This window comes from Callorhinus ursinus, unplaced genomic scaffold (genome assembly GCF_003265705.2).
Source record: "Callorhinus ursinus isolate GAN/ISIS: 27379988/994484 unplaced genomic scaffold, GSC_fseal_2.0 scaffold69, whole genome shotgun sequence".
Taxonomy (NCBI): domain Eukaryota; kingdom Metazoa; phylum Chordata; class Mammalia; order Carnivora; family Otariidae; genus Callorhinus; species Callorhinus ursinus.
In genome coordinates this window covers 6,430,810-6,565,758 of record NW_027397131.1, presented here as the reverse complement: position 1 = coordinate 6,565,758, position 134,949 = coordinate 6,430,810, and the positions used below count along the sequence as shown (strand labels likewise).

The window sequence follows — 134,949 nt, the reverse complement described above, 5'->3', positions numbered from 1 at the left end:
CCCGGTCTCCGGCCGCACTCCGTGCTCACCCGGCCTGTGATCGAGCGTTGCTATCTCTGGCACCCGACCCCGCATGGAGTCTCCAAACCCAGCAGATCCCTGCAGTGCGTTCCCGCACCACTCCTCCCCGGGAAGGAAGGGGAGTCTCCCCGGATCTGCTGCTTGTTGGGTCCCTGCTGGGGGAGCCGTGCCCCGACTGGGCCGCAGATCACAGTTTATGGCAACCCCGAGCTGAGAGCCCGCGACTCTGCTCCGTCTCTGCAGCCGGCTTCCCCGCTCTGATACCTGGGAGCTCTGGCGCACTCAGGCACCCCCGGTCTCTCCGTGACCCCAAGGGTCCTGAGACCACACTGTCCCGGGAGGATTCCACCCCCCGCTTAGCCACTGTAGCGACGTCCCTCCGCCGAGCCAACTTCTAAAAGGTCCGATTTTGTGCTCCGCGGCTCTATCACTTGCCAGAAGCGGCCGGCGGAGGCCCCTCCCCCACCGTCTATCCTCCCGAATATCGCCTCAGATTCACTTCTCCGCACGCCCTACCTTCCAGTAAGTGGTCGCTTCTCTGTTCAGAGAGTTGTTGCTACTCTCCTGTTCGATCTCCTGTTGAGTTCGTAGGTGTTCAGAATGGTTTGATCCCTATTCAGCTGAATTCCTGAGACCAGACGAAATCTAGGTCTCCTACTCCTCCGCCATCTTGCTCCGCCCCCCCACCTTGATTTAAAAAAAACCTGAAAAGAATAGTTAGAAGAAAGCTCCAGACGAATATTCATTATGAACACAAAAGTTCTGAACAAAATGCTAGCAGATTGAGTCCAGAAATAATACTAATACTAATCCTACTAATACTAATAAATCATGACCAAGTGATATCTTTCCCAGGAATTCAAAATTGATTTGACATTCAAAAATCAATGTACTAGACTTCTGGATTCAGCTCTAACATATGAAGGGCATAGAAGTCATCTCTCCTGTTCTCCTAAAAGAAAAAAGCTGAACAAAATTAAAATAAACACTATGCTTAGATTAATCAGGGAATTGAAGTCACAAGGCAGATCACTGCCCTGAAAACTAGAGAGACATGTGAACACAGGGGATCACAGCCTATCAGGAGCAGAATCCACTGAAGTTACACCTAGTAGGAACTCTTAAACAGTAGTTGACAAATCACTGGAGGCTGAGTGTGGACTAGCTTGAGGGTTAAAAACCTCTGAGGATTGGGGGCAGAGCAAGATGGCAGAGGAGTAGGAGTACTGGATTTCGTCTGGTCTCAGGAATTCAGCTGGATAGGGATCAAACCATTCTGAACTCCTACAAACTCAACAGGAGATCGAAGAAAAGAATAGCAACAACTCTCTGAACAGGAAAGCGACCACTTTCTGGAAGGTAGGACATGCGGAGAAGTGAATCCAAGGCGATATTCGGGAGGATAGATGGTGGGGGAGGGGGCCTCTGCCCGCCGTTTCTGCCAAGTGATAGAGCAGCGGAGCGCAACATTGGAACTGTTAGAAGTCAGCTTCAATGAGGGACGTCACTCCAGTGGCTAAGCGGGGGTGGAACCCTCTCAGGACAGTGGGGTCTCAGGACCCTCGGGGTCACAGAAAGACCGGGGGTGCCTGAGTGCGGCAGATCTCCCAGGGTTTGGAGCGGGGAAGCCGGCTGCAGAGACGGAGCCAAGGCAAGGGCTTTCAGCTCAGGGTTGCCATAAACTGTGATCTGCTGCACAGTCGGGCCACTGTTCCTCCAGCAGGGACCCAACAAGCGGCAGATCTGGGGAGACTCCCCTTCCTCCCCTGGGAGGAGTGGCGTGGGAGTGCACCGCAGAGATCTGCTGGGTTTGGAGACTCGACACTGAATCGGGTGCCAGAGAGAAACGCTCGGTCACAGGCCGGGTGAGCACAGAGTGCGGTCGGAGACTGGGGAGATGGGAGTGATTGATTGCTTTTCTCTGGGGGTGCACTGAGGAGTGGGGCCCCGAGTTCTTGGCTCCTCCGGGGTGGAGATTGGGAGGCTACTATTTTCACTCTCATCCTCCAAAGCTGTACCAAAAGCTTGCAGGGAACAAAAGCTCCTAAGAGCAAACCCGAGCAGATTACTTTGACCGGACCAGCAAGGGCAGGGCAATTCGGCCTCCGACAAAGACATTTGGGAACCATGGCAACAGGCCCCTCCCCCAGAAGATCAGCAAGAATGGCCAACCAAGACCAAGTTTACTGATCAATGAGAATGGCAGAATGCCAGCACTAGGGGAATACTGCACATAGAATTCATGGCTTTTTCCCCCCCTGAATCTTTAGTCTTTCAAAGTTCATTTTTATAATTTTCTTTATTTTTTCTTTTTCTTTTTTTAGTTGAATTTTTCTTCTTTCCTTTTTTAAAAAATTTTATTTTATTATGTTATGTTAGTCACCGTGTATCACCAGTTTTTGATGCAGTGATTCTTTCCTTTTCAACCAACATCTTATCAATTCCTTTCTAAAAATCTTTTTAATTTTCATTTTTACAGTCATATTCTATCCCTTCATTATATTTAACCTTATTTTTTTGTATATATATGTTTTTCTTTTTTTTAAATTTTGGGATGCAGTTTCTTCTAACAGACCAAAATATACACTAAATCTAATGTATGGCTTTGTTCTAGTCTCCCACCTGATCACATTCTCTCCTTTTGTTTTTCTTCTTTCTTTTTTGACCAATTTCTTATCAATTCCTTTTGTAAAATCTTTTTTAATTTTCATTTTTACAGTCATATTCCATCCCTTCATTGTATTTACCCTTATTTTTGTGTATATATAAGTTTTTCTTTAAAATTTTGGGAGGCAGTTTCTTCTAACAGACCAAAATACACCCAAAATCTAGAGTGTGGTTCTGTTCTATTCACCAGCCTGATCATATTCTTTTTTTTACTTCTTTTTTCTTTTCCCCTGGTTTCAGGTCTCTTCTGATTTGTTTAGTGTATATTTTTCTGGGGTCATTGGTATCATTTTAGCATTTTGTTCTCTCATTCATCTATTCTTCTCTGGACAAAATGACAAAATGGAAAAACTCACCTCAAAAAAAAAAAAAAAAGAACAAGAGGCAGTACTGACTGCCAGGGACCTAATCAATACAGACATTAGTAAGATGTCACAACTAGAGTTCAGAATGACAATGATAAAGATACTAGCTGGGCTTGAAAAAAAGCATAGAAGATATTAGAGAATCCCTTTCTGGAGAAATAAAATCTAACCAAGTCAAAAACAAAAATTAATTAATTAATTAATTAATGAAGTGCACTAAAAAATGGAGGCTCTAACTGCTAGAATAAATGAGGCAGAAGAGAGAATTAGTGATATAGAAGACCAAATGATGGAGAATAAAGAACCTGAGGAAAAGAGATAAACAACTACTGGATCATGAGGGGAGAATTCGAGAGATAAGTGATACCATAAAGTGAAACAACATTAGAAAAATCAGAATCCCAGAAGAAAAAGAAAGGGGCAGAAGGCATTTTGGAGCAAATAACAGAGAACTTCCCTAATTTGGGGAAGGAAAGAGGCATCAAAATACAGGAGGCGCAGAGAACTCCCCTCAAAATCAATAAAAATAGGTCAATACCCCAACATCTTACAAATCTCAGAGACAAAGAGAAAATCCTGAAAGCAGCTCAGGACAAGAGGTCTGTAACCTACATTGGTAGAAACATTAGAATGGCAACAGATCTATCCACAGAGCCCTGGCAGACCAGAAAGGACTGGCATGATACATTCAGGACCCTAAACAAGAAAAATATTCAGTCAAGAATACTATATCCAGCTAGACTGGCATTGAAAATAAAAGGAGAGATAAAAAGCTTCCAGGACAAACAAAAACTAAAAGAATTTGTGATCACCAAACCAGCCCCATAAGAAATATTGAAAGGGGTCCTCTAAGCAAAGAGAGAGCCTAAAAGTAACATAGACCAGAAAGGAACAGAAACAATATACAGTAACAGTCACCTTACAGGCAATACAATGGCACTAAATTCATATCTTTCAATAGTTACCCTGAATGTAAATGGGCTAAATGCCCCAATCAAAAGACACAGGCTATCAGATTGGATTAAAAAACAAGAGCCATCAATATGCTGTCTGCAAGAGACTCATTTTAGACCCAAAGACACCCCTAGATTGAAAGTGAGGTGGTGGAAAACCACTTACCATGCTAATGGACATCAAAAGAAAGTTGGGGTGGCAATCCTTATATCAGACAAATTAGATTTTAAACCAAAGACTGTAATAAGAGATGAGGAAGGACACTATATCCTACTTAAAGGGTCTATCCAACAAGATCTTACAGTTTTAAATATTATGCCCCTAACATGGGAGCAGCCAATTATATAAGGCAATTAATAACAAAATCAAAGAAACACATAGACAATAAATAAATAATAGTAGGGGATTTTAACACCCCCCTCACTGAAATGGACAGATCATCTAAGCAGAAGATCAACAAGGAAATAAAGGCTTTAAATGACACACTGGACCAGATGGACTTCACAGATATATTCAGAACATTCCATCCCAAAGCAATGGAATACACATTCTTCTCTAGTGTACATGGAACATTCTCCAGAATAGATCACATCCTGGGTCACAAATCAGGTCTCAACTGGTACCAAAAGACTGGGATCATTCCCTGCATATTTTCGGACCACAATGCTTTGAGACTAGAACTCAATCACAAGATGAAAGTCGGAAAGAACTCAAATACATGGAGGCTAAAGAGCATCCTACTAAAGAATGAATGGGTAAGCCAGGAAATTAAAGAAGAATTGAAAAAATTCATGGAAACCAATGAAAATGAAAACACAGCTGTTCAAAATCTTTGGGATACAGAAAAGGTGGTCCTAAGACGAAAGTATATAGCAATACAAGCCTTTCTCAAGAAACAAGAAAGGTCTCAAATACACAACCTAACCCTACACCTAAAGGAGCTGGAGAAAGAACAGCAAATAAAGCCTGAACCCAGCAGGAGAAGAGAAATAATAAAGATCAGAGCAGAAATCAATGAAAAGAATAGTAGAACAGATCAACGAAACTAGGAGATGGTTCTTTGAAAGAATTAATAAGATAAATAAACCCCTGGTCAGACTTATCAAAAAGAAAAGAGAAACGACCCAAATAAATAAAATCATGAATGAAAGAGGAGAGATCACAACCAACAGCAAAGAAATACAAACAATTATAAGAACATATTATGAACAACTATACGCCAACAAATTAGACAATGTGGAAGAAATGGATGCAGTCCTGGAGACATATAAACTACCAAAACTGAACCAGGAAGAAATAGAAAACTTGAACAGACCCATAACTAGAAAGGAAATCGAAGCAGTAATCTAAAATCTCCCAACAAACAAGAGTCCAGGGCCAGATGGCCTCCCAGGAAAATTCTACCAAACATTTAAAGAAGACTTAATACCTATTTTTCTGAAACCATTCCAAAAAACAGAATGGAAGGAAAACTTCCAAACTCATTTTTTGAGGCAAGCATTACCTTGATCCCAAAACCAGACAAAGACTCCATCAAAAAGGAGAATTATGGGCCAATATCCCTGATGAACATGGATGCAAAATTTCTCACCAAAATACTAGCCAATAAGATCCAACAGTACATTAAAAGGATTATTCACCACGACCAAGTGGGATTTATTCCTGGGCTGCACTCGTGGTTCAACATGCACAAATCAATCAATGTGATACAATACATTAATAAAAGAAAGAACAAGAACAATATGATACTCTCAATAGATGCAGAAAAAAAGCGTTTGACAAAGTACAGCATCCTTTCTTGATTAAAACTCTTCACAGTGTAGGGATAGAGGGAACATATCTCCATATCATAAAAGCCATCTAAGAAAAACTCACAGCAAATATCATTCTCAACAGGGAAAAACAGAGTTTTCCCCTTAAGGTCAGGAAGAGGGCAGGGATGTCCACTGTCACCACTGCTATTCAACATAGTAGTAGAAGTCCTAGCCTCAGCAATCAGACAACAAAAAGAAATCAAAGGCATCCAAATCAGCAAAGAAGAAGTCAAACCCTCACTCTTTGCAGATGAAATGATACTTTATGTGGAAAACCCAAAAGACTCCACCCCAAAACTGCTAGAATTCATACAGTAATTCAGTAAAGTGGCAGGATATAAAATCAATGCAAAGTAATCAGTGGCATTTCTATATACCAAGAACAAGACAGAAGAAAGAGAAATTAAGGAGTCGATCCCATGTACAATTGCACCCAAAACCATAAGATACCTAGGAATAAATCTAACCAAGGAAGTAGAGAATCTGTACTCAGAAAACTATAGAATACTCATGAAAGAAATCGAGGAAGACAGAAAGAAATAGAAAAACATTCCATGCTCATGGATTGGAAGAACAAATATTGTGAAAATGTCTATGCTACCTAGAGCAATTTACACATTTAAAGCAATCCCTATCAAAATACTGTCAACTTTTTTCAAAGAAATAGAACAAATAATCCTAAAATTTGTATGGAACCAGAAAAGACCCCAAATAGCCAGAGGAATGTTGAAAAAGAAAAGCAAAGCTGGTGGCATCACAATTCCGGACTTTAAGCTCTACTACAAAGCTGTAATCATGAAGACAGCATGGTACTGGCAGAAAAACAGATACATAGATCAATGGAACACAGTAGAGAGCCCAGAAATGGACCCTCAACTCTATGGTCAACTAACCTTCGACAGAGCAGGAAAGAATGTCCAATGGATAAAAGACAGTCTCTTCGACAAATGGGGTTGGGAAAATTGGACAGCCACATGCAGAAGAATGAAACTGGACCATTTCCTTACACCACACACAAAAATAGACTCAAAATGGATGAAAGACCTAAATGTGAGACAGGAATCCATCAAAATCCTTGAGGAGAACACAGGCAGCAACCTCTTTGACCTGAGCCACAGCAACTTCTTCCTAGACACATCTCCAAAGGCAAAGGAAGCAAGGGCAAAAATGAACTATTGGGACTTCATCCAGATAAAAAGCTTTTGCACAGCAAAGGAAACAGTCAACAAAACCAAAAGACAACTGACAGAATGGGAGAAGATATTTGCAAATGACATATCAGATAAAGGGCTAGTTTCCAAAATCTATAAAGAACTTATCAAACTCAACACCCAAAGAACAAATAATCCAATCAAGAAATGGGCAGAAGACATGAACAGACATTTCTGCAAAGAAGACATCCAAATGGCCAACAGACACATGAAAAAGTGCTCAAGGGGCACCTGCGTGGCTCAGTCGTTAAGCATCTGCCTTTGGCTCAGGTCATGGTCCAGGGTTCTGGGATCGAGCCCCACATCAGGCTCCCTGCTCAGCGGGGAGGCTGCTTCTCCCTCTCCCACTCCTCCTACTTGTGCTCTCTCTCTCTCGCTCGCTGTGTCTCTCTCTGTCAAATAAATAAATAAAATCTTTAAAAAAAAAAGTACTCAACACCATTGGGCATCAGGTGAATACAATTCAAAACTTCAATGAGATACCACCTCACACCAGTCAGAATGGCTAAAATTAACAAGTCAGGAAACGACAGATGTTGGCAGGGATGCGGAGAAAGGGGAACACTTCTACACTGTTGGTGGGAATGCAACCTGGTGCATCCACTCTGGAAAACAGTATGGAGGTTCCTCAAAAAGTTGAAAATAGAGCTACCCTACAACCCAGCAATTGCACTACTGGGTATTTACCCCAAAGGTACAAATGTAGTATCTGAAGGGGCACATGCACCCCAATGTTTATAGCAGCAATGTCCACAATAGCCAAACTGTGGAAAGTGCCTAGATGTCCATCAACAGATGAACAGATAAAGTACACACACACACACACACACACACACACACACACACTGGAATATTATGCAGCCATCAAAAAATGAAATCTTGCCATTTGCAATGATGTGGTTGGAACTAGAGGGTATTATGCTAAGTGAAATAAGTCAATAGTAGAAAGACAATTACCATATGATCTCACTGATATGTGGAATTTGAGAAACAAGGCAGAGGGTCATAGGGGAAGTGAGGGAAAAATGAAGCAAAACAAACCAGAGAGGGAGACAAACCATAAGAGACTCTTAATCTCAGGAAACAAACTGAGGGTTGCTGGAGTGGAGGGGGTGGGGTGGGAGGGATAGGGTAGCTGAGTGATGGACATTGGGGAGGGTATGTTCTTTGGTGAATGCTGTCAATTGTGGAGGACTGATCAATCACAGACCTGTACCCCTGAAACAAATAATACATTATATGTTAAAAAAAAAAAAAAGAAGACGAGAGAAAGAAAACTACTGGATCACGAAGGGAGACTTAGAGAACTGAGCAATTCCATAAGGCAAAATAATATCTGAGCAATAGGGGTTCCAGAAGATGGAGAGCAGAGGGTGTGGGAGAAGTTTTATTTGAACAAATTATAGCTGAGAACTTCCCTAATCTGGGGAAGGAAACAGGCATTCAAGTCCAGGAGGCTCAGAAAATCCCCCTCAAAATCAACAAAAATAGGTCAACAGCTTTGCAAATTTCAGAGATAAAGAGAAAATTGTGAAAGAAGCTTGGGCCAAGGGGTCTTTAACCTACAAAGGTGAACAAATAAGGCTGGAGCAGACCTAGTTACAGAGACCAAGCAGGCCAGAATGGACTGGCATGATATATTCAATGTGCTAAATGGGAAAAATATGCAGCCAAGAATACTTTATCCAGCAAGGCTGTCATTCAGAATAGAAGGAGAGATAGAGTTTTCAAAACAAACAAAAACTAAACAAATTTGTGGCTATTAAACCAACCCTGTAAGAAATATTAAAGGGGATCCTTTCAGCAGAGAGAGAGCCCCAAAATAACAAAGACCAGAAAGGAACAGATACAATCTACAGAAACAGTGAATTTACAGGTACTACATGGAACTAAATTTGTATCTTTCAATAAACACTCTGAATGTAAATGGACTAAATGCTCCAGTCAAAAGACATAGGGTATCAGAATGAATAAAAAAAACAAGACCCATCAATAGGCTGCTCACAAAAGACTTATTTTATTTTATTATTATTATTATTATTTTACAAGAGATTCATTTTAGACCCAAAAAACACCCCCGGATTGAAAGTGAAGGGGTAGGAAACCATTTATCATGCTAATGGACATCAAAAGAAAGCTGGGGTGGCACTCCTTACTTATATATATATATTTTTTAAAGATTTTTTTTATTTGGCAGAGAGAGAGAAAGTACAAGCAGGGGGAGCAGCGGGCAGAGGGAGAGGGAGAGGGAGAAGCAGGCTCCCTGCTTAGTAGGGAGCCCAATGTGGGGCTCGATCCCACAACCCTGGGATCATGACCTGAGCTGAAGGCAGTTGCTTAACTGACTGAGCCACCCAGGCGCCACTCAAATTATATTTTAAACCAAAGACTGTAATAAGAGATGAAGAAAGAAAGGACACTATATCAAAACGAAAAGGTCAATCCAACAAGAAGTTCTAACAATTGTAAATATTTATGCCCCTAAACTGGGAGCAGCCAAAAAAATACACCAATCAATAACAAAATTAAAGAAACACATTCATAACAATACAATAATAGTAGGGGACTTTAACAACCCACTAATAGCAATAGACAGATCATCTAAGCAGAAGATCAACAAGGAAACAAGGGCTTTGAATGACACACTGGACCAGATGGACTTCACAGATACATTCGAAGCATTTCATCCTAAAGCAACAGAAAATACATTCTTCTTGAGTGAACATGGAACTTTCTCCAGAATAGGTCACATACTGGGTCACAAATCAGGTCTTAAATAGTACAAAAAGATGGAGATTATATCATGAATATTTTCAGACCACAATGCTTTAAAACTTGAAGTCAACCACAAGAAAAAATTTGGAAGGACCACAAATCCATGGACATTAAAGAATATCCTATTACAAAATGAATGGGTGAACAGGAAATTAAAGAAGAATAAAAAAAATACATGGAAGCAAATGAAAGTGAAACATGATAGTTTTCCCCAAACTGTCTTTGGGATGCAGCAAAGGCAGTCCTAAAGGGAAGTATATAGCAATACAAGCCTTTCACGAGAAACAAAAAAGTCTCAAATACGCAAGCTAACTGTACACTTAAAGGAGCTGGAACAGCAAATAAAGCCTAGAACCAGCACGATAAGAGAAATAATAAAGATAATAGCAAAATTCAACATTATAGAAATAAAACAGCAACAACAACAGTAGAACAGATCAACAAAAGTAGGAGCTGGTTCTTTGACCAAATGAAAATAGAAAAACCCCTAGCCAGCCTTACCCAAAAGAAAAGAGAAAGGACCCAAATAAATAAAATCATGAATGAAAGAGGAGAGATCACAACCAACACTGAAGAAATACAATTATAAGAACATATTATGGGTGACTATATGCCAACAAATTAGGCAATCTGGGAGAAATGTATGCATTCCTGGAAATTTATAAGCTACGAAAACTGAAACAAGAAGAAATAGAAAACCTGAACAGATCCATAACCAGCAAGGAAATTGAAGCAGTAATCAAAAATCTCTGAACAAAGAATAGTCCAGGGCCAGATGGCCTCCTAGCAGAATTATACCAAACATTTAAAGAATTAATACCTATTCTTCTGAAACTATTTCAAAAAATAGACATGGAAGGAAAATGTCCAAACTCATTCTATGAGGCCAGCATTACCTTGATCCTAAAACCAGAGACCTCATCAAAAAGGAGAATTACAGACCAATATCCCTGAGGAACATTAAAAGGATTACTCACCACAACCAAGTGGGATTTATTCCTGGGCTGCAAGGCTGGCTCAACATCTGCAAATTGATCAGTGTGATACACTACATTAATAAAAGAAAGGACAAGAACCATATGATCCTCTCAATAGATGCAGAAAAAGCATTTGACAAAATATAGCATTCTTTCTTGATAAAAAATCTCCACCATGTAGCGATGGAGGGAACATACCTCAATATCATAAAAGCCATATACTGAAAGCCTACAGTGAATATCATTCTCAACAGGGAAAAACTGAGAGCTTTTGCTGTAAGATCAAGAACATGTTGTTCAACATAATACTAGAAGTCCTAGCCTCAGCAATCAGATAACAAAAAGAAATAAAAGGAAACCAAATTGGCAAAGAAGAAATCAAACTCACTCTTTGTGGACAACATGGTACTCTATGTAGAAAACCCAAAGACTTCAAACAAAAATTGGTAGAACAGATACAGGAATTTAGCAAAGTTTCAGGATACGAAATCAATGCACAGAAATCAGTTGTATTTCTATAGACTAACAATGAGACAGAAGAAAGAGAAATCAAGGAATCAATACCATTTACAACTGCACCAAAAACCATAAAACACCAAGGAATAAACATAACTAAAGAGGTAAAGGATCTGTACTCTGAAAACTATAAAACACTTATGAAAGAAATTAAGGAAGACACAAAGAACTGGAAAAATATTCGTGCTCGTGGATTAGAAAAAGAAATATTGTTAAAATGTTTATACTACCCAGAGCAATCTACACATCCAATACAATCCCTAACCAAATACCATCAATATTTTTCACAGAGCTGTAACAAATAATCCTAAAATTTGTATGGAACCAGAAGAGACTGTGAATAGCCAGAGGAATGTTGAAAAACAAAACCAAAGCTGGAGACATCACAATTCCATACTTCAAGCTATATTACAAAGCTGTAATCATCAAGACAGTATGGTGTTGGCACAAAAACAGACAGATCAATGAAATAGAATAGAGAACCCAGAAATGGACCCTCAACTCTATAGTCAGGTAACCTTAAACAAAGCAGGAAAAATGTCTAATGGAAAAAAGACAGTGTCTTCAATAAATTGTATAGGGAAAATTGGACAGCCACATGCAGAAGAACAAATGGGACCACTTTCTAACACCATACACAAAAATAAACTCAAAATGGATGAAAGACCTTAATGTGAGACAGGAATCCATCAGAATCCTTGAGGAAAACACAGGCAGCAACTTCTTCGACCTTGATCACAGTAACTTCTTGCTAGACACGTCTCCAAAGGCAAGGGAAACAAAAGCATAAATGAACTATTGAGACTTCATCAGGATAAAAAGCTTTTGCACAGCAAAGGAAATAGTCAACAAAACTAAAAGACAACCTACAGAATGGGAGAAGATATTTGCAAATGATATATCAGATAAAGGGCTAGTACCCAAAATCTATAAAGAATTTATCAAACTCAACACCCAAAAAACAAAAAGTCCAGTCAAGAAATGCACAGAAGATGTGAACAGACATTTCTTCAAATAAGACATACAAATGGCCAACAGACACATGAAAAAATGTTCAACATCATTCCACATCAGGGAAATACAAATCAAAACAACAATGAGATACCACCTCCCACCAGTCAAAATGGCTAAAATTAACAATACAGGAAACAATAATGTTGGTGAGGATGCAGAGAAAGGGGAACCCTCCTACACTGTTGATAGGAATACAAACTGATGCAACCACTCAGGAGAACAGTGTGGAGTTTCCTCAAAAAGTGAAAAATAGAGCAATCTTAGGACCTAACAATTGCTCTACCAGGTATTTATCTAAAGGATATAAATATAGTGATTTGAAGGGGCACATGCACCCCAATGTTTATAGCAGTAATGTCCACAACAGCCAAAATATGGAAAGAGCCAAGATGTCTTTATCCATACTCTCTCTCTCTCTCTCTCTCTCTCTCTCTCTCTCTCTCTCTCACAGTGGAATATTACTTAGCCATCAAAAAGAATGACATCTTGCCATTTGCAATGACGTGGATGGTACTAGAGGGTGTTATGCTAAGCCAAATAAGTAAATCAGAGAAAGACAAATAACGTATTATTTCATTCATATGTGGAATTTAAGAAACAAGGCAGATGAACATAGAGCAAGGGAAGGAGAATTAAAATAAGATGAAAAGAGAGATAGAGGCAAACAGTAAGAGACACTGAATTCTAGGAAACAAACTGAGGGTTGCTGGGGGGGAGGTGGGTGGGGGTGGGGTAATTTGGTGATGGGCATTAAGGAGGGCACTTGATGTAATGAGCACTGGGTGTTATATGCAACTGATGATTCACTAAATTCTACCCTGGAAACTAATAATACAGTATATGTTAACTAAATTGAATTTAAATAAAGATTTTTGTTTAAATAAAAGTAAATAAATAAAAGAATCACCAGTGTCCTGAGTTTTCCAATCTCACCCTGGTGCATAATGTGGTTTCAGAACCAAGGACAGCACCTGCACCCCTCCTCTCCTATACTGTATTTTATTTTCTAATTTCCTGTCTTTTCCTGTCAATTTTCTATCTACACCCATAGGAGTGGTGTGATCAGATTTACCCAGCCACATAGCAAGCTACACCGCTCTAATAATACTACCAGTACAATAATAGTAGCAATACCTTACATTTAGAGCTTAATATATGGTGTGCATATATTGTTTAATTTAATTCCCATAACAATCCTATAAGGTATTTTTATTATCCCCAGTATATAGTTGAGAAACTCAGGACAAAGATGTCAAGTGGCTTTACCAAGGTCACATGGATAGTAAAAATCAGAGCCAGAACTGGCATCTAAATTAGGTATTTATTATTATTCAATTTGACATCTCTAATTATATAACTCTTTGCCAAAACTACTGTTATCCTGAATAATTTTTTATAATAAAGCACTGTCTTCTAGTAATACTATCAGAAATATGTGCATTTCACTATAATAACACTGTTGATCATTATTTAATTAATCTTGGGACATTGAGCTCCCATGGAGTCCCCAGCAAGTAGTCATACTGAGAGGCGGTAGCAGGTGCTCCCTAGTTAGCCACTGCCTTCAGTCTTAACCCGTGAGTTATGCAGTTACTGCTACCAATAGGGAGGAATTAAGAAAGGGAATAGTCATGGAAAATTACTGTCTTTCAGGGACTTTGTTAGGCATTTTTGCAATATGTTGAAATTTGATATTCACTTTTGAAATAAGGGCTTATTAGTTTTTCAACTATAAATACATACTCAAGAGAAAAATAAAATCAAAGGAAAAATTAACTCATTTTCAAATGCCTAAATATAATACACTATTTTTGTGTATTTCTCTGTAGCCTTTTCTTTATAAAGTTAATTTTATCAATTCAGTGGGTTAGGATCCTAGCCCTCGACATCCTGCTCAAACAAAACTGGTAAGGGGTGCCTGGGTGGCTCAGTTATTAGGCATTTGCCTTCGGCACAGGTCATGATCCCAGGGTCCTGGAATCGAGTCCTGCATCGGGCTCCCTGCTCGGCAGGAGGTCTGCTTCTCCCTCTCCCACTCCCCCTGCTCGTGTTCCCTCTCTTGCTGTCTCTCTCTCTGTCAAATAAATAAATATAATCTTTTAAAAACAAAAACAAAAAAACTGGTAAACATTTATCAACTAAACATACTGGGGCCCCAACTAAACTCTCATTCAAAGAAAAGATATCACTAGTTTTTAAAATTAAACTTCAAAAAATTTATCTAGTAAGGATTTTAGATAAGATCATGGATATTTTTGAGTTGAGTTTCAATTATAAACCACAAATATTTGTAGCTGATGTAGTGATCCCATTGAAGGAATCTCAAATCTGAGGATTTCCAGAACTTCAATATCAACTTGCTATCTACATAAACACCACTAGGTGGTACTAGGTGATTTTCCTTTTTAATTCAAATAGCGTGTGTGTGTGTGTCTGTGTGTGTCTGTGTCTGTGTGTGTGTGTGTGTGTGTGTGTGTGTGTGTGTTTTCTTACCTCAGGCCTGTTAAAAACAGTGAAAAAAGTGCAAATTGGCTTGAGGAACAGTTTGGGGGTAATGGAAAATTCTAAAACTGGATTGTAGTGATGGCTCACAAATTTAAATCTCAAATTTACTAACAAGTTTTGAATTATACCTCAATAAAATGTAAAAGGATAAAAAAAATTTTCCATACATGGTATATCTTGATAGCATTCATATACATTGTCTACATATTCATGAGAAGGCTCTCTGCTTAGTAGCAAGTTAAAATTTTAAATTCATTTATATAATGTGAACATATTCCCACCATGGTACTTTTAACTCCTTTAATCTACTCCTTTCAAAATTGCCTAACAACATCAGAAAACCATCATAATTCTGCAAATAACTAACCTGTATAATTAAATACATATTTAAAATCTCCATTCCTGTGTTATATTGTACACTAAATAGAGACTATTCAATTTTTGGTTCTGGCCTTTTAACTTCTTTGTTTCTTTTTATTTATTTATTTCTAGATTTTATTTTATTTATTTTAGAGAGAGAGTGTGCATGTGAGCTTTGGGTGGGGAGGAGCAGAGGGAGAGGGAGAGAAAGTCTTAAGCAGACTCCATACTGAGTGCAGAGCTGACATGGGGCTCAATCTCACAACCTGAGCCAAAACCAAGAGTCAATCCCTTAAACAACTGTGCCACTTAGGTGCCCCTCTCTATTTCCTTTTAAGTTGTATTTATTATTATTTTTCTTAGTAATCTCTATACCCAACCTGGGGCTCAAACTCACGACCCTGAGATCAAGAGTCACATGCTCCTCTTACTGAGACAGCCAGTTGCCCCTGGCCTTTTAACATCTTTAACATGCAGAATATCTCCATGAAAAGTAAAGTTCATGAACACACATTTTTTTAAATTTTTTTATTGTTATGTTAATCACCATATATTACATCATTAGTTTTTGGTGCAGTGTTCCATGATTCATTGTTTGTTCATAACACCCAGTGCTCCATGCAGAAGGTGCCCTCCCCAATACCCATCACCAGGATAACCCATCCCCCTCCCCCCTCCCCTCTAGAAACTTCAGTTTGTTTTTCAGAGTCCATCGTCTCTCATGGTTCGTCTCCCCCTCTGACATACTCCCCTTTTCTTCCTCTCCTGTTATCTTCTTCTTTTTCTTTTTTCTTAAAATATGTTGCGTTATTTGTTTCAGAAGTACAGATCTGTGATTCAACAGTCTTGCACAATTCACAGCGCTCACCATAGCACATACCCTCCCCAATGTCTATCACCCAGCCACCCCATCCCTCCCAGCCCCAACCACTCCAGTAACACTCAGTTTGTTTCCTGAGATTAAGAATTCCTCATATCAGTGAGGTCATGCATGAACACACATTTTTAATTTGGGTAATATTTTCAACATTTGATTGTAGATGTTTTTTTCTACAAGTCAGTACATGGTATAGCATATTCTTACTAACCCAGACATCCCTTATCAGAGAACTTAGAGTTTTGGGAAGTAAGCAAATCTAGTGTGGTAGTTAAGCACCTTGGCCTCCTAGATGTAGGTTGAACTTCTTGTAATAAAATCTGAACATTGACAAGTTGCTTAACCTCTATAGGCCTTTTCCTAGTCTATCAATTTGAAATAAATTTTTTGGGGGAAATCGAAAAGATGGTGGAGGAGTAGGGGACCCTATATCAACTGCTCCCCTGAATTTAGTTGGATATCTACCAAACCATTCTGAACACCCACAAAATCAGCCTAAGACCTAAGAATTTATATCTGGATCTCTACAAGCAGAAAATCTCCGGGGGTCTCAAGGTATGAAGCAGGGAGCCATGATTCTGCATGCAGATATCAGAAGATAAACAGAAAGGGGAGGGAGCTGCCATAAGCTGGTGCCAGGAAGGTGAAATAACACAGGAGCAAAAGAGCGTCCTGCACTGGGGACCAGGCACAGACTCGCAGAACGGTAGGGTCAGGGAAAGGACTTTAGTGCAGCCCCCAGACAGGATCCAGGAGCTCTAGGTACACTCATGCATGCGAGCGAACAGGGGGCAGCTTGCAGTTTTAGAAGCACAATGGGCAGAGATGCTGGGCCCTGGGTTCCACCCCTGGGAGTGTTCCTGTAGGGTGCACAACCGGAGAGGCTGTGGTTTTTAGCAGCACAGACAGAAATGGAGACAGTGTGGCCTGGAGAGCTCAGTGAAGAGTAGACTGCAATTTCTCTGTTCTGAGCCAGAGGTTTGGATGAGGTCGCTTCTGCTCTGACTCTTGAAAGAGACACAGAAAGCCACTAGGGAAAGCTGCCAGAGAACGAAAGCCTCCAAAAAACGGTTTTCACTGAGCCCCCTCCCCGACCACAGGGGCAGGGGAACTCTGCCCAAACAGGATTGCCTGAGTAACAGCATGGCAGGCCCCTCCCCCAGAGGAAAGGCTGGAAGAACAAGAGGAAGACAACCTAAGGTCCCTATAAAACGGGTGCATCTTGCTTGGGTCATGGTTAATACTTTGGAATTCTGTACATTCCCTCAACACCCTCCCCAACAGAATGACTAAGAGGAGGAACCACAAACAAGAAAAGAATCAGACACTGTGGCCTCTGCCACAGACCTAATGGATATAGATATAAGCAAGATATCAGAAATAGACTTCAGAGTAACAATTATGAAGACAATATGTAGGCTTGAGAAAAATATTAGAGGCAATGTAGAATTTCTAAGGGCAGAAATGAGATCTGATCAGGCCGAACTTAAAAATGCTATGAATGAAATGCAGTCTAAACTGGATACTCTGACTGCCAGGGTAAACGAGGCAGAAGAATGAATTAGTGAGCTAGAAGATAAGATGATAGAAAAGAAGGAAACCGAGGAGGCCTGGGAAAAACAGATTAAAGCCCAAGGGATCAGACTGAGAGAGATTAATGATGCAATGAAACGTTCCAATATCAGAATTACTGGATCCCTGAGGAGGTGGAGAGAGAGAGAGGTCTAGAAGATATATTTGAGCAAATTGTAGCTGAGAACTTCCCTAATCTGGGGAAGGAAACAAGCATTCGTGTCTAAGAGGCAGAGAGGACCCCTCCCAAGATCAAGGAGAACAGACCGGCACCCAGACATATAATTGCACAATTCGCAAATCTTAGATCCAAGGAAACAATCTTGAAAGCGGCTAGGGGGAAGAGATTTCTTATGTACAGCGGGAGGAACATCAGAATAATGTCAGACCTGGGACGCCTGGGTGGCTCAGTCAGTTAAGCATCTACCTTCAGCCAGGTCATGATCCCAGGGTCCTGGGATCAAGTGCCACATCAGGCTCCCTGCTCAGTGGTGAGCCTGCTTCTCCCTCTGCCTCTGCCCCTCCCCCTGCTTGTGCTCGCTCACATGCTCTCTCTCTCTCTGATAAATAAATAAATAAATAAATAAATAAATAAATAAAATCTTAAAAAAAAAAAGAATAATGTCAGACTTATCCACAGAGACCTGGCAAGCCAGAAAGGGCTGACAAGACATATTCAGGGTACTAAATGAGAAGAACATGCAGCCAAGGATATCTTATCCAGCAAGGCTGTCATTCAGAATGGATGGAGAAACAAGGAGTTTCCAAGACTGGCAGAAACTGAAAGACTATGTGACCAGCAAGCTGTCCCTGCAAGAAATATTAAGGGGGTTTTATAAAAGAAGGAAGACCCCAAGAGTAATATAGACCAGAAATTTACAGAGGACTTCACAGGCAACAGGATGGCAATAAAATTGTATCTTTCAATAATCACACTCAACGTGAATGGCCTAAGTGCTCCCATGAAATGGCACAGGTTTGTAGATTGGGTAAAAAGACAGGACCCACCCATATGCTGTCTACAAGTGACTCATTTTGAACCTAAAGATACATCCAGACTGAAAGTGAGGGGATGGAAAACCATTTTTCATGCCAATGGACCTCAAAAGAAAGCTGGGGTAGCAATCCTCGTATCAGACAAATTAGATTTTAAGCTAAAGACTGTAGTAAGAGATACAGAAGGACACTATATCATTCAAGAAGATCTAACAATGGTAAACATCTATGCCCCCAACATGGGCGCAACCAACTACATAAGCCAACTGTTAACCAAAATAAAGAAACATATTGATAATAATACTTTAACAGTAGGATTTCCTCAACACTCCACTCTCAGCAACAGACAGATCATCTAAGCAGAAAATCAACAAAGAAACAAGAGCTTTGAATGACACACTGGACCAGATGGACTTCATAGATATATACAGAACATTCCACCCTAAAACAATAGAATACTCATTCTTTTCAAATGCACATGGAACTTTCTCCAGAATAGACCACATACTGGGTCACAAATCAGGTCTCAACTGATACCAAAAGATTGAGATTATCGCCTGCATATTCTCAGACCACAATGCTTTGAAACTGGAACTCAGTCACAAGAAAAAAGTTGTAAGGAATTCAAACACTTGGAAGCTAAAGACCATCCTGCTTAAGAATGTTTGGGTCAACCAGGAAATTAAAGAACTTAAACAATTCATGGTAACCAATGAGAATGAAAACACATCAGTCCAAAACTTACGGGATACTGCAAAGGCAGTCCTAGAGGGAAATACATAGCCATCCAAGCCTCACTTAAAAAAATAGAAAAATCCCGAATACATAAGCTAACTTTACACCTTAAAGAACTGGAGAAAGAACAACAAATAAAGCCTAACCCAAGCAGGAGAGGAGAAATAATTAAGATTAGAGCAGAGATCAATGAATTAGAAACCAGAAATACAGTAGAGCAGATCAGCAAAACTAGAAGCTGGTTCTTTGGAAAAGTTAATAAGATTGATAAACCACTGGCCAGACTTATACGAAAGAAAAGAGAAATGACCCAAATTAATAAAATCATGAATGAAAGGGGAGAGATCACGACTAACACCAGGCAATAGAAATAATTATCAGAAATTATTAACAACTATATGCCAGTAAATTAAGCAACCTGAAAGAAATGGATGCCTTCTTGGAAACCTATGAACTACCAAGACTGAAACAAGAAATTGACAATCTGAATAGACCAATAACCAGTAATGAGATTGAGGCAGTGATCAAAAACCTCCCAAAAAACAAGAATCCAGGGCCTGATGGATTCCCTGGGGAATTTTTCCAGACATTTAAAGAAGAAATAATACCTATTCTTCTGAAGCTGTTTCAAAAAAATAGAAACAGAAGGAAAACTTCCCAACTCGTTCTATGAGGCCAGCATTACCTTGATCCCCAAACCAGGCAAAGACCCCATCCAAAAGGAGACTTACAGACCAATACCCCTGATGAATATGGATGCCAAAATTCTCAGCAAGATCCTAGCCAATAGGATCCAAGAGTACATTAAAAGGATTATCCATCGTGACCAGGTGAGGTTTATTCCTGGGATGCAAGGGTGGTTCAACATTCGCAAATCAATCAGTGTGATAGAACACATTAATAATAAGAGAAGAGACAAGAACCATATCATCCTCTCAATTGATGCAGAAAAAGCATTTGACAAAATACAGCGTCCTTTCCTGATTAAAACTCTTCAGAGTATAGGGATAGAGGGAACATTATTCAGTTGAATAAAAACCATCTATGAATGAAAGAATGAAAGCCCAGAGTGAACATCATTTTCAACTGGGAAAAGCTGAGAGCCTTTCCCTCAAGATCAGACACACGACAAGGATGCCCACTCTAGCCACTATTGTTAACATAGTACTAGAAGTCCTAGCATCAGCAATCAGACAACAAAAAGTAATAAAAGGTATTCAAATTGGCAAAGAAGTCAAACTCTCTTCGCAAAAGACATGATGCTTTATGTGGAAAACCCAAAAGACTCCACCCCTAAATTACTAGAATTCATACAGCAATTCAGTAATGTGGCAGGATACAAAATCAATGCACAGAAATCAGTTGCTTTTCTATACAGTAACAATGTAACTGTAGAAGGAGAAATTAGGGAATCAATTCCATTTACAATAGCACCAAAAACCATAAGATAGCTAGGAATAAACCTAACCAAAGAGATAAAGGGTCTATACTCTGGAAACTACAGAACACTTATGAAAGAAATTGAAGAAGACACAAAAAGATGGAAAAATATTCCATGCTCATGGATTGGAAGAATAAACATTGCTAAAATGTCTATGCTGCCCAGAGCAATCTGTACTTCCATGCCATCCCAATCAAAATACCAATGACATTTTTCAAAGAGCTGGAACAAACAATCCTAAAATTTGTATGGAACCAGAAAACACCCCAAATCACCAAGGAAATGTTGAAAAAGAAAAACAAAGCTGGGGGCATCACGTTGCCTGATTTTAACTATATCAAAAGCTGTGATCACCAAGACAGCATGGTACTGGCGCAAAAACACATAGATCAAGAGCCCAGATGTGGACCCTCAACTGTATGGTCGACTAATCTTTGGTAAAGCAGGAAAAAATATCCAGTGAAAAAAAGACAGTCTCTTCAATAAATGGTGCTGGAAAAATTGTACAGCTATATACAGAAGAATGAAACTCCACCATTCTCTTGTACCATACACAAAGATAAACTCAAAATGGATGAAAGATCTCAATGTGAGACAGGATTTCATTAAAATCCTAGAGAAGAACATAGGCAGTAACCACTTTGACATCGGCCACAGCAACTTCTTTCAAGACACATCTCCAAAGGCAAGGGAAACAGAAGCAAAAATGAACTTTGGGGACTTCATCAAGATAAAAAGGTTCTGCACAGCAAAGGAAACAGTCAACAAAACTAAGAGGCAACCCACGAATGGGAGAAGATATTTGCAAATGACACTACAAAGGGCTGATATCCAAGATGTATAAAGAACTCAAACTCAACACCCAAAACACAAATAATCAAGTCAAAAAATGGTCAGAAGACATGAACTGACACTTCTCCAAGGAAGACATACAAATGGCTAACAGACACATGAAAAAATGTTCAACATCACTAGCCATCAGGAAAATTCAAATCAAAACTACATTGAGATACCACCTTATACCAGTTAGAATGGCAAAAATTAACAAGGCAGGAAACAACAAATGTTGGCAAGGAAGTGGAGAAAGGGGAACCCTCTTATACTATTGGTGGGAATGCAAGTTTGTACAGCCACTTTGGAAAACAGTGTGGAGGTTCCTCAAAAAGTTAAAAATAGAGCTACCCTATGACCCAGCAATTGCACTACTAGTATTTACACCAAAGATACAGATGTAGTGAAAAGAAGGGGCACATACACCCAATGTCCATAGCAGCAATGTCCACATAGCTGAACTGTGGAAGGAGCTGAGATGTCCTTCAATAGATAAATGGATAACCCTATATACAATGGAATATTACTCAGCCATCAGAAAGGATAAATACCCACCATTTGCAGCAACACGGATGGAACTGGAGGGGATTATGCTAAGCGAAGTAAGTCAAGCAGAGAAAGACAATTATCATATGGTTTCACTCATATGTGGAACTTAAGGAATAGCATGGAGGACAATAGAGGAAGGAAGGGAAAACTAAAGGGGGTTAACCAGAAAGGGAGACAAGCCGTGAGAGACTATGAACTCTGGGAAACAGACTGAGGGCTTCAGAGGGGAGGGGGGTCGGGGGATGGGTTGGCCTGGTGATGGGTATTGAGGGCATGTATTGCAATGAGCACTTGGGTGTTATATGCAAACAATGAATCATGGAATACTACATCAAAAACTAATGAAGTACTGTATGGTGACTAATGTAACATAATATAAAATTAAAAGAAAGAAAAATTTTTCTTATAAAGATTTTGTGAGGTTTAAATGAGTTTGTCATTGCAACATAAAAGAGGAAAGGTGTATATCTACAATGGAATCATTTGACTTAAACTAAATCTATGTTCTTCTATTTACAGATAGTGCTAGGAAAGAGGGAAAAAAACAAAGACTGGTGACTATACTAACTATTTATTTTTAATAAATTCCAGGAGATGGTGTGGAGTAAATAAAGGGCAATTTAAGGCAAGGATATTTAACATTCTATTCTGTTTGCATTACTGCAACATAACCAAGTTTTCAATTCCCCAGCCTTCCCTAGCCTGCTATACAAATGCCTTGTGTGAGTAGTTTGAAAGTAGTAAATCAAGAAAAAAGAGCTGGGTCCCACTCCTGGCTTTGTATGGAGCAGAAAGAGCACTTGTGGAGAAAAGATGAAATGCTTGGAGAAATACACACTTGGGGCTAGTTCCTATTAAGCACAAGCCCTGGAGAAGTATATTGAACTTCCTATAGGATGTGGGATAGATGGTTCTAAACCAATCATGCTTAGACCCCAAACTAAAAGAATTGAGTTATAAATGGTTATAATATGTAAATTACTTAGTGTAGTGGCTGATATAAACACTCTCATTCTGTGTGTGTGTGTGTGTATATACACAAACACACAGTTGAGCGTACCTATTCATGGATTCCATATTTGCAAATTCACCTACTCAGTAAAATTTACTGTAGCCTCAAATCAATATTCATGTCATTTTTGCAATCATTTGTGGACATGCAGAGTAGCAAAAAATTTGAGTTGCCTGATGCACACATTCCCAGCTGAAGTTGAACAAGGCAGTGCTCTGCCTTCATTTCAGTTCTCATATTATAAATGTCCTTTTTGTATTTTATTTTGTGCTATGTTTTTGTATTTTTGTGCCTTTATCTGGTGATATCATTGTTTAAATGGCCCTTGAGCAGGGCTGAACTGCTATCTAGTGTACCTGAGAAGAAGGCTGTGATGTGTCTGACAAAGAAAATACATGTATTAGATAAGCTTTGTTCAGGGATGAGTTATAGTGCTATTGGCCATGATTTTGATGTTAATGAATCAAATATATATATATGTAATATATACATATATATTATATATGTTTTTAAATATATATTAAGGTGTCTTTAAACAGAAACGCACATTAAGATACTCCCGTACAGTGCTGACACTAACCACCCGGAGTTTAGCATCACACTCCACAGGTTAAAGGACAGTCTCCAATAAGACCATTCTTACTTCAGACTTCAGCCACAAGTTTGAGTGCGTATTCATGGATATCACATTTCAAAAACTCTACGGAGAGAGTATGACTATAAGCCAGGTTACAGTGATGCATTTGACATCACTAGAGGGCTGTGAGTAGAAAGCACAGTAAGGAGAGAGGGGGTACTAAACTGACAATAAAACAGCACATTCAAGTTCAAATAGTATTTTAGAATTAAGTAGCTCTTGCACCTAAAAAGTGAACCAAAAGTACTAGTTTAATTAAAAAAAATAGTTTCATCAACTGGAGAACGGTATCTACAATATGTAATAGAAAGTACATGTCTTTTGCATAATTTTTGTCATAGAAACATAAGTTTATATACACTTGAAAGAAAATCAACTGACATTCAAGTCATCGCCAAGGAAGCCCATTAAGACAAGATTGCTTAGGATACCATGTGGTGTATATCTACAATGGAATATTACTCAGCCATCAAAAAGAAGGAAATCTTGCCATCTGCAATGACATGGACAGAGCTAGAGAGTATTATGCTAAGTGAAATAAGTCAGTCAGAGAAAACAAATACCATATCATATGATTTCACTCATAAGTGGAATTTATTTTTTTTTTAAGATTTTATTTATTTGAGAGCAGAAAGAGAGCATGAGAGGGGGGAGGGGTAGAGGGAAAGGAAGAAGCAGATGCCCTGCTCCAGGATCATGACCTGAGCCAAAGGCAGATACTTAACTAATTGAGCCACTCAGGCAGCTCCACAGGTGGAATTTAAGAAACAAATGAACATAGGAGGAAAAAGGAGGCAAACCAAGGAACACTTTCCTAACTATAGAGAACAAGCCAATAATTACTGGAGGTGAGATGGTTGGGAGGATGGGTTAAACAGGCGATGGGGATTAAGGAGAGCACTTGTGATGAGCACTGGGTATTGTATATAAGTGATGAATCACTAAATTCTCCACCTGAAACTAATATTACACTGTATGTTAATTAACTGGAATTTAAGTAAAAACTTGGAAAAAAAATAAAAGATCGCTTAAAATACCAAACCATTCCCCAGATAACATATTACTACAAATTGAGGATGGCAACACTGTGAGACTACCTAGAGGGTTCTACCTAGGGGAGGTATGGGTGGAAACCTGGGTGAAATTTTTAAAAAAGGGAAAACAAATGAGATTTTAAAATTTGCACATGCTGCTTATCCTGCTGCCTCTGTTTTGATCAGCAGAACTAATGCCCACATTGTACACTTGATCTGACATTGTTGCCTGGTGAAAATGTAGACCATGACAAGCCAAGACTCAATATTTTGGTGCCCTATATGAGTTGGTCTGAGATTGGAGCATGTGGTTGATTACATCGTGCCCTTCCTTCCGTAGCTGACCACACTAACTGCATTTGGCAATAATAGCAAACTTTATCAGCTTGAAACCTGTTTGCATGTTTCATCATCTTCTCTTGGACGCCCCCACCACCACCACCACAAGAAAATGCTGGGGCTAGCCTGCTGAAAGGATGTAAGACATGTCATCCCAGCCATCCTAGACTAGCTCCCAGCCCCCAACTCAGCTGACAGGCCAGCTGACTGTAGAAACATGAGTAAATCTAGCCAAGATCAGCAGAATCACCCAACTGACTTGCAAATCCATACAAATAATAAAGGGTAGTTGTTAAGCCACTTACATTTTAGGATGTAATGCAGCAATAATTGCTGACAGAGTGGTCAGCCTAGCCCATTACTGAGATTGGTCTCTCTGTCTCTGGCATAACCTGGATGGGTTAGAGTCGACCATAATAGGGAGTGGCAAATGGAAGTTTAGACTATTGAGAACTAAAAGTTATGGTTTCTTTACAAATCCACAAAAACAAAGATATACTTTTAACTGGATCAAAGCCCTATAAGCTATAAATTAAGCCTATTTACCACAATCTTTAAAATGTTTGAGGTGATACTGTTTATTCTTCCATAGATAACGTGTCCACATGATGCTTCCACATTCACCATCTTTTTTGTGCCCATCCCAAAGCACTTTGTCAAATTACATTAGTTTAACAAATAACAATTTTAAAGATCTTCCTGAACACCTGGGTGGCGCAGTCGGTTGAGCGTCCGACTTGTTATCTGTTATCCGCTCAGGTCATGATCTCAGGATTTTTAGACGGGCCCCACGTTGGGCTCCACCAGAGTCTGTTTAAGATTCTCTCTCCCTGGGGCGCCTGGGTGGCTCAGTAGTTAAGTGTCTGCCTTCGGCTCAGGTCATGATCCCAGGGTCCTGGGATCAAGCCCCGCATCGGGCTCCCCCCGCCCCCGCGCCCCCCGCTCAGCGGGAAGCCTGCTTCTCCCTCTCCCATTCCCCTTGCTTGTGTTTCCTCTCTCTGTCTCTCTCTGTCAAATAAAATCTTAAAAAAAAAAATCTCTCTCCCTTTCCCTCTGCCCCTGCACCCCATGCTCTCTCTCTAAAAATAAATAAATCTAAAAAAAAAAAAAAGACTTTCTAACTTCTCTTAGAAACACATAGACTTGGGGCACCTGGGTGTCTCAGTTGTTAAGCGTCTGCCTTCGGCTCAGGTCATGATCCCAGGGTCCTGGGATTGAGTCCAGCATCAGGCTCTCTGCTCAGCAGGAAGCCTGCTTCTCCCTCTCCCACTCCCCCTGCCTGTGTTCCCTCTCTCACTGTCTCTGTCAAATAAATAAATACAATCTTTTAAAAAAAAAAAGAAAAAAGGAACACATAGACTCAAAACATTTCAGAGTGTCCAAACCAATTGTACCACATCATTTCTGCCTAAGCAAGTACAATGTAATTAACAAGCATATGCAGACTGTTTTCTTCAGTTGGCAAAGTAGACATTATTCACACACACGAAAAGCTAACAGCACAAGTAGAAAAAGATTAGTCTATTATTATAGGACCCTTAAGACCTGTAAGAGGAAAGTTTAATGGCCTGACATAGCTGATGAACTTTCCTTCCATTCAAGAATGGGCAGTATTAACTTGAGCCATTGCTGGCTGTATTTTCTTACATTCTTTCTCAGCACTCTCCCTGGCTTTCAAATAGCTCTGGTTGCTTGGATCAAAGTGATCCGAGTTCTACTGCACACTCTATACCCAAAGAACTTTTTAAAAATCTTGCCTTAAAAAGTGGTCCATGGGCCAGGAGCATCACAGACCCCATCCAGGCCTGCTGAATCAGAATCTGCATTTTTAATGAAATCCTCAAGTGATTATTTTCACTTACTTCATTTCAGCTTTTATTTAGTTCTTACAGTTAGCTATAGCTAACTAGGGGACTATGGCAATGGGATTCCGTTATTCTCAGCAGTTAGGCAGCCAATCTTAAGAAACTACTTCATATAGTATTGCTCCTTCCCACAGTTCACAGTAGCAGGCATAAAAGAGGAATGCCGTATAGCTTTCTGGAGCCTTGACTCACAATTGCAGTGAGGCTTTCTCTTGCATTTATCCTCTTCTCTTTCACAGCCCTGCTGGATATTGGTTAAGTATCAGTCATAGCCCCAATAATATTTTATCCCATATTTACATAGTTTTTTTTTTCTTTCTACCAGAGAGTACGTATCTTGAGAACATGTACTGAATCTCTTATGTGGCTTTTCAAAATCTCCAAAGCCAAATATGGTGCCTAATGTACGGTATGTGTTTGATAGTACCCTCTCTTTTTAATTAATGAATGAAAATAATCAGGTCACCGATTAAGTAGCTGATTCATGAAACTTCAAATACAGGCAAAACTATCTTACCCACTTCTGAAGTTTTACAATTATAGTATATATTTTCACAGCCAAGTCAATTTGTTTCTCCTATAGGTTGATTCCAAAGATTTTAGTATATCTCATAGAAAATGATTCAGGCAAAAAGTTTATATACTTTTTCATTTGCAATGCATGTGTTTTTGTTTTTTTCTGTTAACAGCTTGTCTTAATCATCCTTGAATCCCTATGATTCCTGTAGTTTCTGGTACATAACATGCACTCAAATATTTGTTGAGTGAGTAAATTATTTTTAAATTACCATGAGTTTGTTAGCATATTACAATTAATGAAGAAAAGCTCCAATGCAAAACATTTTAATAGGTTGTCAAATATACAGTTATTAGAATTATCTAAATATCACTTATAAAAATCAGTATATCACATTAGATGATTCTATAAAATAAAAACACAAATCGCACATTGACAATAACCCCTGCAGTCCAAGAATACCCCCCATCAATACTACAAATTACAAACACATTAAAAAAAAGAAAGACATTGTATAGACATTTCAAACCAAAGTAACTTTGACTACACTAAATACATTCATTCATCAAGTACAATAAATTTAGCATAGTCACTAATACAATTTTAGGTGCAATTTCACATGCTTTCATAAATCTTCCAGTACAACTCCCTATAGTAAAGTGTCTTTGTGCACGCCAATTTCGTTTATATGCAGGTGCATTACACATCATACTTGAAACTATTTAACTTCATAATTAAACTTAACATATATTGTAAGTGAACACCAGGCCAAAATTTAATCCCATGATGACAAAGTTTAACAATTAAAATATAAAATTTTTCAAAGTATACTCTAATTTATTTACTCACATGAATGCTATTTCCTCTTATTAGACACTATCAACATAAGTAACAAGAATTAAAACATCAAAAAAATGGAGACTCCAACTGTCCCAAAATATTAGCAAGCATAAGTAACAATATATTCACTCTGTAAGTCAAAAATTTCATATTCATTGCCAAACTTAAAATACCAGTGGTTTGAAGATGAGACTGAGGACTAAAGTATTTGTACTAAATTGTAAAACCCAATTTTAAAAATGTGCAGTAATTTGCTTGTGAATATGTAATGGAATGTTTTTCACAGTAATGTTCTGTTAAAACACTACTCTAAATGGACAGCCTAAAAATAAACGTACCTTTACCGGCAAGAAAAGTGAAAAATTAAGGCCTTTTTATCCCATCTATAATTACTACCTGAACTCAAGAGTCAAATAGAGGTTATAATGCTGAAAAGTATTATTTTTAACCTAACATATTGTCAGTTGCTTCATCTCAGCTCAATAATCATTTCCTTATCTTTACACAAACTCAAATGCTAGTTAACTTTATTATTGTTAAATGCATATTCTTCTGTATCTCTCCTTTAATTAGGTCCCCAAACCCACCCCATCTAGATAGAATGAGAAAATGGTTAGGGCTTTGTCTGAACTGTATATTCAGGGGCCAAAAGTGCTGGGCACATGGTAGACATCCACTAAATATTTTTGAATGAAGTAAGAAGCCTGGTCTATAGGCAACTCTATTTGTCTTCCCAAGGACAATTGCTATCTCTTTACATGATCAAATTGACATGTCTTTTTAAAAGAAACTGCTGTATAGGCTATAAAAATATTATAGGATGTAGTGGAATGATAACTGAGGCTACAAACATATCAAATCAAGGTTAAAGGCACTGGATAAGGAAGATTATTACAAAGCATTGTAAACAATTTTAAAAGCAAATCAAGTTTTAAAGTATCAAATGTCTAACAGCTAAGAGCATTAAAATGAATGACAATGTTTTAAAAACTGGACAAAATTTCTGTAATTTCACAAATAAAATTGTTTCATACCATTTTCTTTCAACCTGTATTTTCTATAATATTCCAAATCCTAGAAACAAATGTTTTCAGTTGCATGAAATATGAAAATTACAACTGAAATATCTCTGAAAATTAATCCTTTTAAGTTATATTATCAATTTAATATATAGACATTATAGAGATAATATGAACATCATCTTAGAAATCATAAAATAATAAATTACACTCAAAATCAGAAAAAAAGTTCTTATTCAGTTGAACCCAATCTAAAGCCCCACAATAGCGAATTGTAGTGTAAAGAGGCATACTAAGTATGATCTTTCTAGACACATAAAATAAAGAATGAATACTGAGTCGAAAATACCACAAGCTCCATGTTAGAGCCACTTAATATACACATTTTCACAACTGTTTCTTGAAAAACTAGATAAAATATTTAGCATTTATCAATTTTTAATTTATTTGAATCTACGCAACTTCCATCCATATTAAAATATCAATTAGTGTACTTTATTATAAAACTATTATACAATTTAAATTTTTATTAGAGAAATGTATTATTCACTATCCACAATTTCTTAAAGTCCTTTTCATGAATGCATTCCATAAGAAATACACTAAAATCATTATTTATGTTTCCTAGGGGAGAAAAACCTATGATAATCCTATTAATCCAAACTATTATCCTTATTATGCTTATTTCTTAAACATATACATGTTTAAATATGCTTGGTGAATAGTGATCATTCTTCCCCACAGTGGTAAATATCAGCATAATGTTAAATGACTGGGCTAGACAGTAAAATATTCACATGTAGATTACATAAACAGATACTTATTCTGTGACATGTAAGCTTACTTATAAAGTAACATAAAATGGGCATTGGATAACAGCGATAAAAATGTAAACCAACAATTAAATGTTAATCCTTTCCCTGAAAAACAAAAGATAAAAGCGCTTGTTTTATTAAAACAAAACCAAAGATGATCTACTGTATCAAAAAGGTAAGACACTGATTTTTACAAAACTGTATTTCCAAATATGGATAAAGAAAATCTAGAAAGCTGATTCACACTTTATTGAGCTAAAATGTGCAAAAAGTCTGGTAATACTTAAATTTATTAGATTCATTGTGCATAGGCTGATACCATCCCATACAAAAAAGCCTCTTGTTAAAAGACTCAAAATTGTTAATTATCTGAGCTTAAAGACTTATTGAACTACTGTCCAAATAACAACAACAACAACAAAAGTCTATATTGTAGGAGAAAAAAAGTAAAATTAAAAAATGACTATTATATTAGGACTTGAAATCCATCCCCACAAAAAAAGCTACAGCCAATACCCATTTAGGCAGTAGAGAAAAATATGAAGTCTCTATGAAAAATACTTATACTGACTCTAAGTAAAATTAAAAACAAATTTTGCTATAACAAAATGTATGTTAATTTTTTTAAAAAGATTTTATTTATTTATTTGACACAGAGAGTTATAGCAAGAGCAGGAACACAAGCAGGGGGAGGACGAGAGGAAGAAGCAGACTCCCCACTGAGCAGGGAGCCCAATGTGGGGCTCAATCCCAGGACCCTGGGATTGTGACCTGAGCTGAAGGCAGACGCATAACGACTGAGCCACCCAGGAGCCCCAAAATGTATATGAATTTTAAAGTAATTCAGGTTTAATAATTTACTAAGCATAGAATCCAGAGCACTGGTACTTCTGTCTGTGCTCAGATATTTGCAAAGTACACTTAGAGATGTTGGGAAGGTGAATAAACATAAAATTGTGATACTTTCTTCCTCACCAAAAAAAACTGCTTAGATTTAAAACTTTAATTTGTAATTCCAGGGGGAAAAGAGGGGGGAAAAGTCCAACAGCCCACAAATCTAAAACATTTTCCAGGAATATGGCAAAACTGTTAACTACTTAGATGTGTTATTAGTAAATCAAAGTGCAAGTAATGCTTTCATAAAGATCTAACATATTTGTAAATTTAATTTCAAAGTTTTAAACGTTTTCAATAACAACTAGTTATTTTTTTTAAAAGGTGGTAAGTGTGAAACATAATACTTAAAAATCTAATTTTTCCAGGAAAAATAGCATCCCCCAGCTATCACAAAATTAAATCATAATTTCTCTCTGGAATAGGATATAAAACTGTTTTGAGTAAGCGTGAAATAGAAGCATGGATTTAGATATGCACCAAACTCATAGAGATGCACTAATTTACATGTAGTACTTTTGATAACATAACACTGGATGGTGTTCTTCACTACTTATTAGAATTCTGAGAAACACTTTTTAGCAACATATATTTATACTACTGCTGAACTAAATGGGGACATATAAATACATGATTTTTAAACGAGAAAATTCTCAAAAGCTATTTAAAAGAGAAATAAGACAAAGCTTCAACCATCTACCTTTTGAAGTTGCAGTTAAGAGGAAAAGGTATTATATGGTTTATAGCACTTTTCACAATGTAGTAATTCCAATTTCACATCAATGAAAGATTTTAAAAGAAAACCATTTTGTTCCTTGCAAATAACTTCTCTCTTCTAACCCTGGCAAGAATAATTAGTGACCTTAATTTCAAGATTTTTGTTGTTGTTGTTGTTCAATTATCTTTCTCATGAAGTATAATATATTGAAATATGCATATGAATGGAAATTAAAGAGAAAATCTGCTTTTGGAATGCAATAATTCTAAATTGCTTTACTAAGAAGCACCTTTTGATATGCTGGTCTGAACTTTTAATATAAAACCTGAACAGTACTTAACTGTTCTGAAGTAGAATTTTCTCCAGTTTTAGTAACTTCATACACATATAGTAATACTAAGGACATCAACCTGTGCTTTCTAGATTTTTAAAAGTGTTCTAATAATGTAATGAGTTTAGATATGGCTCATTGTTAAGGTTGGGTGGACAGAGATTTCATGACAAATTGGCTACAGAAAGCTAAATTAACTCTTAATGGCTGAATAATGGTTTGCATTTTGCTTCAGCCAAACAGATGTTTAAGCCATGACCACCACATTCCCTGCTTAAGATTCCTCTTTCTTTATTCTTCATAGTTTTCTAATGAACAAATAATTAGTTTTCCTGAGTAAGATTATAAAAAGATAACCCTTCTACCAAAAGTATAAAGACAAAATGTAGACTCACAATATAAATTTTTTTACATAGCTTTACAAGTACAGAGATATTGACTGCTGTTCTTGATTGCTCCTTCCCTTAAAAAGACTGCAGCAAAGGATTCAATTGTCTAAAATACTTTGCAGTACGGTAATTAAATGCCTCAGCCCATAAACATATCCCTCATCTATTGTGTTGCTAGGGAACACATGAGCAAAATCTATCATTCGCACTTCTGCTTCTGAAATCTCTTGGCAACCAGTGGGAAGATGATAAAAAACTTTTTCCAGTTGGGAAAGTACATTTCCATTTAAATGTTCCTGTGACATGCTTTTCCACCCATTGTCTTGCTCTATATTTTCAACTTTCAATGAAGTCTGACTGTGATGCTTTTTTGAACACATTTTTCTGTGACGAGCATACATCTTGGACAAGCTTTTGCCTACTGAAGCATCTATTTTTCCATTCTCTGTGGAATTTAACACATGAAAGTTATTATTGTACTCCAGTACATCTGTGTCTGACAGCTGCCCTTTGGACAAAAACTTTTCTACCAAAGTTCTGTCATTCGATTTTGTAGGAGTGGGCCGAGATGAACCTTCATAAACAAACAGTAATGAACTTGCATAAAAGTTAAGTTGCTTCTGATTTTCGAACCACTGCAGAATATTCTCAATCTTCTGAATACTGGCAGCAACAGCATCTTTTCTTAAGCAGAATCCATTATGAAAAAACCTGGAGACTCCTATAAACAAGAAAATATTAGGATTATAATGAAATTACGAACTAGCTATCATGTGGGAAATAAACTCATCTTAGATACAATTCGTCAATTTCTTCCCTTTACCCCTTGCAATTAGCCGAATAGGCAAAATTCTAGTCAGACATAGAAACCTGGACCACAACTTAATTTCTAGTGAAGATTCTTTTACTAGAAAATGACACTTATGTAAAGTGAAATATACTATTTAGATTAAAAAAATTATTACACAAAGACTGGTAGTTTAGTTCTCTCTATATATATTCTCTTTAGGAATGTGATTCCAAGATTTGCTTCATTTGCTGGTGTGAGGGATTTATTTTTTACTAAGATTACTTGTTAGAATCACATTCAAGACCTAATCTAAAACCTAGAGTCAAATTACAACTACTTGTAATGGCATCAATAGCCCATTACCAAAATACCAAGTCATAACTATAATAAATCCTTTCTGTTCTTAATAATATTGATTAAATCAGTCTTCACAAAAGTTAAGCTCACTTTGGGGATCAATACTACCCCAGGTTGAATATGTTATTCAAAATTGAGACTTTGACATGTTTTAACCTATCAGATTAAGCCTCTTTTAAAGTTATTTATGCCTATTTTATCCTATTTGAGAATTTATGGGCATATATAATTTCATTTCTGCTCTTAAATAGTTTGTTCCCCCACTCTGGGACAGAAATTGCTAAAGACGTATATTCACATTAGCCTGCAAAATATTTTAATAAAGAGCCAATCTGAGTATTACCTGCTATTGGTTAAGTAAACCAAGGCAAATACTGTTAAGATCACACTGTGTATATTTGTTTTCTATATATAAAATTAAAATTTTTCGGGGCGCCTGGGTGGCTCAATTGTTAAGCGTCTGCCTTTGGCTCAGGTCATGATCCCAGGGTCCTGGGATCAAGCCCCGCATCGGGCTCCCTGCTCACTGGGAAGTCTGCTTCTCCCTCTCCCATTCCCCCCTGCTTGTGTTCTGTCTCTCACTGTGTCTCTCTCTGTCAAATAAATAAATAAAATCTTTAAAAAAAAATTAAAATTTTTCTTCAAACTATTACACTACACATAAGCTCTTTCCCATCTTAGGCAAAGCTAAGAATAAACTTCTTAATAGAATATTATTTCCAGAAATCTATTAAGGTCTTATTGCTTTTGTAATAGCTTGGCTATAACTATTTTAGAGGCATGTATGTTAACTGACTTTAAAATACTTCTAATGCCATTTATTTATTATGTAGTTCTAGAAGCTTATAATATACAGCTAAACTAGACATGGGAGATTTCAATAAAAATACATTACATACAACAATACACACTTTAAAGTTTTTTATGTAAAAAGCAGTTTTAATACACTATGATTTACATACTAAGATTTGAAAGACAACCTCTAGTTTCAGGACTCAAACTATATGGCTGGTTCACAGATGTTCATTATTTTTTTATGTATAATAATAAATAAGAAATGTGCTAAAATGTATAAGAAGGCATTCACGGATCCCTGGTTTTGGTGTATTATAAACCAGGGATTATGAATAATTCAAGGATTTATGTTTATTTATTATGGATTGAGTCATTATACCATCATTATACCAAAGAATTAAGATTGAAATTACTTTAGAATTATTTTGATAACTGTGCAGCAATAAAAGTATTGAAATAGGTTTTTCAACCCTTACCATCCTTTAGAGTTTCTTTTGTTAAGCTTCTTCCATAGTGCTGGTTTTGTGTCTCATAGCTGTCAGAATGAACATGGTAAACCTGTGAGAAAAAGCACTGAATATTAAAAACTAATCGTCCTTGACCATGTGGGGTTTACCCAGCAATGCAAGGATAGTTAAAGATGGGAAGATCTACTCATATTTCATTCTAATAGATTTAAGAAGAAAAAAATCGTATCTTATCAATGGATGCTGAAAAGGCAATTAAAAAATTTACATCCTCTATTGATGAAAACTCTTTAAAAAGACTGATGAATATTTCCAATATGAAAGAATTAGCGACATCAATCCACCAGAAGTTATCCTCAAGTTTGAAAAGGAAATAAGGAAACATCCTGTCCTAAAATACATGAAGCTTTCAGAAAAAGTATTCTACCACCATGTTTTTTTTATCATCTATCTAATATTGTTCTGGAATTTCTAGCAAATATAAATAGACAAGAGAAAGGGTGTAATAACTTAGAATGAAGGAGATAAAAATATTACTTTTTCTAGATAATGGTTGTGTATTGGAAAATCAACTGAAAAACTAATACAAACAATAAGAACTTGAAATGGTGACCGAGTACAAATTGGTACACAGAAATAAGCTTTCATATTTACAAATAATCAGAATATGTAATGCAAGACCCCATTTACAAGTGCAACAACAAAAAAATAAAACATAGAAATTAAGTAAATGTAAGTCTATATAAAGATATCATTTAAACATTCCTAAGAACACCCATTGTTCTCAAAGAAGCTCAACATCACAAAAGATATCAATTCTACTTAAATTAATCAACAACTAAAATGAGATTATAATAAAACAACTTTTTTTAATCATACAAGCTAATTCTGAAGTTCATGTTAAGAAAAACAAGAACAGGCAGGAAATCCAAGTAAGAACAATGAGGGAATAGCTTTGCCATGCTACTAGATATTAAAACATATTTTATTTATATTTTCCAACTTTACTGAGGCATGTATGAGAAATACAATTATATATAGTGTACATGATTATTTGCTATACATACTGTATAATGATTACTAAGATCAAGATAATTAACACATGCATTACCTCACAGTTAACTCACTTTGTGTGCATGTGTGGTGAAAAGTCTTAAGAGCTACTCTCAGCCAATTTCAAGTATACAGTACTGTATTATTAACTATAGTCACCATGTATACATCAGGTCCTCAGAACTTATTCGTCCTGTAACTGAAAGTTTGTACCCTTTGACCTACATCTCCCCATTTCCCCCTCCCCCAAACTCCTAGGAGCCACCATTCTGTTTCCATGAAATTGGTTTTTTTTTTTTTTTTGGTTCACATATAAGTGGTATCACACATCATTTGTCTTTCTTTGGTTAATTGCACTTAGCGAAATACCCTCCAGGTTCATCCATACTGTTGCACAGGAGAATTTCCTTCTTTCTTGTGGCTGAATGATACTCCATTGTGTGTGTGTGTATAGACACAAACCACATCTTTATCTATTCATCTGTAGGTGATACTTAGATTGTTTCCATATCTTGGCTATAATTAATAATGCGGCAATAAACATGGGAGTGCAGATATCTCCAAGACATTGATTTCATTAAAGCATATCTTTAGAATCAAATATATGAGAAGTTTGTATGTGATAACAGTATTTTAAATCAGCAGAAAAAGATAATTTATTAAATAGTGATAGCGTCTTTAGGTAGTGATCTGGAAAAAAGTAAGTTCTATTTATACCTTATACCAGGATAAATTCCAAAAACATCAAGCACAAAGTGAAATGATAAAAGTGTTCCCACAAAGATGGAAGAATCCTTGAATAACTGATACTAAGGAAGGCATTTCCAACAAAAACTCAGAAATTTCCTTCATATACAATATGTTTTTAAAAATGGTCATAGTGGGCGCCTGGGTGGCTCAGTCATTAGGCGTCTGCCTTCGGCTCAGGTCATGATCCCAGGGTCCTGGGATCAAGCCCAGCATCAGGCTCTCTGCTCGGCGGGAAGCCTGCTTCTCCCTCTCCCATTCCCCCTGCTTGTGTTCCCTCTCTCACTGTGTCTCTGTCAGATAAATAAAATCTTTTAAAAAAAAAATGTTCATAGTGTTTTTGCCAAGCAGAAATCAAAAGACAAATAGACACAGAGAAAAGGTATTCAAAATTTATATAATGAACAAAGGGCATGATTACTCTTACTGGAAAATGAATAAAGGATCTAACAGTTCACTTAAATCAAACAGCTCTCAAACATACCAGGAGCATGGCCCTCCCCCAAATCGTGAAAAATCAAGTGTCCCGGACTTTGCCAAATGTCACCCTGGAACATAACTGCCCCTGGTTCAAAACCACTGCTCTGTATCAGGCAGACTGCCAATATCTACCAAAATTATAAATGCATATAAGCCCAGCAATTCCCCTCTAGGAACTTGTCCCATAAATACGCTTGCATACTGGTGAAATGAGGTAGGTCTCGTTTACTCATTTTTAACATTATTTGTAATAGCAAAAGACTGGAAACAATCAAAGGGAGCTGGTGAAACCGTGGTATAATAACAGTGTGCCACTGTGGAGAGATCTTTATGATACATTAAATGGGAAAAAAAAAAGCAAGATACAAAACCGTGTTCAAAGGAGGTTTTATGATAAAATAACACATATATGCAGTATTTGTATATGTTAAAAAATATCTCTGGAAGGATACACTGAGGAAAAAATATAACATCCTGTGTGGAAGGTGAATTCTGTGTATGTTTCTATACTTTCTGGAGTTTGAAGCATACAACAATGTACCTTCTCAAATTTTAATAAATATATATTTTTTAAAGATTTATTATTTTTGAGAGAGAGAGCAAGACAGCACATGCACGAGTGGGTGGAGGGGCAGCGGGAGAGAATCTCAAGCAGACTCCCCGGTGAGTGCAGAGCCCCACTTGGGGTTCGTTCTCATGACCCATTAGATTATGACCTGAGCCAAAACCAGAGTCACACGCTTAACCGGCTGAGCCATCCAGGCACCCCTTAAATAAGTATTTTTAAGAAGCACTAAGAATATATTGATTTAGGAATTGTTATTTTAAACCTTTTAGTCTGTTATACTAATTACTAATTTCAAATGCTATACTTAACTGAAAAAGTTCAGTTACAACCATGTTCTTAAACATACACATACATATTGCCTATTGAAGAAATACAGTTTATCACTGGGCAAAGTGTTACTATGAATAATAGAAGAAGGCACTTTATAAACATCAAAAATTACATTTGGCTACAGGAAAATTATTTTTATAAGAACAATTAAGTACATCCAAAATGTGTTTTTAAAAAAACCACTCATGTTCTCTATACACATAAATAGGTTTAAAAGAGGATTCTTGAAAAATATAAACAAATTAATTAAATAAAAGAGAATTTCCAATATGATAGAGGTGTTAGCTAAACTAATGCTAAGGTGGTAACCATATTGTAATATATAAATGTATCAAATCAACATGTTGTACACCTTAAAATTATATAATGTTATATGTCAATTATATTGCAATAAAAAAGGATGAAATTGAGAAAATAATCTGAAAAAATTAATACAAAATATGAGAAGAATTTTCAAATCACAGTTATGTGAACATAAACTAGAAAATGTACAAAAAAACCATGATTTTCAAAATAAAACCTTTTTTACTAATTCAGGGATGTAATTATCGGAGCTAAATTATATTTCACATATGAGAATCTAGATTTCACATACAGACTAAAGTTGAACAGTTTTAGTGGAACTCCTTTATTGATATTCTCTCTTCCTCTATTTCTAACTTTACAGTTAACACTGGAATGGGAAGAGATAGGAGAATTTCTCTATCTCTACCGGATGCCCAGTCTTGGTCAGCAGCAAAGATATTTGTAAATCAAAAGTTACACACCAACCTTGAAAACATCTAAATATGTAGCAAAAAAAAAGAATTTTTTTAATGGAAAGGAAAGTTGGGAGACATGAGTAGGGCAGAATAACGAGCAAAAACTGGGGAGCCTGGCTGGCTCTGTCAGTGGAGCCTACTTAAAAACAAACAAAAACAAACAACAACAAAAAACAAGCAAAAGGAAGTTCTAGCACTTCCTGGATTATATTTCACCATAAGTGAAATATAAACATTTTATGTGAACTTACATCTGAGGCAAACAAATACAAATATCTTTAGCAAAACACCTTCCTATTAAGTCAATTCAAATTTGAAAGGTTACTATCGTCCATTATTATAAAGAAAAAAAGATATACAGAGTCTGTTCTTTAGACAATGTGATCAATAAATACCAAAAGAGAAGAATCTTTTCCCCAAGTAACTAGGAACCAGTAATTAAGAAAAGGTACTTCTCTCCAAAAAGTATGTCAAAACTTTAAGCTGTTGCCAAAAATACACTGGAACATCTGAAAATTAAATCATTTAAAGTCTTGAATTATATGTTTTATTTTTTTTTTAAGATTTTATTTATTTATTTGACAGAGACACCGCAAGAGAGGGAACACAAGCAGGGGGAGTGGGGGAGGGAGAAGCAGGCTTCCCGCTGAGCAGGGAGCCTGATGCAGGGCTCAATCCCAGGACACCAGGATCATGACCTGAGCCGAAGGCAGAGGCTTAACGACTGAGCCACCCAGGCGCCCCGAATTATGTTTTAAAGAAATTTTAGGTAAATTTCTACAAACTACATTTTAATTACTTTTAGCTAATAAATATAATAAATTCCTGTAATTACATAGCTCTTGTTTTCAGAATACAAAACTGGAAAATTAAACAAGAATGTATACAATAGTCAATCCATAAGGACACTATTTCAAAACCCAGTAAGTCCTAAAGCAGGTTGCTGATATACTAACTTCTCTCAAGTCTGATACTATAAGATAATATACACCCCACCTACCTATATACAGTATGTTTCAGTCACCTTACATAAACTCCTATCTCACAATATGCAATTTTCTACCTGTTACTTTCCCTTGTTGCCAGTTCAAAAGACAGGTATCACCTGCTTTTCAAGTTTGTGTGACGCCACTTTACTTTTACAAAAGAACTACATTAGTATCCATTTTTGCTAACCAAAAGAGGTCCAAAGAGGATTTTCACTTCTATAAAGAAAGGCAAAAAGTGAAAATAGTGTTCAGCCTTTGTTTTGTAGTAACTGTTACAGAGGCAACAGCAAGAACAGCACCACCAAACTCCTTCCCAGGGAACTGCACTCAGCATTCCAGTATCACGCAGCCATACCTCTGAACTGTCTGTGAGTATCTGTGCTTTATCTTGATGAATTTTGTGTATCCATTAGCAAGATGTAGCCTAAGGTATCAGAAAAGCCTGAGGGGTTATTTTTTGGGTGTGGGAACACTCAAAATTTTTCCATAAAAATTATGGTAACTGAGTTTTCACTTGATGCCATTTCAGATTACAAAAAGTTTCATGGGAACACTCTCCTTTCAGAGAGCAGGGAAAAACTGTACCATCTTTTCTAAAGTCACTCTATAACCCTTGCTCTTATAGGCCCTACTCTGCTTCTATGTCTTTTATAACACATATCTCAATAAATCTTGTTATTAAATCAATGATGAGTCTTTTATATTTTAAAGATTTTTTTTCATTTTTTAAGTCATCTCTACACCCAGCATGCGGCTCAAACTCACAATCCTGAAACCAAGAGTTGTATGCTCCATTAACTGGGCCAGCCAGGCACCTAAAAATTAATCTTTTTTTTTTTTAAAGATTTTCTTTTCTTTTTTAATTTAAATTTTAGTTAACATACAATGCAATATTGGTTTCTGGAGTAGAATTCAGTGATTCATCACTTACATACCATACCCAGTGCTCATCACATCAAGTGCCCTCTTTAATATCCATCTAGCCCATTCCCCATCCTCCTCCCTCCATCAACCCTCAGTTTTTTCTCTACCATTAAGAGACTCTATGGCTTCTTTCCCTCTCTCCTTTATTTCTTTTTCCCCTTCCCATATGTTCATCTGTTTTCTTTCTTAAATTTCACATGAATGAGCTCATATGGTATTTGTCTTTCTCTGACTTATTTCACTTAGCATACTACATTCTAGCTCCATCCATGTTGTTGCAAATGGCAAGATTTCATTTTTCTTTGAGTCTAATCATATACACCATCTTGGGATCAATGAAATATAGTATAATTACTGAAAGTCATTAAATATAAAGAATTCCTAGAGGCACCTGGGTGGCTCAGTAGGTAAAGCATCCAACTCTTGATTTTGGTTCAGCTCATGATCTCAGGGCCGTGAGACTGAGCCCCGTGTCAGGCTTTGCACTGGGCATGGAGCCTGCTTAAGATTCTCTCTCTCTTCCTCTGCCCTTCCCCCTGCTTGCGCACCCTCTCTCTCTCAAAAATAAATAAATAAATAAATAAATATAAAAAAATAAAGAAAGATCCTAAATCAGCACAGAAAATTGGCGAGTTATTCTACCCACAAAACCTCTTCTACTACTGGCTGAACACAATAGAAAAATACTTAAATATATTTTAAACATTTGATATATTTGATAAACTTCAGTCTAGTCAGTGCTATCAAGGGATTTTTTTGTTTAGAGGCATGACTTTCCTGCGGGAAAAATTTTAAACTTTAGAGTGTTCATTCTAAAATTACCCAACTCTGGGGCACCTGGGTGGCTCAGTCATTAAGTGTCTGCCTTCCGCTCAGGGATCGAGCCCCACATCGGGCTCCCTGCTCTGCAGGGGGCCTGCTTCTCCCTCTCCCACTCCCCCTGCTTGTATTCCCTCTTTCTGTGTCTCTCTTTGTCAAATAAATAAATAAAATCTTTAAAAAAAAATAAGATCAAATTATCCAACTCTATTATTAGTCTACAAATCCACTGTGACTAAAGAGTTCAATGAATTTACCACCTTCCAAAGAAATAAACTATGAAAAATTTAACCTTAACATTATTCCTATTAAAAATCAAGGTTTATCTCCTAATTTTAATATCCTAGAATTGTATAAGTAAATCTATACTCACATCATTTTCATTTATTATCTCATACTTCAATCATATCCTTTCTCAGATAATTGAACAATATGTTAACTATTGTATAAAGGAAGTTATGAGTACAAAAATAACGGGAACACAAATTGATCCAGTATGATCGCCACCAAAATCCGAACTGGCATTTTTTTGCAGGAACTGACAATTACAACTTAATCCTAAAATTCACGTGTAAATTTAAGGGGGATCCAGAATTAGTCAAAACAATCTTGAAAAAAGGAAGAATAAAATTAGAGCTGTCACAATTTCTGATTTCAAAGTTTACTCCAAGGCTACATTAATAGTGTGGTTCCAAAAAAATATTTGCAAATCATATATTTGATAAGGGATTAATATCTAAAATATAAAAGTACTCACACAGTGTAATAAAAAAAATCTAGTTAAAAAAATGGGCAGAGGAACTAAATAGACATTTTTTCCAAGGAAAATATCCAAATAGCGAACAGGAACATCAAAACGTTCTCAACATCACTAATCTCAGGGAAACACAAATCAAGACCACAATGACATTACCTCACACCTGTTAGAATGGCTACCATCAAAAGGGAATTACACTCCTTCCCTGGGAATTATACTCAGCATCTCAGCATCAAGCCATCAGAGCTTTTATGAAAAACAGTACGGAGGTTCCTCAAAAAATTAAAAATAGAACTACCACATGATCCAGCAATTCTACTTCTGGGTATATATTCAAGAAAATGAAAACAGAATTATCAGAGAGATAATTATCATAGAACTAGGGGGAGTTGAAAGACTGGAAGAAAAAGAGGGGTGACTGCTAGTAGGTATGGCATTTCTTTTGAGGGTGATAAAAATATTCTGAAGTTGAATGTGGTGATGGTCATCCAACTCCACAAATATACTAAAACCAGTTTACCATATATTTAAATGAGTGAGTTGAAGGATATGGAAATTATATCTCAATAAAGTTGTTATTAAAAAAATACAAACAGAAGAACTACTTCTCTGGGGAAACCACATACCCCAAGAATGCCAAATCACACAATGTCTTATTTATCCTCTGTATATGTACCCTAAAGGTAACGGAAACCCATTGAAGAGTTTTTAAATAGGGTAATGTCCTAATTAGATATACCTTTTGCAATGTTTGATGAACAGACTGGAAGAGAGCAAAACTGAACTTGAGAGATCAATTAAGAATAGAGTCTGGAGATGGATAATGGGACTCAAGAGATGTTTGGAAATTAAGATCAACAGAACTGATGGATGGTTCTGAGATGTGATAGTACTCCAAGTTTTCGCCTTTGTAAAACTGTATGTATGGTGATGCCATTTACTGGGATAGGGAATAACAGAGATGTTACTATTGTTGTGGTTGTTAGTTTGCAAAAGGGATGTGTGTCAGTTTTTAATGTATTCATTCTAGATGTCTTTACATTATCCAAGTAAAGGTCAGATTAGGAGAGCAAAGAAAAACCAGAGGCAGAAGATATACATTATTATATTACATTATATTACACATATACATGTTACCAGTGTAAGTGAAAATGAACCAATTAAGAATAAAAGACACTGCTTAGGAAGAAACAGAAAGAAAAAAGAAGGAGTAAAATGGAACTGAGCAGAATACCTCAACATTTAAAGAATAAACAGAAAGAAACAAGGTGGTAAAGAAGACTGCAAAGTGGTCTTAGGAAACAGCCAGGAGAGGGTGTCATGAACACTCGAGGAAAAGTTTTAAGGAGGACTTAGTTAGCTTTGAAAGCTGCTTTTCAAAGTAAAGTGAGTAATGAAAAATGTCATTTGGACCTAGTAACAGTGAAGATTGTTAAGGTCTTTAGGGACCTTAGTGAGGAGCAAATCTGGAGGGATGATCAAACAGAAGCCAGACCAGAATAAGTTTAAGAATATTGAGTGGAGGGGTGCCTGGGTGGCTCAGTCCATTAAGCGTCCGACTCTTCCTTTTGGCTCAGGTCATGATCTCAGGGTCATGAGATCGAGCCCTGTGTCAGGCTCCGAGTTCAGCACAGAGTCAGCTTGAGATTCTCTCTCTCCTTCTCTCTGCCCTTCCCCCCACTTGCAGGATGCACATGCGTGCTCTTTCTTTCAAATAAATAAATAAAATCTTTTTTTAAAAAAATAAAAGAACACTGAGTGGAAACACAATAGAAATAACTAGTTCAGTTGTGAAGGGGAGGCAAGTCAAATCGACTGCTGGAGAGCAGAGCACAGTAAAGGCAGGTTTTGAGGTTTTGTTACTGGAAACATTGAGTAATTTGAACATATTCAAAACAAAGTTAAAGAGTCAGTAGATAGAGACAGAAGTTGAAGATATAAGAAAAACAAGAGAGAATCAATAGTATTAGGTTCCTGAAGAGGTGGTAGGACTGAGGTCCAGAGGACACAGGGAAGGGCTATGCTTAGACTAGAGGATGAAAAATTCTTCAATGTGACAGGAAGAAATAAGAGGGAATGAAAGTACTTGCAGGTTAGGTATGTACATCTGTTAGCAGAACATTAAAGGAAATCCTGTCTGATAGCTTTTATTTTTCCTGAAGCAGAAGGCAAATTCATCTGCTAAGAGTGAGAAGGAAAGTGGGAGGGTGAGAGATCTGACAACAGTGAAGGTTTAAATAGTTGCCCAGTTATAGTACTGTGGGATGTTTATTCCTTGTTTAACATTATTCCATTACCCTTTTTTTTCTTTACCATATATCCACAATTAATTATAGTTTTCTAAATGAAATACCTGTACAACACTTCTTTGGTTTTATTTATAATCAGAATACCAAATTCAACTGTGCTGTTATTACCATCACATTAACAATTCATCTATAATACTTTTGTATTATAGTTTAAAAGTCAAAAGGAACACCTATATATATCATCTTACATGATGAATTTCAAAACTGGCCATTATGCTTATATAGGCAAGCAATCATTTATCATATATACAAATTTTACCTCCATACAGCTAGAAGGCATACCATTTATTCAGAGGATTTTATTCCACATTACTTAACTGTGGCATACTGTTTGCAAAGATGGCCTGAACAATCCTTCCCATCCTTGTGTGCACTGCCATTTATATTGTGACTTCTCTATCCTCACCAACAGAAACGGAGTCTATTTCTCTTCCCTATCAATATGGGCTGGCCCTGTGATATACTTTGTCCTACAGATGTGACATCAAACGACTTCCTAATGTAGATTTCAAGAGACCTTAGAGCTCTCAATCTTGCCTTCTTGGAATATGAAGATGCTCCGGCTAGCTTTCTGGAACATGAGAGATCACAGGAAAAAGGCCCAGGCAACAGTACAATCTCCCAGACATGACAGTGAGGTCATTGTAGACCATCTAGCCCTATAGCCGGGTCATCAAATGAGCAGAGCCGTGTGAGGGACCCTAAGTGAGATCAGCAAATTGTCTACCTGAGCCCAACTCAAACCATCAACCAACAGAATCATGAGCAAATAAAACAACTGTTTTAAAATACAGTCTGAAGAAATAACCTAATTTTAAATTTCCCTTTTCTATTTTAAAAATACAGAAAAAACTGAATATATAAACTTATTACTTTTCTCACGGAAAAATCATAAATAATATCACATTTACTTATCACATTATTTTGCACCTAAACTTAAGCTTCTTTGAAACAAAATTACCAGAGTCAGGGTCTTGTGGTTCAGCCATTCATTCATTAATTATATACTATGTGTCAGAATAACTCCAGACACTGACCACATATTAGTGAACAAAGGAGACTAAAACCCTGCCTGTACTGGGGAGATATGGACAACCCAAATCCAAAATAATATGTAAGTATTATAATAACGTCTATATTTTTCAAGGGAGGAACATGTAAAGAGAAATGTTACCAATAATCACTCTTACCCTCATGCCAAGCACCAAGAACCCAATCTCTTCCATTAATGGGTACTTGCTGACCTGTTGCTTAATCTTCTCAGATGAGGCAAAAGGATCATAACTCTTTCGCCCTATCTTTACATCCATTATACAGGGCTTATTAAATGTATGGGTCACATCTTCCAGTTTTAAGTATAAATCTGTTATTAAAGAAAAACCTTAATTAGTAATAAGCAAACATATTACTACCCAAATAACTGCCAGGGGAAAACAAGATGAGGAAATCTTAAAACTTAGAAAAAAATTAAATCCAGAGTCAATAATTATTATTACTCTGAAAAAAAATGACCAACAAATTTGTAACAAGTATAAATATCACAGAGAAACTCTTGCAGGAAGTGATTAAATAATATTCAATCATAAGCAAAAGGATGAGATAGATATAAGGTTTCTAAGGACATTAAAATGAGATTATTTCAAAAGCTGTTTCAAAATGCATTACCCTTTTGAATACATTTTATGTCATCTGTGCCTTAGCAGATCTCTTAGTATTTTAATAATTCTTAAAAATCTTCATTTAAAATTAGTAATAGGAATAAATCCTTCCCACAGAGTACACAACAGAAGTATAGTTTAAGAAATGTAAATCAATCTAAATTATGGTCACTGCCAACTATATTTTCTAGTCTTACTAGTTGCAAAAGAAAAATAAATATCTTGCTTAGAATATATGCATTCATCATGCAAGCTGGTGCAACCCCTCTGGAAAACAGTATGGAGGTTCCTCAAACAGTTGAAATTAGAGCTACCGTTCGATCCAGCAATTGCACTACTGGGTATTTACCACAAAGATACAAATGTAGGGACCCGAAGGGGTACGTGTACCCCAATGTTTATAGCAGCAATGTCCACAATAGCCAAACTGTGGAAAGAGCCAAGATGCCCATCGACAGATGAATGGATAAAGAAGATGTGGTATATATACACAATGGAATATTATGCAGCCATCAAAAGGAATGAGATCTTGCCATTTGCAATGACGTGGATGGACCTGGAGGGTGTTATGCTGAGTGAAATAAGTCAATCAGAGAAAGACATGTATCACATGACCTCACTGATATGAGGAATTCTTAATCTCAGGAAACAAACTGAGTGTTACTGGAGTGGTTGGGGGTGGGAGGGATGGGATGGCTGGGTGATAGACATTGGGGAGGGTATGTGCTACGGTGAGCGCTGTGAATTGTGCAAGACTGTTGAATCACAGATCTGTACTTCTGAAACAAATAACGCAACATATTTTAAGAAAAAAGGAAAAGAAGAAGATAACAGGAGAGGAAGAAAAGGGGAGTATGTCAGAGGGGGAGACGAACCATGAGAGATGATGGACTCTGAAAAACAAACTGAGGGTTCTAGAGGGTAGGGGGGTGGGGGGATGGGTTAGCCTGGTGATGGGTATTGAGGAGGGCACGTTTTGCATGGTGCACTGGGTGTTATGAACAAACAATGAATCATGGAACACTGCATCAAAAACTAATGATGTAATATATGGTGATTAACATAACAATAAAAAATTAAAAAAAAAAAAGAATATATGCATTCATCAAAAGCTCATCTGTAAACTACTTTGGCATCCTGCATACATCTTCCCACAGAAAACTATTATAAATGGAGATTCAAGTAAAAGATTATAAAAGTTCCAGTTATTACATACTGAAGCTGAACTAATTACAGCTTAGCTTGAAAGTAAAGTCTAGGTACACTGACGGAAATTCTCTTTACTTGATGGAAGGAAGGAAGGAAACGAAGGAAGGAAATTCTCTCTACTTGATGAAGGAATCTTCCCAAAGTTCTGACTGAGATCACAACTTTCAGTTATGAATATGTGAAGCACTTCTCCCAGAACCTTTTTCTCAAAAACAGAAAAGATTTTATCTGCTTTTTACCAAAGTAGCAAAGTTAGAGAAGGTATGTATTTTCTATGAATTAAATAAAAGGCCACCAGAGAAAAAAGAAGACTTACCCTCTTTTCCTTTACCTTGACCCACCAAGCATAGTTATTAAATTACAACAAGAAAGTCTGTGTTGAACTAAAAGTGAGAACAAACCTGGTAGAGCTTGTGAAAGTTTTTAAGCCCCTCAGATTTAAGGGGCATACATCTTTTCCTTGAAAGGATAAGAAATAAAGAGGTAAGTTTTATTCCTTAATCAAAGGAAGATGATTTTGTAGAACTAGGTGAACTCAAGCCCAAATATGACAGAAAACTACACCCTAAGAAACCAGCCCTGGCACACAGGAAGAAGTATGACACATTTTAAAGAAGGACTCTCACAAACAGACATGTTCAACAAGAGAAAACAAAAGGTCTGGACACAGACACAGGACTGTTGACAGTGAAAGGTAATGGCACAGTGGGAATATCCTGATCAAGAAATTGGAACCCACCCAAGCTTCTGTGCTTTAAAAGGTACCCACAGGACGGGGTGAGAAGATGGGGAAGAGAGCAGCACACAGCAGCCCCCTTCACATTCTCTCCTCCCGTCTCCGGCCACCTTGAGCCAAAGTAAAGGAAAGAGATCCATCCTTTTCCTGTAGCTGTGTAAAAATTTCAGTAACAAGGTTTATATTTCAAATATCAGAAAAGACTAATTAGAACCTAGTACAATAAATCGCTGACATTCACAAGTGTATCATTAATTTCTATAACTCAAGAGGCCCCAAAAGTCTTCCTGAGGTGAGGCGATGTAGAGGAGTATAAAGATAGCGAGTGAACTTTTAGCTAAGTATCATAGCATCTTTACCTCCGTGTAGGGTTATTATTTTCTACTTGCCAATTTCGTAGTGATTAAAAACAAACAATAAACTGTTTTTTGGTAATAAGGTAGAGATGCCAGAAGTGAGAGTAGATTACAAATCTTAATATTAAAATCTCTATTTCCTCCTCCCCTCTTGGGAAGGAGGAAAATACAAATGCAAATCCCATATACAGTAGGAATACAATAAATATTTGCTGAATGAATGAATGTTTGCCTTTCTCATTTCTACTGCCCAGTGGGACTTTGGGTTTGGCCTTACTAACACTATAATAACTGAGTCATTCCCTCAGTAAACAGGCCTGAGCTTCTTGGGTTTTATTTGACATTTATTTCAACTAGCCAAATGTGTTTTTACTTTACCTTACTTTCAGGTTCTTGATATGTGATATATGACTTGAATTATGAAATATGTGACATATGACTTGAATTATTTCATAATTAAGCTAAATTATTAATAGCTTTAAGTAAATAACCCTTTAATTAAGGCCTACTGAGTTGGCTTAGTGTTTTTCTTTTAGTTCCCTGGTCTTGATATTTTTTTTAAGTGAAATTAAGAATTTGAGACTATAATTTCTATCCTTCCCTCTAAGTTGTAAAAATAAACATCAAAACCTGCTTTAGAGATGCAGATTTTTAAGGCTATAATGTCATCTATCTAGCAGTTTGCTACACAAGTGCTTTTGAATGAAATAGGTAAATAGGAAAATGGGGCATGATCTGAGCACTGAGACCTTTACTGATTTTTTTTTTTTTACAGGTTGTTATCACTAGAGATAAGTCTGAATACTAATTCTCTCTGAAAAATGCTATTAGCAAATTATTTCGCTAGCATAGAGCTTAATTCAAAGTAGGTCAATCTTGAGATTCAGTAATTTAAATGCTCAAAGGCATTTTACTACAGGGGAGTTTCACTTGTGAGGTAATGCCGCAGACTGGATAACAAAGGACACTTTTTCAGCAAGGCCCCTCTGGGTATAGAATGGAGCAGTATTTTTTAATTTTCAGGTAAACAGAAAGTATGTTCTAAAACTCAAACAAAAAATCGGATGGACTAAAAATAAGATAAATGTTCTATCTGGAATGTTTTAAGTCTCTTCTGACCAAGGTCAAGGAAATAAACTACTTTAATATGATGTTTGGAAAATAATTATGATATGATTATTTAATATGATGTAACTTGCAAGATATGATTTTGAATGAAGAGAGATGATTTTTACATATATATGCATATACATATGTATATTTGTATGTTGTATACATCATAAATATTGAAAGGATAATAACTAGATTTACTTTTTTAAATTCTGAAAAGCTCTATTTAGGACAACAGATTCTGATAAAGCCAGTCTGCCAGAGGTCAAAGGACTGGCATTTGTGAAACTCAGATCTAAGGAGATATTCTGTAAAGGCTACTCTTGGTTTTTGTATAATAAATAAAAGGACATCTACTTTTCATAAATACGTGGAGCTCATTACAAGAGGTCACAATAACTAGACATATAGTTAAGTTTAAGAGGCTATGGCTATAAAAGATAAATCTATTATTTATCTATTAATTTATGAGAAGTATACACAGAATTTCTATAGTTCATTAATTTTTTGAGGTAAAGATCATGAAAATAACTACCAGGTGTTCAGAAATACACCATTTCATGTTGTTATAAGCAGATTACTAAGTAAGATTTCTCAGTGGCTTTACCAATGACATGGTTAGCGTGCTCAAAATATTTATATACTTCATGCTGTTGATGACCATGTAAGATTACCCAAGGTTACTATGGCTGAAGGACACTTCCTATTTAAATATATTTCCAATTAAATATGTATGATTAAATATAATTACCTTTAATATAAATTAAATATAATACTTACATTGTTTTGTAATACATTAAGCACAAAAAATTCCTATAGCAAATTTTCTAGTGCTGGAATATATTCCTGACACTCTAAGAAAGAGGCAGAAAATTCCCAGTATCAAAAGAGAAAAAATAGAAACATTTGAAATACTGTGGAAAAACTGAAAGACATATAACTAAACAGTAAAGATAATTAGTTCCTTAGACTTATTTAGATGCTCTTACTGAATATTACTGATTACATAAATTATGAGGATATGGGTTCCAAGTTTCATCAAATTCTTCCTCACCATCTCTATAAAGTCTACTAGGTATTGGTTACCATCTTCATTTCTGAACCTCTCAAAAAGGAGAAAAGGCCAGAAGAAAAGCCCCATTCCAACTATGAAGCCATATGGAAAAACAGACAAGGCCTTGCTTCTGCTCTCCACTGCAATCATCAGTCATTTCCAAAAGCAAGATAAACTGAAAGTAGAAAGAATTATAGGCAGAGACCTTGAGCCTCCAAATTTGACATAAGTGTGAAGGAGAGAACAGACATGTATGACAGCTTATTTCAGGGCACGCTTCCTAAAATTTGACTAGTAGCTAGATCCAGAAACCTAACAATTAATCAGGCTGCCAGAGATTACATTTAAAAACTTTAAATTTGCTCAAACCCACTTGAAGATATACTTTTCTATCTCCCTAAATAACTATCAATAAAAGGCTTTTGATGGTACATGTACTAGGCATTTATGTTTATACAGATACAGATGAGATTTAATATATATAACTAACTCAAAGTTTTCAAAGATAATTCACAAATGTTTTAACTTAAAAAAAATCCATTGGTCATGTTCTAAAATTAGTTAATAGTGATGATTGTACAACTCTCTGATTATACTAAAAACTACTGAATTGTATACTTTAAATGAGTGGGTTTTATGATACATAATTTATATCTTAATAAAGCTATCATAAAAAAATCAAAAGAAAAAAACCTTATTGGTCAGCACATTCTTATGCTTCACTGAAGTTAACAATAATTTGCTAAGCAAATTGGCAGTACTTTCTACATTTTACTACTCTGGGTTATAAGAACTATGTCAAGCTTTATAAAACTACCGTGAGCACCTAAAAAAAGATGCCCAAGGCGGGGGGGAAGGCCAGTTATTCCTATGTCAAATACAGTAATGCAAATCACAGTGTTCTAAAATCTAAGAAAATATTTGGTTTCATGATATATTTATATTTATTTCATTATCAAAAGGATAAAAATAGAAAAATGATCCCATGAATTCTCTAGTAAAATCAAAGCTAAACACCTGCATAGTGCAACAATTTTTGTCTAATTTCCTCCAGAGCTAAAAAATTGAAAAGGAATTAGGAAATCCCAAGGCAATTGTTGGTATTACTGAACCATTCTGTACACATATACTTTTTTATTCCTGTCCTTTTCCCCCTTTTATTTACATTTTCTCCTCTCTCCTCTCATTTTCCTCACTTCATCTTCTTATCCCAGTAGCACCAATTTCTCCATTTATAGTCAAATAAGAATATTAGAATTTTCAAGGCCTTCTTACATAACATGCATCCTCTCAAATCTATATGGTATTATTTTCAATTTTTGGAAGAAAAAATAGAGCTCAAGAAGGTTAATGAGTTAACCAACTTCACAAAATTTGGAAAAAATCAAGGTAAAAAGCAAGTCTTTTGGGCGCCTGGGTGGCTCAGTTGGTTGGGCGACTGCCTTCAGCTCAGGTCATGATCCTGGAGTCCCAGGATCGAGTCCCCCATCAGGCTCCCTGCTCAGCGGGGAGTCCGCTTCTCTCTCTGACCCTCCCCCCTCTCATGTGCTCTCTTTCTCTCATTCTCTCTCTCAAATAAATAATATTTAAAAAAAAAAAAAAGGAAGTCTTTTGACTTCAAACTTACTGCTCTTTCTGTTTTAGCATAGATGTCCCTCTATTTAGTACTGAAAACCAAAAAGGTTGTCGATTGCTAGCAAGTCCTTGATTTTTAAATCATATGCTAGTAATTCCAAACTATAAAATGTTATTTTTAATTGAAATACTTCTCTCACCCAGATTCTTTCTGTATATTCTACTTTTCAAAATAATGATGCTGTTTGAGTATGGAGGTTCTTCAAAAAGTTGAAAATAGAGCTACCCTACAACCCAGCAATTGCACTACTGGACATTTACCCCAAAGATACAAATGTAGTGATCTGAAGGGGCACATGCACCCCAATGTTTATAGCAGCAATATCCACAATAGCCAAACTATGGAAAGAGCCTAGATGTCCATCAACAGATGAATGGATAAAGAAGATGTGGTATATATACACAATGGAATAAAGTCTTGCCATTTGCAATGACGCAGATGGAACTAGAGGGTATATGCTAACCGAAATAAATCAATCAGAGAAAGATAAGTATCATATGATCTTACTGATATGAAGAATTTGAGAAACAAGACAGAGGAAAATAGGGGAAGGGAGGGAAAAATGAAACAAGATGAAACCAGAGAGGAAGACAAACCATAAGAGGCTCTTAATCTCAGGAAACAAACTGAGGGTTACTCGAGTGGAGGGGGGTGGTAGGGATGGGGTGGTTGGGTAATGGACACTGGGGAGGGTATGTGCTATGGTGAGTGCTGTGAATTGTGTAAGACTGTAAATCACAGACCTGTACCCCTGAAACAAATAATACATTATATGTTAATAAAAAAAATTAAAAAAAAATGATGCTGTTTGCTCATTCTACCCCTTCCTAACAATGTTTTTAAACTGAGTATTTACTTATCTAGATGTCTAATCTAGTACCATCCTCAGCAACCTTCGTTAATCTTTCACTGTCACTTTACTGATAAGTATTGATTTGCTCAAAATTAAACAGCAACCAGTAGCAAAATTTAATGGAATCCAGTTATCTTATGTTACAATGGAAACCTCTACAAAGTAAAGGTGATCATAAAGATTTGTGAAATAAATTTAAGTAATGTGCTAATCTGAATCAGGGATATACTGTATATTTGGGATGAAAAAGACAAAGAAAAGAAAGAAGGAAGGGAAAGAGAAAGGAAAGAAAGAAAGAAGGAGGGAGCAAGAAAAGAGAAAAGCTAAGCTCACTTTTTTTTTTTCATATTAATGAAATACAGAAGAATCCTAAATACCCAGGGAATCATAGATTTACTATTACCTAACTGAGGATACTCAGGGAGATACCATGATTCCCTACAAATGACACTTCCACACCTAGTAAATGAGTATTAGAAAAACAACTGATGAACAAGCGCAACTGGAGCCCCTTCCCTCCCTGTTCTCAAAATGCAGTTCAAGTACTATCTACATCAAAAAAGTGTAGCTTTTTTTTTTTTAACAAGCATATCACTAAACTCCAACATTGATCTGCATAATAAAAAAACTGGGAGTTGAGCCTATTAATTTACATTTTAACAAGCCTCTGGGTTATTCTCAAACTCAGTCAAGTTTGAAACTCTTCACCCATTCATGAACCTTCTTCAATCATTAAGTAGTCATGCTACTTGTTTACTTAATTCTGTCTGCTCTGTCAAAGGCTTTGAAAAGGCAAATACTCCTTGAAGTACTCATTAAGGAAGAGATGCTGTGCCCTTACATAGATCATTTTGTCCTCTAACAGTGAAACTTAGAGGTATTTTTTTAAAAGATTGCAATTTTTTTTAAGGGGGAGGGGAGCAGAAGCAGAAGGAGAGAGAAGCTTAAGCAGGCTCCAAACCCAGCATGGAGCTCAATCTCACAACCCTGAGATCATGACCTGAAATCAAGAGTCAGATGTTTAACTAACTGAACCACCCAGACACCCCTAAATGATTGCAATTTAAAGCCTAGAATGCGATACAGAGGGAGTTACGTAAAGAAAATATTTTTCTTGATTTTCCTACTCAAAATGGAAAAAGAAATTGCCCTATAAATTAGGAAAAAAGAACATCTATAAATTAACACAGTATTAAGTACATAGATTTTTGTATTCTATTATAACAAATTGGTCATTAATTTTTTTTTAAGACATTTATTTTAGAGAGAGAGAAAGAGTGTGCATATGTGAGTGGAGGATGGAGGGGAAAGGGCAGAGGGAGAGGAAGGGAGAGAGGGAGAGAAGCAGACTTCCTGCTGACCACGGAGCCAACAGGGGGCCGGATCTCATGACCCTGAGATCATGACCTAAGCCCATATCAAAAGTTGGACGCTCAACTGACTGAGCCACCCAGGTGCTCCATTGGTCATTAATGTTATACACCATTTAAGAAACTGGGTATGAAAAGCAAAAGTAGGGGTGCCTGGGTGGCTCAGCCAGTTAAACATCTGCCTTCAGCTCAGGTCATGATCTCAGGTGTCTGGGATGAAGCCCCACATCAGGCTCCCTGCTCAGCGGGGAGTCTGCTTCTCCCTCTCCCACTGCTGCCCCCTCCAACTGCTCATGCTTGCTCTCTCACTTTCTCTCTCTCTCAAATAAATAAAATCTTAAAAAAAAAGTATTAGGAAGATTTCCTTAATGAAGTAGAGAAAAGACTAGAAAGAAAAACATATATTCTGTCTGTATAAAACTTGGCTTAATTTTATACAAAGCCTTTTAAAGAGCCACTCTCAGGTCATGATCTCAGGGTCCTGGAATTGAGTCCCCTGTCAGGCTCCCCTGCTCAGTGGGGAGTCTGTTTCTCCTTCTGCCTGCCGCTTCCCCTGCTTGTGCACTCTCTCTCTCTCTCTCAAGAAAAATAAGTAAAGTCTTAAAAAAAGTAAAAAAATAAAAATAAAAAGCCACTCTCATAAATTAATAGTAAAGGATGAATTTTTAAGAAAAGATTACCGTTTGGTGCAGTGGGAGGCGACCAGATGCCATAATATTTTGGCAAATATTTTCGTAGCTCTAAAAGAATTCCATCAGTACAGTCAGCAGCATAAACCTGAAACAAAGAGAAATATAACATTTGCATGATAGTTTCTTATAATGCTTTACAATTGCCTTACACATTTCTCAAATAAAACAATACTGTTGAATCATAATTTATCTCGTATGAGTTTCAACTGGAATTACATTTGGAAGCAAAAAAAAAAGATTACTGTGTGTCTCCAACAAAAAAGTATGTATTGTTTAGAGCACATTTTTCTTGGTTATCTAATTCTAGCCTTTCACTGTCCTTGAACTATTTTAAATAAGTTGTAGATAAAACTTTCAGCAAATGCAAAATAACTCTTGTCCATAGAAATGTAAATAAATTCTGGCCAGAAGAAGTTCAACTCACTTCCTTCCACCTTCCACCACCCCTCATGGGAGGGCAGAACATATATATTTATTTCAACTTCCCTTTATTCCTTATAAATTTGTGCTTCTTTGGCTTCTCTTTTGAACCAGTTTCAATATCTCTTGGTTCCCTCCTTATACAATGAGTTTAACAAAATCTTTAACACATACTTATTTTATATCTGTAAGGGAGTTATGATTTTTTTAAATATTTTATTTATTTGACAGAGAGAGAGAGAGCACAAGTAGGGGGAGTAGCAGAGGGAGAGGGAGAAGCAGGCTCCCCACTGAGCAGGAAGCCCAATGTGGGGCTTGATCTCAGGACCCTAGGATCACAACCTGAGCTGAAGGCAGATGCTTAGCCAACTGAGCCACCTAGGCACTTGGGAGTTAGGATTTTACCTTTAAAAAATTATCCTTTAACTCAATGTAAGTCTAATTATTGTTCATTTAATTCCTTGATTTATAACCAGTAATAATTCTAGAAAATACGAGAAATGTTCACATATCCTGGAACTAGATTCTTAGTTTTTTTCCTAGAAGAGGGAAAGAAAATATTTTTGGTTTAAAAACAACTTGTAAGGCATGTTATCCAATGAATTCTCACAATATGGTCTACCTAATTATCCAAGATCATTAAAGTTCACTGGTGTAAAATGCTTATGAAATCTTAGTGCTACAATTCTATTTGTCAAGCCATATTCATGTCAAGTAGTTACACATAAAACAGAATTCTACAGAATAAACTCAAGTGTGACAGGACTCACCAAATATGTGATACACTGTATTCCCCAGCTTTCCCTATTGAAATGTGAGCAGAAGTGATATTTATTAGTCACTTCTAGACCAAGGTAATTAAGAGAAGGGTATACCTTATCATCCCTTTGTTCCTGGCATAATATCAGTGAAGGCAGAGTGTTCATGATGACATAACAACAGGATGGAGGAACCAAGTATATCTCTATGTACTTGAAGTCCATGATATATTTGTAAGTAAAAAAGATAAAAGAACTGGAAGAGTATATATAAGAGGTAAACTTTCTCTTCTTACTTTAAATATTTTTGGGGGGGTGATAAAAAAAACTTTCTAACTTGAGAAATGTAGGATAAAATATAATAAACATTTTCTTAAATGCTTAGCTGAGCTCCCAAGGAAGAGAAAAGGAAACTCACAGGGTTCTAAAATAAAGAGGGAACCAAAAGAATTAAACTGAGCAGTGAAGTTTGGGCTTCATAAAGGTCCACTCTGAAGACCTGAACCAAAGGATCTCTGAATTTAGGGACTCAGCATAGATGAAGACAGAGTTACTATACCGAAATAGGGAGAGTAAATGAAAATCTAACTACTGAAAAGTAAAAACCCTGTCATTCTCTCCCTTCCCCTACCATTACACTCTAAAAATTCTGGAGGCCAAATTGATCAAGAAAAAGATAGAAGCAACAAATAAACAAATAATATTAGGAATATAAAAGAAGTCATATATAATCCAACTATATTTTATTATCACATTGACAAAAGATATTAAAAAACTGAATCAGTGGTTAAAAATATATCCCTTCCCAGGGCACATGGGTAGCTCAGTAGGTTAAGCATCTGACTCTTAGATTCAGCTCAGGTCCTGATCTCATGGCTCATGAGATCAAGCCCTGTGTCCAGCTCTATGCTCAGCGGGAGTCTGCTTCGATAGTCTCTCCCTCTGCCCCTTCTCCTGCTCACACTGTCTCTCTCTCTCAGATAAATAAATAAATCTTAAGAAAAAAATCCTTTTCTAGGAAAGAATGAAATGAAAAAAAAAAGGATAGGGCAGAAGAAATGAACAGACACTTCTCAAAAGAAGACATACAAATGGCTAACAGACACATGAAAAAATGTTCATCATCATTAGCCATCAGGGAAATTCAAATCAAAACCAAATTGAGATACCACCTTCCACCAGTTAGAATGGCAAAAACTGACAAGGCAAGAAACAACAAACGTTGGCAAGGCTGTGGAGAAAGGGGAACCCTCTTACACCGTTGGCGGGAATGCAAGTTGGTATAGCCACTTTGGAAAACAGTGTGGAGGTTCCTCAAAAAATTAAAAATACAGCTACCCTATGAACCAGCAATTGCACTACTGGGTATTTACCCCCAAAACACAGATGCAGTGAAAAGAAGGGCCATATGCACCCCAATGTTCATAGCAGCAATGTCCACAATAGCCAAACTGTGGAAAGAGCCGAGATGCCCTTCAACAGACAAATGGATAAAGATGTGGCCCATATATAAAATGGAATATTACTCAGCCATCAGAAAGGATGAATAACCAACTTTTGCATCAACATGGATGGGACTGGAAGAGATTATGTTAAGTGAAATAAGTCAAGCAGAGAAAAGTCAATTATATGGTTTCACTTATTTGTGGAACAAGGAATAGCATGGAGGACATTAGGAGAAGGAAGGGAAAAATGAAGGGGGAGGAATCGGAGGGGGAGACAAACCATGAGAGACTAAGGACTCCGAGAAACAAATTGAGGGTTTTAGAGGGGAGGGGGGTGAACGGGTGGGTTAGCCTGGTGATGGCTTTAGGGAGGGCATGTATTGCGTGGAGCACTGGGTGTTATGCACAAACAATGAATCATGGAACACTATATCAAGAACTAATGATGTAATGTATGGTGATTAACATAACAATAAAAAATTAAAAAATAAAAACAAAGAAACAAACAAACAAAAACCCTAACAAGTATTGGTGAGGATGAGAGGAAATTGGAAACCTCATATATTGCTGGTGAAAATATAAAATGATAAAGCCACTCTGGGACATACTGTCAGTTCCTCAAAAAGTTTAATGTAGAATTATCATATGACCCACCAATTCCAAAACTGGAAACGGGTACTCAAACAAATACTTATGCATGAATATACACAGGAACACTATTTACAAAAGCCAAAAGGTGAAAACAACCCAAATGTCCATCAGTAGGTGAATGGATAAACAAAATAGGGTATGGAAGTAAAATGGAATGTTACTCAGCCATAAAAAGGAACAAAGTACTGATGCATACTATAATGTAGACGAACTTTAAAAACATTATGCTAGGGGTGCCTGGGTGATGCAGTTGGTTAAGCAACTGACTTGGTTTCAGCTCAGGTCATGAGACGGAGCCACAAGTCGGGCTCCACACTCAGCATGCAGTTTGCTTGAGATTCTCTCTCCCTCACCCTCACCCCCTCCTGCTCATACTCTCTCTCTCTAAAATAAGTAAATAAATCTTTAAAAGAAAAAAGAACACTATGCCAAACAAAACAAGCTAGGCACATATTGTATAACTCCATTTATACGAAATAACCTTAATAGGTAAATCCATAGAAAGCAGATTAATGGTTGCCAGGGATGGCTTAACAGGTACAAGGTTTTCTTTTGTGTGACGAAAAGGTTTTGTAACTAGACAGAGTTGATGGGTTGAAAACACTGTGAATGTACTAAAAAGTATTCCTAGTCATAGAGTTAATTAGATGTTAAGTATGCCCCTTGCCCCTCCCCAACTTTGGAGATTCACAGTACACATTAGCATATTTAAGGTTCTAAAACAATCCTGTAGTAAAAATAAAAACACTTATTTAAACTCAGCACTTCTGAGAAATACAAATGGGCTCTCAGTTAAGGGGTTTTTAAACTGTAGGTCAAAATCCATTAATTGAAATCAATTTAGCAGCTCAGAATAAGGATCTTTCAAAAATGAAGTAGAGTAGGAGCACTTGGATGTTCAGTCAGTTGGGTGGCTGACTCTTGATTTCAGCTCAGGTTGTGATCTCAGGGTCATGATGGAGCCCCAAGTTGGGCTCCTCGCTCAGCACGGAAGTCTGTTAGAGATCCTCTCCCTCTGCCCTTCCCCCTCCCCCTGCTCATGAGCACGCGCTTTCTAAAATAAATAAATAAAATTTAAAAAATGAAGTACAGTGGGAAAATACTAGACTGTATCAATAAAGATAAGCATTGTATTTCATAGAGCTTTTGTTTCAGTCACATAAACAATATGCCAGGACATGCTGTCAAATGTATTTCTTACCTACTCATCAGAAACTATGAAAAACTCTTTGAATATAATGAAACAAATCTTACCTTACTTACCATATTATAGAATTCCAGCTCCCTTGGACCCCTTGGAGGTGGCTGTAACTGTTTCAAAACTGTGCCATCTGGATGTTGCAGGATACCTGCAGAACAAAAATCAGCTATTTTCAAATGTATAATAGTATACCTTGCATCACAGGGTTAAACGTGTTCCTAAAGTTACAGATAAACCACTTTCATAAAAATTAAGGGGTTTGTTTTTATTTCAGAAATTTTAATATTTAACCAATACATTTCAGTGCTTGTTATACGCAAAGCACCAGAAAACAAATTCTGAAGTGTGGTTTTATTGTCTCTAACTACTATTCCTCTTAGAGCCCTCTCAGACTTTCTAATAAATTTAGAATGTATTTCTAAATTTTATAGAAATCCTTCAGTAATGGTCTTTTTGGGAGAAAGTAATTTATAGTTAAACAAGAAGTTAAAAGCAGTAGTGTAAACTGATTCCACTCTTGTAAACAGAAAAAAAAATACATGTTAAAGGTGGTACTATATGAACTTCCTATTTTGTAACTTTTTTATAAGTTTCTCTCATTTATTACAAGAAAGCAACTAAAAATTTTTCCTGATTCAAATGCATAGCCACTGGGAAAAGTGGGGACTGAAATCAGACACCAAGCCTGAAGCAGAAAGGGGCAACTTCTCATAATCAGCCCACTCAAAGAAGGAGCCTTTTCCTAAAGACATCACATATGTACTAGCACTGGCTGTGTCCCTATACCATGAAGACTGATTACCAAATTTATATGCTAAAACCTTAAATTTTCAAATACTGAGATTTCACAAAATCATGTGTTAGAACACAATAGGACTCAAATAAGTATCATAAGGAGAAAAGAGAATAGGTCAGAAAAAATTTCTGGACTTCTACTTTCACCTAAGATATAGAAACCTAAAAACCCCATCCCAAGACTCAGGGTCATAGGGCCTATCTAATATTGAAGCTGGACCAAGACAACAAGAAACACCACCTACAGCCTTGCATCACCAAGTAATAAGCAACAGTAATCTACATTTGGAGAAAAGGCATGAACATGGAGAAAAACTATCTCTGAAGCATGAGTGCATGAGGAAGACATAAAGCAGAGGGTTAAACAGGACTGTTGAGAAAAATCCTCTGGCAAATCAACCCCACTCTAAACAAAAGATTACAAAAGGAAAATTTCAAGCCTATGGTGCACTGAAGGTGTTATTAGTCTGCTCTAGCTTCCATAACAAAATACTGTAGACCAAGTAGCTTAAACAACAAAAATTTATTTTCTCACAATTCTAGAGGGTAGAAGTCACAGATCAAGATGACAGCCTATTCAGCTCCTGGTGCGAGTTTTCTTCCGGGCTTGAGGACAGCTGCCTTTTCATTTCGTCCTCACATGGTGGAGACAGTGAGAGAGAAAAGATATTCTCTCATGTCTCTTTTTATAAGGACACTCATTCTTTTGGATCAGGCCCACCCTTATGCCCTCATTAATCTTAATTACTTCCATAAAGACCCTCTCCAAATACAATCATAGTGAAGGTTGTTCTTTCAGTGTATGAATTTGGGGCAACACAAAATACAGTTCGTAACAGAAAGTAAGTATAACAACAAAATTCAAACTTGGCTCTATTCCTGACTAGACTGGCTCAATCACCAACACTCACTGCCTAGCAGAAGAGGTGCATTCATTTTGGTCATAAATACTGTTTGCCTTCAGTCTCACATGTGATGTCCAGAATTTAATAAAAAATTACAAGACATATGAAAAAGCAAGGGAAAAAAAACTACCAAAAGAAGATGCAACATACAGAACAGTTTCAGAGGTGACATAAATGTCAGAATTATCAAAGGAACTTAAAATAACCACAATTAACATGTTAAAGATTATAATAGAAAAAGTAAATAATATACAAGCAAAGATGGGGAATTTTAGCACAGAAATTATAAGGGTCAAATGGAATGTTAGAAGTGAAAAAGGGAGTGGCACCTGGGTGGCTTAGTCTGTTAAGTGTCTGCCTTCAGCTCAGGTCATGATCCCAGGGTCCTGGGATCCAGTCCCACATCAGGCTCCCTGCTCAGTGGGGAGTCTGCTCTTCTCTCTCCCTCTGCCCTTCCCCTGGCTTGTGCTCTCTCCTCTCTTGCTCACTCTCTCTCTCAAATAAATAAAAAAATAAATTAAATTTTAAAAAAAGAAATGAAAAAGAGAGTTAAGAGACAAAAACATGCTTTCTATGGGCTCATCAGTAGACAAAATATAGAAGAGGAAGGAATCAGGGAATTTGATGACAGGTCAACAGAAATTACCCAAACTGAAACACAAACAGGAAAAAAAAAAAGTGGAAAAATTAGAAGAGAGCATCTAAGATCTGTGGAATAATATCAAACAGTTTAAGATAACTATTAGAATCCTAGAAAAATAAAAGGCACACTCATGTTCACTGCAGCCATTATTCACAATAGCCAATAAGTGGAAGTAAACTAAATGTCCATCAACAGATGAAAGATTAAAAAAAAAATGGAGTATATACATATAATGGAGTATTTTTCACCTTAAAAAAGGAAATTCTTCATTCAGAACCTTGAGGGCATATGTTACGTGAAATGAGACAGTCACAGAAGTACAAATACTGCATGATTCCACTTATATAAGGTATCTAAAGTAGTCAAACTCTTAGAAACAGCAATTACAATGCTGGTTTCCAGGTCCTATAGGGAGGGAGAGGGAAATTTGTTGTTCACGAAATATAGTTTCACTTTTGCAAGATTAAAAAGTTCTAAGAGATACGTTGCACAAAAATGTTTGTATAGTTAACACCACTACAAAGTATACTTAAAATGATTACTATGGTAAATTTAATGTTGTGTGTTTTACCACAATGAAAAAATTATATAATCATCTAAGCAAAAGATCAACAAGGAAATAAAGACTTTAAATGACACACTGGACCAAATGGACTTCACAGACATATTCAGAACATTCCATCCCAAAGCAACGGAATACACATTCTTCTCTAGTGTCCATGGAACATTCTCCAGAATTGATCACATCCTAGGTCACAAATCAGGTCTCAACCAGTACCAAAAGATTGGGATCATTCCCTGCATATTTTCAGACCACAATGCTTTGAAACTAGAACTCAATCACAAGAGGAAAGTCGGAAAGAACTCAAATACATGGAGGCTAAAGGGCATCCTACTAAAGAATGAATGGGTCAACCAGGAAATTAAAGAAGAATTAAAAAAATTCATGGAAACCAATGAAAATGAAAACACAACTGTTCAAAATCTTTGGGATACAGCAAAGGCAGTCCTGAGAGGAAAGTATATAGCAATACAAGCCTTTCTCAAGAAACAAGAAAGGTCTCAAATACACAACCTAACCCTACACCTAAAGGAGCTGGAGAAAGAACAGCAAATAAAGCCTAAACCCAGCAGGAGAAGAGAAATCATAAAGATCAGAGCAGAAATCAATGAACTAGAAACCAAAAGAACAGTAGAACAGATCAACGAAACTAGGAGCTGGTTCTCTGAAAGAATTAACAAGATTGATAAACCCCTGGCCAGACTGATCAAAAAGAAAAGAGAAATGACCCAAATCAACAAAATCATGAATGAAAGAGGAGAGATCACAACCAACACCAAAGAAATACAAATAATTATAAGAACATATTATGAGCAACTCTATGCCAGCAAATTAGATAACCTGGAAGAAATGGGTGCATTCCTAGAGATGTATCAACTACCAAAACTGAACCAGGAAGAAATACAAAACCTGAACAGACCTATAACCACTAAGGAAATTGAAGCAGTCATCAAATATTCTCCCAAGAAACAAAAGCCCAGGGCCAGATGGCTTCCCAGGGGAATTCTATCAGACATTTAAAGAAGAATTAATACCTATTCTCCTGAAACTGTTCCAAAAAATAGAAATGGAAGGAAAACTTCCAAACTCGTTTTATGAGGCCACCATTACCTTGATCCCAAAACCAGACAAAGACCCCATCAAAAAGGAGAATGACAGACCAATATCCTTGATGAACATGGATGCAAAAATTCTCACCAAAATACTAGCCAATAGGATCCAACAGTACATTAAAAGGATTATTCACCACGACCAAGTGGGCTTTATCCCTGGGCTGCAAGGCTGGTTCAACATCCGCAAATCAATCAACGTGATACAATACATTAACAAAAGAAAGAACAAGAATCATATGATCCTCTCAATAGATGCAGAAAAAGCATTTGACAAAGTACAGCATCCTTTCTTGATCAAAACTCTTCAGAGTATAGGGATAGAGGGTACATACCTCAATATCATAAAAACCATCTATGAAAAACCTACAGCGAATATCATTCTCAATGGGGAAAAGCTGAGAGCTTTTCCCCTAAGGTCAGGAACATGGCAGGGATGTCCACTCTCACCACTGCTATTCAACATAGTATTAGAAGTCCTAGCCACTGCAATCAGACAACAAAAAGAAATCAAAGGCATCCAAATCGGCAAAGAGGAAGTCAAACTCTCACTCTTTGCAGATGATATGATACTTTATGTGGAAAACCCAAAAGACTCCACCCCAAAACTGGTAGAACTCATACAGGAATTCAGTCAAGTAGCAGGCTATAAAAACAATGCACAGAAATCAGTGGCATTCCTATACACCAACAACAAGACAGAAGAGAGACAAATCAAGGAGTCGATCCCATTCACAACTGCACCCAAAACCATAAGATACCTAGGAATAAATTTAACCAAAGAGGCAAAGGATCTGTACTCAGAAAACTATAAAATACTCAGGAAAGAAATTGAAGAAGACACAAAGAAATGGAAAAACATTCCATGCTCATGGATTGGGAGAACCAACATTGTGAAGATGTCCATGCTACCTAGAGCAATCTACACATTCAATGCAATCCCCATCAAAATACCATCCACTTTTTTCAAAGAAATGGAACAAATAATCCTAAAATTTGTATGGAACCAGAAGAGACCCCGAATAGCCAGAGGAATACTGAAAAAGAAAAGCAAAGCTGGCGGCATCACAATTCCGGACTGCCAGCTCTATTACAAAGCTGTCATCATCAAGACAGTATGGTACTGGCACAAAAACAGACACATAGATCAATGGAACAGAATCGAGAGCCCCGAAGTGGACCCTCAACTCTATGGTCAACTTATCTTTGACAAAGCAGGAAAGAATGTCCAATGGAAAAAAGACAGTCTCTTCAACAAATGGTGTTGGGAAAATTGGACAGCCACATGCAGAAGAATGAAACCCTACCATTTCCTTACACCACACACAAAAATAGACTCCAAATGGTTGAAAGACCTAAACGTGAGACAGGAGTCCATCAAAATCCTAAAGGAGAACACAGGCAGCAACCTCTTCGACCTCAGCCGCAGCAACTTCTTCCTAGAAACATCACCAAAGGCACGGGAAGCCAGGGCAAAAATGAACTATTGGGATTTCATCAAGATAAAAAGCTTTTGCACAGCAAAAGAAACAGTCCACAAAACCAAAAGACAACCGACAGAATGGGAGAAAATATTTGCAAATGACATATCAGATAAAGGGCTAGTGTCCAAAATCTATAAAGAACTTATCAAACTCAACACCCAAAGAACAAATAATCCAATCAAGAAATGGGCGGAAGACATGAACAGACATTTTTCCAAAGAAGACATCCAAATGGCCAACAGGCACATGGAAAAGTGCTCAACATCGCTCGGCATCAGGGAAATCCAAATCAAAACCTCAATGAGATACCACCTCACACCAGTCAGAATGGCTAAAATTAACATGTCAGGAAATGACAGATGTTGGCGGGGATGTGGAGAAAGGGGAACCCTCCTACACTGTTGGTGGGAATGCAAGCTGGTGCAACCACTCTGGAAAACAGTATGGAGGTTCCTCAAACAGTTGAAATTAGAGCTACCATACGATCCAGCAATTGCACTACTGGGTATTTACCCCAAAGATAAAAATGTAGGGACCCGAAGGGGTACGTGCACCCCAATGTTTATAGCAGCAATGTCCACAATAGCCAAACTGTGGAAAGAGCCAAGATGTCCATCGACAGATGAATGGATAAAGAAGAGGTGGTATATATACACAATGGAATATTATGCAGCCATCAAAAGGAATGAGATCTTGCCATTTGCAACGACGTGGATGGAACTGGAGGGTGTTATGCTGAGCGAAATAAGTCAATCAGAGAAAGACATGTATTATATGACCTCACTGATATGAGGAATTCTTAATCTCAGGAACAAACTGAGGGTTGCAGGAGTGGTCGGGGGTGGGAGGTATGGGGTGGCTGGGTGATAGACATTGGGGAGGGTATGTGCTACTGTGAGCGCTGTGAATTGTGTAAGACTGTTGAATCACAGATCTGTACTTCTGAAACAAATAACACAACATATTTTAAGAAAAAAGAAAAAGAAGAAGATAGCAGGAGAGGAAGAATGAAGGGGAGTAAGTCAGAGGGGGAGACGAACCAGGAGAGATGATGGACTCTGAAAAACAAACTGAGGTTTCTAGAGGGGAGGAGGGTAGGGGGATGGGTTAGCCTGGTGATGGGTATTAAAGAGGGCACATTCTGCATGGAGCACTGGATGTTATGAACAAACAATGAATCATGGAACACTACACCAAAACAAATGATGTAATATATGGTGATTAACATAATAAAAAATTTAAAAAAATTATGTAGTTAGTGGGATTACAACTATGTAAAATAAATGCATGTTAAAATTTCTATCTGTGGTTTGAACATTCTAGGTAATTTTTACTTCTTTTGTAACTTTTTCCAGAAGTTTCTATGATAAACACACTGCTTTTACTATTAGAAAAATATATGATATGAGAAATTCAAATATGTTAAAATGATTACATATTCCATATAATCTCAATTATGTAAACAAGTTATTAAAAAAGATGAAGGGAAAAAATTTTTAAATGACAGGGTACGAGGAAATACTTGACAAGACATGTCTAAAATGTTCTAAAACTAATGAAAAACCTAAAAACACAGAGCCAGGGATTTCTAAATAGAATAGAAAATACCAACTCCTAGACATTTTAAATATAAAATGACACAGGTGAGTTAAAAATAAAAGGATGAGAAAAAAGACTATACTAGCAAGTACCATTCATAAGAAAGTTAACATATTACCATATATCAGACTATGTTAATATTAGACATAGAACTCAAGAAAAAGGAATGTTATCTTATGTAAAAAGGGACATTTCGTAATGATTCAATTCATTAGACACAGCAATCCTAAATGTGTGTACCTAATAAGAGCTGCAAAATACCTGAAATAAAAACTGACAGAACTGAGTAGACAAACCCGCACTCTTTCAATAATTGATAAAACAAGCATACAAAACATTAGTACCGACACATAAAACCAAACAACAGTATCAAACAACTTAACCACGCTGACACTTACAGAATGCTATATCTAACAGAATACACATATTTTCATGTACAAATGGAACATTCACCATGGAACATTTACCAATGGACCATGCACTGAATAAATTTAAAAGGATTGAATATTCTCTGCCCATAATGGAAATAACAAGATATTTGGGAAAATACCAAATAGATGAGAAGTAAACACACATGTAATTAATCCATGGATCAAAATTCACAAGGGAAATTAAAAAGTAGTTTTAACTAAATGATAATGAAAACTAACATAACAAAATTTGTGAAATGCACCTGAAGTACTGCTTAGTACTTACAGGAAAATGAGTAGTTTTAAATGTTTGTATTAGAAAAAAGAAAAAAGAAAGGTTCCAACTTAAGATGCTAGAAAAAAGTAATATATTAACCCAAAATAAGTGGGAAGACAGGAGCGAATAAAAACAAAAACAAAAACAGTAAGAATGGACACCAGAAAAAAAAAATCCATGAAAAATATTCTGAGATCAATAAATCTGATAAAACTCTAGCTAGATGGATCAAGAAAAAAACATAAATTCATTATTAAGAATAAATGAAAGATGGTATATCACTATAAATGCTATAATAAGCATTAAAGGCATAAGGCAATTATGAACTTCATACCAATAAATCCAACTTAAATAAAATGAATAAATTCCTTTATACATGAATTATTAAAACACAAGAAGTAGAAAATCTGAGTTGCCCTATGTCTATAAAGAACACTAAATTCATAATTTTAAATATCTTGAGATAATTGTAGGCCAAAATGGGTTCAATAGTAAATTCTATCAAACATTTACAGAAAAAGATTAACAGCACTCTTACCAAATTTTTTCAGAAAACAGGAAAGTGGGGAACATTTCCCCACTAATTTTATGAAACCAGCATATTTTTTAAAACCCCAACAAAGACTTAAACAAAAATTATAGACAATTATCTCAAATGAACATAGTCATAAAAATATTTAATGAAACATCAGTAAACCTAATCCAGCAATATATACAGGATAATTTATCATGACCATATGGACTAATTCCAGGAATGCAAAGTTGGTTTAAATATTTCAATATGAGTAAATATATTGATGTTTTGGGTAAGACAGAATTCTCAATGAGAAAGAAGGGATATATAAATATAGAACAGGGGAAGGTAAAGAACAACCCTGTGGTATTAGGTTTAAATTATAGGTATAACTATGAACCCAACTTTTAAAAAATATGAAATTCTGTATCTTTTTTTTTTTAGATTTTATTTATTTATTTGTCAGAGAGATAGAACACAAGCAGGGGGAGTGGCAGGCAGAGGAAGAGGGAGAAGCAGGCTCCCAGCTGAGCAGGGAGCCTGATGTGGGACTCGATCCCAGGACCTTGAGATCATGACCTGAGCCTAAGGCAGATGCTTAACCAACTGAGCCACCCAGGTATCCCTGAAATTATAGATTTCTTAGTCCAATCTGCTGAAAGGACAAACAGCAACCATACTCAAGGAGCAATGAGTAAACCTGGTGCCCATACTTTGGTTTTTAAATACCATTTATCCATAAAGGAACCAGGTTCTTGAAGAAAAATAAGCTTGTTCCAGGGCTGGAACAGAGAAAGTACAAGATAAACACAGAACATCTTTTTATGCTAAAAGTGAGAAAATGCTTTAAAAGAAAAATGGGAAATGTTGAAAAGACCAAGGAGCCAGTATGAAGAAGCTCCCACTGCCCAAATTTGGGACAATCTGAGCATCAAAATAAGCAGTAACAATAATGGGTAAGATCCATCAACTGAAGTCTTGGGATGGGTTAGCCTGGTGATGGGTATTAAAGAGGGCACGTTCTGCGTGGATAACTGGGTATTATGCACAAACAAGGAATCATGGAACACTATATTAAAAACTAATGATGTAATGTATGGTGATTAACATAACAATAAAAAATTTAAAAAAATCCATCGACTGAAGTCTTCAAAATCCTTACGATGAGAGAAAGCGAGAGAGAGAAGGGAAATCTACAGTTCCCTAAGGTAGAATGCCAACTAACAAATTTAACAGGAATGACAGTTAGAAATCAGTAGTTTCAATTCATAGAGTGAATTGAGCTATCATTTTGCAACTACCATAGTAGTAGGTTGGTCAAATACTGTCAATGGATGCTTGTAATGCTGGGTGAAAACTTTGATGAGGCACAGGATTTTAACAGTCTCAAACAGTCTCTTTATTCCTCTCAAATTACTTAATTATAATAAGAAAAATGAAAACTTTACAGTGGAAAACTTGGCAGGTATCACCTAACCAGTGATCAAAGTCATGTAAACAGTAATGCAACTGACATCCTGTGCTTAATGATATGATGCTTCAAGAACACAATATAACTCATATAGTATTCTGACCAAAAATGCATTAATCTGAATCTAATCATAGGAATCTGACAAATATAAAGGATATTCTAAAAAAGCCATGCTTATATTCTTCAAATATTTCATAGTTATGAAATATAAAGAAAAAAATGAAAAACTGCTCCAAAGGACAGGTAACTAAAGAGTCCTAATAACTAAATGCAGCATGCAGTCTTGGATGGGGGAGAGGGATATTGCTATGAAGGATATTACAGAAAAAAAATAACAAAAAGCCTAATGTTAAATATTCTCAATTTGATCATTTTACCATGGTTAGGTAAGAAAATGTTCCCCTTTTTAGGAGTTAATTATTTAGAGGAAAAGGGGTCATGATGTCTGCAATTTAATCTTTTTTTTCTTTTTTTTTTAAAGATTTTATTTATTTATTTGAGAGAGAGAGAATGAGAGATAGAGAGCACAAGAGGGAAGAGGGTCAGAGGGAGAAGCAGACTCCCTGCTGAGCAGGGAGCCCAATGTGGGACTCGATCCCGGGACTCCAGGATCATGACCTGAGCCGAAGGCAGTCGCTCAACCAACTGAGCCACCCAGGCGCCCGTCTGCAATTTAATCTTAAGTGGTTCTGCAAAATCATTATCAAGTAGAGAGAGTGATAAAGCAAATGTGGCAAAATATTAACAACAGGTAAACCTAGATGAATGGTGTACATTAGTTGATTATACCATTCTTGCAACTTTTAAGTCTGACATTTTTCCAAAATAAAAATTCTTTAAAAAAAGGCAGTACAATTTACAGTAGCATCAAATACTTAGAGAAAATCTAGTGATTGCTGTGTAAGATCTCTACACTGAAAATTATGACTAAGAGAAATTTAAGAAGGCCTAAATAAATGGAAAGATCTACTATGTTCATGTATTGGAAGACACAAGTATTATAGAGAAATCAATTTTCACCAAAGCACCCTACAGACTCAAAGCAGACACAAAAATCTTAATTTTCTTGGGAAAAATTACAAGTTGATTTAAAATCTATATGGAAATGCAAAGGACCAGAAATCATCTCAAAAAAGAAAACAGGATGCTTATGTTACCATACATCAAGATTCAAGTCCTCACTGAATTAAGACGAGATATTACTGCTATGATAAACAAATCAATGAAAATAAATACAAGTCCAAAAGCAAATCCAGGAAACTGAAAAAACTGGGGTATATATATGCACATTGGAGTACAACTGAGCTGTTAAAAAGGATAAGGAAGCACTCTATGAATTGAAGCTATCGATTTCTAAGATATAAGTTTAAAATGTGAAGTGCAAAACAGTATATATAGCATACTACTTTTTGTGTCAGAAAAGAAAAATATGAAAATTTATTTAGATCTGCTTATTTTTGCAACAAGTAACTTAGCAAGGATAAATCAGAAAACAATGAAATTGGTTACCTACAGGGGATGTTGAGAAATGGGTGAAGTGACAGAGAATGGAGTGACTTCTTTTTTTTTAAATTTTTTATTGTTATGTTAATCACCATACATTACATCATTAATTTTGGATGTAGTGTTCCATGATTCATTGTTTGTGCCTAACACCCAGTGCTGAATGGAGTGACTTCTGATACACCTCTGTATAATTAAATAAAAATGAAGGGAGGGAACTGAATTTAAACACAAATGAATCCAACTGCTTTTCAAATAAATATTACCTTAGAGAAGAGGGGGTAAAAATAACCAAACCAAACAAAACCCAAAAAACCGTAATCCAATAGCTTTTGAAGAGTTCCCAACCACATACCCTTAGTTTAAGGGAATCTCTCTTGAATTCTTTATTCTAGGTTTGTTTTCTGCAGTAGCATGGGTATAGAAATTCTGAAAATTACAGGAACAAGCAAAACAAACAAGCAAACCAAAAAACCCACACACAAAAAAACCATTAACAATGTTGGGAGCCAGGGTTCTCACTGAGGTAGATGGGAAATACAAATTTAGAATCAGGAAAGGAAAAGAAAGGAAGAACTCTGTGGTGCTGGAATGAAATCGGAAATATCAGTATGAAATTATGATTTCTAAATATTTATACATTCTTCTCAGTTATGTTCTTTGAAAAGGCTAGGAAGCAATAACACTCCAATGGCAATGAGCACATCTAGCACCCAGATCTTGGTTTCAAAATACCATTTTCCACTGAAAATGAACCAGGGCTTCTGGGAGAAATTGCTGGTTCTAGAATTGGGAAGAGAAAGTATAAGTCTAAAATAACTTGTGAGAGAAAAGAAGGAAGTGCTCCCACTCACCAAATCTGGGACAATTTGAACACCAAAATAAGTATGTTCTATAATGGGTCATGACACTTCATAAGAATCCACAGGTCCAAACTATTAATAAAAAAGGGAATATATAGGAGTAAAGGGAGGGCTATTTCTTAGAATGCTGTTAAATAGAGGTAGTGATAGAACTGGGGAGAAAAATTACAGTTTTTCAACTTTCAGAGTAAAGACTGCTTCAGGCAAAAATTATCAATAGATGCCAAATCTAGGGGTGAAGTGTGATGAGGATCTGGATATATCCATGATCTCAAAGTGTCTCTCCACAAACAGCTTACTAGTTGCAAAGTGAAAAATATTAACTACATACTGGAGAAGCCAGGCCACAACTGGACCAGATGATCAAAATTAATATCACTAATAATGGGCAGATGGACACTGTAGGCCTCCAGATGTGATACCTTGAGGGGAACACACTTGTATGATAATCCAGTCAGAAATGCATCACCCGAATCTTACCATAACCCATCAGAAATCCAAATTAAAGAATATTTCATAAAATAGCCTGTACTCTTAAAAAATGACAATGTCATAGAAGATAAAGGCTGAGGAGCTGTTACAAATTTAAGGATTCTAAGAGAAATGACAACTAAATGCAATAAATGATCCTGAACTAAATCCTGGACTGAGAAAAACAAATATGACAAAAGCCATTATCGGAATAGCTGACAAAATTAGAATATGGATTATAGATTAGATAAAAGCATTGTATCACTGTTAAATTTCCTATATTTGATAAATGTGCCATGGTTACAGAAATACACACTGACATATTACTGTGTGAAGGGACAAGATATATGCAAACTATCCTCATATAGTTCCCCCAAAATAAATAATATGCATAGAGAAAGAAATTCCACAAAATGTTAAGTTCTCTGTATTGTCCTTGCAACTTTTTTGTAAGTCTGAAATTATTTTAAGTCAATTAGTTTCAGAACATATTTAATAAAACAGACCAAAGCCAAAATAGACGACACCAGTTTATTTTTTTTTTAAAGATTTTATTTATTTATTTGACAAAGAGAGACACAGCGAGAGAGGGAACACAAGCAGGGGGAGTGGGAGAGGAAGAAGCAGGCCTCCCGTGGAGCAGGGAGCCCGATGAGGGGCTAGATCCCAGAACCCTGGGATCATGACCTGAGCCAAAGGCAGACACTTAACAACTGAACCACCCAGGCGCCCCGACAACACCAGTTTAAATCCTTCTTTTACCCAGACGACCTCATTTCTATATCCTCAGTTAGATCAGGAAACACATACCAGATTTCAACTATTTGTTTGAAACTTTGAGGAATTTTGAAAGAAATTAATGGTACATGTTGAATAATAAAACAAAAAAAGGATTTCATGCTAACTTTGGTGAGCTTTGGGAATTTAAATTGACAGCAACCACACTTTTGTGAAACCTCCCTATAGAAAATGTTGCACAATGTGTAAGGTATACTATAATGTAAAAAAATGTTTAATACATTATTTATAATAGCAAAAAAATAGTGAAAATATAAAAATCTACCACTAGAGGAATAGTTAAATTGTGACAGATTCACACTATGGAATACAACAGTTTTTTAAAAGAATGAAGTGTATTATGGATACAAAAATATGGATATACTACATAATATAGAATGAAAACAAAAAGTTGCTGATATACCTATTTGTAGAAAAAATTAGAGTTCTGTTATATGTGCCCAGAAAGAAAAACCTGAGGAGATGCACCAGGAATAGTTACCAGTGACTACCTTTGGGAGAGGGAGAGTAGGTGGATGGGTACTATTATACTATTTGAATTTTTTTCCTAAAAGATTATGTACTACTTTTACAATTAAAAAAACCCAAACTTCGTATTCTTAGAACTAAAACTGAAATATTCCAGTGAAGAAAACAAAATATAACACTCATAGCAGAATATTCTTATTACTCAACTATAACAAGATCTATTTTTATGTTCAAGCACCTTTGTGCAATTGGTTCCATGTTTTCAATTTTTAATTTAACAAAGCCAACAACTCCTTTTTGGAAATAGGTATGATAGATATCAATCTGAAATTGAAAAACCCTTACTTAATGACATTAAGAAAAATTTCAAAAAGCAAACAAATATCCACACAACGTCTCTAAGAAAATTTATTCTGAGAATTTCAGTTGACAGCCAAACCAAAGTATATTCTACATAATGTACTTTACAACTGTTAGTGATTTATGATAGACATAATAAATTTCTGAACTTTGAATTACTGAATCATCTTGTTATCCATTTTATGAATAGGTAAGATTATCATCATTCAGGTGTCCTTTCATTAACAATATATGCTAGGTTGTGTAAATAACTATGAATTAAATTCAACAAAATATGTATTAGGTTGCTAGCACAATATGTTTGAGGCATTGTGCTGTAGTGATACAAAGACAATCCCTAGTCAAGAGTATCTTACAAAATTTAAAAAAAAACTTATTTTAAATTGAATGCAATAATAAATAAAATTAAGGACTTTGTTTAGAATCTCAACTACTCCTTCAATTAGGTAATTTGGGTGAGAAATTAACTCTTTCAGCCACTGTTGCAATGTGGTATAAAGTCACATTTAGAGTACATTTGTGAATAGGTTATTACATACTTTGATAAGCAGTGGTTACACTCTCAAATGACAATCACCATTGAGATTGTGTTTATGCTGGGATTTTTTGTTTATGAGTCGATCTCTAGGGACCCTTAGGGAAACTATTTTATTTAGGCTTCTAAAATATTATTAGGAATATTATTACAATTCATTAAAATAAATCAATAGGTATGCAATATAAATCTACTAACAATAAGTCCATTCCTCTCTCAAACTTTCATTACCAGAAGAGACACACACAAGAATGTGTCTATGCTAAGCATCTTAAGAATGTTGGTTCCTTACATCTAGGCTAAGCACCTTGAGAACCATATGTTTCCTTGCCCGTGTGTACTAAAAGAACTGTCAATTTTCACTCTTTCAACATTTCCCAATTTAACTAAGCCCCAACCCCTGTACAAGGCTATGAGGATAAACAGATTCGGTCTCTAACTTAAAGGAACTCACAGTTCAGTGGGGACAAAGGCACACAGTCTTCATGACATCATCATTAACACCTAACTTTCAGCATGAGAAAAGAAAGGTAGGTAAAGATAAAAGCAGTGAGAAATGTTGCTCTTTGAGAAATAACATACATACACAGATTCAAACAAATACTCATCCATTTTGAAAAATCCTTGCTCGATGAGTTATCTGCAAGAACAATACACGGTGGAAAAATACAGTGGTCTGAGGCAGGACCCTTGGTTTCCTGGTTATAACATAGTAGCGGTGTGACTTCAGGCTTGTCACTTTAACCAGACTTGGCCTCAGTTACTCTTCTAAAAATATCAGTATTATCTTACTACCCTAAGCCCGAATCATTTTACTAGCATAAACCAAACTGTATCTAGTGGTTTCCAAGTCTAAGATCTGTACTACTCACATACTCATACATCAGGTTCCGCAAGTAATAATCATGGCCTGGAGAACCAGTGTGAGTAAGCTAGGTGAATTACGGTTCCTAAACTCAACTTTTATATGACCAAGAGAATCAACTGCGATAGGTACTGTATTGTGCTTTGAACGTGGTAGGCTCACAAACTGTTACACAGGCCATGACACAGTCTTAAAAAGATAATCAGGAATAAACCAATGTCTTAACTGTGTACCTTCCTAGTATAACAGCAGGGTATATTTCCTACCATGAATTCGAGTTTCTGCACTACAGGAACCACGCCTTCTGAAAAACCCAGGAGATACCAAAAACACCTCTCAAGGGAATAGGGAGAAAGATCTGGGTAAGCCAAGACAAGCGTTCCCAATAAATAAATAAGTGAAATAAGCCCTGTCTTTTCTTCCCCTCCAGCTATGCAGCTGCACACTGAAGAGAAGCAATAGATTAGCATCATCTGCATTTCATTCCTTTCCTTGTGCAATAGCTACCCGCCTATAATAAACAGACCTTGTGCTCAAGGGAGAATTTACTTCCCCGTCCAGTAAGTTCCTATTTTTCACTAACAACGCAGTCTCCAATCAACAACCACCCTCCTGGGGAGACTAGTCACTCCTCTCCCCGCTACCCCCTGCTGCCGGCCTGACGCCCCCAACCCTAGAAATCTCCCCCCTTTCGAGCCTCTGCTGCATGGGTCGCGAGGCTCTGGGGGACAGCGGAAGAGGCCTGGGGTGCTGTGCGCAGACCGGAGGGGAGTCCAGCCCAGTCCGTGAGCGCCAAGCTGCCTCGGCCGGCCGGGGGCTCCTAGAGGCGGAAGGGGAGCCGTGAGCCCCACGCCACCCCCACTTACCCACTTTGTCCTTCCCGTACATGTGCCCGGCCACCTGATGCGAAAGGGGCACGCAGCCGTTGAGGAAGCAGAGCCTGCCGCCTGCCGGCTTCGGGGTGCCCTGGGCGGGGGCTTCGCTCACCGGTGGGGTCCGCATTTCTGGGGGCCCGGGCGCCTCGAGTCGGAGGGGAGATGGCGGCTCCGTTGCCATAACGGAGAGCTGAAGCTGAAGCTGTAGCCGCAGCGAGAAGAGGAAAAAAATAAGGCGGAGGGAGGGGGAGCCGGAGAACCCGAGGGTCGCTCAGGCTCGGCCGCGAGGAGGCCCGGGGGTTCCCGCGGCTGGTGCCCGTTGAGGCCCGGGAAGGGGGCCCATGACGCCGCTGAGGCGCGGGCGCTCCCCTACCCAACTCTCGGCGGAGCGCGGCTCCCGACTCCCGCTGCTCTGCCGCTGCGGCTACCGTTGCCGGCGCAGCCCTAGAGACGGAACCGAGCCGAGAAGCGGCGGCGGTGGCGGCGCCCCGCGCTCCCCGCGGCCCTGACGGCGACGGCGGCCCCACCTCCTGCGCCCCCGCCCCCTCCCGCCGTCCTCCAGTCCCCTCAGCTGCCGGGCGCGTCAGCGCCGCCTGCACCGCCGCAGCAGCCGCGAGCTTCCGACTGCGCGACCCACGGCCGCCGCGCTACTGAGCATGCCCAGAGACTGCCCGACGGGACCCCCTGCAGCGGGGCGGGAGCTTGGCGCAGGCAGCGCGAGCTGAAGGCTACCGGATGGGGCAAGCGCACTCGCGGTCTTTCTCACCCCCACCCCTGAGCTGGCTTTACAATGCCAGCAGCGCTGTTGTAGCTTCATTCATTCAGAGGGCGTTTCAGCTCTTCCTGGGGTGCGGCTCAAAGACTCCAGGGGCTTCCAGTTGTGAGGAGCAATCAGTCACGTGTTGAGAGTTGGGCGGCCGTAGTGCCAAGCATGGCTTGGGAAGCTACCCTGCAATCAACTCCCTCCAACTCCCACCCCGCATAGAAACAATAAGAGTAAAAACAAGCAGCTTCTTAGAAAATACACCTTAAAAACACCCTTTGAGTTAATTCTAATCCCCCTCCCCAAATTCGGGCCCCTAAACCGCTTTTATAAAATATTTTGTAACTGATAGTAATTTCAGACTGTAGAAGATAGAGAATAATCTTAGTATCTTTTTTGAGTAGTTTTTTTGAAGAAATGAGCCATTTGTTTCTCTCTCCTACTCAGCCCTTAGCGCCGGTTCCAGGGTCCTCAGTAGATAACTGGCTCAAAAGCAGAAGAAAGTGACGTACACCGAGGGCGAGGTGAGGTTCTGAAATAGGACTCCACAATTGATACCTGTGTGTCTGCCACTGGCATTTTATATGAAAACTGGACGTGGCCTTGCAGGTGCCGAACTGAGCAAGAAAACTGTAGATAAAATCTTAGATACCTGATTATGTCAAGTGTTATACCAGCACCTGTCCTTTGCCCTGTGAAACCCGCACACCTGGAAAAGACTTAAATCTGGGCTAGAATATCTATTCTCAAAGCCCTGCCCCAGGCTCCAGGACTCCGCCCCTTACGACTGCGCACACTCAGTTGCTACCTTTCTAGGTCTCTTCCTCCTCCCCACTTTTCCGGCTGTCAAAATCCCGACTCAAGACTTTAGACTGGGACGCAGCTCCGCGCATGCTCAGCATCAACTAGGGTGGCAATACACACGTGCTTACGGCCAGCCGCGGCGCCTGCGCCGTAGCGGCCTGGAGTCGGTACGCGTAGACGTTTCTCGCACCTTGACTCCGGCCCTTCGCGAGAACCTCTTTGTGCTTAGTGTCCTGTGCACACGCCTTGCAAGCGACGGCGCCATGAGTCTGACTTCCAGCGTACGAGGTGAAGTGGGGCCTGGGAGCGGGTGAGGTTGGAGGCCTGCGCACCGGTTGCAGCTTCAGCTGATCCTCTCTGGGCTGTTGGTTACCGCTGCCCTGCGAGCCCGCCAGTCCTGTAACCTTGAGATGTAGAAGGGCAAGCGCAGGGCTGGCCTGCCGGCTCCCTGGGCCAAACGGGTAAAGGGGGCGATGTCGGTATGGATTGGTTATCTCTCCAGGCATAAGTAGCACGGGGGCTCTGGAGGCATCTACCCAAGTCTGGACCACGTTTTACTTAACTAGCCATGACCTAAAACCTAATGATCCCGCCGCTAGCTTTCTTTCTTGTTCTCCCCTGAGACACCTGTGTTGTCACAGAGCTTGGAAAAGAGGAAAGGTTTTAAAAAAAAGAACTGCTCCGCCTTCTCAAGCTTAAATCACCGTGGAGACAGACCATCAATTTCCTGCAACTCTGAAGCAGTGCGTGACTAATCACATCTCAGTTTTGCACATTTTTTTTAAAGGAACGAAACCCAATCCGAGATCTTCAGTTTTCCCAGGTTTTTCTTTGTTGTTGTTGTTGTTGTCTTTTTTTTTTTTTTAATCCCTCTGGCATCTGGAAATCCGTGGCAGTGGTCCAGGAGAGAGGATTGAAAACGGAGCTCTTTGAGCTCTCCGCTTTCTCAGCCTTGCTTCCTTTGCGCTAGTCTGGCGTTTGGAAACAGGTCCAATTAAAATTAAGAGATTTTCTAGAATTCGATTAATGTAGAGCTTCACATTATAACAATTCTTGGTGGTGGTATAACTGTTAATATAATACTGTGCACCAGCTACGTGATACATGCAATCTCTCTGCCCAGGTATAAAACGCCACACCTCCTGGTTTGGTTACCTGTTAACAGTAGTTAAGTAAAAGTAAAGAGATTGTCCAGCAGTTAATTAAAAAGAGCTCTGTTGATTCATTTAGTAAATATTGAGCAACTAGAGTGCCAGGTTCTGTAAAAGCTCCCTGTTAACATGAGACCTAATTTTGTAATCCATTCTTTAAATTGGAGAATTCCACGTCTGTTGCCAAAAGTTACCTGGCAGAGTTGGGGGGATTACCCGTGACTTTTTTAGTTACTAACGAAGGATATATAGGAGGTGATTATTTATAAAACTTATTTCAAAGGATGCTCATCTTGAGAGTCCTTTAAATAGAGGTACCTTGGGGCACTTAAAATACAGAGCAATTTTTGTTTTAGTTTTTTAAAAAACCCAAACCTGTATTTTCTCAGGAATAAGACTGTTGTGTAAAATCAGATACTCATATGACTTGAGCCACTGGTAATTTTATAGGAAGACAATTTGCACTTTTGTGATATGGGCTAAAAAATTCTAACACGTGTTTTTAAAATGTGGAGTCATTTTGTGTGTTTTGAACCTAGGGTTTAATGCCCATTGAAATGTGAAGTAGGTGAACCCTGGGACTTCTTCGCACTACCTGCTGGCTAATCTTTCTTGCAATCAAGACAAGTTTGTGTGTGTGTGTGTTTTTGTTTTTGTTTTTAATCTAACCATAGGGGAGTCCAAAGGTGACTTCCCCATTAGCTTGCCGTTTTCTAAGGGATAGGAAATTGCTTGGTGAAGAGGGTTATCAGCTTAAACTTGAAGTACTCAACTTTGTTATGAGAAGTAACTACTTTTTTATTTCACCTAAAAGTATAAAGGTTGTTATGAGGACTATGGGAAAAGGTCCAAAACTCTTGTAAATCTCTTCTTCCAGGACCTTCTTACTTTCTTCTTCAAACATTGTAGTGTGGCTGGGAAGGGACAGATAATGTATTGAGAATCCACCTTATAATGTTTAGACCTCAAATTGTTCTCAATTTTTAAACCACACTAAAAAAATCTATATTTTTGAGTTTTGAATTTGGGGAAGATGAATTGAGATGTCTCTCAACTAAGTAGATTAATAATTATAAAGGGCTTAAAATAGTATGCACTTTGTAAGTATATGTTAAATAAAAAATAAAAGGGTATGTCTATACATGCAGAATTCTTGTTTATATTCAGAAGAAAAATAATGGGTTGTGGGTTATAAATAAAATTAATGGGGATCAGGCCAGGATATGAATCTGGGAGAGGCAATGAGGATAAATGATTGGAATCCAGAGACCCTATTCAGTGAGATGGTTCTTGATACCCTTTGGGTGGGTGATACCAATCTTTTTTTTTTTTTCCCTTATTGAGGTATAATCAACATACTTATGCCGAACTTATTTTTTATTTAATTCTAGTTTATTATAGTTTCTAACATTAAGCATCTTTCACTACTATGGAGTCCCCCATCTACAGTGACCCCTCCTCATACCCAGTATATGACTTTTAGGAAGTTTACTATAGGTCTTGCTCCTTGATACCTCCAAAACTCATTGAATCTGCTCCTTTAGGTTATAAACAATAAGTAAATATTGGGGGGCATTAGGAATTATAGATGAACACAGGATTGGCAGTGAGTTGATCCTTGTTGGAGCTGAGTGAGGGTAAATGGGGGTTCATTATAGTAATCCCTGTATATGTCTGAAGTGTTCCATACTAAAGTTTTTTTTTTTAAGATTTTATTTATTTAGTTGTCAGAGAGAGAGAAAGTGTGAGCACACAAGCAGGGGGAGTGGCAGGCAGAGGGAGAAGCAGGCTCCCCACTGAGCAAGGAACCTGATGCAGGGCTCCATCGCAGGACCTGAGCCGAAGGCAGATACTTAACTCACTGAGTGACCCAGGCATTCCTAAAAAAATTTTTTTTAATCTGAACAAATGTTTTAAGTCCCACACTTGATACAGTAGATTAAGATGAGGCCAAAGATAAGTCATTTGGTATAAGAGCAATGTGATGGTAAAATGGACAGATGGAGTTGCAAATTCAAATTAGTAATCTGTTATTTCTTTATACTCAGCTGACATTGAACACTACCTGTATGCCAGGCCTTTTTTTTTATTATTCTTTTTAAGATTTTATTTATTTATTTGACAGAGAGACAGCAAGAGAGGGAACACAAGCAAGGGGAGTGGGAGAGGGAGAAGCAGGCTTCCTACGGAGCAGGGAGCCCACTGTGGGGCTGGATCCCAGGGCCCTGGGATCATGACCTGAGCCAAAGGCAGATGCTTAACGACTGAGCCACCCAGGCGCCCCTGTATGTCAGGCCTTAAGAAAAAAACATTACCAGACACAACCTGCCAATCTGGGGGAGAGACCTAAGGGAGGGAAAGATTTAAACATAGCTCCCCTCCCCCTCTCCTGAGAAGAAAAGAACATTCTGATTCTGTGGCAGTTGACACTGGGCAGGAGAGGACCGTTTTAGACAGAAAAGGGACTAACGGAACAGAAACAGGGTGAGATTTCTGTCTAAGTTGAAACAAAATAATTTCCACAGTAGAAAAAAGCTGAGGAATGGGTTATAAACAAGAGATTGTTTTCAATCTCTGAATAATTCTGAGAGAAAATCAGTATTATGTTATACAAACCAATATTATACAATAGTAGACCAAGGAAAGAATAAGAATGGGAAGGATTATTTAGAAATGTTTTTTTTGTATTTTCTTTATATTGGTTTATTCATTGTATTTGTATAGATAGAAAGCACTGTTAAGCAAGATTGGGCAGGGGGGGGGGGGTTTTATCTAACTGTAGGAATACTGTACCTTGAGAAATGTCTATAGAGAAGGGAAGTGAGGATAAAACCATGAGTCAGAAATAGTGCTCAGGGTTTTTCTGGACCCCAGTTATGAAAGAGTGTCTGAAAGGTGCCAACTGAAATGTCTTTAAAAATTGGGTTTTGGTAAAGTCTCCTTTTGCCCCTGAGATTGTGTTTATTCTTAATAGAATATATCCACGTCAAGAACTAAGTGTTACTTAGGTTTTATTGTTTTTGTTTATTGTCTTGGGTTTTCAATTCTTTCTCTATTCTAATTGTTGACTTTTCAATCCATCATCATTCTTGCCTATCTCTACACAGTTTCCTTTTCCTTCTTTTCCCTAGAGTTGCCAGTGGCATCCACAGCTTTTTGCCAAAAAAAAACTGATTCAGACTGCAATAATGAAATGATAAAACAGCAACATATTTCTTATTCTGGGAACTTTTACATTTGTGTCTAATGAGATTAGGGAATTAGGTTTTGGGAAGAGGGGAAAGTGGAAATTCTTAAGAATTTGTCTAGCTCTGTGATTCTAAAAAAAACCCACTGGAGCAAATGCGAAGCCATTTTTCCAGCACACATATGGTCCTATGACATTTATATAGGGTCATAAGTGACCTTTGTTAGGGGGTAGGGTAACAGTGCATGTTTTGATTCCCCATGGGGCAGCTACTTTTCAGTAGTATCCAGAGTCAGTTCCCATTTCTTTCATTTGCTTTTGCCTCTTTTGCGTGTCAGTTATTCTGTCATTTATTCCACTGTCAAAAATTCCAGGGAGGTAAAGGTTTAAAAAAAAAAAAAAGTCACAGTATGGATTCAGTGGCTAATATGAGAAGAGAATAGAAGACTCTTTTGATGACTAAGAAAGATTCTTTTGGCCTATCATGAGTTTCGGGTAGGATTCCCTTTTTATGTTGTGAGACAAATTAATCTTAACCAATTTTAGTAGTTATTTGGGTTTCAGGCCTTTTTGATACAAGTAGGCACTATTAAAGCAAATCTGCTAGAGATTACTTCATAATTCACCTAAAAAGTAGGATGTAACTAAGATTAACGTTAAGTTTCTGTTGTGTTAATTTATTTTTGGGATATTTCCTCATTTTAAGTTTATACTAAAGATAATATTTAGCAAACATAATTGAACATATACTATGCAAAGCAATATGTTAGCCCATTTTGCGATAGGTACATAAACTATTCAGAGTGGCTTTCCATTAGCTTGGAAGTGGATTGCTATAGCTCCTGACACAGAGTCCTTTCTCAAGGGAGTTCCATCGTAAATAATACATCAAAAAGGAATATCATGAACCAAGCTAGAAATCAGAGCAAAGTTTCAGCCCTACTTGGAATTGCTACAGGATAATATCATGAAACTGCACTAAAATTCAAGACAAATCTACACAAAATGTGTAGTTAAAAACATTCTTCAATGAGTTCAAAGGTTTGAAGCTGTCAAATAACTTATTAACTTGTCTCAGTCATGCAGCACCTGGGAAGGACATAATGTTAATGTTTATTTTAGAGGATTTTAGCAAGGAGGAATGGACATACTGTGGGAAGGAAAATAAACTGTTTTGTAGAGAAAAATACTGTGGTTGAAAATAGAATCCAAGGAATGAGTTAAAAGAGAAGACCCAAGATAAAAGGAACTAAGTGTGAGAATGGTCGTTCCTTCCAATTATAATTTTGTAAGAATGAGCTCCAATTTAATGTAGGGCACTATTAGGAAGGGTGATTAATCACATTAGTGCAATAAAATTTGGCTCAAGGGGCACCTGGGTGGCTCAGTTGGTTAAGCGACTGCCTTCGGCTCAGGTCATGATCCTGGAGTCTTGGGATTAAGTCCCGTATCAGGCTCCCTGCCCAGCAGGGAGTCAGTCTGCTTCTCCCTCTGACCCTACCCCCTCTCATGTGCTCTCTCTTTCTCTCATTCTCTCTCTCTCAAATAAATAAATAAAATCTTAAAAAAGAAATTTGACTCAATAGTGCAAATAAGCCATACAGTTAATTATTCAGTATATGTTTTTATTTGTCCTTGGACTGTATTTTTTGTACTTATCTCTCTAGGGCTTTATTTGATAGTCTGGGAACTTATTTCAAACACTGTGAAGATCTGACTCAGGAAGTGCTGGGAAGCAGTCCAGTGTGTTTATCCTGACCCCTGTTCAACTTCTTCCTGCAGTTCACTCCATGCTGGGAATAGACAACTCTCCTCTGAGGCTGAGGCTAACCAGACTATGCAGAACTTTCTTCTCTCCAACATTCTGTGGAACTGGGGTAGTTAAGTGCTTGGGTTTCTAAGGGCTCCTTGAAAAGCTACATGAAAAGAATAAATAGATGGTCTGTTAGTCAAGCAAATAATTGAGTAGAAAAATGTCATTAAATTTAAAATGAAGTTTGTAGGGAATTCAAATCATCATCCACTGGTGGATAATGGAAATTTAGAATTTATTGAGAATATAACTGTAATTATATTCATGTTTTTTATGAAATAAGAAATTAATACATTCTGATTTAACACATTCTGATTTTTATTCTAATGAGAAAACACTTTGAAATTTAAAAAACAAAAACAAAAACTTTTGAATGACTTTGAAGCCCAGAATCCTGCTGGATATATTTCTTTGAGTGTTTAGTATTAAGGGTGGCTTTGTTTTATTTGTCCTTTTTTTGTTTTTTTCTTCGGATACCAATTCTGTTTGTGGTTATACACTTTAAAATCACTAAAGGACCTACTATTTAAATGAACTGTGATGAGTCAGTTTGTTTCCATAATCACCTCCTGATATTTTGGTTGGGGGTAGTCTTTATAATCTGAACTTTTTTATGTATCGGATTTTTTTTTTTAAACAATAGGTATCAGCAGGCTTACATGTTCTTTTAAATCTATTTATGAACACTTTAAGAATTATTAAACATTGTTTTTCCTTCTCCATCTATAAAATAATTTTTAAGTTTTCCTCTATCTCAATTTAGCTATCACCATTCAATAGAAAATACACAATTGCCTCAGTAAATGCTGGGGAAAGTCTTAACAAGAATTGTTACACCATTGTGTTGTGATTATTTTGTTAACAGTAAGAACTTTTGACTGTTGGAATGCTTAACTCAAAAACTGGATTTCCTGAACATTCATGTTAGTAAAAATACACATTATTTACACATTATTAGTGTATATTTTGGTTTTGATGATTATTCCTATTTTCCTTCCCTGCTCTAGTTGAATGGATCGCAGCAGTTACTATTGCTGCTGGGACAGCTGCAATTGGTTATCTAGCTTACAAAAGATTTTATGTTAAAGATCATCGCAACAAATCTATGGTAAACCTTCATATCCAGAAAGACAACCCCAAGATAGTACATGCTTATGACATGGAGGATTTGGGAGATAAAGCTGTGTACTGCCGTTGTTGGAGGTCCAAAAAGGTGAGGAAAACAAGTCTTTTATGTTAATGCCATCTTTAATGTAACAGTTCTTTTTAAACTGTTCTATCAAACATGTATCACCAGATATTATTAGGATATCTCCTCTTCTTCTTTTTTTTAAGTAATCTCTGTGTCCAACATGGGGCTTAAACTCACAACCCTGAGATCAAGAGTCACATGCTCCACTGACTGAGCCAGCCAGGCTCCCCTTTTCTTTCTTTCTTTTTCAATGCATCCTATTCTTCTCTGTTTTCCATGTACTCTCCAGGATTATATTTCCTAAAATGTGTAGCTACTATGCAGTAAAATTCCATTATTCCCTTATTGAATTCAGGTGAATGTAACTGTATTCTTGACCAAGAAGAGAAAAAAATCCCTTTATACTTAGGATTTCCTCCCCAAGTGGATCTTTGCCTCCCCTATCCCAGGAAAGGGTATGCAGCCTAAAACACAAAAAGGAACAGAAAGGGTAGATTCTTTTCTTGAGCTTTCAGGCTCCTCGATTCTAGGACAAGTTTTAGAAAATTCAGGAGAAACTTGGAAAACTACCCTTGAAAATTTCTTATCTGGTAAATATATTGACCCTGTATCTAAGCTTTCTTTAAGCTATAGCTCCTATAGTTAAAATACCTAACAGGATTTTTTAAATCTTCTTTTGTGATAATTACATTTCATCAAGTTCCATTTGGAACTCTCATCTGTGATACCTGCAGCTTTTAGGCAGCTTTTAGACAGTGATGAGAGCTAGTGACCTAAAGATGGTAAATCCTTTCCTAAAGTCATCTTGAAAAGCTTCATACATTGAATATGATGTATTGTGAGGAATATGGTGAGTGTACTGCCACTATTAGCATTTAAATAAGATGGATTTCACTAAAGATGACACTATAACACATAAGAAAATAGACACTTGATCTTAGCCAAAAGGCCAAGAAGTGATAACACATAAGAACATAGACAATAAAAATGATTTATCTGTTTCCGAAAGCACATGTCAGGCACCACCTCTTCCCACAGTGGAAAGCCATTATCACAAATCATATATCACAAATAAGGAAGAAGTCACATACTAGGTACTGGAAAGTGTATTCTAACTCTCTTCCCCAATACAATGATGTTATATAATCCAGTGATACAATGCTTAGATAATGTCATTATATCTGAAACTGCTTGATGAACATATGGAATGTGAATCAAAAATTAATAGTCAGTTGTACCTTAAAAAGAACACTGTTCATTTGATATGTGGGATTATTTGTAAGTACTAGTGAGATTGCTAGAAAATAATCCTAAATAATATTCTGTAGGCCAGACCTGGTTTGTTTTTTAAAAATTATGCCCATGATAGGTTTTATTCTCCTGTTGCTCACCAAAATATACAAAACAATACCTTTAGAAATTCAAGAATTTCTAAGTCAGGGTAGTAGTTCTTTAGTCAGTAATCATTTAATGTCTATATATGCCTGAAAAAAGTTAAATAGTAAAACAGCAGGTATCATAGGTGTGTACAGTAGACTTAGTACAGGTGCTTTAAATAAAAGAAAGAGCTTACACTGTGGGCTAGAATTTTCTAGGAAAGCATAGTGATATACATGGGAGTTAAATTGCCCCTGGAAAGTTTGGTGGTATTTGAATAAACTAGCAATTTTGGGGGACTCTTAAAATCCTTAGGAAAGAACTCATGTGAGTAAAGGTGGTGGGATCAATGAAGAATCTAGTCTGGTCATTGCATTTCCATCCCCCCAGGAATAAGTCCAAATTGAGGAGAGTCTTCAGTACCTGTTTGAGGAGTCTGTGCCTCCAAACATGGGGAGCTTCTTCTCAGGAATTTCCAGATAAAGTTATGATACTTATACCAGAGTGATAGCTCTAGGAATGGAGAAAAATGAACAGATACAGGAAACATTCTGAGGGAAGGATAAGCCAAATGCACTGACTGATTTGTAAGGGAGATTGGTGGAGAAAAACTGAAACTCATTAAAATCTCTAAACCTGTAGTATTAGAAGAGATGGCGCTGCCAACAGAAATAGGACTTCCAAGAAGAAAAGCTGATTTTTCTAGAACTGTGACAAGGAATTCAATTCCAAAGTGAATTTTGAGGTGACATTTGAATGGAAATGTCCAGCAGATAATCTGAAATGTGGGTCTAAGGCTGAGACATCAGGGTTGGAGATAGAAATCAGCAAAACTGATGATTCAAACATAAGAATACAACAGATCCTTGATGCAGATAAAAATCAAGGGCTAAGTATGAAATCTTGGGGAATTTTTTGCATTTTGAAAAAAGAATGAGAGCCAAAAAGATGAAATGGGCCAGAGTTAGAAGAAAACTAAGAATATCATGCCTTCACAGTGGAAAGGAGAAAGTTTCAAAGATTTGGCTGTGAACATTGCCTTGTGCAAAGACAGCTAGGTGAATATTATGAGTTGCATTAAACAATTAGGCAGTTAACCTTTTGGTGTCATTTCAACAGAATAATTAGAAGAGAAGCTGTGTCTAAGTGGTTAAAGCGTGAATTACTACTAAAGAAATGCTAGAAGTCTTAGTATATGTCAAAACTTCAGTAAGTGTGACAGTGAATGGAAAGGAAAAGAAAACTGCTTGAGTTGAACTCTAAAGCATAGATTTGGGGTCAAGTAAAGGGTGTTTGCTTTGGTTGGTTTTTCCCAGAGGGTAAAGAAAGGGTCAATAAAGCAAATAGGAACTTGTAAGGACTAAGATCTTAAGTATTTCAGGAAGAATCATAAATGGACACAAGCTAGTGGTTTAAACGGTTTATTAGACTTTATAATTCAACAAAACATTCTGGGATTATTTTTTTATCACAGTTTAGAGTTTCCAGATGGTTAAACTAGAGATGGTCATTTCCCATAGGTAGACTTTAAGGAGAGGAATGCCAGACCAGTCATTTTATTTCCCATTTTCTCTTTTTTTAAGCTTATCTTTTATGCTGTTAGTGATCCTCTTTGCATCTAGGATTTGTCAGTTCTGAATTTTCACTGAATCTTGGGAACTTTTTATTCCCACATGAATCAATTAAGAGTTCACTTTGAATATTATTCTTGTTAATGGATGTTCTTATTCTTCAGATAGCTTTGGAAACTCCCCACATTCCTGAGGTACCTAAGGTTATCACAGAGGTGCCAACTCACACATTTACCTGCCAGTGCACAGAAGATTTGTAATTAATACCTTTGGCTGTATTGAGTTCATATTCAGTAATTTTTTTCCTCATATAAACCAGTTGTGTTTGTAATATAACAAAATGAAAACACCTTTCTACTTATTTTCAAAAAAGTTACATGTGATAGAAAGTTTAATTCTGTTCTAATTCATTCTTAAGTTACAATCACCGTAGCCCATTGTGTGGGTCTAACATTTTTGAGTGGTTTTCCCAGGCCTAATGAATCATCTCTCAGCAGTGTGCAGAAATTACATTTTCAAATATGCCTCATTCGTCCTCCCCCCGCCCCCAGGATTGATATGCCCTCTGCTGTTTCAGAAACAGGCCTATTTCATAGTATTTCACAAAAGGACTATCCATATGTGACAGGAGAAAGAAAGGAGGCAATAAAGAAGTGACTGCAGGGAAAGATACTATTTGAGACAGCGCTGTCTTGAAAGAGGTGGAAGGAAATGAGAGTGGGAGCACAAATGTGAAACTCAGGAAGGAAGGGAGAGCCTTATTTTCGAAATAAGAAAGTGAGAGAACTTTGATTTCAGAGGAAAGAGTATGCAACATAGTCTTTCTTGCCAGATTGCCACCCTACCCCCACTCCCCTCAGTTGTATTTTGGCCATCTAGGAGGCAGGAGAGAGTTTGAACAGAGTTTGAACAGGACAGTAGAAAGATGCACACACACTAAGAAATAAGAATAGAGGAAAAGCGTGCTAATTACCGTCAGGAGCTCAACTGAAGTTGTAATGTAACTGAACATACTATGTAGAATCATTTTGTTTCATTTACAACTCCAGGATCTGAATTGGGTTTTTTGTTAGTGGTGTGCTTGTTTCTGTTGTAGGGTGTGTGTGTGTGTTACAGAAGTCTCCATCCTATTAATGGTTTGGAGGTGGGTGCATGCAGTCCATCTCTTCGTAGAAGCAAAATTCTGTATGTTGGTTACATAGCTTGTCCAATCCACATAAGGAGAGTCTTGCAAAATCCTAATTTCTCTTAATATATTTTACTTCTATCTTAACGTTTTTTTAAAGATTTTATTTATTTATTTGACAAAGAGAGACACAGCCAGGGAGGGAACACAAGTAGGGGGAGTGGGAGAGGGAGAAGCAGGCTTCCCGCGGAGCAGGGAGCCCGATGCGGGGCTCGATCCCAGGACCCCGGGATCATGACCTGAGCGGAAGGCAGATGCTCAATGACTGAGCCACCCAGGCACCCTCTATCTTACATTTTACTAAAGCAAGTACCTAAGAATGGAATAAGATGTCATATCTTCTCAGGTAATGTCAGATCTTACTGCTTTTCTTTCTCAACCAAAACAAGACTTTCTCAGAGCAGTTTATTATAGTGAGTCAAAATGGCCCCATGCAACTTCCTTGGGAAGTAGAATACAAACTCATTAAAAATACAAAGTTTAGAGAAGGAAGATAATGTTTTTTAAATTGTTGCAGATACAAGAGGTAAGAAGGAGCATTTATTTATTTTTATCTTGAAATACCCAAAAAACAGAAACATCATAACTTGAGATTAGAGCCATTAAAAAGAAACAAATCTTGTGTATTTTATTAAGACCGATGATGTTGCTATCTTTCCAAATGAAAAGCAAGAATCTTTAGGGTTTTTTTTTTTTTTTAACCCTAATCATTTATTAAGCCTCTTCTCTAAGCCCTCTTTTCTCTAACTTTAAAAATATGTGGGATTTGTGGTTTACTAATTGGGTTAACAAACATGATATTTTCTGGACATACAGGAAATTTCAGCCAATTCAATTTGCAGGCTTTTCTCCAGAATTTGTTAATAACAAACACTGGCATGTTAGAATAGATTTTAAAGTCACTTATAAGCTAAACTTCTTTCCATCAGTTATTTGATCCTTTAGGTTTTACTTTTAAATATTGATAACTACATGAATTAAATTAAATATACCCTTTATGGGTATTTTTGTAATTTCAGCTCTTTGACAATTTAACATATTTCAAAATCTTCAATGAAAGAGGGTAATTTTTGTTTTCGACATATAATTGCATTATTAATACAAAGACTACTATACTTCCTAGATTACATTTGAAAGTATACACACATTTTCTTTCTCTTGCATAGAAAAGTTAAAAAATTGAACAAGACACTTCCTGAAAAACAAATATTGTTTATGTTTTTGAATTTTAATGCCAAGTAATTGACATTCATTCATTTATATTATATTGAGAATCATGAATTAATTTCAATAAATATATCCCATGAATATGTACAGTGTAGTCTTAAGAAATTGCTAATCCAATCCAAATAGAAATAACTCATCTTGGTCCTTGTTGAAAAAATAAAGTTGGGTTTTTTCATTAACTTAAAGTGAGAACTCTAATGAATAAATATAATTAAGAATACCTAATCTTCACATGAAGTTTGGGAGAGGACTCTGCCTTAAGTCAGTAATTTCTGGGATTAATAAAGTACTATTAAAAGATATCTGTGTGCCTGAACAAAATGATTTTTAATGCTTCATTTACATTTTAAAGTCATAAAAGCTTTATATATTATGAAAACATGAAAATTTATTAAACAAATAGGATCTACTATTCGCTGTTTTTTAAAGAAATATTTTTTATTTTAAAACAGGAGACAAGCAAATTTCTGTTTTTAGGCAGACCTAGATTATCATATAAAAAGTATATTCTCATTTTAGATGTATGGCTTTCTTAATCCTTTTATAAGATGTTCTTTGTATATTTCTCTATAGATTTCTCTCCTCATGATTCTATATATAGAGGGAAATAATTTTTAAAAATGTATTTTTCTAGTATTTTTAAAATGAGATTTAAGAAGAAAAGTTAAACATGCTATTTCAGTAAGTTATTTAAAGCTTTTTAATTTATAATTACTTCACATTTTAGAAATACATTTTATAACCTATATCTTAAAACTGTACAGTAACATGTTTTGTGTGTGCTATTTATAAAAAAATGGAGTCTTTTGCAATGTAAATTTGTAATCTCACTGTAAAATCATCTTTGTTTATTAAACATATGTCACCTTGATATGCTGTTCTTTGATATGGGGTACATTTTAGTTTGATTTTTGTGGATTGTTATAGCCTCTTTCTTACCCATGCCAAGAAAAAACTGAAAGCTTAGGTTGATGTTTTTGTTGTAAGAACTTGTTTTTAATATGAATATACTGTGTTATTGACAAAAAAAAAAAAAGAAAGCAAGAAAGCTTTATGTACATTGCATTGACGTTGCCATCTACCCCAAGGTAGAATTTTTACTTGGAAATATTAGATATGCTGGTACCTTGACTTTTTCTGTAATTTTTAACTAATTTACTGTATCTTGGAATTATATACAAATAGTAAAATTAAAATTAAGTTTCTTTAACATCAACCAAGTATTATTTTAATCTTAGATACTCCTAATGTCATAGTTTAACATTTATACCCTTATTGTCTATTTTCAGATATCTAAAATTATATTGCCTTCACTGTGAGTAATGAAGCAATTTTAATCTTAAGGCTAAGATTCCTGTTACTTTACTCTTCCAAATAGGCCTCTTCAATGCAATAGTGTACCTTATACCAAACAGTGTCTCTAGGTTCTAGAGTGTTAGGTACATTTCAGACATCAAGAATAAAATGAAGATGCTATCATCATTTGACGTGAAATAGAAATAAAAGTTATAAATATAGAAAGAAAGAAAAAAATAATTTACTAGTAATTGGACCTTCTAAATGTAAAATCCTGAGGAGACAAGTAAAACATTATAGATTTCCTATCTTTATCATTTAACAGTAGGAAGGCTATACTTGCAAAAACCATTGATAATATATAGCATAAGTAGTTAGGTATGAAAATATACCTAATTATGATAACTATAAAACATATAAGGCAGAAATAATGTTTTCAGAGTATGCATGAGACCTGAAGATGAGAATTCCAAGAGAAATTAAAAAATTCTCCTTTATCTTGAAGAATAAATAGGTAAAGTTTAATAAAGGCAGGTAGAGAATAAATAGGAAAAGTCTAACAAGGATAATGTGAAGGAAACCTAGCTCTACCAAATATTGAAGCATATTTTAAACCTGGTTATTATCTCAGCAGAGTAGGTTGATGAATATGATAATGTAAAACCTATAAATAGGCATTTTTATAGGTAGAACTTTATAAAATTAGGAATAAAGGTATAACAATTTGGAAAAGTGTCACAGTTCAGTCAGCCTGGTAAATTTTGAGTTAAAATAGCATTTTTTAATAGCAGGACTTCTTTTAAATAATAATGTATGCTACAAATCAAGAGAATTATGTGATATATTTTTAAAACATAATGAAACCAAATCAGAACATCTTTTAGGATTTCTTTGGAGCACACTGTGAAATTTACTTCTGTCACTTTTTCTACCACTGACCCCAAAATGTCAGTTATATTTAAAATGTGAAATCATGGAAAGTAATAAATATTTACCACATCTCTAGGAGAAAAATGTCTCCATGAGGAATGTTAAAAAGGGAAATACTGGCATGCTTGTATGAAACTAATATGAAAAAATTAGCAAAATAAAAAGGTTTTGGAAAAATTGCTACAAAGATGATCAACAAAGGGATAATACACAAATTGATTTTAAACAAATGGACTTAGGCTCTAAATGGACATGGTTCACTAGAAGGGAAATGTAACTGTAACTAGCATATAAACATGGAAAAGATATTCAGCATCCACAATCAAATATCACAAATGGAAATGCAATTAATCATTGTGTATTATCCACAAGTTGATTTCTTCCTTCTACTTGCTGTTTATACTTCAGATATGCTCTTTAAGAACACCTATATAAGGTAGTCGAAGAAAATCTTTTTATTAAGAGTTATCATGTGTGTTATATATGTAAATTAAGCATCACCCCCACTCTGCCAGGTTAATACTGATTTTGCAATTAGACATTGACATTCTCTCTTTTCCTAGTTCCCGTTCTGTGATGGATCTCACACAAAACACAATGAAGAGACTGGAGACAACGTGGGACCTCTGATCATTAAGAGAAAGGAAACTTAGTCAGTTTTGATACTGCAAACCAACTTGTCATGATGTTATCTGATTGTTTAATTAGAATGACTACAACTTCTGTCTAATTCACCTCCCCTGGGTTCTAGATGTGGTATATTGGAAACTGCAGCTTTCATACTCACGGCATTTGCCTTACTTGTTGAACCATCGTGGTGCACATTTGTTTAAACAAAAAAAAGAAAAAGTAAAAAACCAACTTCATGGCCTATGGGTTATTTTGGTCTTGTAAGGATCCGTTTATGTTTAAAATAATTATATTAAGATATAGTTGTACATTAAAGTTAACATTAAATTATTCTCAAAATCCTGTATATGCAGGTTGTACTTAGAAGTTTCAAAGAAAATTATCACCTTTTAATATTAGTTAACCTAGAAAGTATATTGGATGTGATCAAGCTATATTAATCTCTTAATATAGGAAAAACCTGTGATGACCTTGATTCTCTTCTGGACCTAGGTGATGATGCTGAGAGAATATAGCTTCTATGTTTTCATAGTTTTCAATCAAAATGAACTTGGAATGTTATTCTGCTTAATTATAAGTGGGCCAGGTCTAAAATAAAAGGGCACAGTAGCTTCTTTATTCATTTTCATGGGTATTTAATTGACCCATTAAAGGAACCAACACTGGAAATTTGGATCAAAGTGATATTAAAGTAGTCATGAAGAAAGTCTTAAAATGGTAATGTTCCAGAATTCTATTCCAAGAAGTGGCAAGTACTTGAAGCGGGAACATTGAAGGAATTGGAGCACATGATGTCAAGCCTCTTGAACAGAAAGCCATACATCCATGACAGAAATAGTAGTCACAAAGCTAGATGAAAGGCACAGGAAGATTTTATTTCCCACCCTTGATAATCAGGCACATGGCTATTTCTATTAAAGAAACTATTTGTGGGAGAAAAATAATTACATTCTCTTAAATTGTATGATCTTAAAAGCAAAAAATTGAAGACAAATTTTTGTTTATATAATCTTCAAAGACTCAGAAACATTGCATTCATTCCTGATTCAGAAAAAAAGAAAATGTAATGAATCGTGGATCACTACATCAAAAACTAATGATGTATTGTATGGTGACTAACGTAACATAATGAAATTAAATTAAAAAAATGAAAACAAAATAATTAGAAGCAATAAAAATAGTAGACAGGAGTAGTTAATATGTGAATTTTTAAAGAGAGATTAGAGCTTTGGGCTTTATGGGTTAGAAGGAAAAGTCAAGACAGAATATATACAATTGTAAAACAAACAATTTGACAAAGGTAACAAAAATATTCTCATCATTTATTTTAGTATACTTGAATTCTCAGTAGTAGTGAGTAACAAGTTTCTATGTGCAAAAATCCGGAATAACCATGGAAGTCACAGGAATCAAACCAAATATCAGCATTCCTGTATTATGTACGATCACTGATATTTTTTAAATGTACAATTTTGTGTATTACAGTAGGTAAAGTTTATACCAAAATTGTGTATACTGGTTTTAAGCAGCCTATGTGACTTATTTGGATGTGTCTTTAAGGCACATCTTCAATACAAAATCTAAAATACTACAAACCCTGATTCTACCTATCAGTTTCTTAAGGTGAATTTCTTTCTGTGCCTCTGCCTTCTGTTTTAAGTAAGTATGGGTGGATCTGCAAAAGAAGCATCATGCTTTTAAAGGTTAATTGTTTTAAGGAAAAATGAATCCATGAACTCCCAGTTTCTGATAAAGGGACATCCTTTTAACAGACTAAACTGTATTATTTTGAATTTGAAATTAGACTATTGGTCATGCATTTTTATAGCTAGTGGAAAGGGGGGAAGAAATTACTGCCAATTCTCAAAACTTTTTCAAAGGAATAAGATTATGTGTATGTTTATGGTGGAATTAGAAGTGATTGCCTAATTGAAATGCAGATCTACTGTAGCATTTTGTTAGTCAAAATAGATAAATGTATCCTCGGGGTCATGTTAAAATTTTGTTACATGCTCTTCAACTAGAATTCCTTTAGGATATTAAACCTTTCATGTTACTTACCTAAAATAGTTAAGTGGGTGTGGTTAAATTAATGTGATGTTTTTACACAAAAATCATTGTGTGCAAATACCGTTCTCATTTAAGCACCCCGAAACATCTGATTGCTTTTTCATTTGAGAAATCAGACAAATTGGGTTCCCCCACACCACCACTATCTTTTTTTCTCTATACATTAATGTTCCAGTGATTTCCAAAATAGGATTTTGTGCTAGGTTGAGTGTTTCTAATGTTAGGAAGAAACTTGTTTTGCAGTGATTGAAAGTGACACTCCTCTGTTAGTACAACAGACATTTATTAAGCATTTTCCATAGACCATGTAATTGAGACTGAAATATTTTGGAGAATTAAAAGCTCACAGATAAGATTATATCATTTATGATGTAGGTTACATAATTATGATAATTTATGATTTGGGGTTGTTTTCCTTAACAAATTATAGTAGGTACCAGTTGTATATACAACAAAGTAAGTGGATTTATTTGATTTTTCGTTAGTTATGAAGGATTTGGGTTTGGTTTGGTTTTAAGATAAACATTGATTAAGGTTCCTAATTAGCAACATATTTAGTGATTGTGTTTCTGTGAGTGTGTATTATCTACTAGTTGTCAGAAGCTATGCTTTCTTTCTGAGTTTAACACAAGTTGATTTCAGGCAAAGCCACTCACCTCTCAGCCTCTATTTAAAATGGTTGGAGAAAATGGCATTTTAGGCAATTTATTTGCAAATTCTAGGCCAACCCTAAATTTTCAGCATCCCCAAAGGGAAAAAAGTAAAAGACTGATAGGTAATCAGCTTGAATTTAATTTTTATTATAAGATTATTCCAACTTTTGTGGTATTGAAGTATCCTTTTATGAAATGTTGATAGTATTAGTTGCTTTAAGTATCCTTACTTGGCAAAATGAAAAGTTGACAGCTCTGTATTGGTCCCCACTTTTTTTTTTTTAACTACTCCATGAAATCTAAAAGCCTGGGAACCACTAAGCCAAGGTCCTATGTAAAGTTCTGGGACTTACTATTTTATTAAGATATTAAAACAATACAGTTTTATTCATTTTGATATTTAGTTTGTATATATGAAATTTTTCACATATGATTACCATGTATTGAGGTTTCATGCAAAGTTATTAATGTATAAGAAATCATCTTTATTTCCGTTAATATGTACCGTCATGGAATGGATCCAAACTAAGAGTAGTGGCTATCCAACCTAATCCTGTATTTAAAGCATTAAATAAAATACACAACACACAGATTTAGAAAGGATCATTGTTAATTAGGTATATGCCTTTCCTGAGAAAAGTCTATATTTTTGTGGACTTAAGTATTTCATAAACAAAAGAATTGCATAAGTTAACTAAAGTTGCCAGGAATTAGGACAAAGGGGAAAGACTGGGAATAAGATTTTATCAAATTGGTGAATATAGTTAGGATTATCGAGTAGGGGTATCGATATGGTATTACCCCCAAAATCTGAATAACAAGGCAGTACAACCTCAAACATGAACGGTAGAATGCCAAGCTGAGAATGTCACCTAGACATTGTATAAACTAGATGTTCTTCTCTTTCAGTTGCACCTGTTATCTGTGAGAATAGACTATTTCTTTCTATTTCTTTCAGCGTTTCTCTTACAGATCAGTGGAAGTCAATTTCTGTTAAGACCTGGTTCTCCTGGGGCACCTGGGTGGCTCAGATGGTTAAGCGTCTGCCTTCAGCTCAGGGCATGATCTCAGGGTCCTGGGATCGAGTCCCATATCAGCCTCCTGGCTCAGTGAGGAGTCTGCTTCTCCCTCTCCCTCTGCCTCCCCCCTGCTCATATTCCCTCTCTCTCTCTCTCTCTGTCACATGAATCAAACAAAAAAAACAAAAACAAAACGTGGTTCTCCCGAGTGCTAGTTCAAAAGTTGTTTTCATTTGTAAGTACACAGAGTCTTATAGATTCCCAGCCTTATGTTTAAAATAATTGTGTATATTGCCCACCTGCCTACATGGTTATTACTGTGGGATAAATTATTTCTTCTAGTAATACTGCCGACTAACATTTTCATTATTGGGTTAAGCAACGAGTGGCTGATCTAACTCCATATTCAAGATAGACATGAGAGATTATGTCTCTTACAGCCCTATCATCCATCACACTTAGCTAAATCTGTTATATTTCAAAATCTCCCAACCATGAAAGGTAGAGTTCCGTTTATGTACTCCATCTGCACAGAAATCCTTTTTCTTTATCCTAAACTTTCTTGATACAGGCTTCCTTCATTCTAGACAAGAAGGCTGTGTATTCACTTTAATACCATTATTTTATTCTTTTAAAATTCTTCAGCCTTCATCTTTCCAACTTGTAGTCTGCCCCATGGCCATCACATGAACCTTTTCCTGATCTCTTCACCTCTGCGTCCCTTCCAATGGAGAGCATTTTGATCATCACTTAAAGCAACCAATTCTCTTTTAATACTATTTCTTTTAGGAACCCTTGGGAAGCTGCTTCTAGCACAGAAGCTTAAATTCATTGGCTTTCCATTGCTGGTTACTGCTTCTATTCTGACCCTGGATGCTACCTAGTGTAGACTCTGAAGTAAAAATATTAAACCTCAAATTACATTTAATTTAACATTGCCATCCAGTGTATGAACTTGAGTTAAGTCCCTGTTCCTCTAGTACCTTTGTACCCCCAAAAGTCTGGTCACTTGTAGCAGTTTGCAGTTTATGGCTTCGTTACACCTTTATGCTTTTGGCATCTTGTTTCCCAAAGTCTTTGGTCATGCTACATACTTTTTTTTGAACCCCTGAGAAAGAAAAATTCTCAGATTTTATCATTACAATCTACCCAGTACCCAAAACAATTACAAGCACGTAGCAGGTACTCAATAAAAACTTGTTTTCATTAGTAAGAGATTTGAATGTAATTTTTAAAGGATACAATGGTAATCCCCCAAAAGTCAATATTTCTGTCTTGTTCTACCCCCAAGTTCTGGTTATCTTTCTTTTTTTCAAATTTGCTCCTTTATATCCAGTATTATAAACCTTTGAACATGCTTATTAGGAAAATTTACTAAGTAGCTATCTTACCCTGACAAGATTGGCTCTAATTTAGTCTAATCAATACTTCTGTGCCTAAACTTCTAGTATAAAAACCAACAAATACTATTACCCAAATCAGCTTGTTTTAGGACAGTATGCACATGATGCATTATAATTGGGGAAAAATTATGGTACTTGGAATACTTAAAATCTGTGGACATTGCTTTGGAAATATGCTTTTTTGAGAAAGCTGCTATGAAAAAGACCAAAAGTTTTGGAGTTTGTCAACCTGGAAGGCTTTCTAATTGCATTTATTACCTCTTTGGAGGTAACACCTCTTTGCACTGGTGCAGCAGCCCTCTAAATCAGACATATTTAAATCCCTGCTCTGCCACTTGAAGAAATAACTTTCTGTGGGCCTCTGTGATGGTTAGTTTTATATGTCAACTTGACCAGACCACAGACTGCCCAGATACTGGGTCAAATGTTATCTAATTGTTTCCATGAGGGTGTTTTTGGATAAGATCAACATTTAATTCGATAAACTAAAGCAGATTGTCCTCCCTAATGTGAGTGGGCCTCATCCAACCAGCTGAAGACTTGAACAAAAAAGCTGACCCTCCCCAGAGGAAGAATTCTTCCTGCCTGACTGCCTTTGAACTGAAACATCTGCTCTTTCTGAGTCTCCAAAGCCTGCCAGTCTTTGGACTGAAATTACACTATTGGATCTCCTAGGTCTCCAGCTTGCTGACTCACTGTGCAGATCTTGGGACTTGTCAGCAGCCTTCACAATCTGATGAGCCAATTCCTTCTAATCACATAATACAAACTGTATTGGCTTCCTTACCATAAAATCATGTCCCCTGCTAAAAGTAGTACAAAAAGATTCAGAGCTGTTTCTACATAAATAATACCGAGAAATGATTGAATATTGGCATACTTTTGGTAACATTCCCAGGACATTTTTCTAAAATGGTCCCCGGTTTTTCTGCATAAGGGGGAAAAAGCAGTTGTTGTTAATTATAAGGTCTTTCTATAGCAATTTCTACAAATAATTATTCAGCACCTACTTTTTGCCAGCTGTAGGTAACAAGACTCAAACAATCCCTGCCCTTACAGTTTATCAGCCCCCAACTCTTAGGAGGGGTGAAAGGTGGTATTACAACAGGCCATTATTAATATGATTAGAGAGATGAGGTGAAGGAGATAAGTACAAACACTGCAGGAGTACAAGGGGCAAAAATACAGAACCAGGTTAGGGCAGTAAGAACTGAAGAATGAGTAAGTGTTTGAAGAGGAAGAGGGACAAGCAAGTTTCAAGTCTGGAAGACCAGAGACCATGTTACCCTCTCATCCAACATGGCCCTGATTGGTTCTACCACTTATGTCAGCTGTGCAACTTCCTGTGGAATGATTATATTAACGGTATTTTTTTCCTAATTTTTAATGTGCAAGATAAAATCCAGTTGTCATCCCTGACTAACCAGATGAAAGCAGACAACGCATTAAACCCAGGTAGAAGAGGCTGGCCCTTATTGCTTTAGCTAAAACTTAAAAGGTCACGTATTCAACACTGATCATGTCACCAGAGAGACCAAGAAGTTAAATCAATGTTGTTCTATATTGTCATTGTATAATGAAGAAATTCCTGATCTGAATAGAAAGGTTTCATAATCTCAGTACCAATAGTGATGTTTTAAATTAAGTTATTCCATAATGTAATTTTGAAGAGGAAAATTAGGTGCGAGTTTATACCAAAACCATTCTTAGTATTCACTAACCATCAGTGAGTAGCCTGCAAGATTCCTAACAAAGCCAAGAGCTAAAGACTACCTTTTCCACTGTGTGACTTTAGTCTGATCAATTAACCTATTTGAGACCCTGTAAAACAGGGATAATAGGACTATCACAGCACTGTCATGAAGATTAATGCATATGAAATGCAAGAAGATGAATGCATATAAAATGCATATGAAGTCTTTTATATAGTTCCCAACACCTGGTAAGTATGCTCAGTTGTTCACTACTGTCAATTGTTCAGCTGTTTAACAGCATATCAGATGTTGTATGAGTCATTACTACTACATTACCATGACCATTTTAATTCAAAGAAACCTTTTTCTTGATCAAAAACTATAGTTTGAGTATAAGGTTGGTTTGATTAATATACCCTTTGATAGATACGGTCTAAAGACCAAGAACAAGAAACTAAAAAAGAACAAGTGATACACACACCACACAAAATTGATGAGATTGGAAATTTAAACTGAGAGAAGTAATCCAAACATTCCTAAATATTATCCTTCCCCTTTCTTCCTTTGGCCTCTTCTATTAGTATCCACTCCATAGAATGAAAGCCTAGTGAGAAATGCAAAATTCTAGATTCCCATGTACTTCCCTGGTTATGACCACCAGGGGGAGTCCTGGGCAGGTTCGTTCTTTTTCTTTCTTTCTTTTCTTTCTTTCTTTCTTTCTTTCTTTCTTTCTTTCTTTCTTTTTTCTTTGTTTCTTTTCCTTTCTTTCTTCTTTCTTTCTCTTTCTTTTCTCTTTCTTTCTTTCTTTCTCTCCTTCCTTCCTTCTTTCTTTCTTTCTTTTTCTTTCTTTTCTTTTCTTTCTTTCTTTTTCTTTTTCTTTCTTTCTCTTTCTTTTTCTTTCTTTTTTTTATTAAGAGTTTATTTATTTATTTGACAGCGAGAGGCAATGAGAACAGGAACACAAAGCAGGGGGAGTGGGAGAGGGAGAAGCAGGCTTCCCACTGAGCAGGAAACCTGATGTGGGGCTCGATCCCAGGACCCTGGGATCATGACCTGAGTGGAAGGCAGACGCTTAACAACATAGGCACCCCCTGGGCATGCCTTTCTATCACAAGATAATAGGGTGGAGAAAAGTCTTTTTTATTATAAAAGTTTCTCATTAACAAGATTAGGAAAACTGCAGTACTGTTGACTAGAGGGAGTGTACCATTTGATTTCAAAGAAGCCGTTCCAACCAGCTGAATTTTTATTAGTGTCCTAAGAAAAAAGAGGAGAATGTAAACCCTGAGGGCAGAATCAAACTGCAGATAGTAAGCAGATCAAAGCAAGCAGGCGATCTCAGACTGTTCTTTATCCTAGTAGGCACAGAAAAAAGCTCTAAGAAACTTCATGTGTAATATCAAATAAAATTTATAATCTCCCATTGCCTTCAAATATATTTTAAACAATAGGAAACGTTTATAATAATATATTTCTTGAGTGAACATTTCTCTAACAATCTAATTTTTCTGAAGAGTTTGAGATTCTTTTTTCCCTTCTTGGTAAGGATTCCGTATATTCATAATTCTGTGAGAGGGTAAAATGAAGAGTCAACTACTGCAGTTGACTCTTTCTTTCTGACTATATCTTTCTATATTCATATATGTGGTAAATATGATGTCTTACAATATCAACCACATGCCAAAGAAAGTTATTTTATAGACATAAATCAAAGTATAAAGTATGCAATTACAAAAGAAGTAATCATGGCTTCAGGCATTATAATTTGTATTGGAAAATGTAACAGCAGAAAGTTCAGAGGGATTCGGAAGAGATAAAGGAACCCCTAGGGTTTCAATAATTGGAAAAGACTGCATGGAGAAAGTCAAACATGACCTGGGTATTAGAATACACACAGTAAGGAAAGAAAGACCTGTCATAGTTGTCTGTTCAACTGCACTAGCATAAATAAATACATTCACCTATTCAGAAATATATGAACATAGGTCAAAGCAGTGGAAGAATTCAGTGTGAAATGGAATTTCATGACAGCCTTCCTTTTAGGCAAATGCCATAAAAATTTCTTTATCCTCACTAATCACTTGGGCAGTCATTTCAACCCAAATGATTTAATAAGAAATATCTTTGCTCCTGGGGCACCTGGGTGGCTCAGTTGGTTGAGCATCCAACTCTTGATTTCAGCTCAGGTCATGATTTTAGGGTCATGGTATCAAGCCCTGGGTCAGGCTCACTGCTCAGCTCAGAGTCTGCTTGTCCCTCTCCCTCTGCTCTTCCCCCAACTCATGCTCTCTCTCTCTCTAAAATAAATAAATAAAATCTTTAAAAAGAAAAAAGAAATGTCTTTGCTCCTATTCCATTTGCATGATATGCCCTCCCTCACTTGTGTGTGTTTAGTGTGTCTAATGTTACTTATTCTCAACATCCACCTAAAATGCTATTTCCTCTGAGAAGCTGATGACGATCTATTCATTCAAGGAACAAATATAAAATATATTACAGATACTTTGGATACCAAGATGAACTTAAAAACAGTAACTTTAAAAATATAAAATGATTCCAGCCTAGCTGAAAAACTAAGAATAAATGTAAAACAAAATAATTAGAGCTAAAATATAAGTCTGTGCAAAGTACAATGGTTCAATCAATTCAAATTCTGTTCATGAGGGTTAGAGGAAGGTCGAGACCATCTTTCCAGAAAAACTGACATTTGAACTGATACATGAAGGATAAGTGAGATTTTCCCAGTCAAAGAACTAGAAGAGAGAAATTACAGACTGGGGGAGAAAATCTGTTTGGAAAAATAGAGGCATTAGTTTGCATTGTGTGCTGGTCTCACATGAACTTATTCAATGTAGGTCTTCTTGACCAACTCGGACTACATTCCCGCACCATCATTCATCATTCCCACCAATGCTCTGGAATCAGCTATTCCAGTCTCATTCAGCTCCCATACCAAACTGCTTTCTCTTCTTGGAATGCCTCCCCACACGTTTTTTCTTTTTTCTGGATAAACCTAGTTTCTTCAAGAATCAAAGAATTATTTCAGATATTGCCTCCTTGGGCAGGGTGGTGTGTGTGAATCTCTACCCCTTCATTTAGGATTAGATGCCCCTTCTTTGCAGCCCACAGGACTATGCTTATTTTTTGTCCAAGTCCTTATTATACTTACTATAAACCTTTTCATTTAGGCTATAAAGTCTTTTCTGTTTCTCTGGTATCTAATATTTGTTGACTGAGTATATGAATCAGCAAATAAATGCATGACACCATTAAGTACCAGAAACTATGGTAGACGGGGGAAGTGGAGAGGGGATGTAATAAGAAGGGATGCTCTTAAGGAGTTCACAGTCCAGGTAAGTCATAAGTGGCATTATCAGTGGCTGAGGATGAAGGGAGAAGAGTAGGGGGAACTGAACTGTAGGAACCATTGGTTGATGCTGGAGGGAGGAGACAATAAGGGAAATATCTTGGTTGTCCCCAGTACCTACTAACACAAAGACTGAATGCTGGTAGACCCACAGCCAAAAGAACAACAGGTAGTTTTTGTTTGTTTCTTCAAGCTAACACTGAAAAATCAGAAGATTTTATATAATAAGATGGATTTCTGCTTCATTTGAATAATTTGGTAACAGGGAACCACATTTTCAGATGCGAGGAACAGCTGCCTTTTTTTTTTTGGTAGGGCATTAACTCTCTCATTTAACATTTTTATATTAAATAAACTTATTTCAGTTAAGAAATGTGTGATTGGCAGGGGGTAGCTAAGATGGTGGCATAGTAGGAGGACCCTAGACTTGCCTCCTCTCTCGAACACAGCTAGAATAACTATCAAATCATTCTGAATATCCAAGAAATTGACCTGAGGACTGACAAAACAAACTGAACAAGTAGAGGGAGAAAAGAGGCCGCATCAAAGAAGGTAGGAAGTGCGGAGACACGGTTTGGGGGAGAAACAGATCTCGGGTGCTGTGGAGGGGATGGAGGTCTTGGTCGCAGAGAAAGGTAAGAGAGTAGAATGCACAGGGATATGCACAAAGAGAACACTCCCCCAACGCCACTAGCTGGGAAATCAAGAGGGGCTGATTTCGTGAATTTTTGCTACCACCTCGGCTCAAAGACTGGAGATTTAGAGGTCAAGGGCTTGGCTGGGATAGAGCCCTGAGGATACTGTCCTGCTCCTGGAGAGAAGGCACACAAGCAACCCTGGGGCAGATGGCACTATCTGAAAATAGCCTAAGACATGAGGGGAGAGACTACTAGCTCTTCTTGGAGCCCATCTGTGAGATGTGCCAGTCACAAAGTACACTCTCCTGGAACAAAAGAGCCAGAGGGTGCCATTTCCCTCCCTTGTCCCTCAGCATGGGCACAAAAACACCTGCTAAGGGCAGCTAACCTGGCCACTGGTTGTTTAGCCTGCTTTGCTCCATATCACACACTCCTACATCCTGGTGCCACTCCCCTTCTTGGTCAAACCTGCATCAGTCCAAGTGTGGCAAGACTGTCCACCAGAAGACCAGCACAAGACCTTGACTACACCATGTCCCTAAAGCCTAGGTTTATGAAAGTCAGCAGGCTTGGCTGGGATGGAGCCCAAAGTGCACTGTGCTGCTCCAGGCAGACAAGCAACCCAGAGACAGCATGAAAACAGTGATCAAAAAATACTTGGGACACACAAGGGGAAATTATTTGTTCCTCTGGGAGTGCTTCCCTGAAAGCAGTAAGCACGAGGTCCCCTTTCTGGGGACAAAGGAGCTGACTTGTACCATTTCCTTCCCTGCCACTCAGCATAAACCAAATTCAATAAATAGCACAGCACCAATACTGGCTGCCTAACCTGCTTACACCAAGTCCCAACTGCCCCTGTGCTCTCCTAATACTGCTTTTCTCAGGCAAGTGTGTCTAAGGACCAGCATAGCAGGATCATTCCCCAGGAGACCAGCACAAACCCCTACATACATCATATCTACCAACCATAGAGTTCTGCAAGGTTTTGGTTCTAGTGGAAGTAGCATCAGGTCTCATTTAACAAGCAAACAGAGCACACTTAGTTAAAACTCACCACACTCTAGCCAAGGTCCAAACACTGCCTTCTGCAGGCAAGGAGAACCTCTGCAGATGACTGATCTGAGGGATTTGGCAGCCAAAACACAGCACACACCAGAGACACTCCCTGAAACGCCAGGCCCTGGACATTATATGACCTCTTCTTCACAAAGCCATTACTTTCCAGAGTAGGAAACATAACAAGCTTCTCCAACACACTGAAGAAGACAGAGATCTAGACAAAATGCAAAGACAGAGGAATTCATCCAAAAAGAGTAAGAAAAGGTCACAGCCAGAGATCTAATCAAAACAGATATAATTAATATGCCTGATGGAGAATTTAAAGCAACCATCGTAAGGATACTCACTGGGATTAAGAAAAGCATGGAAGACATCAGGGAAACCCTTACTGTGGAGACAAAAGAGTTAAAAAAACAATCAGGCCCAAATGAAAGATGTAATAACTGAGATTCAAAACAGACTGGATGCAATGACCACAAGCATGGAAGTAGCAGAGGAACGAATAAATGATATAGAAGATAGAATTATGGAAAATAATGAACCTGAGCAAAGGAGAGAATTATAGAACATGAGAGTAAACATAGGGGACTCAGTGACTCCATCAAACATAATAACATTCATATCATAGGAGTCCCAGAAGAAGAAGAGAGAAGGGAACAGAAGGTTTATTTCAGAAATAATAGCTGAAAACTTCTCTAATCTGGGGAAGAAAACAGGCTTATAAATCCAGGAGGCGCAGAGAACTCCCACAAAAATCAACAAAGCAGACCAACACCAAGACATATAGTAGTTAAATTTGCAAAATATAGTGATAAAGAAAAAATCCTAAAAGCAGCAAGACAAAAGTCCCTACTTATAAGAGAAGACTGTAAGGCAAGCTGCAGATCTCTCCACAGAAACTAGGCAAGCTGGAAAAAAGTGGCATGATATATTCAATGTGCTGAATGGGGAAAATCTGCAGCCAAGAATATTCTATCCAGCAAGGCTAATCATTCAGAATATGAGGAGAGATAAAGAATTTCCCAGACAAACAAAAGCTAAAAGAGTTCATGACCACTAAACTAGACCTGCAAGAAAAATTAAAGGGGACTCTTTGAGTGGGAAAGACCAAAAGAGACAAAGACTAGAAAGGAACAAGGAAATCTCCAGAAACAATGATTTAACAGTAATAAAATGACATTAAATACATATCTATCAATAATTACTCAAATGTAGATGGTGACAAAGTGACAAAGACTAGAAAGGAACAGAGAAAATCTCCAGAAACAATGACTTAATAATTAATAAAATGGCACTAAACACATACCTATCAATAATTACTGTGAATGTAAATGGACTAAATGCTCAAATCAAAAGACACAGGGTGTCAGATTGGATTAAAAACAAAACCCATCTGTGGTCTGCCTACAAGAGACTCAGATTCAGACTCAGACCTTGCAGATTGAAAGTAAGATATAGCAAATCATTTATGAAGCAAATGGACATCAAAAGAAAGCCAGAGTAGCAATAGGTATATCTAACAAACTAGATTTTATTATTTTTTAAAAAATTTTTATTAACATATAATGTATTATTTGTTTCAGGGGTACAGGCCTGTGATTCTTCAGTCTTACACAATTCACAGCCCTCATCATAGTACGTACCCTCCCAATGAACATCACCCATCCCTCCCCCTCTGCCTCCACTCCAACAACCCTGTTTGTTTCCTGAGATTAAGAGTCTCTTATGGTTTTTCTCCCTCTCTGGTTTCATATTGTTTCATTTTTCCCCTCCCTTCCCCTATGATCCTCTGTCTTCTTTCTCAAAATCCTCATATCTGTGAGATCATATGATAATTGTCTTTCTATGATTGACTTATTTCGCTTAGCCTAATACCCTCTACTTCCGTCCAAATCGTTGTAAATGACAAGATTTCATTTTTTGATAGTTGCATAATATTCCATTTTATATGTACACCACATCTTTTTTAACCATTCATCTGTTGATAGATATCTAGGCTCTTTCCATAGTTTGGCTATTGTGGACATTGCTGCTATAAACATTGGGGGCCCCTTCAGATCACTACATTTATATCTTTGGGGTAAATGTCCAGTAGTGCAATTGTTGGGTCATTAGGTAGGTCTATTTTCAACTTTTTGAGGAACCTCCATACTGTTTTCCAGAGTGGCTGCACCAGCTTGCATTCCCACCAACAGTGTAGGAGGGTTCCCCTTTCTCTGAATCCTCGCCAACATCTGTCGTTTCCTGACGTGTTAATTTTAGCCATTCTAATTGGTGTGAGGTGGTATCTCATTGAGGTTTTGATTTGTATTTCGCTGACTCCAAGTGATGTTGAACACTTTTTCATGTGTCTGTTGGCCATTTGGATGTCCTCTTTGCAGAAATGTCTGTTCATGTCTTCTGCCCATTTCTTGATTGGATTATTTGTTCTTTGGGTGTTGATTTTGATGAGTTCTTTATAGATTTTGGATACTAGCCCTTTATCTGATACGTCATTTGCAAATATCTTCCCCCATTCTGTTTGTTGTCTTTTGGTTTTGTTGACTGTTTCCATATATATATATACACATATATATATATATATATATGCAAAAGCTTTTAATCTTAATAAAGTCCCAAGAGTTCATTTTTACCCTTGCTTCCCTTGCCTTTGGTAATGTTTCTAGGAAGAAGGTGCTGTGGCTGAGGTCGAAGAGGTTGCTGCCTGTGTTCTCCTCAAGGATTTCGATGGATTCCTGTCTCACATTTAGGTCTTTCATCCATTTTGAGTCTATTTTTGTGTGTGGTGTAAGGAAATGGTCCAGTTTCATTCTTCTGCATGTGGCTGTCCAATTTTCCCAACACCATTTGTTGAAGGGACTGCCTTTATTCCATTGGACATTCTTTCCTGCTTTGTCGAAGATGAGTTGACCATAGAGTTGAGGGTCCATTTCTGGGCTCTCTATTGTGTTCCATTGATCTATGTGTCTGTTTTTGTGCCATTACCATGCTATCCTCATGATTACAGCTTTGTAATAGAACTTGAAGTCCGGAATTGTGATGCCGCCAGCTTTGCTTTTCTTTTTCAACATTCCTCTGGCTATTCAGGGTCTTTTCTGGTTCTGTACAAATTTTGGGATTATTTGTTCTATTTCTTTGAAAAAAGTTGATGATATTTTGATAGGGTTTGCATTAAATGTGTAGAAAGCTCTAGATAGGATAGACGTTTTCACAATATTTTTTCTTTCAGTCCATGAGCATGGAATGTTTTTCCATTTCTTTGTGTCTTCCTCAATTTGTTTCAAGAGTATTCTATAGTTTTCTGAGTACAAATTCTTTCCTTATTTGGTTAGATTTATTCCTAGGTATCTTATGGTTTTGTGTGCAATTGCACATGGGATCGACTCCTTAATTTCTCTTTCTTCTGTCTTGTTGTTGGTATAGAGAAATGCCACTGATTACTGTGCATTGATTTTATATCCTGCCACTTTAATAAATTCCTGTATGAATTCTAGCAGTTTTGGGGTGGAGTCTTTTGGGTTTTCCATATAAAGTATCATTTCATTTGCAAAGAGTGAGGTTTTGACTTCTTTGCTGATTTGGGTGCCTTTGATTTCTTTTTGTTGTCTGATTGCTGAGGCTAGGACTTCTAGTACTATGTTGAATAGCAATGGTGATAGTGGACATCCCTGCCATGTTCCCGACCTTAGGGGAAAAGCTCTCAGGTTTTCCCCATTGAGTATGTTATTCGCTGTGGGTTTTTCATAGATGGCTTTTATGATATTGAGGTATGTACTCTCTATCCCTACACTGTGAAGAGTTTTAATCAAGAAAGGATGCTGTACTTTGTCAAATGCTTTTTTTCTGCATCTACTGAGAGGATCATATAGTTCTTGCTCTTTCTTTTATTAATGTATTGTATCACATTGATTTGCAGATGTTGAACCACCTTGCAGCCAAGGAATAAATCCCACTTGGTCATGGTGAATAATCCTTTTAATGTACTGTTGGATCCTATTGGCTAGTATTTTGCATCCATGTTCATCAGGGATATTGGCCTGTAATTCTCCTTTTTGATGAGGTCTTTGTCTGGTTTTGGGATGAAGGTAATGGTGGCCTCATAAAATGAGTTTGGAAGTTTTCCTTCCATTTCTATTTTTTGGAACAGTTTCAGAAAAATAGGTATTAATTCTTCTTTAAATATTTGGCAGAATTCCCCTCGAAGCCATCTGGCCCTGGACTCTTGTTTGTTGGGAGATTTTTGATTACTGCTTCAATTTCCTCTCTGGTTATGGGTCTGTTCAGGTTTTCTATTTCTTCCTGGTTCAGTTTTGGTAGTTTATACATCTCTAGAAACACATCCATTTCTTCCACATTGTCTAATTTGCTGGCATATAGTTGCTCATAATATGTTCTTATAATTGTTTGTATTTCTTTGGTGTTGGTTGTGATCTCTCTGCTTTCATTCACTTTTTGATAAGTCTGGCCAGGGATTTATCAATCTTATTAGTTCTTTCAAAGAACAAGCTCCTAGTTTCATTGATCTGTTCTACTGTTCTTTTGGTTTCTATTTCATTGATTTCTGCTCTGATCTTTATTATTTCTCTTCTCCTGCTGAGTTTAGGCTTTATTTGCTGTTCTTTCTCCAGCTCCTTTAGGTGTAGGGTTAGGTTGTGTATTTGAGACCTTTCTTGTTTCTTGAGAAAGGCTTGTATTGCTATATACTTTCCTCTTAAGACTGCCTTTGCTGTATCCCAAAGATTTTTGAAAGTTGTGTTTTCATTTTCATTTGTTTCCATGAATTTTTTAACTCTTCTTTAATTTCCTGGTTGACCCATTCATTCTTTAGTAGGATGCTCTTTAGCCTCCATGTATTTGGGTTCTTTCTGACTTTCCTGTTGTGATTGAGTTCTAGTTTCAAAGCATTGTGGTCCGAAAACATGCAGGGAATGATCCCAAACTTTTGGTACTGGTTGAGACCTGATTTGTGACCTAGGATGTGATGTATTCTGGAGAATGTTCCATGGGCACTAGAGAAGAATGTGTATTCTGTTGCTTTGGTATGGAATGTTCTGAATATATCTGTGAAGTCCATCTGGTCCAGTGTGTCATTTAAAGCCTTTATTTCCTTGTTGATCTTCTGCTTAGATGATCTGTCCATTTTAGTGAGGGGAGTGTTAAAGTCCCCTACTATTATTGTATTGTTGTCGATGTGTTTCTTTGATTTTGTTATTAATTGCCTTATATAATTGGCTGCTCCCATGTTAGGGGCATAAATATTTACAATTGTTAGATCATCTTGTTGGATAGACCCTTTAAGTATGATGTAGTGTCCTTCCTCATCTCTTATTATAGTCTTTGGTTTAAAATCTAATTTGTCTGATATAAGGATTGCCACCCCAGCTTTCTTTTGATGTCCATTAGCATGGTAAATAGTTTTCCACTCCCTCACTTTAAATCTGGAGATGTCTTTGCATCTAACATGAGTCTCTTGCAGACAGCATATGGATGGGTCTTGTTTTTTTATCCAGTCTGATACCCTGTGTCTTTTGATTGGGGCATTTAGTCCATTTATATTCAGGGTAACAATTGAAAGATACGAATTTAGTGCCAACGTGTTGCCTGTAAGTTAACTCTTACTGTATATCGACAAACTAGATTTTAAACCAAAGGCTCTAATAAGAGATGAAGAATGGCCCTGTATTATAATAAAGGGGACTATCTAACAAGAAGATCTAACAATTATAAATATTTATCCCCCAACATGGGATTACCCAGATATATAAAACAATAACAAAAATAAAGGAACTCATTGATAATAATACAATAATAATAGGGGACTTCAACATGCCATGTACAACAATGGACAGATCAACTAAGCAGAAAATCAATAAGGAAACAATGGTTTTGAATGACACACTGGATCAGATGTACTTAACAGATATATTCAGAATATTTCATCCTAAAGCAACAGAATACACATTCTTTTCAATTTCACATGGGACATTCTCCAGAATAGCCCACATACCAGGTCACAAATCATGCCTCAACAAGTACAAAAAGTTAAGATCATACCATGCATATTTTCAGACCACAATGATATGAAACTTGAAGTCAACCACAAGAAAAAATTTGGAAAGACCACAAATACATAGAGGTTAAACAACATGCTACTAAAGAATAATGGGTCAACTAGGAACTCAATGAAGAAATAAAAAAATATGTGGACACCAATGAAAATGAAAATACGAATGTCCAAAACCTTTGGGATGCAGCAAAAGTGGTCATAAGAGGGAAGTATATAGCAATACAGGTCTACCTCAAGAAGCAATAAAAATCTCAATTACACAACCTAACCTTACACCTCGGAGCTGGAAAAAAACAACAAATGAAGCCAAAAGCCAGCAGAAGAAGGGAAATAAAGATTAGAGCAGAAATAAATGATATAGAAACTAAAAACAAAACAAAACAGTAGAATAGATCAAAGAAACCAGGAGCTGGGTCTTTGAAAAAATTAATAAAATTGATAAACTCCTAGCTAGACTTATCAAAAAGAAAAGAGAAAGGACCCAAATAAATAAAATCACAAACGAGAGAACAGATATAACAACACTTAGAAACAGAAAAATAATAAGAGAATACTATGAAAAATTATATGCCAACAAACTGGGCAATCTAGAAGAAATGGATAAATTCCTAGAAACATATAAACTACCAAAACAGAAACAGGAAGAAATAGAAAACTTGAACAGACTGATAACCAACAAAGAAATTGAATAAGTAATCAAAAAATCTCCCAACAGATGAAAGTCCAGGACCAGACAGCTTCACAGGGGAATTCTACCAAACATTTGTTGTTTTTTTCTTAAGGATTTATTTATTTGAGAGAGAGAGTGAGAGAGCACACCTGCATGTGTGCAAGTGTGGGGGGAAGGGGCAGATGGAGAGGGAGAGAGAATCTTTTAAGCAGAATCCCCACTGAGTGTGGAGCTCAATGAGGGGCTCAATCTTAGAACCTTGAGATCACCACCTGAGCCAAAAACAAGAGTTGGCCACTTAGCCCATTGTACCACCAAGGCACCCCCTACCAAACATTTAAAGAAGAGTTAATACCTATTTTCTCAAACTATTCCAAAAAATAGAAATGGAAGGAAAACTTCCAGACTCATTTTGAGTCCAGCATTACCCTGATTCTGAAACCAAAGACTCCACTAAAAAAGAGAACTACAGGCCAATATCCTTGAGGAACATGGATACATAAATTCTCAACAAAGTACTAGCAAATCGAATTTAATAGTACATTAAAAGAATCATCCACCATGACCAAGTGGGATTCATTCCTGGGCTGCAAGGGTGTTTCAATATTCACAAATCAATCAACATGATATACCACATTAATAAAATAAAGATAAGAACTATATCATCCTCTCAATAGATGCAGAAAAAGCATTTGACAGAGGGCAACTTCCATTCATGATTAAAAAAAGAAAAAACCCTAACAAAGAAGATTTAGAGGGAACATACCTCAACAAAATAAAGGCCATAAACAAGAAACCCACAGCTAATAACAGCCTCAATGGGGAAAAATTAAGAGCTTTTCCTCTATGGTCAGGAACAAGACAGAGATGTCTACTCTTACCACTGTTATTAACATAGTGCTGGAAGTCCTAACCTCAGCAATCAGACAACAAAAAGAAATAAAAGGCATCTAAATCAGTAAGGAAGAGGTAAAACTTTCACTATTTGCAGATGACATGATACTCTGTATAGAAAACCCAAAAGACTGTACCAAAATATTGCTAGAACTGATACAGAAATTCAGAAAAGTGGCAGGATATAAAACCAATGTCCAGACATCTGTTGCATTTCTATATGCCAATAATGAAACAGCAGAAAGAGAAATCTAGAACTCAGTTCCATTTACAATTGCGTCAAAAACCATAAGATATCTAGGAATAAACCTAACCAAATAGGTAAAAGATTTGTACTCTGAAAACTATAAAACACTGAAGAAAGAAATTGAAAATGACAAAAAGAAATGGAAAGACATTCCATGCTCATAGATTGGAAGAAAAAAAATATATAGTTAAGGGGCACCTGGGTGGCTCAGTCATTAAGCGTCTGCCTTCAGCTCAGGTCATGATCTCAGGATCCTGGGATCGAGCCCCGCGTCGGGCTCCCTGCTCAGTGGGAAGCTTGCTTTTCCCTCTCCCACTCCCCCTGCTTGTGAACCTGGCTCTCACTGTGTCTTTCTCTGTCAGATAAATAAATAAAATCTTAAAAAAAAAAGAAAAACATATAGTTAAAATGTCTATACTACCCAAAGCAATCTACACATTTAATGCAATCCCTATCAAAATACCAACAGCATTTTTCACAGAGCTAGAACAAACAATCCTAAAATTTGTATGGAACCACAAAAGACCCAGAATAGCCAATGGCACAAAAGCAGACACATAGACCAATAGGACAGAAGAGAAAACCCATATATGTACCCATAACTATAATCTTTGACAAAGAAAAAAAGAATATCCAATTGAAAAAAGTCTCTTAAAAAATGGTGTTGGGAAAACTGGACAGCAATAAGCAAAAGAATGAAAATGGACTACTTTCTTATGCCATACACAAAAATAAATTCAAAATGGATGAAAGACCTAAATGTGAGACAGGAATCCATCAAAACCCTGGAGGAGAATACAGGCAGTGACCTCTCTGACACTGGTCATAGCAACTTCTTGCTACATATGTCTCTTGTGGCAAGGGAAACAAAGCAAAAATAAACTATTGGAACTTCATCAAGATAAACAGCTTCTGCACAGTGAAGGAAACAACAAAACTAAAAGGCAACCTTCAGAACGGGAGAAGATATTTGCAAATGACATATCTGATAAAGGGTTAGTATCCAAAATCTATAAAGGACTGATCAAACTGAACACCCAAAGAACAAATAATCCACAAGAAATGGGCAGAAGCCATGAATAGACATTTTTCCAAAGAAGACATACAGATGGCTAGAGACACATGAAAAGATGCTTAACATCACTCATCGGGGAAATACAAATCAAAACTACAATGAGATATCACCTCACACCTGTCAGAATGGCTAAAATTCACAACACAGGAAACAACAGATGTTGGTAAGTATGTGGGGAAAGGGAAACCCTCTTACACTGTTGGTGGGAATGAAAACTGGTACAGCCACTCTGGAAAACAGTGTGGAGATTCCTCAGAAAGTTAAAAATAGAACTACCCTCTAATACAGCAATTGCACTACTATTTAGGTATTTACCTAAAGGATACAAAAATACAGATTGGAAGGGATACATGCACCCAATGTTTATAGCAGTATTATCAACAAACAATAACCAGATTATGGAAAGAACCCTAATGTGATGAATGGATAAAGAAGAGATGGTATATATACATACAATGAATGAAATCTTGCCATTTGCAATGACATGGGTGGAAGTAGAGGGTATCATGCTAAGCGAGATAAATCAGTCAGAAAAAGACACATACCATATGATTTCACTCATATGTGTAATTTAAGAAATGAAACAGATGAACATAGGAGGGAAAAAAGAGAGGCAAACCAGGAAACAGACCCTTAATGATAGAGAACAAACTGAGGGTTACTGGAGGGGAGGTAGGTGGCAGGATGGGTGAAATAGGTGATTGGTATTTTTTTTTTTAGGATTTTATTTATTTATTTGACAGAGAGAGAGCACAAGCATGGCAGGCAGAGGGAGAGGGAAAAGCAGAGGGAGAAGCAGCCTCAATGCCGATGCTGGGCTCAATCTCAGGACCTTGGGATCATGACCTGAGCCAAAGACAGATGCTTAACTGACTGAGCCATCCAGGCACCCCTAGGTGACTGGTATTAAGGAGTGCATTTGTTGTGATGACCACGAGGTGATGTATGGAAGTGTAAAAATCACTAAATTCTCCAACTGAAACTAATATTACACTGTGTGATAACTAACTGGAACTTAAATGAAAACTTGAAAAAAAAAGGAAATGTGCCATTTAAAAAAAATTATGGTAAATAACTAGACAGGCCATACTTGGATGTGACCTAAAAAGCAGAGTTGACACTTAAATGATGGTTCAAGGCCACAGAAGACCTGCCAGATTTTCTACCACTGCCCACTCCCAGCCTCACCTGCAACTTCCAAAATTTGGGTCAAATTGTACATATTAGTGGGGCATATCATAAAACCTTCATTTTATTTCCCTGATGCTGAGCGATGTTGAGCACTATTTCACGTGTCTGTTTTCCATTTGGATGTCTTCCTTGGAAAAATGTCTGTTCATGTCTTCTGCCCATTTCTTGATTAGATTATTTGTTCTTTGGGTGTGGAGTTTGATAAGTTCTTTATAGATTTTGGAAACTAGCCCTTTATCTGATATGTCATTTGCAAATATTTTCTCCCATTCTGTCGGTTGTCTTTTGGTTTTGTGGACTGTTTCTTTTGCTGTGCAAAAGCTTTTTATCTTGATGAAATCCCAATAGTTCATTTTTGCCCTTGCTTCCCTTGCCTTTGGCGATGTTTCTAGGAAGAAGTTGCTGCGGCTGAGGTCGAAGACGTTGCTACCTGTGTTCTCCTTTAGGATTTTGATGGACTCCTGTCTCACGTTTAGGTCTTTCAACCATTTGGAGTCTATTTTTGTGTGTGGTGTAAGGAAATGGTAGGGTTTCATTCTTCTGCATGTGGCTGTCCAATTTTCCCAACACCATTTGTTGAAGAGACTGTCTTTTTTCCACCTCACACCAGTCAGAATGGCTAAAATTAACAAGTCAGGAAACGACACATGTTGGTGGGGATGTGGAGAAAGGGGAACCCTCCTACACTGTTGGTGGGAATGCAAGCTGGTGCAACCACTCTGGAAAACAGTATGGAGGTTCCTCAAACAGTTGAAAATAGAGCTACCATACGATCCAGCAATTGCACTACTGGGTATTTACCACAAAGATACAAATGTAGGGATCCGAAGGGGTACATGCACCCCAATGTTTATAGCAGCAATGTCCACAATAGCCAAACTGTGGAAAGAGCCAAGATGTCCATCGACAGATGAATGGATAAAGAAGAGGTGGTATATATACACAATGGAATATTATGCAGCCATCAAAAGGAATGAGATCTTGCCATTTGCAACGACGTGGATGGAACTGGAGGGTGTTATGCTGAGTGAAATAAGTCAATCAGAGAAAGACATGTGTCATATGACCTCACTGATATGAGAAATTCTTAATCTCAGGAAACAAACTGAGGTTTGCTGGAGTGGTGGGGGGTGGGAGGGATGGGGTGGCTGGGTGATAGACATTGGGTAGTGTATGTGCTATGGTGAGGGCTGTGAATTGTGCAAGACTGTTGAATTACAGATCTGTACTTCTGAAACAAATAATGCAACATATGTTAAGAAAAAAGAAAAAGAAGATAGCAGGAGGGGAAGAATGAAGGGGAGCAAGTCGGAGGGGAAGACGAACCATGAGAGACGATGGACTCTGAAAAACAAACTGAGGGTTCTAGAGGGGAGGAGAGTGGGGGGATGGGTTAGTCTGGTGATGGGTATTAAAGAGGGCACATTCTGCGTGGAGCACTGGGTGTTATGCACAAACAATGAATCATGGAACACTACATCAAGAACTAATGATGTAATGTATGGTGATTAACATAACAATAAAAAGAATATAAATATTCAAAAAAAAACCCCAAAAAACCTTCATTGTATATTGCACTCTTTATAAAGTGTCATTTTGTAATTATTTTACAGAATTTAATCTCATCTGATATTAATATTGCAACCCCTCTTTCTTCTATATGTATTTTCATAGAATATCTTTGTTCATCCTTTTATTTTCAAATTTTCTGAGTAATTTTAATTTAGGGTTTTCTCTATGTACAGAATGTACAATATAGAATGTTCTTTGTTTTATAATTCAACCAGAGTCTTTTTTAATAGGTATGTTTTAGCATATTTACATCTATGGATATAATAGGAATAGGTGAGTTTAGTTCTACCATTTTTTATGACTTCTTTCTTATTTTTAGCCTTTTAAATACAAATTTCACTGTATGTTCTGTGTTTGTTTCGTGTTGGTATGTGTATCCTGACAATTTGGGAAGTTTGTATTTTGCTTTTGCCGTTAGCTTTATTATGAAATATACTCTATCTTCTGTTTGTTTAGATAGTGTCTAGCTGCCCTATTCAGAAATTATAACAGAATATCTGGATTTCTTTCTCCCTTCCCTCTTTGCCACCAACCGAAATAGATATCCAAAGGAAGTAAGTTCCAGGTAGCAGAAGAGCAAGTGTAAAGGCCTGGAGTAAATTATGCTAAGTGTTTTTGTTTATGTATTTGAAGAATAGCAGGGAGGGCCCTGGCACTGGAGAGAGTGGGAGGTGAGGAAGTCAAAGAAGTCACTGGGGCTCTGTGGGTATTTGTCTTTTACTCTGAGTAAACTCAAATGCTACCAGAGGGTTTTTGAGCAGGAGGCTGACATCGATTTATATGTAATCCACACTTTTGTATGGAGATGAACTGTAGGGACTACAGGCCCAGAGGCAAGGAAAGCATTTGGGAGGCTACTGCAATAATCCAGATGAGAGAAAAGAAGGCAGCTTTCAATAGGATGGAGCAGTAGAGAAAGGGTCAGGCTGAGGATATGTTTTGAAGGTAGACTGGGTCACATTAGCTGATGGATTGGGTATAGAATGTGAGAGAAAGAGGAAGAGTCATGGTGAGGACTTAACCTAAGCATTACTGAGATGTTTTCCAGAGTGCTAGAGTGAGGTAGCAAAAGCTACTATTAAACCCCAAGTTAGCAACCTTAGATTGTCCAACCTATTATTAAACTACGATAATAATTGAAATGGTGTGATAATGGAGCATGAGTTTACATTAAAAAAACTCTGAAAAATAATAGAAGTTTAGGAAGGAGCTTAATTCAAATTAGGATTTAAAATAAAAGTGACATTTCTAATCATTAAAAAAAAGGATAAATAATTCAAAGGATTGTGCTGAAACAATTAACAGCCAACTGGAAGAAAGAATAATGTTAGATACCTGCTACTACCTGATATCTTACAATAATTCATAATTGTCCCCCCAAAATGTAAAGACTCGGAGAGACTATAAGGTTCTGATAGAAAGGAGAACAATATTTTTTAATTCTTGAAGTAGAAAAACTTCTATAACACAAAACACAGAAGGCATAACTTCTGAGTTCATTTTTAAAAACAAAAAATAAAATATTCTGCATGACAAATACCCAATAAATAAAATCAAAAGAAACAAGAAACTGGTGGAAGGGAGCTATATTTGCAAGAATCATAGACATATATGCTATTTGTCAAATTTCTATATTAATAAAATGTTTTGTTTTCAAAATCTCATAATAAAAATATTAAGAAGAAAAATAGAATTCTACAGAGATTCAGGAATTGGGCTAACTGTGAACATGGGAAAGGGGTATGGCACTGAAAACCAGAGGATATATTAAATATCTGACTAGGGGCTATAAACACCCCCCCACACACACCCCAAATTCCCTGTCAGGCCCACATAGGCAGTTAACTGCCCCTTTGCCCCACTCTCTGAAAGATGACTTGACCTTACTCTGGGGAAAGGTTGTCATGGGGGGGCACTGGACTTCAGGACTCTAGAATTAGTAAGGGGCTGGATTAAAAACAGGAGGGCTAGGTTAAAAATCTGTATAGCAAGACCTGCAGCCCCTTTTCCTAATGGGTTGCTTATAACTCTTCTCTACATTTCCTCCCCACCTTATTTAGTTCAGGCTACTGTAACAAGAACAACCATTAGCTGGGTGGCTTAAATAACAAACATTTATTTTTCACACTCCTGGAGGCTGAGAAGTCCAAGATCAAGTTGCTCAACAGATCTTGTGTCTTGTGAGAGCCCACTTCCCGGTTTGCAGATGGCCATCTCTTCATGATTTCCTTACATGGCAGAGGGCTGACTCTCTTACTCTACTTATAAGGACATTAATCCCATCATGTGGTCTCCATCTTCCATCTTCATGAATGAATTACCTCCCAAAGGCCCCACTTTCAAGGGCCATCACATTAGGGCTTCAACATAGGAATTTAGGGAGAGACACAAATATTCAGTCTATAGCGCCACCCAGCCCAAGAGAATAGCCAAGGGAAAATATTGACATTTGTAACTTAAATAGATAGCCAGCAGATAGTCAGCAAACCTGACTTATTCATGCAGAGACTGAAGCCAGGTTTTTAAGTGCCTCCTCTTAAAAGTGAATTGATAGGCAATGATCACCAGGCCTGTGAGGTAAACCTCTAACATGAAAAACAGAAGCAAATAAACAACAGAGAATTTGGAAATTAATAGGTGTATTATAAACTTCAAGACAAGTAAATGTGACACAAGAAAAGAAAAAGTCTTGTGTAGCTGTGCTGTGAATAATATTTAGTTGGTTATGATAATTAAACCATTAGTTTTGATTTTATCAAAACTAGATGGATAGGAAAGGACAGCTGTTTTCTCTTCTGGGCCTTGTTACTACTTGGCTATTAAAACTATGTTCAGATGAAAGTCCTAGTCAATTTAAGAGGTGATGGGGAAAAGAGGGAGAATAAGATACTTAAATAAGAGACAAAGGGTTTGAAAAGAACAAACACAATTCTAGCCCACTGACAACACTGGAGTCAGGGACACACACAGTACACATACTAATGGAGGGTTACAAATGGAGGAGTACAGAAGAGCCCTTGGGATACTATGATCTGGAGTTGGATGACTTCCATGCTCTTATCTATGATGAGTCTATGCTCCCAAAAGAGTATGCTTTTTTCCTTTGTTATATATAGTGTGTTTTTGCTTCTGGAGTTTGTAAATTTGAGATGGTCCTTGTGAGATTTTGATATGATGTGGGGAGACTGTGAAAGACTGATCAAAATTCATCACATAGCAATTTCCTTTAAAATGAGTGTGTGTGTGTATGTGTGTGTTGTTTGAAAGGAAAAGTCATGATAACGTTTAAGTACTTCTTTCCAGGCAGCCCAAAAAAGAAGAGAAGACTGAAGAAGGAAATTTGACCCAATGAACCACCTTATCCCAGTAGTAAGAACCTGAGGGGGCTCCTGCGTGGACACTGGTAGGGCTGATGTTCAGCCCGGGAAACATCAGTGTGGCCATTCCAGATGTCAAATTATTGAAATTCCTCTGAACCAGTTGGTGAGTGCCCACTGCCCAGAGATGACCCCTTCAAGTGCTGCCCCAGCTTTCCTGGGTCTTCTTCCAGACTCTGCTCTCCCACCCAGTTCCCTATGATCTAATAACTAAAGGCCTCCACAATCCTGTTCCAATATTACAGCCCAAAGGAATGACCATAAAAAGGTCTCTATTTCTACTCTGGCTTTTGCATCTTTTCTTTTCTTTTCTTTTTTTTTTTTTTAAAGATTTCATGTATTTATTTGGTAGAGAGAGACAGCACGAGAAAGGGAACACAAACAGGGGGAATGGGAGAAGAAGGCTTCCCGCGGAGCAGGGAACCTGATGTGGGGCTCGATCCCAGGACCCTGGGACCATGATCTGAGCCGAAGGCAGAGACTTAATGACTGAGCCACCCAGGCACCCAGCTTTTGCATCTTTTCACAAAGCTTGTCACACCATCTCCTACTGGATAAATTCCTTTTTTCCCCTCCCTTTTCTACTACCCATGTCTAGCTAGCACTTACTTTTTTCTCTAAACTTACCTCCACCAAGCCCGTTTTCTCAAGATTACCTTTGTAAGACTAACAGCTAGGAACTGCTGATGCCAGCCCAGGGATCTCCCATGAGAGAAATGCTCAGCACATAGACTTCATCCAGTTTCTAGGTGGCCTTTGATCAGCTTATGCAGGCCTTGAGAGTGATTGAGTAAAGAAAGGAAGGTGAAGTTTCTCCAAAAATACATTTCTCTTAACCTCCTTATTTCCTTTCCTCTCATTTCTGATTTATTTTCTTTACCAGGTATTTTATTCCTTGGTTTCTTTCCACTAGTCAGGAACAGGTCTGTAGACTTGGATATACTGGGACACCTGGCCTTTAAATCGGTCTTTCATCTCCTGGTGTGCATCTTTTGGAAGCAGGAGTACAGCCAGTTTGTGTTCTGTTTTCTCCTCTCTTTTTAAAAAGTATGAGGAATATTTTTCCCCTAACTTATTCAGCTACTTTCCTCTACAAAATATTTTCTCATTTCTAGAACAGGTGAATTTTTTCAATGTGTTTGTCCATAATAGACAATAGGAATATTCTTTAAGTGAGTGGTTCAATCAGAGTCTGCTAAAATGGGGTCAATTCTCTGTTTAAAGCAATATAAAGGTCAAATAAAAGCAAAATTGAAATCTCCCATTATTTCAATAGGTTGATGAAATAATTAAAATCTTCTCCTTCCTCAAATAAATATCTAAGTAAATTTTCTTATAAGAACTAGGGATGCCTGGGTGGCTCAGTCGTTAAGCATCTGCCTTTGACTCAGGTCATGATCCCAGGGTCCTGGGATTGAGCCCAGCATAGGGCTCCCTGCTCGGCGGGAAGCCTGCTTCTCTCTCTCTCCCACTTATCCTGCTTGTGTTCTCTCTCTCTTGCTGTCTCTCTCTGTCAAATAAATAAATAAAATCTTAAAAAAAAAGAACTAATGAGGAATTTAAATTTAATACCTAATGGTATTTTCCCCAGATGACATAACAGTGAAAGGCTCCTTTAGAATCAGGGCCCTTTTTAATATTTACACTGTTTAATATCAGCTGGCATTGCTAGAGAGATTAGCCACTGATCCTGCCTCTACTCAATTGAGAGCACAGTATTTAGAGTTGCCTGTAGAAGAAGCAGCTTAATTACAAGCAAATTCCTGAAATTTATAGCTTCCACTTGGGTCCATTACTTTTGTACACATTTCACTCACCGGAAGCAAAGCTCAGAGAGGTTGAATACCTTGTCCACATTCACATAATCAGACAGGTCAGGATTCAAACCCAAGTCTCTCTGACTCTAAAAATCCAAGCAGTTGCACACAATTCCATTTTTCACTCAATCCCAGTCAAAGATGAATGCTAAAGTTATTACTTGCTGTATTTCAAGAGGAGAGAGAACATTCTGAACAAAGCCTGGCAGAAAAGTCAGCTTAGTTCCTCTCTACAACAGAGGGAAGAGGCAGGAAAGAAGATACTTCAAAATAAAGAAGATAAAAGAAAGGGAAAACACAAATAGGAAGAGAAGAGACATAAGGGGTGTGTATTAGTTATCTGTTGCTGCTTAAAAATATTACCAGAAATTTAGCAGCCTAAGTGTTTATTCTCTCACAATTCTGTGGGTCAGGAATCCAGACATGGTTATACTTCAGGGTCTCATGAGGCTGAAATCAAGGTTTGACCAGGTTGTGGTCTCATCTCATGATCTGACTGGGGAAGGATCTGTTCCAAACTCAGAGGATTGTTAGCAGAAATCAGTTCTTGTGGCCTGTGGACTGAGAGCCTCAGTTTCTAGCTGTCAGCAGAGGCTATCTTCAGTTCCTGGCTAGTCGTTGGCTAAGGAAACCCTCAGTTCCTTGTCACATGGCTGTCGCCAACATGACCTTTGTTTCATCAATGCCAGCAAGATGGGTGTTACACCTCATGTAATATAAATTACAGAGGTGACATGCTGTCACCTTTGCAGTATTCTATTGATTAGAAGCAAGTCACCAGCCCTGCCCACAATCAAGGGGAAGGGATTTCACAGAGACATAAGTACTAGAAGATGGGGATCTTTGGGAGCCATTATAAGTCTGTCCACCACAGAGAGCAAGGAATTTTAGACCTCCAGACAAATTTGCCTTTCTCTAAGTCCCCCCAAAATCCCTGAAACCAAAACCTCCTAAAATTCCCTTTCCATTTCTTCACTTGCCAAATATAAAATCATCCTTCAAAACACAGATCAAATATTTATTTAACTGTGAATGTGGGTGCTACATTGTGGTCCTGCTTTAGCACATTACATTACTCCCTCCTCTGTTGTCCCATAGTGTTTTGTTCAAACCTCTAATAGAGATTCTAACGGAGTTTCTTGTTAATGCAGGTCAGTGGCTTGGGGACTCCTGTATTTGTTGAAGTGTGAGACAAAGTGATCCCTGACATCTTTTCCAAACTTCCAGTCCATCACTTTATAAAGCTACTGCATTTTTGCTTCCATCTGGCATCCCATCTATATTTTCTTCTTCAGTTTGATATATAAGAGGAATTTTTTCTTGTGGGACATGATAAAGGAATTGGAATTAGAAAGAGCTCAGTGTTTGTTTTTTTTCAGCAAAGCAAACCTTAGTCTGCATCCGGATGATGGAGTTACCCTACATAATACATTCTGTCTTTTGAGGTGGGGAAGGGATGAAGGAATAAGAATTATGGTTCACAAATGAGGTAGCTATCTGTCCAGGTTTGTACTAACCATTTCTGCAGAAAAAGAAAGAGGTGAGAAGAACAGAGCAGATATCACAATGGAAATGAAATAGGGATGATGTGAGTCCAGGTGTTAGGGACCCATTAAAATGGTTTTCAACAGTCAAAACTTGAGAGATAATGACAGGAAAGAAACTATAATGAATCTCTTCAACAAACTTCATCTCTGCTCCCCGGCCCCCAAACACCACCTTTTCCTGTATAAACTACTGCCCTTTCCCTGGCCCCAAAGTGCCCTTTTCCCCAAAGTATTTTCCCTCTATCCCCCAAGAAGCCCAGCTTTTCTTTGTTCCTGGCTCTCCTCCAAGGCCTTTGCTCTCCTCTCCATCTCCAGCCACCCAAACTTTTTCTTAGCTAATCACCTTGGTTGTGTTCATTTTTCCAGTGACCTTACCCAAGCTTGACTTCTGTTACTGGAGTCTCCTGCCTGTCTGACTGGGACAGCCAAGACTCTGACCTTCCTGTCCCAGACTTCTTGAGGCTTTGAGAGGGGCCTAGGGAAGAACACAAAAGGCCTCCTTTCAAGACTTCCCTTGGGGTGCCTGGGTGGCTCAGTTGGTTAAGCGTCTGCCTTTGGCTCAGGTCATGATCTCAGGCTCCTGGGATCGAGCCCCACATCGGACTCCCTGCTCAACGGGGAGTCTGCTCCTCCCTATCCTTCTGTGCTCTCCCTCCCTCTCTCTCTCTTTCAAATAAATAAATAAAATCTTAAAAAAAAAAAAAGACTTCCCTTCACTTTCCACCTATGTGAAAGTGGGTGTTTTGGTGCAGTAGGATTTTTTTCTTCTCTAGTGTTTGCAGTATATCTCCAATTCTCCCTCTCACTGTCCATTTTCTTGCTCACTATTTCAAGTTATGCTTTGTACATAGCACAGTCTCCAGCAATATGGGATGCAATGAATCGAATGCACTTTTTAAAAAAGATTTTATTTATTTATTTGAGAGAGAGAGAGAGAGAGACACAGCGAGAGAGGGAACACAAGCAGGGGGAGTGGGAGAGGGAGAAGCAGGCTTCCCACCAAGCAGGGAGCCTGATGCAGGGCTTAATCCCAGGACCCTGGGATCATGACCTGAGCTGAAGGCAGACACTTAATGACTGAGCTACCCAGGTGCCCTGTGAACGTACTTTTATGATGAGCTGTTTTGTTGGAACCAGAAGATAGTACAAACATTAATGGATCAATCTTTTGTTTTTTCAAGAGAATAATTTGGTTCCAGTTACATTGAAAACCATCAGTGTCAATCTCTATAAAGGAGATTTTGCCACTGTCTTTAAAAATTTAAAAATTAATATACCATTTGACCCAGAATTTTCATTTTTTCCAGAAATTTCCATTTCTAGGAATTTATCCTATAGATTTATTCACACATATTCAAAGGATTTTGTTTTAAGGTTACTATATGATACACTGTAATAGCAAACCAAAGGAACAACTGAAGGTTAAAAAAATAGTGTTCAGATTGAATAAATTATAGCATTTGGCTACAATGAAATAAAATGAAGCCATTAATACTCTCCACAATATATGTCTAAAACATGTTACATAAAAAAGCAAGTTGTGAAGAGTATGTATATGCTTTATTCATTGCTACATTTTGTGTGAAAATATATATTTGTGTGTAATGCATATATAATTAAAAATCATAAAGTTTTAAGAAGAATCAAAAGCTTCATCCATAGCTACTATGTTCTAAATATTTGTTACATTGAATATAGTGGCATTAGCTTCTGAAACCCAAGCCCAAACCTGAAGATGACTGGAAATGGTACAATTTTATATTAATTATGTAGGTAGACCAAAAGGACATGAATGTACTTTTCTAAGCAGGTCCCTCTAAATCAATTACATTCAGCACTTAAGAGTCCTGACACTCCAGGAGCAGACCCAGCTTTGCACATTTTCTCATACAGATTACTTCTCTTTTAGAGTTCTGTATTGAAATACACCCTCAGAGGCCCTGCTCTGTCCTTTTCCCACAAAGCCTTTTCAACTGTAAGAGTCCCTAGTGTTGATTCCCTGTCTTGATCCTATAAAGGTCTTGGCCATGTCTTTACGGGTAGTTGACATATTTTATTTATATTATTTTATCTTTTTATCTTTGTTTATGTGTTCTAAATTCCCAGTTGTAACCTAAACACCTGCAGAACAATACCACCATTGGAAGCAGATCTGTATTCAAATTCACAAGTTAGAAAACACGTTGCTAAACCTTGTTTACTTTGCTAAACCTCTCTTAACCTCATCTGTAAAATCAAACTAATAAAACCTACCACATGGGGTTGTTGTGATGACTGAATCAAGCAATACATGAGAACTGCTTGTCCTAGCATCTGACACATGTGAGTACCAGATGTGAGTCATGTTTCTCCCCAGGTCCTAACAGAGTAATTTTCAGGAAGTCATTAGTATATCTTTACTTATGATAACATATTGTTTAAAAAAAAGAAACCAAACATAAAAATAATTTTCAAAGACAATCAATTTGGCAGTCAAATGTCTTGCATATCTGACATCCAGATATACCCATTCTATATGACCACACTTGTTTCAGTAATATAAAAAGAAATGAATAACACTAATGACCAGAAAAGAAATGCCACTGGAGAAAATTTTCTTATATTTAACTTCATATATACAAGCATGTTGGTAAAAATAAAAATTTAAATATTTTAGTAAAATTTTAAAAAGCAAAACATCAATGCTTTTTAATTACATTACTGTATTTTTTAAAAGAGGGGGAAATACTTATCTATTATTCTGTGACAGAAATGAATAACATTTTCTAGTTTTGAGTGTTAACTTAGAAAAGTTTGTTAATGACTTTGTGTCTTCACATTCAATAGATTGCTTAGCCAGATTTGTTGATCTCTCTTCAGAGCAAACAACACATTTTAATAATTTTAACTTGGAAAAGTTTCTTTCACACAAAGCAACAGATATATAAGAGTCAGGGAAGGTCTTAACTGTGAGGATAAATTTGGCAGTCTCAAAAATCAGATTCAACAAAAAGTTCCAGAAATTGCAAGACTTTTCTTGTCTTTATCTTCAAGATTAATTCTAGAGGCTTTCAAATGTCTCCACAATGAAAATTTTTCATTAAAATGTTGTCTTTACCAGAAATTACATTTTCTGTAATTTAGTAAAAACTTCTAAAGTTTTTCACCTTATAAAAAAAAATCTGGGAGAGATAGTCTGCTGCTGGCCCTGAAGAAACCACCTGCCATGTTATAGAGAAGGCCACCTGACAAGGAATAGCAGGCAGGCTCTAGGAGCTGAGTATCTTGGTCCTACAATATCAAGGAAGTGAAGTCTGCCAACAGTCAGTGACCTCCAAAGGACGCCTAAACTTCAGATGAAATTGTGACCTACACCTTGGTTTCATCCTTTTTTTTTTTTTCACCTTGGTTTCATCCTAATGAAACTCTGAGCAGAAGACCAAGCCCACCCATGCCTGAACTTCTGACCCAGGAATACTGTGAGAAATAAATTTGTGTTGTTGAAAGAAAAAAAAAATTCTGAGAAAATAAATGAGTAATAGTAAATATTGGCATTTAAAAAATATTTTATTTATTTATTTGACAGAGAGACAGCAAGAGAGGGAACACAAGCAGGGGGAGTGGGAGAGGGAGAAGCAGGCTTCCCACCAAGCAGGGAGCCAGATGCAGGGCTTGTTGAGGGGCTCGATCACAGAACCCTGGGATCATGACCTGAGCCGAAGGCAGACACCTAATGACTGAGCCACCCAGGTGCCCCAATATTGGCATTTTTGATCCATTGCTTTAAAATAGGTGTCCAGTGCTTGGAACTGAGACATTGAATTTTTATTTCTTCTAACATTGTAAGAACAGCATCTCTCATTGTTTCTCCTGGCATTCTTCTTTGAACTCTTATTCTTTTTTTCTAGAGGGAGGAGGAGGGACCTAGGGAGATGGAGAGACAGAATCTTTTTTTTTTCATTTTTTATTGTTATGTTAATCACCATACATTACATCATTAGTTTTTGATGTAGTGTTCCATGATTCGTTGTTTGTGCATAACACCCAGTGCCCCACGCAGAATGTGCCCTTTTTAATACCCATCACCAGGCTAACCCATCCCCCCACCCCCCTCCCCTCTAGAACCCTCAGTTTGTTTTTCAGAGTTCATCGTCTCTCATGGTTCGGGAGAGACAGAATCTTAAGCAGGCTCCACACCCAGTGCAGAGTCTGACACCAGGCTTGATCTCACAACCCTGAGATCATGACCTGAGCCAAAATCAAGGGTCAGACACTTAACCAACTGAGAGCCACCCAGGCACCCCTTTTTTTCTTAATGTAAATATCCCATTTCCTTACATTTTGTTGTTATATAGCCTTCTCCTTAATTTCTATGCACATAACTTCAAAGAACAATTTTATAGCTTGTTTCATCAGATACTATTAAAGTCTGATTCTTGCTGTTTGCAAATATTTTTGTATCTAATTAACCTCATCTAAGAATTTCTTACCAGAAAAAAAGGTAACTTAAAAAAAGTGCTTACAGGGGCGCCTGGGTGGCTCAGTTGGTTAAGCGACTGCTTTCGGTTCAGGTCATGATCCTGGAGTCCCAGGATCGAGTCCCACATCGGGCTCCCTGCTCAGCGGGGAGCCTGCTTCTCCCTCTGACCCTCTTCCCTCTCGTGCTCTCTATCTCTCATTCTCTCTCTCTCAAATAAATAAATAAATTCTTAAAAAAAAAGTTTTAAAAAAAAAGTGCTTACATCTCTCATTGTTTATTTGGAATCTCTTGTTTAAATGTACGAATATGTAAATTACAAAGGTCAGAGGCAATAGCTACCCAATGACCTGAAACAATTCTAGATCATTATGAATTTACTTTCAAAACAAATGTATGTAGCGAAATTCCACTGGGTCAGAGACCAACAGTATAATTTGGAAATTCTCCAAATTAACTTCTATGTAATATGTAGATCTATTAAAGTATTAGTAATAAAAATGTGCTAATTAGAAGCTTATATATGTATTACTAAAACCCAGTAGGTGAATAAAATGTTCTAAACTTAGATGTGGTGATGGCTGTATAACTCTGAATATGCTAAAAACCATTGAATTATATACCTTAAACGGGGAATCTTATGGTCGGTGAATTATATCACAATAAAGATATAAAAAAAAAACCTCAAGAGGAACTGCAGTGATAGTTTAGAACTTAGATCAATGAAAGATTTTTGGGATAGGAGTCATAACTGACATTGTTTGGAATTGCTGGCAGTTTTATATTATGCTTGAATTCTCTACAGTGAGCCCCATATAGTCAGTACCCAGGGTTAACATCACCCTTGGCATTTCATTGGATCATTTGTGTGCCCATAATTCTATGTAATTTAATTGTTATTAAATTCTACTCCTTTAGGCTCTAGACTCAGGGCAGCTCTATTATGGCTGCCCTAATGCTAACCACACAGTAATCCAGGGGATTGTGGAATCCAACATTAAATGACATATTCAGGGAACTTTGCGGTTTTACTGTTTCTGATACTGAATTTTCTGTCTTGCAGTTCCTCTCTCTCTCTCTCCCTCACTCATTCTCCCTCTCCCTCTCCCCCCAAACCCCAGCATTCTGTGTTAGAAATATCTGAGAATTGTTCCAAGAGGCTTAATGTTCTTAAACCTGTCAGTTGCCTGTGGCTTTTTAACACCACCACCAACAGAACAAAGTGATTTTTCTTTTTTAAGGTATTAAGGCTACACCTGCTGTGTGGTTACAACACCTAACATTCACACTAATTCTACCTCCTTCTCCAGCAAAGGGAGGAGAAATTTCAATCCAGACACCAACATTTGCTTTGTTTAGAAGTGGATGGAATGTTAATATTAAGATGAGACTCAGTGGTTTCCCATCATGCACTAGGGTGGTGGGCTGGAGATACTTAAGAAATTAACAACATAGCAGTCACTTGTTAAGTGCATCCTTTGTTGGATGTTTTGTCGAAATTCACTAACTGTGGCTCTCTTTTCCATTTTTTTTTTTTGAAGATTTTATTTATTTAACAGAGAGAGACACGGCGAGAGAGGGAACACAAGCAGGGGGAGCGGGAGAGGAAGAAGCAGGCTTCCCGCAGAGCAGGGAGCCCGATGCGGGGCTCGATCCCAGGACCCCGGGATCATGACCTGAGCCCAAGGCGGACGCTCAACGACTGAACAGCCCAGGAGCCCTTCTCTTTTCCATTTCTATTCAATTGCCTTCTCCTTATTTCCCAACAAGCAAGCAGCGAAACAACACAGTTATCTCCTAGCAAACAAAGGGTCTCTGCCTTAAGTCTCCCGCTTTTCTCCTGGTCAAATATGCTTTCTCTTCAGGTTCCCAGGTAGCTGTACTCTTTCTACTTCCAAGTTTTACAAAGTGGATTGACCCCCTTCATTTTTAATCTTCTTATTTTCTGGTCATCTAAAGATAGGATGTGGCCCTTTTTCCCAGAACAGCAATGGATGGAGTTTTTTGACGAATAAAATCCAGAGAGACAGGTGTGTAAAAGGGACTGGCTCACAGAGAGTCACCCCCACCTGTCTTCTCTATAATAAATAGGAAGACAAGTAACACCCCTTGGCCCAACTGTCCAGGGCCAGCCATGGTCAGCAGTGATGCCAAATCCCACCCTCTGAGAAACAACAATTCTCAAGAAAGAGGGATTATTTGGAAAGGGAGCATATGTATTTAGACAAAATATGGTACAGTGTAGAGGAAGGCAGTCAAGTACCATGGCTAACAGCATAGCCATTAGCTTGGTCACTTACAGGCTATGTGACCTCATGAAATTATTTTTGCTCTTTAGATTTCAGTTTCTATATATGCAAAATGAGGCTAACAAGTATATCTTTAACTGAAAAGCAGCCTTTTTTGTATTTTAACATTTATGAAATTGGGATATCTGACAATCTGTGCTATTGTATATTCTATGTACTGCCTACCTCCCAAGGTTGTTAGGAGGCTGAAGAGTAATTGTGTGTGTAAAGTGCACTTCACTGGCAGGAATTCTTCCGTGGTAGTCATTTTTTCTTTGAGACTGTAGGGAAAGCAAGTTAGAATCTGTGGGAACATAAGATTTTACTCTTACTTTTTGGGATATGGTTTTTATATCTATGTGGACTTATTTAGCTCACAAATCTTCATATTGGGCATAGCTCAGCTGAGATAGGTGACCTCTGTTCCAAGAAGCACTTGTCCTGCCAGCGTGAACAGTCTGGAGAATCTATTTCTAAGATGGTTCACCATATGTGGGGTGTGGTATTTTTAATTTTGTTTTTATTATTTATCTTATTGAAGTATAATTTATATAATATAAAATTCACCAGTTTAGTGGGGATACAAACTGGTGCAGCAACTCTGGAAAACAGTATAGAGGTTCCACAAAAAGTTAAAAATAGAATTACCCTAGGACCCAGCAATTGCACAACTAGGTATTTATCCAAAGAATACAAAAATATAGATTCCAAGGGGTACATGCACCCCAGTGTTTACAGCAGCATTATCAACAAGAGCCAAACTATGGAAAGGACCCAAGTGTCCATCGATTGATGAATGGATAAAGAAGATGTGGTGTATATATATACAATGGAATATTACTCAGCCATCAAAAAGAATGAAATCTTGTCAATTGCAATGATGTGGACGGAGGTAGAGTGTATTATGGTAAGTAATCCTAAGTCAGTTAGAGAAAGACAAATACCACATGATTTCACTCATATGTGGAATTTAAGATATAAAACAGATGAACATATGATAAGGGGGAAAAATAAACCATAAGAGACTCAATGATAGAAAACAAACTGAGGATTGAGGGTTGATGGAGGGAAGTGGCTGGGAGATGGGCTAAATGCGTGATGGGTATTAAGGAGGACACTTGTTATGGGGGCACCTGGATGGCTCAGTTGGTTAAGTGTCTGCCTTCGGCTCAGGTCATGATCCCAGAGTCCTGGGATCAGGCCCCAGAGTGGGCTCCTTGCTCAGCAGGGAGCCCCTCCCACTCCCTCTGCCTGCCACTCCCCTTCTTTGTGCTCTCTCTCTCTTTCTCTTACTCTCTGTCAAATAAATAAATAAAATCTTAAGAAACAAAAAAGGAGGGCACTTGTTATGACAAGCACTGGGTGTTATATGTAAGTGATGAATCACTAAATTCTACTCATAAAACCAACATTACACAAATGTTAACTAACTAGAATTTAAATAAAAATTTAGAAGAAAAAAATTCACCAATTTAAATTGTACATTTCAATGATTTTTAGGGAATTTATCAAGTACAACTATTACTACCATCCAGTTTTAGAACTTTATTATCACCCCAAAAAGTTCCTTTGTACTTGTTTATAGTTCATCTGCATGTGCATTCCCAAGCCTGGGCAATTGCTTTATTTGATCTGCTTTACTTCAATCTTTGTACTTTTGTGAACATTTACCTTTGTTGGACATTTCATATAATGGAATCATACAATATGTAGGTCTTTTGCAACTGGTTTTTCTCATTTGGCATAATGTTTTTGATGTCCAAACATGTTGTAGTATGTGTCAATAGTTTGTTCCTTTTTATTGCTTAATAATATTCCATTGTATGGATATACCACTTCAGTTTATCTCTTCACCAGTTGATGGACATTTGGATTTTTAGTCATTATGAATGATGTTGTTATGAACATTCATGTATATGTCTTTTTGTGAACATACATTTTATTTCTCCTGGGTAAAATCCTAAGTATAAAATCCCAGTGCTCATACGGCAAAGTTTATGTTTTTGTTAAGAAACTGCCAAATTATTTCTTGAAAGTGGCTGTACCATTTTACACTCCCACCAGCAGTGTATAAGGGTTCCAGGTTGTCCACATCCCCTCCAACACTTATGTGTCTATTTAATAACATTTTTTTAAAATTGTGGTTGAAAAGAACCCCCAAATTTTATAATTTTAATTTCTTTTTTAATTTTTTATTTAAATTAAATTTAATTAACATATACTGTATTAGTTTCAGGGGTAGAATTTAGTGATTCATCATTTGCATATAACACCCAGTGCTCATTACATCAAGTGCCCTCCTTAATGCCCATCACCCAATTACCCCACCCACCACCTGGCCTCCCCTCCAACAATCCTCAGTTACCTAGAGATAAGAGTCTCTTATGGTTCGTCTCCCTCTCTGTTTCCATCTTATTTTATTTTTCCTTCCCTTCCCCTGTGTTCATTTGGTTTGTTTCTTAAGTTCCACATATGAGTGAAATCATACAGCATTTGTCTTTCTCTGACTGACTTATTTTGCTTAGCACAATACCCTTGATTTTGGACTTCTGTCCCCAGAACTATAAGAAAATTAAATTCTGTCATTTTAAACTACACAGTTTGTTATACTTTTCTACAGTTGCCCTAGGAAACTAATACCAAGGCATATTAGAATTCTGCTGACCACACCGTCCTTACTCCACCCACATGTGGACAGACTCCTCAACCTAGCTGGGTTCTGATATCACACTCTGGGCCACCGTATTTCTCCCAATTCTGGCATAGACACCTCCCTTGCTTGGCCCTACCTTTTGGCTTTGGTTCTGAATTATTAGGAAGGGAAAGAAAAGGAGGTGGAAGAGGAAAAGGAAGAAAATGAGAAAAATCCTCTATTAGATTTTTAGCTAATCCTTTTTATCTACAAACACTATAAATCCAACAATACATGTTGTGATTTTACATTAAATGTCCAGAAAAAGGACAGTTTTCTAATATTTGTCCACATATTTACTATTTACTTGCTCTTTATTCCTTCACGCAGATCTGAATTTTAATCTAGTGTCATTTTTTTCTTTCTCTTGAACTGTCAACAGGGCTGCATTCCTACCTAGAGTTTGAGGTCCTCTTCTAGGCTCATTCAGGTTGTATGCAGAATTTAGTTCCTTGGGATTATAGGACTGAAGTTCCCATTTTATTGCTGGTTGTCAGTCAGATGTTATTCTTGGCTCTTAGAAATCTTCCTCAAGTTCTAGGCACATGTTCTTTCACAACCTGACAGCTTCTTCAAGATCAACAGGAGAATCTCTCTCTCTCTCAATCTTTCTGAGTCTGCTTGGTGAACTATATAACAAAGTAATCAAAAGGGTGACTATTCTATCATATTCACAGGTCCCACCAATGCTCAAGGTGAAAGGATTAAACAGGACAGCAATAGAAAATTAATATGGAGACTAACTCCCACATTCGTCCAGGTTTCCACCCTCTATCCGCTTTCTTGTCAATGGAGTTCTACTATAGGCACTTCATTATTTCAGCTTGATGTTTTGATCCCCATTAAACTATCGCTTCTCGGCCTTTTGGCTAAGATCAAGTGTGATCCCCATTAAACTATACAAATTTAGCCAAAACAGTTCTAATTAGCTACCTACGTAAGATTAGTAGGAATTCATTATGAATCCCTTGATAAAGAGGGTAATTTTTTTTTTTTTTTTTGCAGAAGGAAGCATGATAGTGATAGGGTTGGTAAAAAGGAGGCATTGCCAAAAATGGGAGATGAGATAAAACCATAATCTCATAACCAATTAGCTGTAAATGAGTGACTTGAACTCTATCCACTGATGCACCAAAAAATACCTTTCTATTCTCAGCTCAGCCTCTTCTGCACAGGAAGAAGCATCTAAAAGTCATTGAACACTACCTCAAAAACTAATGATGTACTATATGTTGGCTAATTGAATTTAATAAAAAATAAAAATAAAAAATAAGAGTCATACCTTGATTTAAAATCTATTCAACAATCATAGAATTTATGCTATCTAATCTATCGATTTACTCAAACTAACTCAAGCCTTTGCATTTTTCTGTTTGAAAAGTTGTCCCAGGTGGGAAAATGATACAAGTCTGTGCAAAGGGAGGAGTATGGGGTAGACAGGGCTATGCAGGACAAGGTGCTTGAAAACTAGTAAACTTTAAAGAAAGCACAAATTTCTTTATTTTAACCCAGGCTGGGAATATGAATCTTTGAAAATCTCCCTAAGTGAAATGATTCCTTCCTTCTTTCCCTTCCCACTCTATGTCAGTGTGTGTGTGTGTGTGTGTGTGTGTGTGTGTGTGTGTGTGTGTGTG

The 134,949-nt window shown here is 37.1% G+C and overlaps 2 protein-coding genes across 8 annotated transcripts; one reads left to right on the top strand and one right to left on the bottom strand.

Annotated features, from left to right (window-relative positions):
* Positions 1–25,755: 25,755 nt before the first annotated feature.
* On the bottom strand, positions 25,756–76,944 carry IPMK (inositol polyphosphate multikinase). 2 transcript variants are annotated; one of them, XM_025850270.2, is made up of 6 exons: positions 76,384–76,944; positions 59,939–60,033; positions 55,399–55,495; positions 45,927–46,099; positions 35,009–35,090; positions 25,756–33,311 (listed from the first exon to the last, which is right to left on the bottom strand). In XM_025850270.2, the coding sequence occupies exons 1-6, from the start codon at positions 76,571–76,573 to the stop codon at positions 32,689–32,691; spliced, it is 1,260 nt and encodes a 419-aa protein (XP_025706055.1). In that variant the 5' UTR covers positions 76,574–76,944; the 3' UTR covers positions 25,756–32,688. The 2 variants fall into 2 exon arrangements, with proteins under 2 accessions (XP_025706055.1, XP_025706056.1); XM_025850271.2 differs by having other exon boundaries at positions 59,948–60,033; positions 76,384–76,941.
* Positions 76,945–78,050: 1,106 nt separating this feature from the next.
* Positions 78,051–93,867, top strand: CISD1 (CDGSH iron sulfur domain 1). 6 transcript variants are annotated; one of them, XM_025850231.2, is made up of 5 exons: positions 81,516–81,594; positions 82,672–82,792; positions 84,080–84,174; positions 85,118–85,323; positions 93,453–93,867. In XM_025850231.2, the coding sequence occupies exons 2-5, from the start codon at positions 82,782–82,784 to the stop codon at positions 93,540–93,542; spliced, it is 402 nt and encodes a 133-aa protein (XP_025706016.1). In that variant the 5' UTR covers positions 81,516–81,594; positions 82,672–82,781; the 3' UTR covers positions 93,543–93,867. The 6 variants fall into 6 exon arrangements, with proteins under 6 accessions (XP_025706019.1, XP_025706016.1, XP_073742350.1 ...); XM_073886249.1 differs by having other exon boundaries at positions 81,518–81,594; positions 83,965–84,174; XM_025850233.2 differs by lacking the exon at positions 82,672–82,792 and having other exon boundaries at positions 81,577–81,594.
* The last annotated feature ends 41,082 nt before the right edge of the window (positions 93,868–134,949 follow it).

What these genes read in the sequence shown, in the direction of transcription:
- IPMK (XM_025850270.2), bottom strand. Translation starts at nt 76,573, where the DNA reads ATGGCAACGGAGCCGCCATCTCCCCTCCGACTCGAGGCGCCCGGGCCC. An exon ending in TCTATAATATGGTAAGTAAG is followed by an intron (nt 55,496 to 59,938) that starts GTAAGATTTGTT and finishes TCTTTGTTTCAG; the next exon opens with GTTTATGCTGCTGACTGTAC. An exon ending in AAAAGAAACTCTAAAGGATG is followed by an intron (nt 33,312 to 35,008) that starts GTAAGGGTTGAA and finishes TCTTGTTTATAG; the next exon opens with GAGTCTCCAGGTTTTTTCAT.
- CISD1 (XM_025850231.2), top strand. An exon ending in CAACATTCTGTGGAACTGGG is followed by an intron (nt 84,175 to 85,117) that starts GTAGTTAAGTGC and finishes TCCCTGCTCTAG; the next exon opens with TTGAATGGATCGCAGCAGTT. An exon ending in GTTGTTGGAGGTCCAAAAAG is followed by an intron (nt 85,324 to 93,452) that starts GTGAGGAAAACA and finishes CTCTTTTCCTAG; the next exon opens with TTCCCGTTCTGTGATGGATC.